Source organism: Eublepharis macularius, chromosome 4, assembly GCF_028583425.1.
Source record: "Eublepharis macularius isolate TG4126 chromosome 4, MPM_Emac_v1.0, whole genome shotgun sequence".
NCBI classification, from domain to species: Eukaryota; Metazoa; Chordata; class Lepidosauria; order Squamata; family Eublepharidae; genus Eublepharis; species Eublepharis macularius.
In genome coordinates, this window is record NC_072793.1 from 174,861,649 (window position 1) to 175,005,827 (window position 144,179).

General features: G+C 44.7%; 3 protein-coding genes and 1 pseudogene across 3 annotated transcripts; 2 read left to right on the top strand and 2 right to left on the bottom strand.

Annotated features, from left to right (window-relative positions):
* Positions 1 to 2,197: 2,197 nt before the first annotated feature.
* Positions 2,198 to 63,365, top strand: LOC129327196 (zinc finger protein 883-like). The gene is made up of 3 exons (XM_054975680.1): positions 2,198 to 2,280; positions 6,249 to 7,183; positions 62,418 to 63,365. Exons 2-3 carry the CDS (start codon positions 6,254 to 6,256, stop codon positions 63,363 to 63,365), a joined length of 1,878 nt encoding a protein of 625 aa, XP_054831655.1. The 5' UTR covers positions 2,198 to 2,280; positions 6,249 to 6,253.
* LOC129327202 (zinc finger protein 665-like) lies at positions 15,838 to 25,190 on the bottom strand. The gene is made up of 5 exons (XM_054975686.1): positions 25,064 to 25,190; positions 23,165 to 23,244; positions 22,839 to 22,965; positions 19,328 to 19,423; positions 15,838 to 18,596 (listed from the first exon to the last, which is right to left on the bottom strand). The coding sequence occupies exons 2-5, from the start codon at positions 23,225 to 23,227 to the stop codon at positions 17,164 to 17,166; spliced, it is 1,719 nt and encodes a 572-aa protein (XP_054831661.1). The 5' UTR covers positions 23,228 to 23,244; positions 25,064 to 25,190; the 3' UTR covers positions 15,838 to 17,163.
* Positions 63,366 to 72,135: 8,770 nt separating the features above from the next.
* LOC129327886 (gastrula zinc finger protein XlCGF8.2DB-like) lies at positions 72,136 to 77,044 on the top strand (annotated as a pseudogene).
* A 42,713-nt stretch (positions 77,045 to 119,757) lies between these two features.
* LOC129327887 (vomeronasal type-2 receptor 26-like) lies at positions 119,758 to 138,776 on the bottom strand. The gene is made up of 6 exons (XM_054976634.1): positions 138,562 to 138,776; positions 135,308 to 135,599; positions 134,174 to 134,413; positions 128,704 to 128,919; positions 122,654 to 122,780; positions 119,758 to 120,668 (listed from the first exon to the last, which is right to left on the bottom strand). Exons 1-6 carry the CDS (start codon positions 138,774 to 138,776, stop codon positions 119,758 to 119,760), a joined length of 2,001 nt encoding a protein of 666 aa, XP_054832609.1.
* Between the last annotated feature and the right edge of the window lie 5,403 nt (positions 138,777 to 144,179).

Here is a 144,179-nt window from a genome sequence, read left to right on the forward strand (position 1 = left end):
GGTGAGGGTTGGAGGAAACATGGCCAGAAGGGGAGGGGGATGGATTGACAACAAATATGGGACCTTCTCCCATAAAGAATGACTGGGGGGAGGAGAGAGATTGGGGCTTTAGGGGGACTCATTTGCAGATTTGTTGCTTTAAGGAGATGCTATAATGTACTCTGTTCCTTTAAGAAAGATCCTGTTGGGTAGTTCTAGGTTGTTAATATGTCAGTCTTAGATGTCTTATGCACTAATTTCGCATTTCTTCTACTCTCTTTTGGATTTTTGGTGATGTTATGTCTGCATATTCACATTTATATTCCCTCTTGTATTGTTTACTGAAATTATTATAATTTTTATATATTCAATGTTTAGTCCGCCCACCCCACGGAGCAGATTACAACAATATAACATTTAAAACGTGGTAGCATAACAGTAAAATCACAGTAGATATTATTCACACAGCAGTGCACAGATAACACAATAACCTTCCAACATTTGACAGGTGTCCTTGATATTGACTGTAGTAATCCCAGACGATTTAATCCACCATGCATCTCAGTGAGAAAAGCGGACTATAAATGACATAAATAAATAAAAACAAAAGACTCATCTTCTTTGATCAAACCCAGGACCTTGAATTGTGCCCTGAGGCCAATCCAGAGAGAGCTTCACTCTAAGGACTGGCATAGAAATTCGTGTGCAGAAAAAAGAGTTTCCCTCCATCTTTCTTTCTCTCCCTCCCAGGCGGCAGCGGAAAGGCACCCTGGATAGTTTCTCTGCAGTCTCCTTTGTGTGGTGAAGGGAAAGTCCAGCCATGCAGCCGGCTCCGGTAAGGGGGGGGTTCCCTGGGGAGACGCGTAGGGAAGGGAGGGGTGCTTCCTCCTCCCTTGCAAGGCTCATGCCGAGGCTGCCTGCTTGCAAGGTGGGAACGTGGTCACATCCTGTGTAGGTTTCCATGTTCAGACAAGAACACGAGACTGTGCCACAGATTTCCCATGGAAAGGGGTTTGCTCCTCTGCGTGGATATCTCTGGCATCTTCCCCACCAGGCTGATGGTTCCTGTGAATGAAGACAGCCCCACTGGGCCTAAGATTTCCCCAAGGAAGACTTGGAGTGGGGAGGCAAAGGTTCCCATGAGGCTCTTCTCCCCTCTTCTTTGTTGCTCTTGTTCCGCTTTGGTTTTACCGTCCCTGGTTTTCCTTATTATTTATTTATTCCTATTTTATAAATTACTTCCTGCTTTTTTCACTGATCAGGGACTCAAAGCAGCTTCTCACACCATTCTCCTCCACTTAACCCTCCCAACAACAGTCTAATGAGGTAGGTTAGAGTGGAAGAGTGTTACGGGCCCAACATCCCCAGGAAAGCTTCCATGACAGAGAGGGAATTTGAACTCAGATCCTAGTCCTTCACAGTAACCGCTATGCCACAACAAATTTTTGGATTTTCTTTCACGTGGACCACCTTTCCAGTGATATAAAGAAACTCTTTCTTCTCCTTCCAGGGTCCGGTGTCCTTTGAAGAGGTGGCAGTGTATTTCACTCAGGGGGAGTGGAGCCTGCTGAGCCCCGCCCAGAGAGCTCTGTACAAGGAAGTCATGCTGGAGAATTTTGGGCACGTGGCTGCTCTGGGTGAGGAATTCTCCTGGGCTGTCTCCTTCTGGCCACGAGGCTGTGAGGAGTGACTGTAAGGAACTCCTTCATAAGGGAGGACATGATCAGGCTGTGTGTCCTGGTCCCAGTGGCTGATCTCTGCCACTCTAGGATCCTTCCCCAGATGTGGGAGGGGTTGTGGGTCCTTCTTGTGGAGAAGGAGCCCTTCCGGCCTTGCTGTGCCTGGACCACAGGGGAGGGCATTGGATGAAATGCCATGAACCTCCATGAGTCTGGAGAAGGTGGGAGGACTAACCCGGGGGTGGGGGGTCCCTCCACTCTGTTCCTTCTCTTCTCTTGATACGTGGCAATGGATGGAACTCGACTGGCTTTAATTAGTTCTGATTTAGTTCTCAGGTGGCATTTCCATCTCAGCTTGGGAAGGAGGAGGCACAGACCTACCTGTGCCACATATGGCCCCATAACACCCCACCCCAATTACTTCTCTATTGTGTATTCTTGGCGGAGCTGTAATCTCGGCTTAGAATTGCTGCGTTTAAGTTCTCACAGAAGCATTATGCTTTCGTCGTTTTCTTTTTTTGATAAGAAGGACCTGAGAGTGCCAAACCAGATCTCATATCCAGGCTGGAAGAAGAGGAAGAACAGTTTCTCCGGATCTCTGATGAAGAGGAAGGATTGGCAGGTATCCACTTTAATCAGTTGTAGGGTGTGTGTGTTGCCTGTAATTCCTTCCAAGGGCTGATGGATTTTTGTGGCCTTGTTTCTCCTTGGAGTTTGAGCTTCTTCTTCAAAGAGCTTGGCTGGCTTGTGAATTCATATTGCGTTTTTATAGTCCGCCTTTCTCACCAGGATCCAAGGCAGATTACATACTGCAAGCGAACACAATGTAATAAGTAGCAAGGACATTCACAGAAAAAAATACAATCAGATCAACATGTAAGAAATTCAACAAAAAACAGCTAGAATAGGGTATGATAGCCACCCATTTGAAAACTAACATAAAGTCGAATGCATAGATGAAACCATTCTGAATTAAGGCATAATTAATTTACATGACATCTTTAGTAGCTTCGAACTACATCAGCAGAAAGAAGCCCGTAGCCTAGTCTACTGTCCCTGTCCCTTTCCAAGGTACCTCTTTGAGCCATTTCTTACGACACTGCCCTATAATCTGATTAGAAATCCCTCCTGAATCATTTGATCTTGCATGATTTGTGAAAGCCTAGAGATAGGGAGCTATCCTGATGTCCTCAGGCAGGCTGTTCCATAAGATGGAGGCTGCCATAGAGAAAGGACGAGTGTGGGCAGCTGTTGATTTTACCCAACTGCAGGGTGATATCTGCAGAAGGCCCTGTTCAGATGGGTGAAGCTGAAATACTGATTGCAGATCCTGGATATACGGAAACAGGCAACTTCCTCCTCCCAGGTCATATCACTTATGCCAAGTGCTGTCCACTCTGAGAGGCCATGGCTCTGTGGCCCTCCCTTTAACTGGAGGTAATAGGCCTTGATCCTGGAATGCTGGGCCTGCAAAGCAATGGGTGGGCTTTCCTCAGACATGACTGAAAGCAACTCCAGACAGATCTCACAGGAACGCATCCTACCTCCTCCCCGAGCACAGGGCTGTGTTGTAAGTGATTCTGAAGGGGTCTGGCTCCTAGAGATGAGCCAGCAGGATGTTATAGCCGTGCAACATTCAGCATCTTGTAGCAGAAAGCCTGGCTTTCTCAGCCTGTTGCAAACCCTAACCAGGATTAATCTTTTTCCGTTAATAGCTGAGGGGCTGTTGCCTGGAGCAGCCAGTCAGGAAACTGATAGAGTTCCTCAAGCAATGTGCTGAAATGGTTTTAATGGGGGAAGAGCTGCTCCACAGACACCCTGGCAGAGAGAAAGAGGGTGGGACAGAGCGGTGGCTGATTCCTTTGGAAGGGCAGCCAGGCTGGCCCAGAGCTTACTCAGGGGTAGCACAGGCTCTGGGTGAACAGAGGGCTGTTGCGGGAGGCAGGGTGCTTCTCCCTTCAGAGTTGATTGACAGCTGCCACTCTTGGTGCTGGTGGGGGACCGTCACTTCCAAGACTGCCTTCCTTTTTTCAATATAAACATGACCCTTACGGTGCCTCTAGGTGACACTTTTATGCTTTATCTCTGTCCTCATTTATGGTTGCTTCCGACTGCCTTCTCAAAGCAAGACTCCTCTAAAAACGCCTGCCCCTGTTTCTTAAAGCCAGTGGGTCTCGGTCCTGGAAATCTTCTTGTGAAAATAAGCCATGGCAGAAATGCCACTGATTTCTCCTTTGCTTATGTGACTAGGCCAGCATTTTCTCTCTCCTTTTGTCACTCTGCCCATAACTGTCTCAGTAAAATGCTGTTTGTCATTTAATTGCCACAAGCTACAGATCAGAGAGCTTTACAGATACCGGGGCCTACCAAAAAAGCAAACGAGTCCGTTCTAGATGAAATCAATCCTGAATTCTCTAGCGGCTCAAATGACAACTGAGGCCATCGTACTTTTTCATCACACCACAGGAGGACAAGACGGGCTGGAAAACACAATAATGCTAGGAAAAGTTGAAGGCAGTAGGAGAAGAGGAAGACCCAACACGAGATGGAGTGATACAGTAAGGGCACAATACATGCACAGAGATTGGCCAATACCATCCAGTCCTCCCAAACAAGATGTGTTTCTAGATACCAAAACATGGTATTCGTGGCGTCTGTATGGGGAGGGAATTTTGTGGTTTCCCTGGTGCTGATGCAGCTGAAGATAAAACGCGGTTGTCATGGGGCTTCCACCTGGCAATTTTCCCTTCCTCAGTTCTCCAGAAGCGGCTGTTTCGCTCTCCTAGGCCCCCAGGATTTTTGCAATTTTTTAAAAAATCAGCACAAAGTCCTCTTTATATTAATATATTGCCGTAGGTATATTAGTAGGTGTAGCAGTTTCTCTGAATTTCCAACCTTTAAAAAAAATAAAAGTCTCTTGTCACTTCCCTTGTGAAAATCTGCCTCTTCCTTATATCTCTGCAAGGGAAGGGGCTAGAGACTTACTTGAAAAGAGAAAGCTGGGAAGTCAGACCACCGGCTACAGCAGTTGCTAGAATGGTATATTGATATAACGGGAATCTAGTACCCTTTTTTTTAAAATAGACACCCCAGTGATAGGGTGAAGAAATGACTGCCACGGGGTCAGCGAAAATGGCTGCCTCGTGGGCCAGAAAGCCCAAATTGTCCCATCTACAATGCAGCCATCCAGATTTTACTGTCATTTTTCTAAAAGGCAGGTTTTAGAAAGATTGAAGAATAGCTGGGGAAACACTTGGGGGTACAGTTGTCAGCCTCCAGGTGGTGGCTGGAGATCTCCCAGAATTACAACTGATCTCCAGACAACAGAGATCAGTTGCCCAAATGGCTGCTTTGAAGGGTGAACTCTATGGCATTATAACCCCCTGAGGCCCTCCCCTCCCCTAGCCACGCTCTTTCTAGGCTTCACTCCCAAAATCTCCAGGAATTTCCCAACCTGGACCTGGCAACCCTAACTTGGGGGTGCATGAATGTAGCATGATGTTGTGGAGAAGCAAGGGGGGAAAAACCAGTTGCAAGAAGCACTGAAGTTGGGGCAGGGGACTGGTACAGAAATTCCCATTGTTGCCTTCTGAACAGCAGATCATTTGGTTCACCCCCCCCCCCCAGTTGCACACTCCATTTTTCCTGTGTGTTCATGCCAGGTATGGGAAAATGACCCCTCAGGCTCTGATATTTAATACAGGGCATGATTTACTCTTTGAGTCCTGGTCTTAAGCTACTAGCCACAACAAGGAGTTTTTTATTCTCTGGCCTTTTCCCTCCGCTTCCGTTTTACAACTAGGGTTTGCTCTCTGCTGCCACCTTCTTGCTAGAATTAGAATGGCAGGCTGAACTCTCCATGGAAGAATCAGCCAACACAGGGGCACACCTGGCTCTCAGCCACTAGGCAGCCCTTGGCAATTGGCTCAGGTGCCAGGGGAAGGGCACCAGTCAGCTCCATGCCCCCAGCCCCAGCTGCTCAACTACCACCAGCAGCCTACCTAGCTGCCCTTCCATGTCAGTAAGGACTGCCCCAGGCAGCTGGGGGGGGGGGGGAGCAGGCTCCCTGATTCACTCCCATTTTCAGGAGTGGGAAAGGGGGTAGGCCCTCTTTACCTCCTCTCGTTTCTTGCCTCCTCACAAACGAGCAGGGGGTTCAGAGGACAGGGGGACTAGGTTGCCACTCCTGCATAAGCCAGCCCTGAGCCAATGTAGAGACGTTTTCACTGAAACAGCTACTCTATTGTGAGGCTAAAGCAGGAGGCTTTGTGCGGTTGCATACCCTGAGGCAGGAAAAGGGAAACTTAAAATGCCTGGATCACTTGTGGGGGGGTGTCAATTATATATTCTATCTCTTTTGTTCTCTTGGGACTATATTCATTACAAATGTTTGCTCTGCCAGCTTTGACACCTTGGAATTTAGAAGGAATGGAGAAAGCGAGGGGGAGAAGTGGCTACAGATTGTGTGAGCTTAACCCCTGAGCATTCACAGAGGAGAAACATAACCATTGCAAAGCAAAGTAGAAAACTGTGACACAGAGAGGTTGTACATGTGACCTGTCATCACACCAGCTTTCTTTCTTTCTGCAGGAGGCATGGGGGAGTCAAATGGAAAATCTGATCATTTGGATTGTGGCGAAAGCTTTAGTATAAAAGGAAACCTTTTTCACCATGAAAGAATTCACATGGGGGAGAAACCATATGAATGCCTGGAGTGTGGAAGAGGTTTCAGCGACAACAGAAGCCTTACTCGCCATCGAAGAGTTCACACAGAGGATAAGCCACATAAATGCCAGGTGTGTCGGAAAAGATTCCGTAGGAGTGAACACCTTAATTCTCATCAAAGAATTCACACAGGGGAGAAGCCATATAAATGCCTGGTGTGTGGAAAAAGCTTCAGTCAGAGTGGAAACCTTAATTCCCATAGAAGAATTCACACAGGGGAGAAACCGTATACATGCCTAGAGTGTGGGAAAAGCTTCAGTGACAATGGAAGCTTTATTCGCCATCAAAGAAGTCACACAGGGGAGAAACCATATAAATGCTTAGAGTGTGGGAAAGGCTTCAGTGATAGTGGAAGTCTTACTTGCCATCAAAGAATTCACACAGGGGAGAAACCATATAAATGCCTGGAATGTGGAAAAAGTTTCAGTGAAAGTGGAAGCCTTACTTGCCATCAAAGAATTCACACAGGGGAGAAACCATATAAATGCCTGGAGTGTGGAAAAAGATTCAGTAAGAGTGGACACGTTATATCCCATCAACGAATTCACACTGGGGAGAAGCCATATAAATGCCTTGAGTGTGGGAAAAGCTTCAAGCACAGTGGGAACCTTAATTCCCATCAAAGAATTCACACAGGAGAGAAGCCATATAAATGCCTGGAGTGCGGAAAAAGCTTCAGTAGGAGTGGACACGTTACTTCCCATCAAAGAATTCACACAGGGGAGAAACCATATAAATGCCTGCAGTGTGGAAAAAGCTTCAGTCAGAGTTCAAACCTTACTTCCCATCAAAGAGTCCACATGGAAGAAGCCATAGAAATGCTTGCAGTATGGAAAGATGTTACATCAAATGAGCTGGCTTACAAAATAGGGAAGCAATGCAACCAAACAGTGTAATAATGTAAAGGTTTTAGAGATTAATAGCTAGGTCCTGAAAACCTGCTAGCCAGAGAGTAGCTACACTGGCATGCCTCTGCCATGGTGCCCCTCCTGATGGTTACTTCCCAGTGGGCATTCTGGAGGGGGAAGAACACACACTACTGTGCAAGGCCCAGATTGCATAATGAGCGCACAAGACTCCCTTGCAACACCCACCAACAAGCACTACCCAATGATGTTCCCCTGAGTGGCAAAAAGGGGCACAGCCAGCCCCCACCCACTGATGCAAAGCCCGTTGACACATGCTTCCATCCCAAAGGAGTGCCAGAAGAGAGAGAGCCCGCAGAAGAAGCCCATGGTTTTGAGCTTCAGAAACTAGTCTGCTCCAATGTGCCCACAGATTAGCTTTGTCAGGTTGCACTCGGGACTCGGAGTTCCCCCAGAGTTATGTCTGCTCTCCACGTAACAGAGGCTGGTTCCCCTGGAGCACATGGCAGCTTTCATACGCATCCATCATCCACCGGGGAAGGGCATCCATTATTTCTCTTAAAGAATTGACACACACAAAAAACATGCAGCCGAACACAAGGGGGCAGGGATAGCAGCCAAAATACAAAGCCCAGCTGTTGTCCTTGAAATGGTCTGACTGCAGCAAAATGGAAAGGTAGCCTGGGTTCAAACACAATGGAGCCCCTGCTACACAGCAAAGGGGCCGTACGCAGAATACCACTGGGTATTAGATAGTCTGCTACAGTCCAGACATAACCCCAGCAGTATGGGGCAGGCAGGGACCTTACAGAGACTGCCATGTCCATATGGAAAGGGTGGCTGGGACCCCTGGTTCAGCCCCCACATGCTAAGGGCAGAATCAGACCAGCCCTGGACAACTGAAGCTTCTCCCCTGGAAATCCCAGGCCACACTCAAAGGTCCTGTCACTTCCAGCAGCCCCTTCCACCCTAACCCCACCACCACCACCACACACACCTGCTCCATCAAGCTGCTTCATTCCTCAGATGCCGGCAGTTCTGTGGGGCAGTATTAGAGCCGGAGACCTGCCCCCCATGGCAGCTCCCACCCCATTCCCTGTGCAACATACACAGCAGCCAGCAGAGTGCGTGAGTGGGAGGGGTGGGGACTGCAGAGGGTGGCCGAATCAATGATTTAAGGAAAATCCAGCCAAAGTCCAGTGGCACCGTGAGGACCAATCACATGTATTCCAGCATGCACTTCTGGGAATTGGATCCCCCCCTCCAAACATGTAAAGAAGAAATCATTCTGGGAAACTCCGTGAGGAAATAACAGAAGGGGAGAGGATTTGGGTCAGAGAATGGTGTGGCATGAGAGGGACGGGGTGGGAAGCAAGCCTCATCCACTCCACACCAAACAGACAGGGACGCAACTGGATCGTTCCAGATTTTACTGAGCTGCAGGAAGGCAACACAGTCTGAGGGGTGGAGTTGCCAAATCCCTCTTACCAGCACAGCCCCTCTGCCATCCTGAGCTGCTCTGTGAAGCCTAGAGTGGTTGGGCGAGCTGTTCCTGTTGCAGCGTGTCAGTGAGTGGGGCGTTCATGCTGGAAGGAGCCAGGCAGGAGCTCTGGAGATGGGGGCCCCAGCACAGAGAGGCAGGATGCAGACTGGCCACAGCAGCCAGCCCGTACTGTGGCATGATTGTCGTCTTTGCTGAGTCACCACCTGCACGGAGGCCAAAGGCTTAGGGCCAAACTGCAAGTGACAACACAGGTTGGACAACAGCTTCCCTCAAGTTTTGATGGGAAATGTAGGCAGCTCGGCGGAATGTTGGACAAGCGACAGTTGAAAAGTCCATTGGACAGCAGTCAGAGAGCCAAGCTGCAAGACCAGGATGCCTACATTCCCATCAAACCTTGAGGGAAGCTGACAAGTGTCCAACCTGTGTCATTCGTCACTTGTGGCTTGGCCCTTAGGCAGTGATGGCAACCAGTGTGGTGACCATGACTGCTGCAGCCAGGGTAGTGGGTCTACCACAGTGTCTCTGGTTCCCCCTACCACCACTGAGGGGGACTCCATTTGCCAGGCTGCCCCTCTTGAAGTGCATGCCTTAGCGATCCAAATGACCCTTTCATGTCCCTTTGGTGGAGTTGCACTTTGACTGGGCCAGCTCCGTCTTCCAGTGCTGTTACATAGCGACCCACTTCCATAAGGCAACTGTTGTCATATTTGGCCAGCAGTTCTTCAGGGCACAATGGAGCAGCTGCCAGTCACCCCCTCTTGTGCCCCTCTCTCCCACCAGGAGGGAAGGAGGCCCCCTGGGAAGGGGCTGTTCTTACAGCCTTGTACAGTGGACCAGCCTTGGCTTGCCTACACACACAACACACACACCCCACTAGTCTCACATGAGGGACCCTACATGGGTAGGGTGCTGCCCAGTAGGGAGTGGTCTTAGGGGGCAGGGGGAGGTACGAGCAGACTCCTAGCCCAAGACTGCTGGATCCCTCCCCCTGCTTCCCTCTCAGGGGACACGTGACCTGCCCCTTTTGGAGAAGTGGTTCATCCCACAGGTGTCTTTCTCCAGAGATGAGGTCCCCGGAACAGAGACGTCATAGTTCTGCTCCATCAATGTTAGCTCTTCCCTTTGGCTGTAAGAGCTGAAGGCCCCTTCTGTGGCATTGCGTTTCCTCTCAGCTTTTCCTACTGCCAAGCTGATCCCCTGCATACACTAAGCATTGTCGTCACAGACCCGAGAGAGCACCATGCCACATGCGCTGATGTCTGAGCTATGTGCTTTTCAGCTGGGGCTCATGTCATGCTGAGGTGTGTGTGACTGAATACTCAGGTGCTGGTGAGGGGCATGATAAGCCACAACTGTGGTCAGCACCCTGAGCTTCGCCTGGGACATGTGGGTGAGGCCGCGGCAGTGGGGGGATGCTTGGACATCTATGGGCTATGCCATAGTTTTGGCCAGTGTAGTTTTCACCCACTGCAGGATGTGTTCCCAAGCTGGAGAAGCTTTAGCAGTTCTCTACTGCCATGCCACTGGACCTGCCCATTTCCAAGCTGGCATATGGGTCCCCTACCATATCCCTTGTAACCAGCCATTGTGGGCATCCACTGGCAGCCGACCGCTGCACAGCCACATCTCTGGGTTCCGCAGATAAAATCCCAGGACCCACCTGCATAGCTGTCAGGTATGCCAGCATGATGCTTCTCAGCCCCCCTTACCTCTTTTGCCCGGCCACCCACCCCTCAAGACTGTTGTTACGGATATAGCCACAAGGATAGGGGAACCGTTGCTGGATTTGATCTGGAAGATCATAGAAAATATGTCTGCATGGAGGAATAGAGTTCACTTGGTCTCCCAACTGGAAAGGGAGTTTAGTGGCCCCGAACAGAAGAACCTTGGAGAGGGGCGAGAAACGAAAATAGTAACACATTATTTCCAGCAAACCCATATCAATAGTTACTATGTGTTGAGGACCAGCGCAGAGATGTGTCTGAGAACGGCAAGAATGTCCAACTTCATAGAAATGTTGATTGAAGGATGGATGTACAGGTTGATTTATTTATTTCCATTATTTAGAGTCTGCCTTTCTAACTGAGACTCAAGGCTGATTACACAATATAGATTAGCACAGTGAACAAGGACATTTCAATAATAGGGTGGGGGGCCAAAAGGATATTTATATGTATGAGAAATTTGTAACCACTATTTACATAGACTTCATTAAGATACAAATGAGCAAAGAATGAACTAACAATTTTCATATCTTTTAAGATGACATTTTAAGTATAAATAACCTTGTATGGTGTTTGAAGTTACAAGATAGTTAGCCAAGGTTGTGTACAGTTATCAAGTGGGACACTTAGCAATGGTTAATAAAGGATTCTCAGACCTTATAAATATGGGGAATGGAGTTCATTAGGGGCTTCTTTTTAGAAGGGGCTCCTTGCTTGTGATCTGCTCAGCTTTTGGGGTAAGAATCTTATATATACTCATGTAATTGCTCTCCTTTAATGATCTGTGTAGCAATGATGGATGGTACAATTTTCTGCTGATTTACCTAATGTTGAGAATGTTAATTAATAAAGTTTTAATAAAATCTTTGAATGGGAGCAGAGATTATCTAATAGTATTTACTTGTGTACTATATCTGGTAACAAACCAGATATGTAACTGAGGTGTATGCTTGTCATACGTTGAATGATCTAATACAAGAAAGCTAACTAGTTGCTTAGTGTTTCTTAGGTGCCCATCTAGATCAGAATCAGGTCTGACTAGACTTTTCTGGAACACTGTACTGTAAAACTACGACCCTGTCCCCCTTGTTAAAATGCCACATGAAACTACTCCATTTTATATGTTCTGTGGCAAAGGTAGGATTCAAACTTGGGTCTCATAGATCCTAATCAGATCCTCTAACCACTAGACAATACTGGCTGTGGTAGCTCAGGCATGTGCTTAATCCCCTCTGCTTTGTCACAGAGGGGTATTTTCCTCCATCTGTGTCTGGGCTATATGTGCTTTTCTCATTTCTTGTGAGTAAACCTTTGCTTCCATTGCAAATATCGGAGGGATGCTTCAGACCTATTCCCTTTATTTTTGGCATTGCAAGTCCTACCATAATTTTGAAGCTGGGGGACAATTTTGAGACTCCTAGCTTGATTTTCTGATGAAGTATGCCTGCTGCAAATCAAGAACATTAGCTTCCATTGGTAATAGATGGGAGTGAGAATTGTGGAGAAAACTCATAAGTGACGTCTGTCTATTCTAGGAATTGTTGGAAAATCTATGGTTTCACCATAGAGATTCCAGTGATAGCTAGAAAAGTCTGATGTCACTTCTGGGTTTTCCCTGGATGTGACATCATGCCATCGCTGGCAGTGCCTTCATGCCGCCCCCAGACTTCCACCAGTTGACAGGTGTGGAAAAAAACAAGTTGTAACATCTTCTGTTGAAACTGCTGGTCTTGTGCCTTTATTAAAGCTCCTTCTTGCATTACCTTAAACTTTTACCTCAAAAAGGCCCTGGTCTGACCCACACTTCTTTTTCTTCCACACACAGAGAGCTTCAAAACGTCTCTACTTTAACCAGGCTTTTACCTCAAGAACAACAATAATAATATTTGATTTATATACCACCCTTCAGGACAACTTAATGCCCACTCAGAGCGATTTACAAAGTATGTTATGATTATCCCTACAGCAACAATCACCCTGTGAGGTGAGGGGCACTGAGAGAACTCTGAGAGAGCTGTGACTGACCCAAGGTCACCCAGCTGGCTTCAAGTGGAGGAGTGGAGAATCAAACCTGGTTCTCCAGATTAGAGTCCCATTGCTCTTAACCACGACAACAAACTTTTGGCCCCTGATTAGCAAAAAAAGCATTATGCTTAACCAAAAGTAGAATGTATCCGTTAAGTACAGAAACCTGATGTTTGCAGAGTATTGATAAGGGCATTGGTTTCAGAATGAATTCATAAGTTTGGTGGTTTCAAAATAGTTAAAAAATCTTAACTCTATATTCACAGACCCCGTCACAAGGACTAATTTTCCACACGGATCTTCACTGACAATAAACACTCCTCTCATGCAAACAGACGTAGCACTCAGGCCTTTCAACAGTTCACCTGATTTAGCCACAATAAGACTGTCCCTGAGATACACACAGACTGACTTAGGCTCCCATCTGTTTGATTTAGCCAGAACAAACACTTTCCCTCAGCGCTCAAACTAAAAAAACTGCCCCCAGGATATGGCTACCAACCAATCAAGCACACTTCCCTCACCCATCCAGCTGGAGGTTGGCAACCCTACTTTGTCTCCCTCTTAATGGTGTTTCTGGGCTGTTTGGGGACTGCATTTGTATGGGAAGGTTTTACATGGACTCATTCTGCAGCAGAGGAAGTCGGGGGGGGGGGTGGTTGGCTGGGTGGGGAGGGGTCTGGGTGTTCTGCTTTTCCTGGCTCTTCCCTGAGTCCTACATTCCCTCCCCTTCTTTTCTGCCTGAAAAATAGCTCCTGTTACCTTTTTGAGAGGGAGATGCAAAGGCCCTACAGCTTGGAAAACCAGAAGACGTGGTAACTTGAGAAAGAGGCAGAATAGCTCCTGGGGGGAAGCAATGTTGGGTAGTGTTTAGAGGTTAGACTACTGCTTGGCGGAAGGCTTGGGTTCAAACATTGGTTCCCATTTGGCCAAGCGTTCTCTCAGCCGTATCTACTTTGCAGGAAGGTTGTTTGGCGAAAATGCGGGGACCTGAGTGCCATACTGAGCTCTTGGGAGATGGGTGGGGTAAAAATGCCATAGAGATCCCTCTTGGGGAAGACCCACTGTTCATCCAATCTGGGAACCATAGTCAGTAGCAATCCAGGGTTGTGGTTCTTACCCGTGGATCGTGGTAGCAAAAGAACGTTTTAAAGAAATCTGCACAGCCAATCAGATTTCAAATGGCCAGTTAGAAGCCCTGCTGGTCAAAAGCCCCGTCTTGTCCCACTCACTTTCTAAACAACACCTGGCGGGTGCCGGGAAAGCTGTTGGCAGGAGCCACGGAGCCCATGGCCACCACGTTGGGGACCCCTGGTTTAAAAGGTCAGGTTTAATTGCTTATGCTCTGTTTCAGCATTGTTGTGGCTCTTCATTGGATTTCTGCTCATTTTCAAATCTCTACAAATGTGCATTTACATACCCTGATGTATTGTTTATTGGAAGTCTCATCAGCTTACGCTGGAATCCACCTTTTCAGTGAGAAAGGCAGAATATAAATGACGTAATCAAAGTGGCAATGGTAGGAATTGAACCCAGGACCACCTACATGCCATGCTAGTGCTCTGCCACTGAGCCACGGCTCTGCCCCAGATAATATACATGGATCAAGCTGCTTAATACTGACTCAGAATATTGGCCTGTCATATTGGACAGTTGTTAAACGTAACAGAAATAGTTACATGAATCGAAAAGAGCAAGTGGGGAAACCACAAGAACTTTGGAGAGTACTTCATGTCTCCTTCTCCACACTCTTCCCTCTTCCCCGTCTACTGGTAATTCCCAACCTCTCCGTGGCCGCTGCGGAACCTTGGGAGGGGTGCACCGGTGCGCCCCGTCCTCTCCTAAGCAAGCTGTTATTGGGGAAGAGCTGTGCAGGTGGGGTGGGCCTTCCTGCCGCTGTGCCCCAATTGGGGCTGGGGAGGGCTGCACAGGCAGACCCTTCCTTCCCGCCACCGGCCCATCCTGATCAGGTCTGGGGAGGGCAAAGCCAACCTGCTGCAGAGACTTGGGAGGACTGTGCTTGCTCCAGGATAAAAGGTCAGTCGTTGCCAATACGGCTCACCTTTTATAGAGTAGTAGATGTAAACATCTACGAAATTGTCCCAGAGTCTCTGTAATTGTCTTGTGCTTAGAATATATATTTTTGTATTAATTTTTTCCACCCAACTTAAGGTGTCTGAGGCTCTCTTCAAAAGTGCCAAAATCTACACAATACCATAGATTAGGACTGTGGCAGGCTATCTAGTAGTGACCCGCCAGGCAGAGCAAGACACACCCTTGGGCCCAGCAGCAAGGCTCACCTGGGTGGAGCAGGGTGGGACCAAGGACAGAAGGGGGCGGCCAGGGTAGACTCAACAACAGGTCAGCTTTAGCAGCCTGCCACAGAGAGGCTCAGGAGGCAGTGAGCAAGCCAGGTGCAGACTCTCTGGGCCCAACCAGTTTAAGGCAGGGCGTGTCTGAGGAAAACAGGGCATGGCCTAAGGAGCAGGGAAGAGAGGAGGGTGGTGCATAGCTCAAGGACCAGATGCGAAGCTGGGGCCAGATCGGTGTAGTGGTTAAGAGTGGCAAGACTCTAATCTGGAAACCGGGTTTGATTCCCCACTCCTCCACTTGAAGCCAGCTGGGTGACCTTGGATCAGGCACAGCTTCTAGCTCTCTCAGCCCCACCCACCTCACCGGGTGATTGTTGTTGTGGGGATAATAATGACATACTTTGTAAACTGCTCTGAATGGGTGTTAAATTGTCTCCTGACGGATGGTATATAAATTGAATGTTGTTGTTGTTGTTATTGTGAAAAGGAAAGAAGGGGAAAAGGGAGGAGGTTGGCCAGAGGGGAGAGCACAGGAGCAGAAGTGACAAACAGAGCCAGCCAGAGTGTGGATTGATCAATAAAACAAACTGTGCAAGAAAAGAGTGACTGGGTTGGCGCACTCAAGAAGACTTCATGGGCCCCAGATATAATGTTCCCCTGTCCTGAGGGCACTGCAAGGACCAACCAAACAGCACATAACAGCATCCAAAACATCTACTCTCTGGCCCAGTATTCACTTACGGATTCTGTGAGACTTTGCAGGTAGTGTAATGCATTTATTTAGAGCCTTTTACAGCTACTGGACTCACATAATGTGCTACTGGTGTGACCTCTAAAGAACCCATTTTCCTTGAGTCACAGTGAGAAAGGCGGATTATCAATAATGAAAATAAATAAGACCGGAGTCCCATTTTGGGCAAATGTTGTTGTTAGAAAGGAAGAAGAGAAACAAAGTAAGACAAGGAAAGAAAACATGATGGTATGTATTTAACAACTTTAATAGTTGTATTTCCCACTTTCCCCTTTGTGAACAACTATCTGGAATGACTAATCCGCCTGGATCCGCTGTCTGTCCCTTCCTTTAACTTGGTCTTGAAAAACAATAAATATGGAGGAGTCTAGAAAACATTGTTAGCTATGCATTTTAGAACACACATACACCTAGTTAGTATGCTCGTTTGAAACTAATGAATTATGAAATGAGTAACTTTTAAAGTTAGGGAAGTGAGTCATCATCTCACGTGCCAGTTAGTGCAGCATCAAGGTGGAAAGTAACTTTCTTTTCGGGTCAAGGGACTTTTGCTGTTGCCACTTTCTTCTAGGCAGAATGTCAGTACTGTCACTGAGTGTGTCATGGAGGCGTCAATCTCTGGCCTGTGTTATTGTCATCATAGAAACATGAGATGGCAAGTTACGAAAAAACAACCTGGTTTGTAGAGTTTTCCTTTACTGGCTGGCTGGAAACGCTTAACATTTAGTAATAGTCTATCACAAAAATTTACGAGAGTCACTGAACAAGATCCCATTCTGCCCTGCCGTGAGTTCTGCTAGGTCCACTAGTAATGCTACCGCATCAGCTTTTATCCTCTGAGCTGGCGTAATTCACTTTCCAATTTTCCAATCTCCAAAGAAAAATGTCTGCTTTACAACTGTGGTCTTCAAAGGATGATATAGGGAACCTCAGCCTTGCCTAGCCTTTTCTTAAAACACTCTGTGGATTCTTAAAGCTGCACCAGGCCCAAGTATTGGAGGGTTTAGAGCCCTCCCTCAGTGTTTGTATGTACTTGGCGTATGTACTTGGCATCCCTCAGCAACATCATTCCAACTGCCTTAGTGGCTGGTGGGGGTGTGCAAGTGTCTAGTCCTATGCTGGTAGCAATTAAAAGATTTAATATTAACTGCCCACTGGCAGATATTTGAGACTAACAGAAGTGGTTTGACATAGGCCTGTCTCTGCATAGAAACCATATCCTTCATTGGAGGTCTCCCATCCAATTACTAACCAAGGCCAAACCTGCTTAGCTTGCAATATCCAATGACATCAGGCTTGCTTGGGCCATCCAAGTTAGGGCACTTTGCACTGACATGGAAGTATGAGAGTAACACGAGAATATTCATTAGGATAATCATCAGCCCTGTCCGTCTTTACAATCAGGTAAGCAAACAACACACAGACCGCGGGGGAAGTCTTATTAAAAAGATATACATCACCCTCAAAATCAGGTTTTAGTCCACATATTCTTCAAAGTACTTGCAATATTTAAATCTACTGTATGGAATACAGCTAATATTAGGAACCGAGATAAGAATCTATGTGGCCACAGATCTTTCCAAATGCTAAAATGGCTTCTAACCAGTGTGGATTCTTTGATGTCTAGTAAGGTTTGTGCTCTGAGTGAAACTCTTTCCACACACCAAACATTTATATGGTTTCTCCCCAGTGTGGATTCTTTGATGAGAAGTAAGGTGTGAGCTCACACTGAAGTTCCTTCCACATTCCAAGCATTTATATGGTTTCTCTCCAGTGTGAATTCTTTGATGGAGAGCAAGGCGTGAGTGGTCAGGGAAATACTTTCCACACTCTGAGCATTTATATGGTTTCTCACCTGTATGAATTCTTTGATGGGAAGTAAGGTTTGCACTTACGCTGAAGCTCCTTCCACACTCCAAGCATTTATATGGTTTTTCGCCTGTGTGGATTCTCTGATGTCTAATAGAGACTGTCCTACTGCTAAAACTTTTTCCACACTCTGAGCATTCATAGGGTTTCTCCCCTGTATGAATTCTTTGGTGGGCAGTAAGGCTTGAGCTCACACTGAAGCTTTTTCCACACTCCAAGCATTTATATGGTCTCTCCCCACTGTGGATACGTTGATGATAAGCAAAGCCTGAGCTATGACTGAAGCTCTTCCCACACTCTGAACATTTATACGGTTTTGCCCCTGTATGGATTCTTTGATGGTAAGCAAGGCTTGAGCTGTGACTGAAACTCTGTCCACACTCCAGACATTTATAAGGTTTCTCTCCCGTATGGATCCTTCGATGAGAAATTAGGCTTGAGCTCACACTAAAGCTCTGTCCACACTCCACACATTTATATGGTTTCTCCCCTGTATGGATCCTTTGATGGTACGCAAGGCCTGAGGTATGACTGAAACTTTTCCCACACTGTATGCATTTATATGGCTTCTCCCCTGTGTGGATTCTTTGATGGTAAGCAAGGCTTGAGCTGTGACTGAAACTCTGTCCACAGTCTGAACATTTATAAGGTTTCTCCCCTGTGTGGACTCTTTGATGGGAAGTAAGGCTGGAGCTCACACTGAAAGCTTGTCCACACTCCAAGCATTTGTATGGTTTCTCCCCTGTGTGAATTCTTTGATGATAAGCAAGGCCTGTGCTGTGATTGAAGCTCTTCCCACATTCTGTACATTTGTATGGTTTCTCCCCTGTGTGGATCCTTTGATGGGAAATTAGATTTGAAATCACACTGAAGCTCCTTCCACACTCTGAACAATTATATGGTTTCTCCTCCATGTGTAGTCTTTGATGGGAAATAAACCTTGGGGTCTGACCATGGTCAGAGCATTTCTCCCCTTTGTGTAGTCCTTCTTGGGAGCTAAAAGTTGATACAAAGACCTTGTTCCCATGATGGCCTTCCTCTTGTACTGGGACTTCATGGAAGTTAGCACTGTAAGAAGAAATGAATGTCTTTCTCCACTTCTGCTTTGTTTCAGTTTTCTTTTTCTGCTGTTCACCCTTTTCCTCCCATTCCATCACTTCACCTAGAGAAATAAAAAAGAGAAACCTGATGAGCGAGAAATGGATCCTCAGATCAGAGAACAAACCCAGATAATTGTTTTGGTGAATTATATAACAAAAAATTTTACGGAGAGGGCTCTACTCCTTAACAAATAGCCTCTGTTGATTGATATTAACTGGTACCAATTGTTGTTAGCATATTGTTTTTTGGGGTACTCTCCATGCACAAAGTCTTGGGTTCAGTTCTTGGCATCTCCTTATTAAAGGATCTCAAAAAATAGTTTTTGTAAGACTCCAACCAATACCTTCAAGAACCACTTCTCGTCTGAGAAGACAATATTAACCAAAATGGGATGCTGTAGTTATTTTTATGTTTAAATAAGTCCAGCAGTGCACAGACAATTCCTGCACAATTAAGATCCATTCTAGTATTATGCCCTCCATTTCCTAAAAAAGGAATCCCTCCACAAAGCATTCTGATAATCTTTTGAGCATCAAGTTTGTAATGTTTAGACAATTTAATTTCTGCCAGGAGAGCCAGAGCTTGTTGTACAAGACCTGATTCCCAGCATACAACTGAACAGCTACACACCAATCTCTGTTCTTCCTCAGAATTCAGCACAATGAAAGTTCTGCCCCCCATCCAGCTACTCCAAGAAATGTTTCAAACATCGAGAGAGTGACATTTCCATAGAATTGACATCTACCCTGAAGCCTCATAGCTTGGGATACGAGAATGTAATAGAGCAGCTACCTGGCTGTCTCTCTCCTTCCTCGGGGCCCAGGGCAAATTGATCGCTTCCTTCTTCCAACCAGTAGGTGAGACCAGCTTTGGGAAATATAAGTCCTGCTGCAGAAGGAGAAAAAAGCACCTCGTTCATCAGCCAAAATGGAGTTTACAACCAAGAAATCACAAAGAGATTGAGACTTGGGAGGGCACCTGTGAAAGAACTAGAAAAGATTTTTAAGCATAAGGAAGCACTGCTGAGGACCAAGATCAACGTAATTCATACTATAGTATTCCCCATTCCTATGTATGGATGTGACGGTCGGACAATGAAGAAAGCTGACAGGAAGAAAATGGATTCATTTGAAATGTGGTGTTGGAGGAGAGTTTTATGGAGGGCCAAAAAGACAAATAAGTGGGTTCTAGATCAAATCGAGCCTGAATTCTCCCTAGAAGCTAAAATGACAAAACTAAGGCTATCGTGCTTTGGTCACATCATGAGAAGACAAGACTCTCTGGAAAAGATAATAATGCTAGGAAAAGTGGAAGGCAGCAGGAAAAGAGGAGGGCCCAAAATGAGATGGCTTGACTCAATGACGAGAGCCACAGCCTTCAGTTTCCAAGACCCAAGTAACGCTGTCAACAATAGAACATTTTGGAAGTTGTTAATTCATGCTGGTTGTGGCGGAAAGTGTCATCAAGACATAGTCAGCTTATGGTGACTCCTGGTGGGGTTTTCAAGGCAAGAGACTAACAGAGGTGGTTTGCCATTGTTTGCCTCTGCATGGCCACCCTGGTTCTTTTTGGTCTCCCATCCAATAACTAATTAAGGCTGACCCACTTAGCTTCCGAGATCTGAAGAGATCGGGCTTGCCTAATTTATAGGGTTACCATAAGCGCAAAGTGACTCGACAGCACGTAACGCCCACAAAACATTTTATACTTTATACCAAATTAATGTATACTAAATTAATTTTGTATGAAGTATAAAATGTTTACTTAATTTATACTATATTTCCGAGAGACATTTTCAAAGATACAACATTTTAACAAGACAGTCAAAAGCCTTCTGGGAACGCCTCCCACCACCACCACCGCCGCCCCCCCCCCCCGGGTAAAAAACTGCTCTCCCTCTTCTCTATATTCATAGGTTATATTTAGCTGAGTTTGGGTTATTTTAAATAAATGTCATTCATTTGTAAAAAAGAAAAAAACGTTATTTGTCTCAGTCAGTGTACCTTTTTCATTCAGATATTGGCTATCAGAAACTCAGTTCCGATAATTAAATCCTGGCAGATAGGCAAATGGTCAGGGCTAAGCGAGGTTATGCTTTGATGGTAGATAACACGTGCCCAGTTTTCTGAGTAATTGGGAACTTTTTTTACATTTGGGGATTTAGTTGAAGTGCAGATGTACAAAAGGGAGGGGGGACCTGAAAGACTTGCTGGGGGTGGGGGAATCCTATCCTTTCATTTATTTATTTAAACATGTATATGCTGCCTTTCCTCCTAAATACAGCCTCCACGCCAGTGAACAACAGACTTTATAACATTTAAAACAGTATTTAAAACGTATATATAAATATTTAACAATGAAATAAAACATACAGACACAACCGGGGGGAGGGCCACTAACAGTTTACCAAAGGTATGCCAAACAAAACAAATAAGGTCTTTACCTGCTGGTGGAAGACAACGACAGAGGGAGACAGAGAGCTCTCCCTGGCAAGGGAGTTCCAAAGTTCTGGTGCCAAAACTGAAAAGGCCCTTCCTTGGGCTGCTACCTGTCTAGACACAGATCGCGGGGACTTCCGATGATGATGGCAGTGGACTGGCAGGTTCATTTAGGAGAAGGCAATATTTAAGGCATGCTGGTGCCAAGCCAAGAAGGGCTTTAGAGCACCCTGAATTCAGCCCTGATGCAAATGTGGAACCAATGGAGATGGAATAAGATTGGAGCGATATAGTCCCCATGATCTACTTCCGTTTACATTTGGGTCGAAGTGTTCCGTAACAACTTTCCCTCAGTAAACCAAGGCTCATTCTGGATCCCATGGAATGAGAGAGGCACCTGGGGCAATCGGGTCCACAGCCTGAGTCTTCTTCATATTCCATAGATCAACTAGGGCTGTAACGGGAATGCCAACCTTGCTGACCAGAACCTGCCCAAGATCAGAAAGGAACTCAGGACATACCATTGGAAGTGACAAATCAGAGGATTGTGGTATGATCATCAGGGTTTCATGTAACTGAGCTTATATTAGACAGCCACACCAAAAGATCCCCGAATTTCTTAATCATGTGAGACTATCTAATCTTTCTGAAAACAATTTGGTGAGATCCTTCACATTTTATTTTATCCTTTAGATCTAAAATAAGATAAGGAATGATATGTATGAATACCTGTTTCTGATATGTTTGTCATATGGAGCTGTTTTTTGTATCTTTGTGAGCCTTGTATTTTTGACTATTTCAAGACTGATTAGATTGCTTTTAAATAAAAGTCTTAAAAGACAAAAAAAAAAAAAGAACCTGCCCAAGAGACATCAGGAGCTCCTCTGGATCCATCAATCCCCTGCGACCGGCCATCTTAATTGTCATCTCACCCTTGTGGAAGTTCTGAGTATCTGTGAATGTAAATCTCCCTGGATAATGGTCTGTCCATGATATGGTCAGGGTGGAAAATCCCCCCCCCACTACCAAACCATCCCCTGAGAAAACCAAATCAAGTGTATGATCTGCTGTCTGCCTAAAACATTCTGGGATAGCCCCAAGGTTGTCACGGCAACCATGAAACCCTGAGCAACTCCGGTCAGGGCAGCCGCCACATGAAAATTGAAGTCCCCAAGGACAACAGACCTCGAGGTCCTCAACGCCAATTCCGAGATTGCCTCTGTCAGCTCAGGCAGGGAGACTGTTGGGTAGTAAACTGGAGGGTGGTATACCAACAAAATCCGAATTCTGTCCATACACTTAAAATTGAGTGTATGGATAACAAAGCACGTGATGAGTGCCACAGAGGCCATATAGGCCACAGCCACACACCGTCCCCACCCTCTGAGCCTAGGCTGAGGCTGTACAAAGAAGCCTTGGGGACAAAGCTGAGAAAGAGCCGGCCCCCATCACCAACCCAGGTCTCGGTGATACATACCGGGTCAGCCTGTGAACCGGAGAAACCAAAAGATTGGAACTTTTTTTTTAAAAAGACACACCCTGGAAATTTTGTTGGCCATTAAGGGGCTAGAGGACTCAAATGTTGCTCAAAAAAGAGAGAGTGAGCTAAATTGTTTCATTTCCAAGCAGATTCGATGAGTTCTTTAATGTTGTCTTCAGGGTTAGCTGAGCAAAATCCTTTGGCCCCTGGGGGAATATCGACTAATCCTTTTTACAAAAGGAAAAATAAATGAAGTGGTAAGGGAACAGAGTTTCGCTGCTGCCATTTTCAGCGAAGCCCTTGCAATGCCTTGCATCGATACAGACCAATGCCAAAAGCGATTCCTACTTTCCAAATTTATCAGTCGGTACAAAGGGAGGCATACCCAAAGAGGCCAGATTTCTGCTGTTCTCCTCCATGACTTCCCGGTGCAGGGCCCTTTGGCCCGGATCCAGCAGAGCCCATTCCTCCTCTGAGAAGAACACCGCCACATCCTCGAAGGTCACCAGACCCTGAAAGAAAAAGGGAACATTTTCTCCTTGCAAATCATCCAAAAAGAGTGTGCAGGCAAGGTGGCCGAGAGTTCTTCAGCAGACGCATTGAAACCATCCCTAGTGCATCTTTTTGGGTCCACAGAGCGGTGCTGGGGAAAGAGGCTCTTGGAGGAGTCCCCAGCCCTTCTCTGAAAGCATCGCCCCCCCACCCCCTTACCTGATTTGGTTGCACAGAGGTGGTTTCCATTCCACCACAATGGAAAGATTTAGAATGAAACATCAACGTCCTTCCACTACCTGCGAAGAAGACCAAACAGGTATTGTCTCATGCTTGCTGCCCATCCAAATTCAAGGCAGGGGTTATTACTTTTATGAGCTGCCTTCCTCATTCCCCCTGCCCCCCTCCACCAATGCAGCCCCCTCCCAAGGTCATCTAAAGAGGCCTTGCTTAGTATCTCTCTGATGATTGAGGTTAGATCTGAGAAGGTACAGAGGCACACCCTTGTTCTCTTGTGGGGATTCTCTAGAATACCAATTCTCTGCAGATTGTAGTGTCCTCGTAGCGGCCCTATGGGCCAGGCTGGTCTCTGATGAAGCCGCAAAATTCTGTTCTGACCCAATTTTAGTCTAGCTCTTTCATGCTCCTCTTTAGCTTTCTACATGTCGGTTTGCTTCAAAACCAAGCAGTGTAATAAATAAGAAGAATAAATTATTCTCAAAACAAATAGATTTCAATTGCGTCTGTGAAAACAGTCTCTTCTGGCACTGTCTGTTTGGCCCAATTCAGCGTGCCGGTTTGGACCCAGAAAGCCTTAACAGCGCTGAAATCACCAACAGCAGAGGTCGGGTGTCTGCAGTCTCCAAGGCTCAAAGAAGGAGCCATAGAAAGGCAACCCATGAATTTCCGGGGAGCAAGTAGGGTGCATAGGTTAGAATGTTGGACCCTTGACCCAAACTCCAAGCCAGCAAAGCAGAAGAATCTCTTTGCTCTGCTGCAAATTATTTTTTTAAGGACTGCCCAAATTGGTACGCGTTGGGGGTGTTGAACACGTGTCACTGTATTCTACTTGGTCGATTAAGGCCAGTCTGATCTACTCTCACTGGTAAGGTTTCTCCAGGGTCTCAGGCAGAGGTCTGTCATATCCCCTGCTTCCTGATCCTTTTTAGATGGCGATGCTGAGGACTGAACCCAGGATTTTCTGTAAGCCAAACAGAAGCTCCACCCCTGACTCTCCACCCCACCTTCTATGAACTGTGCAATCCTATGCAGAGCGACTCTTGTCTAAGCCCACTGAAATTAACTAGCTTAGAGAGCAGTAACTTTGTAAGACTTTAAATCTTACAAAGCCTGCAGAGGGTTCCTTACTTTGCAAAACAGACAGTGCAATCCTAAGAAGAGCCATGCCAGTCTATGCTCATTGAAGTCAATGGGCTTAGACTGGCGTAACTCTGTTTAGGATTGCACTGAGAGTGAACTTCTCACGCATGTGAAGCCACAGGAAAAGCAGGCGAAGGCCCAAGACCTGAGAAGAAGCTTGGGGGCGCCAGAAGGTCTTTCAGCTTGGGAGTTCCCACTTGGAAGTCTTCACCTGTTTTTATTTATTTTGCAGCATGCATTCCATCTCCGTCCCAGCAGGAGCGCTACTTTTGCCAATGTTAAAAATACTCCAGCGGCCTTAAAAAGGCAAGCAAATGTTCTTCACAAGGAAATGTCTTAATTTTTACAAGGCTTGGGTTTTTTTTGATGTTTTGGCTTTTTCACATTTCCATGGGTATGTACCTCTGAGATTCTTGGGGCCTTTGAAATTTTATTGTCAAATATTACTGTTCCAATGGTTAAGATTTTTGTTTTGTCTCAAAGCCACTGTGCCATACAGACGTCTCCAATACAGTGCGAAAATTAGAATGTCCTGCAATTATTGCCTGCCTATTTTCACTGAGACGCAAGGCAAATTACAGCACCTTTTTGCATTGCTTGTTAGCTGTCTCATTCTATTATCTTGCCTTGGCTCACATTCTGTTATCCCCCTTCAATCCCAGCTGGAAAGGCGGAGTTATAAACAAAGGAAACAAACAAATAAAATAATATTTGCTGAAAGCATTCCCCTACACTCACCGTAGTGTTTTCTACATGTGCAATACCATTTTCCTCATTGTTTAATAGATGTCTGATACCATTTCTGCAATTCTTCTCTGATAACATCACTTATTAAATTTCCCATCGTATGGATTGCATCGACCTACGCTCTGTAATCTGCCTTGAGTCCCTGCCAGAAAGGCATGGAATAAGGAATGTAAAATAAAAATAAATATATACATTAGCGCAAGACAGCAGCCCCCCCCCCTCTAAACAGAATAATCAATGCAATAAACCACTGCAGTCAAGATGGGTCACACAATGAAAGAACAATGGAATTTAAACAGCAAGGGCATTTAAACAGCAAGATTTCACAATTACAAAATAATGAGATAAAAACAGTATGACGCATTCAACAAACGATACCATCTGAAGGCGGAGGGAGGAAAACACCTGCCTCAAAACTTCGTGCAACGATCTGGCCCCTGGACTCCCCTCCCTTAGGATTCAGCTGCAGGCACCTCCAGGCTTTGCAGAAAGAAAGAAATTCCAGGGGGTGGGGACGGGGGAATCCCAAATACTGCCACTGTACGCCTTTTTTCCCCCGCCTCATCCCCTCCGGATCAGCGTCTGCTTTTTCTCGCCCCCCAACGCGATTTTAACTCGCCAAATGCATCTGGGATGGAGCGGGCGCTACCGTGGGAAAGACAAAAGCCATGTTCCCACAAGGGGGGGGGGGGGAGCGGCAGGAAGTGACCTCACAAAACACCGCCTCCCCTCACTGCACTTCTAGGAGCTGGGACTCTCTCACTTTAACCCGAAGGTTGACTCCCCTAACCACCGAAAACATTGCCCGACTTTGCACTCCTTGGAGGGGGGGCAGGGTTTCCAAAGAGGCAGCCGCGCTGGTGCACTTGTTGCATAATTTTATCCATCTGCCAGTCTTTTCATCCCCCCCTCCCAAACAAAATCAGGACTTTCACCCTCCTCTCTGCAAAGCCAGTGGGGACAGCATTTTTCTCCAAATAATAAACCGGTGCAGACAATGGGCAGGAGCAGGGCTTCAAGGGTGGTGGCCCCAGAGTCCAGCTTCAGAACGTGCTCTCCCCCTCCCCTTCCCCCCACACAAGGCATCACATATCTTGGCAAACCAATGAGCGTCTGATTTTCTATTAGCAAAGTTTGGGTCTGGACTTTGTTTTTCTTGCCTATGCGCTTGAGCACACATGAACATAGCTGCTGATAGCGAATCAGACTCTTGGTCCTCTAGTAGTGAAACAGTATTTGGTGAAACAGCAGGAGCAGGATATTTGGGTCTTTCTCCTCATTATGCTGGAGTGGAAAAAGCCTCTTTGCACCTGACGAAGAGAACAGTGGTTCTCGAAAGCTTGTGCTACAGTAAAGTTGGTTAGTCTTAAAGATGCTACTGGACTCTTTACTGTTTTGGTCCACTAGTGAAACAGCACCTGGTCCACTAAGGCCTGTATTGTCTGCTCAGCCTGGCAGAAGCTCTCTCAGGTCCCATCACCTGGTCCTCTTAACTGGGGATGCTGGAGAATTGAACCCGGGACTTTTGAGCTCTGGGCAGATGTTCTACCACTGCTTAATAATAGTTGCTAGAAAGGAATAAATTGTGTATATGTATATCTGTGTGGAGACACACACACTTAATACACATTCATGTTCCAGCTTCTTATATTAAAATATTGGATACCTCTTTTTTAATTATTGTGGCTCACAATTTTGGAAGAATGGACGATGCATGAGGGGTGCCACATAACCTTCCAGTAAGAGGATCCTAAATGGGAGAGAGCCACAGCGGATATCTTTCTATGCTCCCTCCAAATTATAAACACGTAAGTGGAGGGAAGAGAGGCTTCTCTGGACACCTTAAATGAAGGAGATAGGCAAGGAAGGAAGTGAACGCTGTGAGGCTCAGGACACTGAGGGCTTTAAAAGAGGGAATCAACCCCTGGAATAGAGCCAACAAGTTAAAAAGAATAAAACACTTGTTTCCTTTTGTGTCTCTCACAGGCAGTGGAAGGGCAGCAGAAGCAGGATGTATTGTCGAAGGCTTTCATGGCCGGAGAACGAGGGTTGTTGTGGGTTTTCCGGGCTGTATTGCCGTGGTCTTGGCATTGTAGTTCCTGACGTTTCGCCAGCAGCTGTGGCTGGCATCTTCAGAGGTGTAGCACCAAAAGACAGAGATCTCTCAGTGTCACAGTGTGGAAAAGATGTTGGCAGGTCATTTATATCTACTCAGGAGGGGTGGGGTTGAGCTGAGTCATCCTGTAAGAGTTTCCCAGGCTGGAGGCGGGGCGGGGGGCCTCGGGGGGAGCGGCGCAGCCGCGACCCCCGGGGGCCCGGCTGTCTTTGTCCTTTGTCCTTTGTCCTTTGTCCTCGTCCTCGTCCTCGTCCTCGTCCTCGTCCTCGTCCTCGTCCTCGTCCTCGTCCTCGTCCTCGTCCTCGTCCTCGTCCTCGTCTTCGTCTTCGTGGCGGGGGAGGGGGAGGGGGAGGGGAGGGGGAGGGGGAGGGGGAGTTTTATTTTTGGCAACCTCTTCTACATGCAAAACTTTTTTGGTGCAAAGTTGTAATGTTATAAAATGGTAAAAATTTCATAAAATTGTAAATTTACTAACTATCCATCTCAAATAAGTATATAGATAATTCAAACAGTATTGCTTCTATAATCATATTAGGCATAAATATTAAACATAACTTTTAAACATTAAGTAAAAAGTATTAAATACTCGGTAGAGATGGGTTGAAGGTTTTATCTTAAATCCTTAGCAGCTTGAAACCTTCAAGTGAGAACTGAAAACATGTTTCTCTGTTTCAGAGAAACTGTTGTTCAGTACAAAATAAATGGGATGTATATTTTTGTTGCACTCTCCCAACCAGGAGACAGACTCCTCCTAAGAGTTTAATGGCTTCTTTCATTAACAAACGCTAGTTGTTTTCATTAAGTGAGGTATCAAAATATAAATGTTCATTTAAATGAAACATAGAAAAATAGAACAGAAGAACACAACAAGAATTAAGTTTCCTAACATTTCTTAATGAAATCTAACTCCGTCAGATTAACGATGAAATGCATTCAAGTTACCATAGCACATATTACAAGGGTAAGTTTCCTGCCTAGATCTTCATGAGATTTCTCTTGGCCAAAACCCTGATCTGCTATTTGGATTACCATTTTTATATATTATCTTATGCAGAAATCTAACATCTTTTCATATGATAACATAGATAAATATCAAACCACTATTTACTATTTCCAATCATGTGACATTCTACCTAGCCAAAAGTACCACTCTGCCCAGCTTCAAGATAAGAGATATGGATAGTAAAAATGACAAGAAAAGTTACATGACCAGATCATCCTTGGTCTCTGCTAACAATTAAAGAACATGTATTTGATACTGTTCACTATTTTTAATTGGCTGTCAAAGATAAAGAAGCACCAGTTATACACCATACTAGAAAAAGAACTATAGTGAAGTTCATACAGCGTTATTTAGACTGCATCTGTTTCACTAAGTATGTGTTCTAAACCATAATCAACAGTCTACTGGTTTGAATCCCACTACTGACATGAGCTCAGTAGGTGGCCTTGGGTCAGCCACTCCTCTCAGCCCCAGCTCCATTGTGGGGATAAGAATAACACTAACTTGTTCACTGCGCTGGGTGAGGCGCTAATATGTGTAAAAGAGCGGTATATAAGCACAGTTATTATTATTATTTATATTTCCATGACACCATCCCTTGACCTGTGAAATTAAGTATTTTGATAAATATGAAAGTGATACAAAATATAAATGCATTGCATAATGTGTGAGTGTACATATACAAACTTTAAAAATTGTATTGGATAATACCACAAAGCATGATTACTGAGAAAGCTGCTTTCACTGCTTTCAGTGTGGAGAGCTGCTTGTAGATCAAAACAACCTGGCGAGCTGTCTTCATGTAGAGTGCACTTGATTCTCTTGGCTTTCAATTCTGCTTTCGTTCAGCATGGGTAAATCAATGTGTCAGCAGTAAACATTTGTATCACTCCTCTCTGAATGAACTTTTAAATTTTACTGCCTATCGTGTCAAAAGCAATTAAAATTAACAATACAGTTACTAAGCTGCTAAGATCAATTAATGGCTCTTAGGCTTTATCTATTGATCTAGTGACATCTTCAAAACCCACTGGTAACAGACTATACATACTTCTCTTCTATCCACAATATATACACAAGGATTGATTACATATTCTTATCTTCTAAATTACATATTTAAATGACATATTCTTATCTCCTAAATTAATTAGTCAAACTCTTACATCAAGGATTGGTGACAAGTTGTGGACAGACTATGCTTGGACAGAATGTACACTGAGAATAAATGACATCAAACAAATTGGAAACTAAATAAATCACTTTTATTTAACAAATAAATTTCTTCTGAAGTCTCTTTAGAAATTAAACAATAGAAACAAACTATGTGGCATTCCTCAAATCCATGTGTAGGATGCTATGGAAGTGGTACTTAGAGGGAAATTAATCTCCGTTGTCTCCTGTCATGAAGAGCAAAAAGAAAACATTAGAAATGAAATGATATCTAGAATAAGAAAACTAGAATATGAACACAAAAAAGACCACCCAATCTATAAACTTGCTTGCATGAAAATTAGAGGGAAAAACCTCCTCACATTCTATACAAGCTATTAAAGGCACCCAGGAAAAACTCAAACGAATTCTGTAAAATTAGCCGATGTATTTGCTGAGTACCATTTGTACATCAGACAATTGTGACACTAATCATATTTTAAATTTTTTATCATCACAGGAAATTTGGAAAAAAACAAGAACATAAACAATATCTGGACCAGGAAGTCACAACAGAAGATGTTACAGTCACTATCAAATCCTTGAAAAAAATAACAAAGCTTCAGACAGGGATGGATTCCCTGCCAAATTTTTACAAAAAAATACATTCACCTACTTTCAACTCCACTAACTGCCACATGCAGCTCTGTTATGATAGGAGGTAGCATCCCTCTATCTCGGTCAGAGGCTGAAATAGTAGTTACTCCAAAAAAGGACAACCATATTACAAATACTAAATCTTCTCAACCAATACCCTTACTGAATCAAGACCAAAAGATCTTTACAAGCATATTTGCCAAAACATTGTCTAAATTTAAATAACCAACTACATTCACCTTGACCAGACTGGCTTTATGCCAATAAGGAATCTTTTTGACAATACACGTAACACTTTAACTATAATTAATTTCTGTGTAGCATACAAAACCCCTGCATTACTTCTGACCTTTGATATAGAGAAGGCATTTGATTAAGTGGAAATACCATATCTAAAACTTTTACTTCAAAAAATGGGTTTTGGCGACCAATTCTAAAATGCCATTAATGCTCTTTATCTTTCTCCAAAAGCTACAGTTAGGACTAACAATGTACATTCAATAGATATCCATATAGCAAGGGGAACAAGACAAGGCTGTCCCCTTTCCCCATTTCTGTTTGCCATAACTATAGACAGGGCCAGTGCTACCATTAGACCAACTAGGCAGCCGCCTTGGGCACAGACCTCAAGAGGGGCATAGTTTTATTCAGATTACTTTCTTGAAAAAAATGCAACTGAGAAAACCTATTGAGCACCCCCTAAATGGTCCTCTCCACAGACATCAAGCAGCTCAAAAGCTCACCGTAACTTTTTTATTTATTTATTTATTTATTTATTTGATGTATACCCTGCCCTCCCCACAGATGGGCTAAGGGTGGCTAACAACATTAAAAAATACATTAAAATCACAGAAACATAAAATCAATAATATTTTTTAAAAAATGATTAAAATAGTCCAGGAGCAGGGTATTTAAATAAATATTGGGAGTCCGTATACAGGCATGGCAGATGGCTGAGGGCAGCTCCGGAAGAAATGGTGGTCTTAGATGGAAGAAGAAGGACACTCGCTGGCACTCAGCCAAAGGCCCAGCAGAACATCTCCGTTTTACAAGCCCTGCAAAACTGTAACAGGTCCCACAGGGCCCAGATCTCCAGCGGGAGAGCGTTCCACCAGGCCAGGGCAGAAAAAGCACTCGCCCTGGTTGAGGCCAGATGGATGTCCTTTGGGCCAGGGACCACCAGGAGTTGCTTGTCTGCAGAGCACAACACCCTGCAGGGGACGTAATGGAGGAGGCGGTCCCGCAGGTATGGAGGTCCCAGTCCATGAAGGGCTTTAAATACCAAGGTTAACACCTTGAACCAGATCTGGAACTCCACTGGAAGCCAGTGCAGCTGGCACAGCACATGATGAATGTGCGCTTGGATGGGCGTTCTGGTAAGGATGTGTGCCGCTGCATTCTGGATCAGCTGTAACTTCCGGGTCAGACCCAAGGGCAGTCCAGGATAGAGTGAGTTGCAGTAGTCTAGCCTGGAGGTGACCGTTGCATGGATTACTGTGGCCAGGTCCTGTGGTGAAAGATAGGGCGCCAGACCTGGCAACAGTCATGACCTGGGCCTTCATTGAAAGTGTAGCATCCAAGGTCACACCCAGACTCCTCACCATCAGGGAAGGTTTCAATTGTACCCCATCAACGGCTGGGAGCCGGTTCCCAGCTCGATTGCCCCATGATCCAGACACAAAACCTCTGTCTTCAGGGGATTCAATTTTAGGCGACTCTGATGTAACCATACCGTCACAGCCTCAAGACCCTTGACCAAGGAATCCAAAGCAAGATCGGACTGGCCATCTGTAATGATTCCAAGTAAATGTGTGCATGTATCTTTAAATGCTTGATGAGATAGGTGAAGAGTCGGGGGGTGAAGGAGATGGATGAGTGAGTGATATGTGTCAGGCTATGGCATTCCAGACTTGATAGTCTGTTTCACTCCCTTCTGCAAGAAGACGAGGTCTTTTGATTTCGAAAGGTTTATTGTGAAAGACAGCATTCAAGCCCAGATGTGCATATTCCAGGATTAGAGATCCTGGCCGAGCAAAGCGTTGCTAGGAATGAATCATAGAGTAAAGGTTGTTACATTTCACACTCCCGGAGCCCAGCCTCCCCCAAGTTCATACAGCAAAACTTCTCAGAGGTGCGCTGAGCTGGCCAAGGTCGAAACAGCAGATAAGACAGGATCCTTTCCCATGGAATTGGCTCCTTGCAGGTGTTGCCTGGAACAGCAGATAAGACAGGATCCTTTCCCATGGAATCGGCTCCTTGCAGGTGTTGCCTGGAGGGAAAGAAGTCTAAACACTACACGATTAAATATGGCGTTACTTAGGTTAAAACAGTTTCTGACAATATGATTGGTTGAGGACTGAGAGGGTGGGTGGAGTGAATGCAGTTTGAGACTGAGAGTAGAGAGAAAATTTTTAGTCAGAAGAAAGCAGGCTAGCTGTGTGCTGCCTGAATATGTTGAAGTGTTTATGAGAGAAATATAACCTGTGTGGAACCTGAGCTGAGCATGTTTGTGAAAGGACACTCAGTCAGGGAAAGAGAGGCCAGCTGTGTGAATGAGAGTAAATGAAGTAACTTTAAGAACCGAGAACTACGTTTATGAAACCGATACGCTTCTTGACTAAATAAAAGTTTATTTTTGTTTTGCCATATCCCAGTGTAGCTGTTATTGCTATATCCCATTCCTATCTTCAGGGCCACATAGAACGACGAAGGAGCCTGACGCTTAGGAATGTTACCAAAGGGAAAATTTAAATAAAATATCTTGGAATAAAATATTCCTGGTGGCAGCAGACTACCCAGAGAGTTAAGGGATAGATTAAAAGAAAAATCTACCCTAAAGAAAGTAAAGGTCATAACACCATCCATCAGCAGATAGAGCTGAGTGTCATCCGCATACTGGTGACAACCTAGCCCAAAGCTGCGGGCTAACCGGGCAAGGGGGCACATATAGATGTTAAATAGCATCTGGGAAAGAATCGCCCCCTGAGGGATGCCACATACCAAAGAATGGTAAGCAGACATCTGTTTCCCGAGTGCCACCCTCTGTCCTAGATTGTGAAGGAAGGAGTTCAGCCATTGCAGGGCTGTTCCACGAATCCCCACATCGGCAAGGCAGTGGGTCAAAAGAGTATGACTGACCATGTCAAATGCTGCTGTAAGATCTAAAAGTATCAGCAGTGCCGAACCACTCCAGTCCAGGTGTCGCCGTAGATCATCTGTGAGGGCAACCAGAACCGTCTCTGTACCATGGCCAGGCCTGAAGCTGGACTGGAATGGATCCAGGATAGAGGCATCACCCAGGTATACCTGCAGCTGTTCCGCTACTGCCCTCTCAATTACCTTACCCAGGAATGGAATATTCGAAACTGGGTGATAATTGCCTGGATCAGCAGGATCCAGTGATGGTTTCTTTAATAAGGACTGCACCACTGCCTCTTTCAGTGAGTCTGGAAAAAACCCAGAACTCAGAGAAAGATTACTGATATCAGCTAATGGTGCCCAAATCCCATCACCACCACTTTTCACCAGCCATGATGGGCACAGGTCCAGTGGGCACGTGGTAGGTTTCACAGCATGCAGGACCCTGCCCACCTCCTTCTGGGAGAGTGGCCTGAATTGATCTAATGTCAACCCTGAGGACGACCAAGGGGCCTCCAGTACACATACTGCATCAACTGTGGTGGACAGATCCTGGCGGAGTGACAAGATATTATCTGCAAAATAGTCTCCAAAAGCCTCACAGCTTATTACCGAATTTACATTTTTATTTGTCCCATGTGTGAGGGACGTTAAAGACCAAATCACTCTGGAAAGTTGTGCTGGGCGAGAACTAGTGGACGCAGTGGAAGCGGCATAGTAGTCTCTCTTTGCAGCTTTCAGTGCCATCTCATAGGCCTTCATAAACGTCCTATAAGATGTTCTTGTCACTTCATCATGGAGTCACCGCCACACTCGCTCTAGCCGTCTCAGCTCCCATTTGATTTGTTGTAGCTCATCAGTATACCAAGGAGCTACTCTAGTTCGGGGGCGGAGAGAGCAATCTCATCAATAGCTTCAGAGAAACGGGCATTCCAGTCCTCTATCAGCTCATCCAATGAGCCACCAGGGGGCATCGGATCCTGCAGAGCGTTCTGCAATTCAATTGGATCCATTTGACTCCATGGGCGAGCATAAATCAGCTCATCGCCCAAGCAGGAGGGGGTCATGGTGCCCAGACAAGCCCTCAGGATGAGGTGGTCTGACCATGGCACTGCTATAGCTTCATCCAGATCCACCTGTATCCCGAACCCAAAGATCAAATCCTGTGTGTGTCCTGCTCGATGTGTGGGCATTGATACAAACTGGGAGAGTCCTAATGCTGCCATGGAGGCTATCATGTCCATGGCCTGTGAGGAGGTAGCATCATCAGCATGGACATTGATGTCCCCTAAGACCAGAAGCCTGGGGTACTCCAAGGCCCAGCCAGCCACCGCCTCTAACAGGCCTGGCACAGCATCTGCTGGTGTGCTGGGCGATCGGTACACCAGACAGATGGCTATACTCTCCTCGGCATCCCACACCAGGCCCACACAATCAATGCCAGCAATCTTTGGCAAGGGGAGCAGCCTGATTTTAAAAAAGAAATATAAATCACTGGTTGCCCGCTGTAAGAAAGAACATACCAGAAAACTGTGGGCCAATATAATTGAAGCAGCTACGAGCAAAAACTCAGTGGTGTTCTGGAAACTAGTGTCAAACCGCGCCTCCACAGCCGCCTCCCCCTTGGCTTCCTCTATCCCCCCAGATAAATGGACTTCTTTTTTCCAAAAAATGTATGATGATCCTATTCAACCCCCTCCTGCCCCAACAATAGAAAATCTGGCCAAATGCCCCCCAGTTCATGCCGAAGAGGTAAAAGCTTATATTAGCCAGTTAAAGAATGCAAAAGCCCCTGGGCTTGATGGAATATCTCCAGAATTACTAAAAACAAATAAGGACTGGTGGGCAACTTTCCTAGCCTCCCTATTTACTCATATTGATGAAACCGGCTACATCCCCAATGATTGGGGAATGGCTATAGTAGTCCCCTTCCATAAGAAGGGAAAGAAGGAGGATCCATCCAATTATAGACCAATCAGCTTACTAAGCATTGTAAGCAAATTGTCTACAAAACATCTGCTGGAGAAATTTTCAGACTGGCTAGAACAGGAGGATATAATTGCTGATGAGCAAGCTGGGTTTAGAGCTGGCACGTCAACAATAGATCACTGCCTAGTAATGCAACACCTTGTAGAGAAATATGCTACAGGAGACCAAGCATCACTTTACCGGGCATTTGTTGATTTAAAAGCAGCTTTTGACACAGTCTCTAGAAATAGACTTTGGAGGAAACTGCAGGCCTCTGTGACTTCGCGTTTACAGTTCCAGTCTGGACCCAAGAAGAGATCCTGGCAGCGCCCTCTATCTATCAGCACGTGAAGCCCATCTCCCTCAGCATTGGTTTGGAGGTGATCCACGAGCTCCTGACCCACCCCCAGTTGCATCGCACTCTCCAGAGCATCCAGAGAGATGGAGATACCGCTGCAGTGGTGGTATCCCACAATGGCAAGGAAATTCTGGACCTAGTCAAAGAGATCAAGGTCACCGGAGAGCATTCGTGGTGGGAGTCTCTCCTTGGCTGGAGTCCCACAGCCACTGGGTTATTCAATCTGGCCATGCACCCAATTGTTATTATTTTAACTTTTCAAGTTTTGTTGTGTGCTGCCCTGCTTTACTTAGGCTGTTGGAGCCGCAGACAGCTCCAACAGATTCAGGTAGCTCACCGCCTGGACCGTTACAACCCGGAGCTCCTCCTGCCGTAGGGGAGAGGTCTGTGCGTTCTCTCTCCCTCCCTTGCTTTTTCTATTACCTTTGTAGTTATGAACCATGGTAATTGTGGGTACATCTATGTATACGGACTGAACCAGCCCCATGGACGCTTTGCTTGCTGGACACCGCACTGAGGCCCTCTTGTGGACTAGGGGGGGAGCATGTTTCACTACCCCCCCCGACCCACGCTATGCCTCCAGGCGGCCACCCCTGGCTCTACCTCCATGAGGACTAGAAACTGTGTGCCTGATGCCTGGTCGATCAGCCCACGCCCAGCGCTGCTGTTCTATGCAGACGTCTAGGGGAGTGCAGGGACACATGGACTAAGTTTGCTTGTCTCTTGTATATATGCAACCCAGTCTCATAGCTGTACTGTGGACTGCGCCATCTGTGATCTTTTTCTCTTCTTGCTCCTATGGACTTAATATAGCCAAGTGCCTTCTAGGAATTGTATCCCTATGAATTTGGTCCCCCAAGTTTTATGCCTTATTAACTGTTCCCTCAATTCTGTTTTCCTCAACTATAGTGCTTTTAAGGTATTATTGTCATTATCCTTGTGTTTGTTTATACTGTGAACCACATTATGTTTTGAGTCTATGCATATTTTATCTCGGTATAAAATGTCCTCAGCTCAGCCTATGGCCATACCACCAGTACCCATGTCTATGCTTTGCCTTTGATTTTGGCCATATATGAAATAACCATGGTTCTTATGTATGCATCTGTACCACTGTAAGCCACCTCTGAGTCTAGCAACATGGGAATGATGTTTATTCATGAATTGTGATGCGACGTCTAGTCTTGTATGATTACTTCCACCCTCTATGAGTGGATAGGTCTATGAATGAATTGTTTTGTGTTTACGAATTGCTCTTTTATGAATTGCTCTGTACCCATGAATTACTATGCATTCATGAATTGCTTTACACCTGTGTCTGGGCTTATGAGTTGCTATGTACCCCTCACCCAGAAATGAGATATGAATTGTTTCAAACCATGTATGATCTGCTTCCCGCTTTTACCTGAATGAATTGCCTTGTGTTTTTATAACCACTGATCATTCTGTGAAATGTCTCTGCCCTTAAGTATGTGCATATGAGTTATCTTGCATATTATGAAACTGTGTATTCATGCTTGTGCTAACGGGTGCATCTTGGAAATATGTGTGTATGTGTTTATGTACATGTGTTTATACATACCTATATGGGTAGTTTTCCTGAGGTGGACACAGAGATGTGCAGCCCATTGGCTGATCTAAATTTTGTAATCTGGCTGTGTGGTTCTCCATACCAAATTTGCGAATGACACCTCCCCTTCCTCCCCCCTTCCCTCCCCCACCCCCTGGATGCTCAACCACCAGAGGTGCCACTCTTGCCCAACAGTGAAGACATGTTCGGGGACCGACCCTCCTGAGTCGGGTAGTCCCCGAGGGGGGGAAATTGTTACCGAGCAGCCCCCCCTCCCTCCAGAGGCCAGCCACGAACTGGGTCTGAGTTCTACACTAAAAGACTGCCGTGCCTGTGTTCCTCTAATACACGTGTCAGTTTCATATCTGATGCTGCAACAGACTGACAGTTCCTGGACAATTGCTCTCAAAACTCTTACGTGGCACTGCCCTGCTCAAGCTTATATCTGGACTCTCCTGTGTGATGCTGCCCTGTTGCCAACCATGGACTGTGTCTTAAACGCTGCTCCCTTGCCTGCCATGAGAGCTTGCCTCACTCTGGGCTCTAGCTACGCTGCCAGCAGCCAGACGCCAGCCAGGGGAAACCTTCCGCGAGGGTGGCCAGGCGCTCCCTGGCCAGCTCCTGCCGGGAGCCTCCCGTGGGCTGGTTGCCCTCACTACCAGACAATCTGCGGGTAAGCCCTAGCCAACAGCCAAGAAGCAGAGGGGAACAGCCTGCTTTGGGAAGCCATTGCGAAGGAACGAGCAGATCATACGCTGCAAGAGAATCCCACTCTCCTCCGCATTTCTTAACACCTAGCCAGAATGGAGATTGATCATCAGTCAGCCAGGGCAATCAACATGCGCACATCAAAGCAACCTTTGAACTCCGGGCTTGAAGGCACCAGGATGTGCGCTGGGAACGAGCAAACGGCCCGGATCCCCTTCTTCCTTTCCAGCCCCTCTCCCCAAAGGTGTCATTTATAAATTAATCAGACTTCAAACATGGTCCAATCAAGGCAGTCCCGATGGGCTCAATTTCTTTGATTTAAGTCGTGAGAACCACAGAATAAGGCGCCAGCCCCTGGGTGCTCTGAGGGTATATAAGCTAGCCTCTCGAATCCGAGGGCGCGCGCGTCATTCCTGTCCTAATTTCAGTGTTACCCATCTACCTGGGGTCTTGGTGCAGGCACTGGACCCCCCCCCCTTCGCTGCTGAGATCTCTACTCCACTTCAGGAAGGTGAGCTTGTCCCAATTCATCGTGATACCTGGCTTGTGTATTAGTCTCTAATTTTCCTACTCTGTATTCCTTAGCTCTTGTATGCAATCTTGTATGTGTGTGTGGAAGATTAGGCATACGCTACACTATTAGAAAATACACGTTATTGATTGAATACTTGTAGTTTGCCTCTTTGTCACAGAGATTTCCGTTTGGCAAGACCTTGGTATACATTGGCTAGATCCGCGCTGTTCTAGTTCTGGACTGCTAAGCTAACTCCCCGTCCTATTAACAGAGCAGTTCCAGTAACAGCCTCCTCTACTGATAGGCGACTGCTGTCCATTTTGGGGGCTATGCACAAGCAAACTGCCCTGAGTAAGGTGCAGCCGAATTGGGCATTTGACTGACCCCATTCAAACTTACAGGCAGGTGTGCCTTCTAGCCCCCTTTCTGTTTATCTTCTACATCAACAATTTGGTAAACTTTTTGAATGACCCTGGATTGCACCCTCCCAAATTAGCAAATAGGCACATTCACGTACTGCTCTATGCAGATGATGCTGTATTACTTTCTAGGACCCCCATAGGGCTGAAACAAGCCCTAAAAAAATTCTCCCAATTCTCTGATACTGAACACCTTCTAACTAATTACCAAAAAACTAAGATCCTGGCTTTCGATAAAAATCCAAAGATCAGACGATGGGGGCTTCAGAGGCATCAGTTAGAACAAGTTACCAGCTTCAAATATTTGGGTGTAGTTTTGCAAGCCTCAGGTACCAAAACAACACATAGCAGCTTCATTGCTGATGTGGGAGAAAAAACAGCACACAGTATACTGAAATTCTATCGATCACAAGGGGGGCAGTATGTACCGGCTGCACTCAGATTGTTTAAAGCCAAACCATTGGCCCAATTAGTATACGGATCATTCTTGGGGCTGCCACCCTCCTCTTTCTCTCAACTTGAGAGAGTGCAGTCCAAATTCCTTAGAGCCCTATTACAAGTGCCCAAATGCATGCCTAACTCATGGGTTAGACTGGAAACAGGAATGTTAAGGGTAGAGGCCAGAATCACCATCCTTTCAATTTTCAAATGGCTGTCAGGATGTCTAAACCCGCAAGGTCTGCTCCCTCTGTTATTCCAAGACAAATTTCAATCTAATTGGCAAAAGGCGACTCTGAAATCCCTGGGAAAATTGGGTCTTTCCCCTCAAAGTTTGCGAGTCATGGGGTTAGACCGAGCAAAATCACTCATTAAGCAGAGAGCGACAGACATTGAAAGACAAACATTTTCTTAGAGCACCAGGTTTTATTTCTTCAGATACTACTAAATATATTGCCGCTCCTGCAGCCTGTTTTTACTTTCTTGAATCCAGTAACTCCAGAAGGGCATTTGCTTTAGCTAGAAGTTCAACTCTACCCTCTGCCATCCTGGAAGGAAAGTTTAAAGCTGTCCATTACTCTCTTAGGCTTTGCTCCTATCCCCTAAGAGAAATTGACTCAATGGAGCACATCTTCTTCAACTGCCCAAGTCATAGTAAAATTAGAGCAGAAACCATCAGTCCATTAGTAGAAAGATTTCTTGGAAGTTCAAATAAAATCAAACTTGATTATCTTTTGTCTGATCGGAATCGCCAGACACCACATCAAGTAGCAAGATTCTGTGCCCAGGTCTACAAGCAACGTAAATCGCATAAGGCAGCTTAAACTACTAATTTATGATGATCTTATTTTTTTACTCTTATATTTATTCATCGTTCTTCCCCAGTATCCAGTCTCGACTGTTTTTAAACTGATTTGCAAATGGTTTTATATGTACTGGTCACGGACTGTAATAATAAACTTGACTTGACTACCTCTGCACTAAGAACAGCAGAAATACCTGAACCTACTTCATGGGGTGAAATATCCTAGCTACCACCAGAAGAAGCTGAGAAATGGAGAAAAGCGGAGGGTGTGGTGTCGGTGTTGAAGAGAATGATAGCACATTGAAAGAGCTCCGTCTCTCCTGTAGGCTGGAGTAGGCATGCCACACAGCCTCCATTAATTGCTCTTTACATTTTTACATTCCTGATCTCCTGGTCAGTTGGCATGCCACACGGGAAGACTCAGGGAGTAGTTTAAATGTGTAACAATAAGTCTCTCACCATTCACAGAGCACAACATTCCCATACACTCTAAGTAACATTCTCCTATGCTCAGAGGCTCACGATGTACCTTTCTTTCCGTTATACTTCCTAGATAAGACAAAAGTCTGATCACAGCATATTCTGCTTAGTTGGCTGAGAATGGAATGTGTAACTTGTAACTGTTGCTATAACCATATTTGGGCATCCGGGACTTCCTGAATACAAGTTAATAAAACTCTCGCCTCCATCTTTGGAGGGACAGACTTTGCATCCAGATCCTGTCTCATGTCGTTACTACATCTGGCGCCCGAACAGCCAGGGACCCTCCCCCATCTACCAGCGCCTGGAATAGGCCCCTTATCGAGTGCACTCCATCACTTCCGTGGCCCCTTATCAACTGGTAAGCAATGGGAAGTTATTTAACGCTGCCTCAGCAAAGGCATGTGAAAGAATTGTGTTTTTTAGTCAAAAAGTCTAGAGGATCTAGCACATTTACAGAGATTGCATGTCTCTTGCGCCACCTAGCTATTCATTGTCCGGCTTATCCGGAGGCTGGATCTTTGAAGCTCAAAACTTGGAAAAAGGTGGGCAAATTTTTATATTCAGAACCTAGGGCACCTGTTCAATTGCTGCACACTTGGCACCAATGTCACCATGCAGTGGAGCGCTTTGGTCTGCTTTTATCTAAGCCTCCAAGATCTCTTCTTACTTTTCCTCCTCAATATCCTCCTTGCCATATCCTGCCTCCTTCGGCATCTGCTGCCGAGGTTCCTAAACCTGAAACGCCAATCAGGGAATCCCCGGAAAAACCACCTCAGATTCAGCCAACAAACACCCTGTTAAATTCCTCTTCTCCAAAGGCTTCGGAATGTAAGCTAGTTGCTCCTTCAACTCAATTATCTAAGGAATGTTCACCAGAGTATGCTGAGGTGCAGTCGCTTCCTCCAGCACCGCTCAGCTTTCCCTCTTCTCCACAACCTTCTGCACCCCCCAGTCAAGATTTCAATCCTCCACCTTCCACTGGAGGAGTCTCAGCAGGTCTTGTGAGGGCGGTACTGGAACAAGATCGCCTCCAGGCTGCTCTAGCCAAGGCTCCCACTGAAAGCATTCCAGAATCGACGGAAATGCTGTCAGTGAGCTCAGTGCATTTCACTGGGAATGTGGATGCTGCAGAATTAACTGAACTGACTAAATCTGAGGATGTGGCAGAATTAACTGAGATGCTTGCTATCTGCCCAGTTCCTTTAACAAATCAGGTTAATGATCAAAGCCATCAGACTGTGGAATACAAGCCTCTCTCTTATACTGTTCTTGCTGAGTTGAGAAAAACCACAGAGCCCTATCCAGATTTTATCAAGCTTCAAGTTAATAACACTGGTTGTCAAGAAAAGTTGCTCCTTAACTTGGCTAAAGAGAATGCTACTTCTGAGTATCGAAGGGTTATTGCAGGTCTGGGAAAAACCCCAGAGTTGGCAGACATGGTTAGAGCTTGCCAAGAGATAGAAAATCCCTTTCATCAAGACTTTTTGCTTGCTGCCGCTCTCTCTCAGGGAGAATGTCAAGATCCTGGGGGAGGAGGTGTAAAATAAAAACCTACCAGCCTGATTGGAAATGGAACCCCCCCACACTTGTAGTTCTACAGCAGCTTCTGGGTATTATAAGTAAAGTCAATCCCTCTTTTGCTCTTCTTACAAGTCTCCTAAGCCTTCTGTTCTCTTCACTGACCACTGCAAGAAACATCCAAGTGATGTTATTCAAGTCTTACAATCAGTTAATGGCATTCTGGCTCAGCAGTGTGTCAATCAGATTCCTTCCATGAATTCAGGATTTTCCTTGTGCATTTTTCCTACCACTCAGACTCCTACAGGAGTTTTAGCAATTTCTCAACAGTCTCTCCAACCTTATGGCCTCATTGTAGCTCCTGAAAAGGTGCAAATTGTGAAGCCTATCACTCCTTTGCTGCTCTGATAATTCCTTGTTCAAAGTTCCTATCTCCGCTCACCCTCGTTGCTTTGCAGCAACTCCTAGGCAACCCTCAATTGGGTACAATCTTATATTTCTTTACCTACCAGTCTGTTGAGTCCAGTGTTTTCCTTGCTTATTACCACTTAACATCCCAGCAATCTTATCACTGCTCCCCTGCCAACCCAGGCAGCTTATACAAGTAAACAAGATTTTAGCTCAGCAGTGTGCTAACAGAATCCCTGTGGGGCTTGATGGCCTTCATCTTCTGGGAATACCAAGGGGATGTCTTTCTTGTAAAATGATTGTATATCTCTCTCATGGCTCACAAAAATGTTCATGCCACGGCTGATCTCTGTGCTATGGCACAAGAGTGTGCTATTAAGCACTCTAGTTATGTTTTGCTATTCATAGCTCTGCCTTTTCCTAAAAAAAAAAATTTATTTCAATCACCTCCTGTGTAATACTCTGCAAGTTTCAGACTGTTCTTGCAAACTTTGTGGGAGATGTCCTTTTTCAGTTACCTAAAGATAGCTTCTCTCTTTTACAATCAGTGCCTGTTTCCTTTAATCGCTGCACGAAGCAGCCACAGTTTTTTTTCTAACAGTAGCCGCTCCAGAGAAGTTATGTTTTTCAGAGCGAAGGTCACTGAATTACTAAATATTCTCTTCAAGCTCATCTCTAACTCACATTATGTTTATAAACTAATCAGCTGTCTTCCTGGTGCTTATTTAGCACCCCCTATCAATTCTAAATCTTATAGCTCTGTTTCTACACTCCTTCTTTCACTGTTATAAATGACATTCTATCTTAAAAATCTTCTGCCTTGTAGGATCAACAGAGATCCTGGTATCAAAGTACACAAAGCCTAATTTTTTTTCTGAAAGCTCTAAGTCATCTGCCTCAAAAAACTTCTTTGGTTTGATTGGTTGTCGGTTTCTTAATTATTCACATTATTTCTAGTCTGTCTTTCTCACTGAAACTCCAAGTGAATTACAGCATGGGTCTGTAAGTTCTTCTTAAAATCTTAAATATCTAAAGCAGTTCCACTGCCCTTCTTCCTTCTCTTTTAAAGTCTCAAAAGGTTACTGCTTTGAAGCATAAGGGTTATGCATGCATTCTTCTAACCAAATACTAACTAGAGCTAACCCTACCTAGTTTTAAGAATTAGCAAGTGTTTACTTTCAGTCAAAAGAATTAAAAGTTCAACTGTTTGTGTTACTTATTTGCATGTAACCACTTAAGTTTTCTAGTAAAGATTCCCACCATGGAAACGGGAGTCTCTATTCTTCATGAAATAGACTTAGAATTCTCTATTAGACCATTCCTCAGAGGGGAAAAACTGCATTTCATGTTCTTTCCCATCTCCTAGGATATAACACTGACAGTTACTCTGGGATGTCACAAAATTGGATGATTATTTTTCAAAAAGCATATTGGTTTCATAAAAGTAGTTCTTAGTTCTTAAAGTTACTTCATCCAAACTCATTCACACAGATCTCTTGTAAGGCTTTACACACAGCTATCCTCTCTGACTCTTATTCACAGATAATATTTCTCTCATCACCACTTTAGCATATTTAGGCAGAGCACAGCTAGCCTGCTTTCTTCTCCCCCCCCCTCTCCCCCTCACTTCCACAAACAAAGCTAAGTTAGTGAACATTCCTGAGGTGGGAGATGCTTGACTCTCAGCTTGCCAGCCACTCTTTCCAAGCAGCTCAGACATTGTTCTTACTCAAAAAATCCCTTACAATTCTACAGGTCAGGCGATTGTAAAACATGCCAATCGCTCTATTAAAACCCTCCTCTCTAAACAAATAAAACAAGGGGGGGAGGAGGGTCCCAACTTCCAACGCTGGGAATGATTTTGCAGCAAATTCATAAATGTTTGTTCATGTACAATCAGCTTAATTTTTCGCAGCCACAAGCTGCTGCCTCCTCAAATACCTCTGCCTCTGATAGACATTTCTGGCAGAAACCACAGTTAGCTAATTCGCAGGTGTACTATCGGAGCCTGCCAGATAAGACCTGGCAGGGGCCGGTCCCTCTGTTAACGTGGGGAAAAGGGTGTGTTTCTGTTTTATCCACAGGTCCTTTGTGGGTCCCTACCAGGCGTATCAACCCCAGATGGAAAAAGCTTCAAACTGCAAATTCACTTCTCATTCCTTGTGTGCCATGCTGTTTTCTTCCTCACAACTTACTGTATCACCTTTTGCCTTGAGAAGTCTACTGATTAATTGCTCCTCTGTTGAAAAGTGCTATGCTAGATTCCAGCTGTGACTCTACAGTGAATCTCCTAAGTGATGAGAGGCCTTGTTCCTTGCAGCCTCTCTATGTTGGTCTTCCAGTGCTCACCATTGTGAACCATCAAACTCTTAGCAAAATAGCTTGCAGCCTGACTAAGACAATGAATGCAACTTCTATTGTAATTGCTGCCCTGAATGCTGAACTCATAGAACTCAGACGTGCTGCTTTGGACAATCGTGCTGCCATCTTTGTGGACATTACTGCAAATTCTACACTCATTCTGTGTGTGCTTCTCTGTTCTCTGCCAATGACTGTATACACTGACACCCAGCCTCTGCAGGACTGTCTTCAATACAATTTGTGGAAACGGCTTGCTGCACAAGTGAATAGTTCCAACTTTTGCCTGCAGCAAAAAAATGACATGAACTTATTGCCTTGCTTTTGAATGATACATCTCTAAACATGTTCTTGAAACGTAGTAACATGAAATATACTCAAATGTATGCTTGGGGTCCAACTGTGCCCCAACTTCCATTGTTTGCAATGTCTCTTTACACTCCTTATGTAGCTTCCAATTCATCACAAAATCAAACTGTCTGCTCTCAAATAGTGAACTGCACCAAGCACAAATCCAAACATCACTGTCTTTCTGTAGGACCAAATGTTATTAATTGTTCAAAAAACAGAAAATGTTTCTTTTGCCTTTGCATATACTTAATTACCCCAAGGTTGGTTCTTTACCTGTGGTTCAAGAACACTTAATTACATACCTGGTCATTTTTCTGATTCTCTTTGCTGTTTAAGTCGTTTAGCTATTGCTTTACCTTCCAAAGCCATGCTTACTGCTTCTTGTGAATATCACTAAGTTACCCTTGATGCTACATGCTCTGAAGAAAACTTTCTCATTAACAAAGCTGAAGCTGTTGCTTTAGGGGTTTCTCTTATAGAGGTTCCAGCTCTTACTATACTTAATGCTAACAATTTAAGACACTTGGCTTGCAACTTAGCTAAAACTATTAATGCCACTTCTGTAGCTTTAGCGGCACTAAATTCTGAGCAACAAGAACTTTGCAATGCTGTTTTAGACAACAGAGCTGCTATTAACTGTGAATCTGTAAAGAATATGTGTTGTTTTAATTTGTCTGATAATTCTAAAACTGTAAGCAAGCAACTGCAACAACTATCTCACTTACAAACTTCCCTAAAAGAAGATGTTTTACCCTCCTGGTGGAAAGCTCTTAGGTATCATTGTACAATATGGTGCATATGCTCTAATAGCACTTATTGTAAGCTGTTGTTATATTCAATGTATTCAATGTACTTATTGCTTTAGTACTTCCAAAACCACATCCTACTGCATATTCAGCTACCATTTCAATATCTAGTTACCCAGCCTCTTGGCTTACATCCTCTGATGAGGATGAGGATGAAAATGACTGCTCTTGGAATGATGCAGAGAACAGCCCTTTGTTGCCACTTTAATTAAATAAATAATAAAGAGTGAAGTGTAGGCTGGAGTAGGCATGCCACACAGCCTCCATTAATTGCTCTTTACATTTCTACATTCCTGATCTCCTGGTCAGTTGGCATGCCACACGGGAAGACTCAGGGAGTAGTTTAAATGTGTAACAATAAGTCTCTCACCATTCACAGAGCACAACATTTCCATACACTCTAAGTAACATTCTCCTATGCTCAGAAGCTCATGATGTACCTTTCTTTCCGTTATACTTCCTAGATAAGACAAAAGTCTGATCACAGCATATTCTGCTTAGTTGGCTGAGAATGGAATGTGTAACTTGTAACTGTTGCTATAACCATATTTGGGCATCCGGGACTTCCTGAATACGAGCTAATAAAACTCTCGCCTCCATCTTTGGAGGGACAGACTTTGCATCCAGACCCTGTCTCGTGTCGTTACTACATCTCCCATGCCTGAAATTTAAAATTTATGTTGAAAAGGTAAAGTAAAAATATTTACCCTTCCAACGTAAAGATACACTAAGAGATCCGAAAGGCAGATTCATATTTATTAAAGGCACTATAGAAAACCAAACTTACACATTTGGCTCAATTTATGCCCCAAACCAAGACAGCCTAATGAAATTCTAAAACAAAGTTCATTAGAATACACATGTATCACTTAGTATAATTTGCTCTAAACCATATTTTCATGACAAACCCACAGAAACAGCAGCAACACAATCTAAGAGTATAATGGAGAGCAACAAGTAGAAAATGAAGGATTAAAAGGATCCTGCTCACCAGGTTGGAGGCAAGTTCTGACGACAACAGGGCCAACAACAAAGATTCTCAGGTCAAACTCCATGGTCAAGTAACAGATTCCCAAATCAAAGACTGTGACCCACTAAGGCTCAGGCAGCCAGAACCAAAGAGCTCACCAACAGCTAAGTCCAGAATACCACAATTGTGACTAACTAATCCCATGCTAGCTACGGCCTTATAAAGGGAGTTTCTCCTACAGGTGAGGCTGGGTTCATTAAGCTTCTTTCTCCAAGCTGGCTCATCTCTGCTACTCAGGAGGAGTAGATCAGATCCTGTACTGGCTCTCCTGACATTTCCTCAGCAGGGGGAAGGCCGTGGGCTGCCAGGCATGTGCTCCTGTGCTTGGTCCATGCCTCTGCCCTTACCCTCAGCCTTCGCTGCTCCTGGGGTTCTTTGGGAGGCAGTGGCAGTTCTGGCAGCAGGCAGGTCCATGCTAAGGCCGCCTGGCTTGATGACACTGTGGTTGCCAACCCTCCTGGAGATCCCCACAAATTACAACTGATCTCCAAATGACAGGTTTTAACATTCTCCGAGACATGGAGGCTTCTTAGGCTGGCCTATGTGGAATTATACCCCACATAGGTACTACCTGACAATTGATGCCAACCCACCTAGAGAACTCGGAGAGTTACAAATTATACCCCACTGAGGACCCTCCATATTATGATTACCGTACCTGGAGATCTCCCTCCATTTCAGCTGAACTCCATATGTCCTATTTTACCTAAATTGGAGACAATGGTGGTATTGGCACCAGCACATGTGCTTGGTGTCAGGCCACAATCTTTGGCTGCGAATGTGGCCTGTCTCCAAGCACCCAGTATTAGACATGGCTTTGAATAAGGAAGTGGTGAAAATATAAGCCCCCTGAAACCCCAAGTTGGCAACTACTGTAAGGAGGTGCTTCAGACACCCCAGTTGCCAATACCCAATACCACCATTGTCTCCAATGTGCTGGTGCTGGTGCTGATCCAGTCTCTGGTTCTGGACCTAAGGCCTCGAATGTGGCCTCCCTCCAAGCACCCTATATTAGACTTGGCTTTGAATAAGGAAGTGGTGAAAATATAAGCCCCCTGAAACCCCAAGTTGGCAACTACTGTAAGGAGGTGCTTCAGACACCCAGTTGCCAATACCCAATACCACCATTATCCCTTAACCCTCTGGGTAGTCTGCTGCCACCCGGAATATTTTATTCCAAGATATTTTATTTAAATTTTCCCTTTGGTAATGTTCCTAAGCATCAGGCTCCTTCGTCGTTCTATGTGGCCCTGAAGATAGGAATGGGATATAGCAATGACAGCTACAATGTTTTGCTATAGCAAAACAAAAATAAGCTTTTATTTATTCAAGAAGTGTATCGGTTTCATAAACGTAGTTCTCGGTTCTTAAAGTTACTTCATTTACTCTCATTTACACAGTTGGCCTCTCTTTCCCTGACTGAGTGTCCTTTCACAAACATGCTCAGCTCAGGTTCCACACAGGTTATATTTCTCTCATAAACACTTCAACATATTCAGGCAGCACACAGCTAGCCTGCTTTCTTCTGACTAAAAATGTTCTCTCTACTCTCAGTCTCAAACTGAATTCACTCCACCCACCCTCTCAGTCCTCAACCAATCATATTGTCAGAAACTGTTTTAACCTAAGTAACACCATATTTAATCGTGTAGTGTTTAGACTTCTTTCCCTCCAGGCAACACCTGCAAGGAGCCGATTCCATGGGAAAGGATCCTGTCTTATCTGCTGTTCCAGGCAACACCTGCAAGGAGCCGATTCCATGGGAAAGGATCCTGTCTTATCTGCTGTTTCGACCTTGGCCAGCTCAGCGCACCTCTGAGACGTTTTGCTGTATGAACTTGGGGGAGGCTGGGCTCCGGGAGTGTGAAATGTAACAACCTTTGCTCTATGATTCATTCCTAGCAACGCTTTGCTCGGCCAGGATCTCTAATCCTGGAATATGCACATCTGGGCTTGAATGCTGTCTTTCACAATAAACCTTTTGAAATCAAAAGACCTCGTCTTCTTGCAGAAGGGAGTGAAACAGACTATCAAGTCTGGAATGCCATAGCCTGACACATATCACTCACTCATCCATCTCCTTCACCCCCCCACTCTTCACCTATCTCATCAAGCATTTAAAGATACATGCACACATTTACTTGGAATCATTACAGATGGCCAGTCCGATCTTGCTTTGGATTCCTTGGTCAATGGTCTTGAGGCTGTGACAGTATGGTTACATCAGAGTCGCCTGAAATTGAATCCCCTGAAGACAGAGGTTCTGTGTCTGGATCATGGGGCAATCGAGCTGGGAACCAGCTCCCAGCTGTTGATGGGGTACAATTGAAACCTTCCCTGATGGTGAGGAGTCTGGGTGTGACCTTGGATGCTACACTTTCAATGAAGGCCCAGGTCATGACTGTTGCCAGGTCTGGCGCCCTATCTTTCACCACAGGACCTGGCCACAGTAATCCATGCAACGGTCACCTCCAGGCTAGACTACTGCAACTCACTCTATCCTGGACTGCCCTTGGGTCTGACCCGGAAGTTACAGCTGATCCAGAATGCAGCGGCACACATCCTTACCAGAACGCCCATCCAAGCGCACATTCATCATGTGCTGTGCCAGCTGCACTGGCTTCCAGTGGAGTTCCAGATCTGGTTCAAGGTGTTAACCTTGGTATTTAAAGCCCTTCATGGACTGGGACCTCCATACCTGCGGGACCGCCTCCTCCATTACGTCCCCTGCAGGGTGTTGTGCTCTGCAGACAAGCAACTCCTGGTGGTCCCTGGCCCAAAGGACATCCATCTGGCCTCAACCAGGGCGAGGGCTTTTTCTGCCCTGGCCCTGGCCTGGTGGAATGCTCTCCCGCTGGAGATCTGGGCCCTGTGGGACCTGTTACAGTTTTGCAGGGCTTGTAAAACGGAGATGTTCTGCTGGGCCTTTGGCTGAGTGCCAGCGAGTATCCTTCTTCTTCCATCTAAGACCACCATTTCTTCCGGAGCTGCCCTCAGCCATCTGCCATGCCTGTATATGGACTCCCAATATTTGTTTAAATAGCCTGCTCCTGGACTATTTTAATCATTTTTTAAAAAATATTATTGATTTTATGTTTCTGTGATTTTAATGTATTTTTAAAATGTTGTTAGCCACCCTTAGCCCATCTGTGAGGAGGGCAGGGTATACATCAAATAAATAAATAAATAAATAAATAAATAAATAAATAAATAAATAAAAAAGTTACGGTGAGCTTTTGAGCTGCTTGATGTCTGTGGACAGGACCATTTAGGGGGTGCTCAATAAGTTTTCTCAGTTGCATTTTTTTCAATAAAGTAATCTGTATAAAACTATGCCCCTCTTGAGGTCTGTGCCCAAGGCGGCGGCCTAGTTGGTCTAATGGCAGCATTGGCCCTGTCTATAGTTATGGCAAACAGAAATGGGGAAAGGGGACAGCCTTGTCTAGTTCCCCTTGCTATATGGATATCTATTGAATGTACATTGTTAGTCCTAACTGTAGCTTTTGGAGAAAGATAAAGAGCATTAATGGCATTTTAGAATTGGTCGCCAAAACCCATTTTTTGAAGTAAAAGTTTTAGATATGGTATTTCCACTTAATCAAATGCCTTCTCTATATCAAAGGCCAGAAGTAATGCAGGGGTTTTGTATGCTTCACAGAAATTAATTATAGTTAAAGTGTTACGTGTATTGTCTGGTCAAGGTGAATGTAGTTGGTTATTTAAATTTAGACAATGTTTTGGCAAATATGCTTGTAAAGATCTTTTGGTCTTGATTCAGTAAGGGTATTGGTTGAGAAGATTTAGTATTTGTAATATGGTTGTCCTTTTTTGGAGTAACTACTATTTCAGCCTCTGACCAAGATAGAGGGATGCTACCTCCTATCATAACAGAGCTGCATGTGGCAGTTAGTGGAGTTGAAAGTAGGTGAATGTATTTTTTTGTAAAAATTTGGCAGGGAATCCATCCCTGTCTGAAGCTTTGTTATTTTTTTCAAGGATTTGATACTGACTGTAACATCTTCTGTTGTGACTGGTTAGTCCAGATATTGTTTATGTTCTTGTGAGTTTTTTTCCAAATTTCCTGTGATGATAAATAATTTAAAATATGATTAGTGTCAGGATTGTCTGATGTACAAATGGTTTGGTAGTATTCAGCAAATACATCAGCTAATTTTACAGAACTAGTTTGAGTTTTTCCTGGGTGCCTTTAATAGCTTGTATAGAATGTGAGGAGGTTTTTCCTCTAATTTTCATGCAAGCAAGTTTATAGATTGGGTGGTCTTTTTTGTGTTCATCTTCTAGTTTTCTTATTCTAGATATCATTTCATTTCTAATGTTTTCTTTTTGCTCTTCATGACAGGAGGCAACGGAGATTAATTTCCCTCTAAGTACCACTTCCATAGCATCCTACACGTGGATTTGAGGAATGCCACATAGTTTGTTTCTATTGTTTAATTTCTAAAGAGACTTCAGAAGAAATTTATTTGTTAAATAAAAGTGATTTATTTAGTTTTCAATTTGTTTGATGTCATTTATTCTCAGTGTACATTCTGTCCAAGCATAGTCTGTCCACAACTTGTCACCAATCCTTGATGTAAGAGTTTGACTAATTAATTTAGGAGATAAGAATATGTCATTTAAATATGTAATTTAGAAGATAAGAATATGTAATCAATCCTTGTGTATATATTGTGGATAGAAGAGAAGTATGTATAGTCTGTTACCAGTGGGTTTTGAAGATGACACTAGATCAATAGATAAAGCCTAAGAGCCATTAATTGATCTTAGCAGCTTAGTAACTGTATTGTTAATTTTAATTGCTTTGACACGATAGGCAGTAAAATTTAAAAGTTCATTCAGAGAGGAGTGATACAAATGTTTACTGCTGACACATTGATTTACCCATGCTGAACGAAAGCAGAATTGAAAGCCAAGAGAATCGTGCACTCTGCATGAAGACAGCTCGCCAGGTTGTTTTGATCTACAAGCAGCTCTCCACACTGAAAGCAGTGAAAGCAGCTTTCTCAGTAAACATGCCTTGCGGTATTATCCAATACAATTTTTAAAGTTTGTATATGTACACTCACACATTATGCAATGCATTTATATTTTGTATCACTTTCATATTTATCAAAATACTTAATTTCACAGGTCAAGGGATGGTGTCATGGAAATATAAATAATAATAATAACTGTGCTTATATACCGCTCTTCTAAACATATTAGTGCCTCACCCAGAGCAGTGAACAAGTTAGTGTCATTCTTGTCTCCACAATGGAGCTGGGGCTGAGAGGAGTGGCTGACCCAAGGCCACCTACTGAGCTCATGTCAGTAGTGGGATTCAAACCAGTAGACTGCTGATTATGGTTTAGAACACATACTTAGTGAAACATATGCATTCTAAATAACGCTGTATGAACTTCACTGTAGTTCTTTTTCTAGTATGGTGTATAACTGGTGCTTCTTTATCTTTGACAGCCAATTAAAAATAGTGAACAGTATCAAATACATGTTCTTTAATTGTTAGCAGAGACCAAGGATGATCTGGTCATGTAACCATATTGACTTCATTTTCCGGATGTTTTCACAAATATTTTTTTCTGTGAAACCTTCAATTTTTTTAATGCTTACTTTTCAGTTTGTTTCCAAAGCAAGACTGTGTTGATACATGGTATTATTTGAAAATAACCCATCATGTCTTTAAATTGCACTGGGGGGTTCTGGTTGCACTTTAGCATGTTTGTTGATTGGATCTACCAACAGATTGGAGCCAATAGATATAGAGTTGGGAACTTTTGAAGATGGCTGACGTTAAGAATGCTCGCTGCTCATCTAATCTCTGTAGCATCTGAAGAGATGCTGAGGCATGGGCCCCTATTTCCTCTTACTTCCTCTTTAATGTTCTGCAGTACCAGATCAGTGAAGGACAAAACCTGTCTAGATTGTTGGAGGAAGAGGAAATAGATCTGGCTTGTGTAATCAAGACTTGGCCGTGGTGTATCTGTCCCAATTAACTCCATGCAACTCTGCCTTCAAGGGCGGTGGAGGAGGTATGGCTAGTATGGCCAGTGGGTGGTTCTCATGGCCCAGCTGGAAATAAATGTGGATGCTACCACTGGGGTGGGGGAGGGGCAGGGCCTTCAAAGGCTGGTGACAGGCCAACAGAGAAGGGACTGACATAGCCAGAGGAGGCCCAGGGCTGCATGGAGCAAGGAGGAATGGGTTTGGACTTTCAGAAGACTAGCAAGGTTCCTGGAAAACTTTGGAGGGAGGCTGGGGAGGAGGGTCCCTTGGAGGAATGGGCCAAGGAAGACCCCACTTGCAGTGGCAGCATGGGGAACCATGCACAGGCCACGGAAGGGCAAGTACATGGTGGAAAGCTCCTCAGCAGGCCCAGGATTGGCTGGAGAAACCCAGGGGTCACCAGTCTGGAGAGAGGATGGGAGCCTTAGTCCCAGGGGACAACTCCTGCCTGGACTGTGAACTCATTTGGGTGTGTGTGGTGGGGTAACAGGAAGGTGGAAGGCATGGGGGTGCGAGGAATCTACAGGCTGAGACCTTATGAGAGGAGAAGCTAGGAGCAAGGGGGCTGCTTCACAGACCAAAGAGGAACTGGTGGTAATCCACAGCCAGCAAAGGGGCTAGGAACCCGATCTGAGGCCAATCAGAAGTGTGAGAGCTATTGTTGTCCAAAAATCTTTCCCCTTTTGCTGACTCCTGGTGCAGACTATCGGAGGCTCATCACACTGCGCTCTATGGATAGATTAGGCATTCTGCTTGTAGACTGACCTCCTAGTTCTCGTTTGGGCACCCTGCCAGAATTGGCAGAGTTGCTCATGGGCAAGGTGCTGGAGACCCCTAGACTGATTCTTCTTCAGGAGTTCCAGCATCCATGCTGAGGGTTCCTTACCAGAACCAGTCTCTTTGGCTGCCAGTTGTGATGGACCCATTTGGAGTAATTCTTTTTGCACTGAGCCTCTGAGGGAAGATCTGGCTTCGAGGTTGGACATTCGACCCGTAGCATGATCTGACCTCCATCTACTCCAGCCAAGGGGGAGATGGAGCTCCAGCAGTCCACAGTGTAGGGGGGCTGGGGAAGTGGTCCACCCATGGGGACTCATGGCTCTGACTGGATTACAGAACGCTCTGGGTGATTTTAGGGTTCCAAATGAAGGCTCAGTCGAGGCTGTGATGGAAGCTTGGGATGCGAAGCTCCTAGAAGCTGTCTACAAGGCTGCCCCTCACTGGCCTCTCCCAACCTTGGGGTGGAACCCGGCTTCCTAATTTACCACTGTAAAAAGCTGTTGTGGAATAGGCCCCCACCAGGAAAACACAATGAAGGTTTCCTGGGTCCTTTGCTTTTTCTACTAGAGAAACGGCATGGGCGGAAGGGTAGAGTGCCATTTCTCCTCTTCAAATCTAGACCGGCAACCAAGGAAGGCCATGCGCAGCCAGCAAACGGGTCAAACAGGGACTCCCCCTACCATTTTCACCTATAAAGACAGTGGGGGAGGGAAGCTGTGGGCAGTTTCCATCACCAAACCCATTTTATACTAGCTGTTATATGTGATAGTGCCTCAGTTCATAGATCCAGAGGAGCTAGCCGTGTTAGTCTGTAGTAACAAAATAGTAAAGAGTCCCGTAGCACCTTTAAGACTAACCAACTTTATTGTAGCATAAGCTTTTGAGAGCCACAGCTCTCTTCGTCAGATGCATGAGGTCCGGCATCCTTGTCCTGGCTTGTGTAACTTGTGACATCGTGTTTAGACCTGTGATGTGTGAGGTGGGTGGGTGTCAGTTTTTTGGGGCAGGGTGGGCGGGGTTGAGCAACGGATGCACTCATGAGAATAGTACATGATTGTTAAAGTTTGCACATGCCAACTTAGGTTGGGGAAAAGATATCGGCAAGGGATGATTCCATTGAAAGACACCACCAGTGGATTATTACTAGCACCGCCGTGCGGCCTTTTATTTTGATGCAGAAAAAGAGCACCGTGGCATTGTGGCATGGCACAGCATGGCACGCCAGTGGTGAAAGCCCCTGCAAGCACCCCGACAGAAATGTGAGTCCGGGCAGCAGCAGCAGATGTGAGGATCGTTGTGAGCAGCCCTTCTCTTACAGGGATTAAAGAAACGTTTCTCATGAGGAGGGTCCGTGGCTCAGCAGCAGAGCTTTTGCTTGGCAGGCTAAAGGTGCCCAGTTCAATCCCTGGCAGCATCTCCAGCCGAAAGGAACCTCTGCCGGCAACCCTGAAGACGAGGCTGACCTGGATAGGCTAGTAGTAGAATGCAACTTCACGGGCCTGTGACTTCTCATTGAGTGATGCAGCCTGAGTCTCAGAGAGAAATGTGGATGACAAATAGGGTGGTCAGCACCAGGCTGGGGAATTCCTGGAGATTTGTGGGATGGAACCTGAAGAAGATAGGGTTTGGGGAGGGAAGGGACCTCAGCAGGGCATAATGTCACAGAGTCCACCCTCCAAAGCATCCACTTTCTCCAGGGGAAGTGATTTCTATGGCCTTGAGATCAGTTGGAATACTGGGAGATCTCCAGCCACCACTTGGAAGTTGGCAATCTTAAGGTCCATAAATGATGAAATTAAGCCAAATAGATGTGCTCAGTCCCTCCACTCTCCAAGGTGTGTTGCTTGATCACATCACATCAACTCACCCAATGCCCCAGAACTCTAATCTAGAGATCAGGGGTGGTGATGTCCAGGCTCAACCTGGAGGGTGGCAACCCTAATCTGTCCGTCCTCCCTCGGTGCTCCTTTCTCTGGAAAAGGCTTGCGCTCTGCCTCGCTAAGAACAAAGTCACCTTGCAAGAGAAATCAAGCTGCGCATTTTCGCTTTGCATCCCAAGACAGAGCAGAGCTGGTCGCTTGTGGGGTGCCTGGTTGCTTCCGGAGTGGACGCTGGTCCCGGGAGAATGGGGGGGGGGGGCGGGGTGATCTGGGTGCAAAAACCTCCCCGATCGGCCAGAGCCAAACGTCCAGCGGAGGTATTGCGTTTCAGTCCTGCAATGGTTAAAATCAACAGCTCTCCCAATCCTAGAGAGGGAGGAATATGTTGGAGGGATGGGGCATCAATAGTGGCCGACTTCCCCCGCCCCCGCCCGCCCCCTCCAGGCTGCAGACACCGAGCTCTGGATGTCTTTGGGAGAAGCAGGGCTTTGATTTCTGCTGCACAAGGTGAGTAAAAGTGCTTGAAGGGGTGTGTGTGTCTCTCCCCTTTTCTTTTTGGAAGAGCTACAAGCTCAGCAAGAGGAGGGGCTGAGGACAGACGGTGCTAATTCTGGCAGGAGGGGGCTGCCCCTCTTCTCCCCCGCCCCCCCCCTGCAAACCTCTTTCTAGGTCTGTCTGTTGAAGAATCCAGCCTTCTGTTTGCCTTCTGCAGAATCGTGTGTGTGTGTGTGTAAGAGAGAGAGAGAGAGAGAGAGAGAGAGAGAGAGAGAATCAGGGAAGCCAAAGCTGCCCTTCTGGCTGGCAGCTGAGCCCTTTGAATGGCACCCAGTGCCAAGAGGGGCTCCAGGAAGAGATGGGGAGGCAGCGGAACTCCCACCCCCTACTCTGCTCCTGCTCTCCATGTGCCAGCAGTCCAATGAGAAGAGGGCATGGAGTTGGGGTGCCTTGTGGCCTCCTGCCCTTTGGTGCCTCAATGGGCCATTTGGGAAAGTGACAAACTGGAGAGTGGGTTTTATTTGGCAAGGAAGTGGAGGGAGCAAAGAGTTAAAAGACACAAGATGGGGTTGCCGGGGGGGGGGGGGAGTAGAAAAATACGCAAGCCCTTTCCTGCAGCTGAATGACAGGGAAGGGTGTTGCTTCTGTGGCCTTGATCTTCGGCTGAGGGTGGCTGAACGAGAGAAGCAGAGGTTATGGGCAGATGTGCAGTAGAAGGGAGAGAGTCCTGGAGGAGCCAGAAGGTAAAGAGGATCTAGAAAAGGACTGCAAGCCAGAGAAGGGCCATGAAGAGAGGTGATGTGTGATGAGAGGAAGGGGAGAGATTTTGGGGAGACGAGGAGCAGCAACCGATAGGCGGGAGTCTGGTAGCACCTGAGACCAACAGCATTTCCCAAGGCATAAAAGAGCCAGTGGGGCAAAGTGGATAGTGGATCTGGGAGCAACTATGCCATGGTAGCTTGTTGTGTGTCCTGGGGCCGGCCACATCCTCAGCATAACCTACCTCACAGGGTTGTTGTGAGGATAAACTTGAGAAGAGAATGATGTAATCTAGTTTGGGTGAAAGGGGAGAAAGGCAAGGTATGACGGTTGTTTTGTTACACATCTTCCATGCCAACAAGCTTGCTCAGTTAGAACAAAAAGCTTGTATGCTGGAAAGCAAAGAGGTTGTGGTAGTTGAGGCAAGGAAAGAGAGTTTTTGCCAATGCAAGGGCTGTGCTTTCAGCATGTTGCAGTGATCTGCTGGAGGTTGTTGGAAATGTATAAGAAGAAAAGTGCTTAGAAGGAAGAGAAGTTAAGGAAGGATTGGGAGGGAGGCCAGACACCCAAGAGAAATCCTAAATCGGTTCTTGTCACCCTTGCAGGCAGCGGACGAGCATTGCGGATCAAGCCCTCCCTGGGTGGAAAGAGCCACTATGCACCCTGCTCAGGTGAGGGAAGGCTCAGATGAGGGACAGACTGAGTCTCTCTACAAGAGACATCTGACACTTGAAGAACACATGTCGGGAGGTGCAATGTTAGCCGGGAAGGATAGTTTAAAAAGACAGAGCCGGCGGCAGGGCAAAAGCTGGGAAATGCCAGAAGGGAAACTTCAGCCCATTATAACCTCTGCAGGTCCAAGCCCGGCTCTGGAAGGCAGCTCCAGCCCATTTCCATTCCTCGCTGCCCTCTGGTTGTGATCCCACACAGTTTTAGACTGAAGAAGTGAAATTGACAGAGCCTTTGGGGAGGCGAAGATGAAATTAACAAACCCTCTGAGGAGCGATCTCCCTGGGCTCTGTCTTTTAAAACTACGCTTCCTGGCTAAGATTGCGTCTCCCAACACTTGACAAACATGTGCAGAGGCGTCTCATGTACAGATACTCTCAAGGGGCTGGCTATGGTCAACAGATATAAAATAATCATTCAAGCCTTCTTTCTATGTTTCTTAGCCCTTTTGAGGAGGGGGCAGGGCTCAGCTAAGATCCCACCTCCAGTGGCTTCCCACCAAAACTCTCTTGCATTTCATCCCTCCAATTCAAGAGGAAGGGAGAGAAGGAAGAGGCCGTTCTGAGCAGACCTGGGGTAGGCATTGAGGACCATCTTTGTCCCCCTGCCACCTTCTGGCTCCTGTTTAGATACTGGGTTTTTATTCAACTGGACAAATGGAGGATGGTATTTTAAGCCCCTTTGTTCTCCTATTGGGGAGGGTATAAATACGTAAATAATAAATGCCAGCCCTGCTTGAAGCTTTGAGTCCTGCAGAAAAAAAAATAGGACTTGTACCTTTAACTGTTTGGAGGGTGAGCAAGTGTACATGCGTGTTTGGGGGATTATTTATATTTTTTTCCTTCTCTTTTCTAGGGGCTGGTGACCTTTGAGGAAGTGGCTGTGTACTTCACAGCGGACGAATGGGCTCTGCTGTATCCAGGCCAGAAAGCTCTGTACAAGGAAGTCATGCTGGAGAATTATGGGATGGTGGCCTCTCTGGGTTCCTCCTTATCCGTGGAGACAGAAGGTAGAAATACACGTGCCTGTAAGGTCTTCTTGCATTGTAAGGGTGCTATCTGGGAAGTGTGGATAAGCCTGCCTTGCCGGGTGAGCGTGAGTTTTTGCAAAGTGCAAATCCCATTTCAGCAGTTTAGAAGTGTGGAAAAGGTGTGGAACATCTGACATGAATGCAGTTGTCTCATTGTCTGCCCGTCCTCTGTCTTACTCCATTTCTCAGCCTATTCATCAGTAAGTAGGCAACAGCCAGACCTTCCAAGGGAGGGTTGTTGTGAGTTCCACCGGTCCTTCCTTTCACCTGGAAACAGTGTGGCTGACCACCTCCTGTACCCGGTATGATCAGTGACACTCTGTGCTCTGAATGCCTTCTCTTACTGGGATGTGTGGACATCAGAGCAGGATTAGGGAGAATCTTCTGCTCTAGGGGGATTGCCCAGCTCCTATCATGATAGGAACTGTGACACTCTGGATTCTTGCATCGTGGTGTAGATATCTCACGGAGTTTAGGGAGAATCTTTGGGCCTCCTAGGAATCACGTGGGCAGCTGCTCCATGGAGGGTTTTCTCTGTCTCGGTTTCCAAACCTTTTTTGGCACAGAGGAGCCTCCACACTACTTTGTGCCCTAGTCATCCGGTTTTCCAGGTCCCCCCCCCCCATCCTTGTTACTTTTTCCCCATCTTCTGGTGCATTTTGAAAGAACACAGTCCAAGCATGTCGCTGTGCTTTCTGGGAAGAATGAAGCACATATCTTTGCCTTGCCAAGCCTCTTGCCCACAATGGCACCTTTTGCCGTCATCAGCCCTTACAGCTGACATTTCCCCTACATTTTTTCCTCTGCCCTGTTCCAGAGGCCTTTAAAAAAATGGTAGTTGTGCTATCATTCTTAACATTATAGCAATTATCAGTTTTTTTAAAAAAAGCTATCTCATGGCATAGGAGGGGAAATGATGGCTAAAGGAGGGGAGTGCACAGAAAACACACGTGGAAGCACCACGGCAGATGCCTTTGATTCCACAGCACTGGTGAAAGCAGAGTGGAATATTCTTACCCCATGGAAGCAACCTCTTCGCTGCCCTTTGAGATGTTGTTGGGCGTTTGGGCAGCTGCAGGCAGACATAATATTGGCAATAGATGCGGATCTTGCTTCATCTGTTGGTGTGAGCCGAGTTTGTGATTTATGCAGAGTAAACATCTGTTGGTTCAACCCAAGAGACTCGTTGATATTCTAGCAGCAACTCCGATTCCCAGTTGAACAACGTCCAGCTCTTTTTATCAAATACCTTATTCTGTGAATGGCCACATGCATTTGGGGCCCAGAAAGATTGTGAAGACTTCATTGACTCTTTGCATAAAACTCCTTGAGGGAGGGAGGAAGGGAGGGAGGAGGGCTCTTGAATGGCAGCAGCCAATCAGCACTCTACAGCCACTTCTGCTGCCGCTTCCAAGATTGCCAATGGAGAGGGAGCAAAGTATGTGAATGTGGGGAGACGTAGGGCAAGTCTGCCTCTGGGCTTATCTTTGGAGGAGGAGAACTGGTCTGCTAAAAGTTGAGATGTGTCTGAAATCAAAATGGCTGTCTTCAGGTCTGGTGCTTGTGTGAATACACTCTCAATGCGCCTGAAGCTCACTCACCTGTGGTGAAAGTCATTGTGGAAACTGGTGGCGTTGAGTTCACACAGTCCTATCCAACTTGTGTGTAGGAATTTAAAAAGTTTGCCTTTTCTTCTTTGTGGGATAGGGTCAGCCTTGGTGTAGTGGTTAAGAATGGCAGTACTCTAATCTGGAGAGCCGGGTTTGATTCCCCACTCCTCCACTTGAAACCAGCTGGGTGACCTTGGGTCAGTCACAGCTCTCTCAGAGTTCTCTCAGTGCCACCCACCTCACAGGGTGTTTGTTGTGGGGATAATAATAACTTACTTTGTAAACCGCTCTGAGTAGGTGTTAAGTTGCCCTGAAGGGCGTATATAAATTAAATATTATTATTGTTGTTGTTGTTGTTATTGAATGGCTGAACACTTTGTACTCAGGAGTAAACTGGTGTGTCTGTTTTTTTGAAAGACATTCCCAAACATGACCTGATTTCCTGGCTGAATGAAGAGGGAAACCCATTTGTCCAGGATCGCGAAGAAGGCAAGAGATCTGCAGGTACCTGGACATGGAGAATTGTGGGGGTTGCTGAGATGATGGAGGAACTGGGATTCAGCCTCCTATGGATGGAATTGTTCTCCTCCTTAAGGAGTATATTTGCAGCCTGGGAGTGCCTTGGTCATCTCCAGGTTGGATTCACGTGAATACATTGCAACTGCCTTATACTGTATCAGTCCCTCGGCCCACTGGTCTGCTCAGACTGGCAGCTCCTCTCCAGGTTTCAGTAGAGGTCTTTCACATTACCGGCTGTCTTATCCTTTTAACTGAAGATGGAGCTGGGGATTGAACCTGTGGCCTTCAGCATGCCCAGCAGATTCTCAGCCACTAAGCCACAGCTCCTCCCAGTTCTGAAATTTGTTAATCCAAGCTCTGGCAGGGAGGCTGCTATTGGGTATCAACTAAAGGCCGTACACCTCTGTTTCACTATCTATTTGTTTCTGAACCCAGGTCAGAGAGCTGGTTTTGACCTTTTTGTACCCTAAATGATCAGGGACCAGGACACTTAAAAAAAAAATCTGCCCAGGTTTTTTAAACTGTTTTCTCAGGTCCTGTTTCATTTTCTCCTTCACTGGAGGTGAGGTGCAGGGGCAAAAGGGATAGGGACTCTTCAGTGGTGGCGCCTCAGCTATGGAATGCTGACTGTTCACCTGATGCCCCAAGCCAGGTTCAACTATGTTAGTTTCCTGTGTGTTTTATGAGTTTTTTTAAAACACAGCTTTGATGAGAGGTTTCTCTGTGCTTGCTGGGATCTTTTTATACATGCTGATAATACATCTTTTGCATATTCATTGGTAGAGATAGTCTAAAAATATTTTAAATAACAGCTAAAAAATGAACCTAGAAGAAAAAGTTTAAAGATCTTACCTTTATACTGGGCTAGACAGACTGGCTGGTTTGGAATCGGATTAGTTATCATAGCTGCAAGTAGCAGAAATAATTGGGGAGTGTTTTTTTCTCCTGTAGCAGAACCTCTGTCTCTGAAACTGGATTTTGCCTCCTCCTGGCTAGAAGTAGGAGAATATCCCTTTGTGCATAATTCCGAGGAAGGAGAAAGAGTGACTGATAATTGCTCAGTTATATGGCAGGAAACTTATTCTCCTCTACCGGGCTATAAGTTCTCCTAGGAAAAATTAATTCTAGTAAAATTTTAATGATGAGACTAATTCTAAGAATGGCTGATGGGATTCTTTTATCTAGAAAAGGGGAGCAGAATAATGGAACGGCTCATGTGTGTCTTAAGTGCACAGGAATTCTTTCTGCAATACTGCCCCTTCTTGAACCTACAAATATTAGAATTTATTCCTTGGGTTTGAACTGTGATTTCAGTCTCCATTTCTCTCTCATCACATTTATTTATTTAATTCTGCAGCTGATGAGATGGAGGGCAAGGGAGGAAAAGACCACCAGAGAATAAAAACAGAAGCCAGCAAGTCTCTTGTTTCTTATGATGGTGCAAAATTCCATGGAATTCCAATTCAAGAAAAAAGTCATGAAAGAAGTAAAAGCAATGATTTTTTGCTGTTTACAAAAATTGTAACTAGCGATACAAGCCTTAGACAATATGTGGACATAGCCAATGAGAAGAAATGTCTTGAGTGTGGAAAAACTTTCAGTCATGTCAAAAACCTTATGTCCCACAAAAGAATTCACATGGAGGAGAAACCATATCAGTGTTCAGAATGCGGAAAGAACTTCAGGCAGAATGTTCATTTGGTTCAACATCAGAGAATCCACACAGGAGAGAAACCATATCAGTGCTTAGAGTGTGGGAAGAGGTTCAGTCACAGCTCAGGCCTTGCTTACCATCAAAGAATCCACACAGGGGAGAAACCCTATAAATGTTCCGAGTGTGGAAAGAGCTACAGCGACAGCTCGAGCCTTACATCTCATCAAAGAATGCACACAGGGGAGAAACCATTTAAATGCCTGGAGTGTGGACAAAGTTTCAGTGTGAGGTCAAGCCTTACTACCCATCAAAGAATACACACAGGTGAGAAACCATATCAGTGTTTGGAGTGTGGAAAGTGCTTCAGTCAGAACTCAAACCTTACTTCTCATCAAAAAATTCACACAAGAGAGAAATCATATAAATGCTTGGAGTGTGGAAAGAGCTTCAGTCAGAGTTCCGGCCTTACTTCTCATCAAAGGATCCACACAGGGGAGAAACCATATCAGTGTTCTGAGTGTGGGAAGTGCTTCAATATCAGCTCAAGCCTTACTTGCCATCAAAGAATACACACAGGGGAGAAACCATATCAGTGCTCACAATGTGGGAAGAGCTTTAGGAGGAATCTCCACCTTGTTCAACATCAGAGAATTCACACAGGAGAGAAACCGTATCTGTGTTATGAATGTGGGAAGAGCTTCAGTATCAGCTCAAACCTTACATCCCATCAAAGAATCCACACAGGGGAGAAGCCATATATGTGCTCTGAATGTGGGAAGAGCTTCTGTTCCAGGTCAATTCTTACTTCCCATCAAAGAATACACACAGGAGAGAAGCCATATCTGTGTTCTGAATGTGGGAAGGGCTTCATCCAGAGCTCAAGCCTTCTTTCCCATCAAAGAATCCACACTGGAGAGAAACCATATGCATGCTTAGCATGTGGAAAAAGCTTTAGTCACAGCTCAAGCCTTATTTCTCATCAAAGAAATCACACAGGGGAGAAATCGGACCAATGACCAGTGTGTGGTTAAAATCTTGTGATAAATCACAACTGAATTATGAAACTGGGAGATGTTCTGTTCATTAAGGAATATTTTGTGTCAATATCACTGAAAATTGATTTCTTCTACAAGATGGAAGAACTGTAGAGTTAGCATATGATTTTGAGGAGTCCCTGTGTTCTGATGAATTAAAGTCAGAATGCTAGGATGGAATTATGGAATGTGTCTGACTAAATGGCTTCTCCCAGCATAACATCTTGAAACATAAGAACATAAGAAAAGCCCTGCTGTATCAGTCCAATGGTCTGTCTAGTCTTACATCTTGTCTCACACACTGGCCAACCAGTTACTATGGAGGGCTGACAACAGGGCACAGATGCCCAGGCCCCTGATGTTGCCTCCTGGTGTTGGTATTCAGGGGGTCACTGGCTCAGAATATGGAGGTTCCATTAGTCACCATGGGTATTAGCTCCTGATAGTCCTATCCTCCATGAATCTGCCTAATTCCCTTTTAACTACTCAACAAAGAGAGAGTCAGGGAAAAGCGAAACCCAACAGAAAAGACATTACCGTGATCTACTTACTAATGCGATTTAAAGATACAATGTAACAAAGTAAGCAAAAGTTTTCTTTATATCACTAACAAGGATCAATTTAAAGAAGGTATAAGGTCTAAAGCAGTTATATCACCAACAAGAATCAATTTATAGAAGGTATAAGGAGATCCAGTTTGGTGTAGTGGTTAAGAGCGTGGGACTCTAATCTGGAGAGCTGGGTTTGATTCCCCACTCCTCCACTTGAAGCCAGCTGGGTGACCTTGGGCGAGTCACAGTTCTCTGGAACTCTCTCAGCCCCACCCACCTCACAGGGTGTTTTGTTGTGGGGTAATAATAACACTTTGTAAACCGCTCTGAGTAGGCATTAAGTTGTCCTGAAGGGCAGTATATGAATCGAATGTTATTTTTATTATTAAAAATGTGCTTATTTTGTTACATTGTATCTTTAAATCTCATTAGTAAGTAGGTCATGGTAATTTCTGTTGGATAATCCCCCTTTAAAGCTGCCTGTGCTTGTGGTACATTGTCTGGTAGTAAATTCCACACAGCCTTTTGGGGGGGGGGGGCTCTAGCTTTTTATTATTGTGATGGGTGGATAGCTTCCAATCATATCTAACTCATTCTTCTGCTGATTTCAGGAATGTTTTATCACTTGAAACCTTGAGTTTTTAAAAATTAATTTTGTGCTTAGTTCAGAGAATGCTTTTCGATTTGTTTCCAAGGCCACTACTGTAGTTTTGAGGAAGGGGATATTCTGTGAGATCTAGAAATATTGTATGATCTACCTGTCTTTAAAGCATAATTAGCAAATCATATTTTAATAATGTATTTTTGAACCATCTCTTCCTGGTGCATTTCAGTTAAGAGGACTTCTCCCCCCTCCCTTTGAGCCAATTTGAAAGAACTTTAATCTGCCTCTGTGTCAATCATCCCTAAAGTCCCACCTATCCTCCAGGGCTCTGAACCAATCCTGATTCAGGCCTTGTACAAATCCCAGGGATTGCCAGCCAATCAGAGACCCTGGAACTCCACTGGTTGGAAGGGGTTGAGCCAGTTTTTAAGAATGGAAGGGAGAGATATTTTCCTCAGACAGGGAATTGCAGCTCTGAATGAGAGCATCACTTTGGACAACTTTTTTTTTTTGCTTTTAGTTAGTATTTGGAGACTCGTTAGGAAAGAAAACTTATTTTAGTGAGACCAACAAGCTTCCTTTTCAGGGCCCATCAAATCTAACTTAAGTGTACACCTCCTGTGAACACGGGCTCTGTGAGTTAAAAGAGTGCCCTGGAACCGGAGTCATCCTGTCAGCTGTGGAAACAGATTCAAGTTGAACCTTGAATTCTGAGGACTCTGTCGGGAGAAAAAAGGATCAGATCTTCCCTCAGTGTTTCTGTATATTAACTAATGCTCACTTTCATTGGGAAAAACAAAATCTCTGGAGTTGAGAGCGAGTATATACAAAACCTTTACTTTGTTACACCCTTTATCCTTTGTAAATAAATTCTTTTTGTTCACTTTCATTGGTGTCTTCTGTCCAGTCAAAACAGCTGTGAAAAGGGGTTTATACTTACCTCATAGTTAAGTACAGTATTCTGGTGGGGTCCCAAATGAGAGCCCTTTAGGGAGAACAAAGCTTACACTCTACCACCTTGTCAAATAAAAGCTTGCCCCCCCATTTTTATTAATTTTATTAATTATGGGCAGCGGGGGTTTCAACAGCTGGGATTTGGGCAGCCGTAAGTCCAGGAGGATCGCTCCTCTCTCCTCCTCCTCCCACCATCTTTGCTGTGCCACAATAAATGCGGTGACAATGTAGCTGCCACATCCCCCTTCTCCCAAGATATTGTTCTCTATGGCTTCTAGAAGGAAGCCACTCGTCCACCTTTTCTTTCCGTGGCTGCAGATTTCCTGGGTTCTGTTATCCATTCTCTGATTTCTCCAGTCACGGGAGTGGTCTCCCAGCAAGTGTCTGCTACCAATTCTGCCATCTCCCTTTTAGAAACACAAGCAAGTCCCCAGGTTTTCTATGCTGAACCTTGGAAATGGTGGTGATGGAGAGAGCCCTCAAGTCATAGCTGACTTATGGTGACCCCCCCACCCCGTGGAGTTTTCATGGCAAGAGACGAGCAGAGGTGGTTTGCCATCGCCTACCTCTGCAATCCATATTTTTTAGATGTGGGGAAATGGCCACTCACACCAGCCAGTAAAGCTCCAAACACCCATCATGTTCTGTCTGCAATTGATGCTTCTCTGCAACCCTCCTACTAGTTAGGTCCCTCTGACCACTGCCAGCACAATCAGCTCCTTTTCTCCGCCACCTGTACACTCAGCTTTCTCTGTCTGTGAAGTGCTTTTAGGGGAGCAAGGGGCGCTGGCAGTGGCAAGAGGGAGCCGAGCGGACTAGAGAAAGAACCGCTGCCAGGGAGAAGAGGGATTCTCTCCGTCTTCTTTTTGGCAGGGGTTCTTTCTCACTACACTTCCCATGGAACCTTGCAGAAAACTGACCAGTGTCCTCCACGCATCAGGCATCTCTTCTGTTTTGGCTCGTCAGGACACCCGTTGATTAAGGAGGCAGGCAGTCACAGAGAAGGGCGGAGAGTTGGGAAGTATTGCTCAGAGAAGTTATAGATCCAGAGGAGTTAGCCGTGTTAGTCTGTAGTAGCAAAATAGAAAAGAGTCCAGTAGCACCTTTAAGACTCACCAACTTTACTGTAGCATAAGCTTTCGAGAATCACAGTTCTCTTCTTCAGATGCATGGAGGGCAAGAAGAAACTGGTCAGATAAATAGGTGGAGAGGGGAGGGGGGAGTAGATGCAATCAGTAGCTTCTGATAATAGGATCAGTTTGCTTCTGATAATGAAATCAGTTACTTCTGATAATGAGATAACCGTTCATAGTCTCTATTCAATCCAAGCCTGACTGAGTCAAATTTACACATGAATTCCAATTCAGCAGTTTCCCATTGGATTCTGTTTTTGAAAGGTTTCTGTTGAACTACAGTGACCTTTAAGTCCTTGATGGAATGTCCTGGTAGATTGAAGTGTTCTCCCACTGGTTTCTGGATGTTGCCATTTTTAATGTCAGATTTGTGTCCATTTATTCTTTTGTGCAGAGGTTGGCTGGTTTGTCCAATGTACAGAGCAGAGACTATGAATGGTTATCTCATTATCAGAAGTAACTGATCCCATTATCAGAACCTACTGGTTGCATCTACTCCCCCCTCACCACCTATATATGTGACCATTTTCTTCTTACCCTCCATGCATCTGAAGAAGAGAACCGTGATTCTTGAAAGCTTATGCTACAGTAAAGTTGTTCAGAGAAGTTATTAAGCAACCCACCTTGTTTTGTGACGGAGGGGGTGTTCTCCATCCCTCCCCATTTTGTGGGGGTTTATTGAGAGTTTCACCACTAAGAGTGATCTAAGAAGAACCATGCCAGAGACTGCAGGAGGTAACATGGTAGAGAAGCTGCGGGCACCAGCCTTATCACTCTTTTGGGGAGTCAGATAAGGAGTGTGTGTGTGTGTTTGTGTGTGTGGGGGGGTTAATTCATCCTCTTCCCCAATGAGGCACTCCTGGTCCTTTTTTGCCTCTCTGGAGCCAGCTGCCTAAGACAGGAGCAGTCCCAACCCGATCCTCCTTGGCCAGTGTTGCCCAGGCTGACCCCGATCCCAGGAGGCTCTGCCTCTTGCCAAATTCCTTTCTGGCCTTGTGAGCCTCCCCTCTCCCTGGTAGCCCTGAAAACACCAGCAAAGCATAGCAGTGAGCATGCCATCCAGTTGAGGCATTTGGAGGCAGAAGTAGGTGTCAGGGGAAGAGCCTTGGGCTGGTTTAAATCGTTCCTCATATAATGGACTCAAAAGGTTGTTGTAGGTAACCAACTTTCTTCAGGGTGGGAATACCCTTGCAGTGGGAAAGGTACAATTAAGTGGGAAAAGGTACAATTAAAATTTTGGCGAAATAATTTGTTAGTAATTACAGTGTACATATATTGTACATATTACTGGCAGTATACAATAGATACTAAATGTAAATACAGAGTGTCATAACTGAATTTTTTTTTAAAAAAATGAATGGTGGATATTTTTAAGTAGTTTGCTTGCACTGAACATTTTACACATTAACAGGTAGTTCAAAAGTATATTTCATGCAGTCATCTATATTAAGAGCAATCCTTTGAATTCACTAGACGATTGTGCGAATCTGTCAATCATTGCTTCTGCATCCGATTCATCTAACTAATGGAGAGCAACATGTACGATTCCAAGTTCTCCTCGGACCGTGAATTTCTTAGCCTTGTCTTTATGATCTTTAGCTTGAAAATGTCCTCTCACGTTGGACTTGAGTAACTGATATTGTTCAGATGACTTTATAAAGTTCATAAAGGTTATCACATGCCTTGTCATGAAGTCTGTTGGATGTCAGAATTTTTAGTATATGCGATGGGCAAGTGCTGCAAGTTTCACGCTTGTTGCAACTGGAATCCATTTCTCAACATCATTAAGCAATAGCTTTAATACATCAAAGTTCGAAGCAAAAGAAAACAATTCCAATGTTACTTGATCTTTGCTGATTTGTGCACACAGCTTAATAATACCTTCCAGTGCTTCATCTTCAAGGCCCTTCTCTGCAATATTGGGTCCAAGCAGGATACATCTTTATACAACTTTTTGTGTTGTACAAAGTGTGAATCTAGTGACTGGACAATGCTGTCCATTAAACACATTCACTCAAAAATCAGCTAGAGAATCTGAGGAATTTCCTTCGTCATCTATAAGCTCATCTGTCATTCTTTCTTCTTCCTCTTCCTCTTAATTGGCAATGCTGTTTCCAAAGAGTCAATTGTTAATGTTTGATTTCCATCCATATTCAGCTGTGAAATCTTGTCATTACATTTATTTACAAATTACATTTATTTACAAATTTATTTACAAATTGTCTGTTCCTTCAGCTTTGTTGTAGCTGAATCTACTAAACTCCCTGCAGTAAACATATCTAAACCACTTGTCTGTAAATAAATTGATAACGGGGCTGTAGTTTCAAAGATATACAAGTAAGTAAATGCTGTCAAATATTGTTTCAAACTTTAGAAGACTTTGAAGTAAAGCATCAGATTCTTGTTTTGGTTTTGCATCAGACTTGTCTGAATCTTGTATCATTGATAAGCATGTCAAGAGATTTACAAAAGTACTAGCAGCGGCATCAAAGCGGCCAAATATAGTTGTTGCTGCATTGGATTTTCTTGTCTCACCAATTAGCTTTAATCCTTTCATTTTTTCTTGTCCTAGATACACACACACACACACATTCTTTTGCTTGCATTCTTGACTCACCAGCTGGCTTTGCAGCCCATCCCTACCCCCGGCTTCTCTTACACACACACGCACGGGTAACCTGTTTTGTTCAAGGGCAATATCAAATAAATAGATTTACCTAATTTAAGAACTGGGAGAGTTCCTGTCTATGACAGTGTGATCCCACCTTGTGACACTTGCATTTATAAAAGATTACAATGAACAAACTTGGAAAAAAAAACATTTTATTTGGAACAATACAATAATAAAGCATATATAACAACAATCATGTAACAATACAGGCCTGTTTTACTCAAGCAGACCCCGGTCTCCGTCTTTCTGACTTCTGTATGGTGATCAGTCCCTTGAATAGCAGCAACTTGTAGCTGTGCTCTACCTTGAGATGCCTTCTGTTCTTCACAGGAGTCCCATAATATTAATACAGAGTTCATACAAAAGAGCGTTTCTGAGGACAGAGGGCTTCTCCCTGCAGCTTCAGGCCCTCTAGTCTCTCAGGGAAAATTATACATGTAACATTCATTTCAAATAGTCCCAACAATAATCAAAATACAACTAACAGCCAATTAATATAAACACAATCTTCCCTTCCAATAATAAGTATAAGAAATTCTCATACCTAAAACATGAATAGAGAGTTCATACAAAGGAGTGTTTCTGAGGAGAGAGCGCTTCTCCCAGCAGCTTCAGGCCCTCTAGTCTCTCGGGGAAAATTGCGCCTTTTTGTCTTTATAAGGAATACCCCCACACTTTATCTCCCTCTAGTGGACAAGGGTCACACACACACACTTTTGTTTACTTACTCCACTCACCTGTCGGGCCTCAGGGGGAGAAAGTGGAGAGGGCGACTCACCTCTGTTCTCCTGTGGTGGGGCAGAGCACCAGGAGGACAGCCTGGCAGGAGGCAGCCACAGCTCCTGGGAGGCAAACCTCTTGCTCGGTGGGGTGAGGACTGCCTACTCCAGCACCCCTGTACAGGGCCCACAACCCCAGGCTGAAGGGGTGGTGGTGGAGCCAACCCACAAGGATCCCTGCACTGAGCTAATGAGCTCTGAACTGGGAGAGGGGGGAAACAGTAGGCAGCCCCCAGCCCTCTAGCAGCCAGGGCACTAGCCTTCCACTCTATGTTACCATAGAGATTAGGAGGAAGGAAATTCTAGAGCATTCTCTAGCAGCCGCCATTTTTCTCCCATTTTTCTGTTTAAGGGGCCCCACTTGCCATCGGGCAAGCTGACACCCTGGCCAGTCTGCCACTGGGGGGGGGGGGATTCTTAGGGCTAGGCAAATTGATGGGGGGGGGATATGGGAGCCAGGAGGCCACAGCCAGAAAAGCTCGGGTTTTTCTTTCAGAATACGGACCTGTCTGGGCAAGGCCTCTGAGGAAGGGCTCATCTCATGAGGGAAGAGATGGTCCTTAAACAAGCTACACAGTAAAGACTTGTAAAGGTAAAAGTTGAGCCTGAAAGCAGAGCTTTTTCTCTCCCTCTCCTTTTCTCTCCTTCTTCCTCATTTCAGAAATAGCACCTAGTACCTTGGCCTCTGTTCCTTCCCTTGACCTTCAGCATCTGGGGCTTTTCCCCTGTTCACATTACTCTCCGGCTCCTTATGGCAGGTGATGCCAGGGTTTTCTCCACCTCCACTAGGGAAGATGTTCGGTGCAGGAGTCCCAGTTTCCCACACCCCCAGCTCAACTGGGAAATTAAAATGTCCCGCATAAGCCGTGTCAAAATTATGAACTTTTGCCTTGCACAGTTATTAAGAATTAAATGCCAGTACTTTTGCTGTCTTTACTCAACAAACTTCTTGTAGGATCCAGTGGAGTGGATTCTATGTCTATACGACCACTCCACTGAGGAAAGTATGTTTGTTCTTTATTTGTTTATTGATATCGGTTTATCCCCCACCATTTCCTTGGGCCCAAATGTGAAGCCTTCTGCCAGTCTCAGGAGCTTTCCTTCACCTTAAGTGGCTCTTGTGTTGGAGGAAATCTCCTCAGGCCGGACTAAGGCTAGTGGGAAGATGGTTGGAGCCACCCCAGGGTCTCAAGACGTGTTATGGCCGTTACTTCAGATGTCTTGAAAAGGAGGCTAGACAAAGTCACAGTGGAGAGAGTGTGATACTTCGTTGTTCTTTTGCCTTTGCTAAAAAGTATTTTCTTGCCTTTGTAGGACTTAGGAGCCCTCAGAAAGGACTTGGCAGCTGAGCAAGAAGCTCTGGGGTCAAGATGGGAAATCAAAGCTTGCCTGGGCCAGAAGCAGAAAATGGCCCTGAGGCCATCCCAGCTGGGAGCAGAGGGGAATTCTGGGAAAGACCTGTGGGAAAGATCCTGGCTGATGACAGCACCAGCTCAGATGTCCGTTGCCTGCACTTCAGGCAGTTCTGCTACCAGGAGGCTGAGGGGCCCCGAGAGACATGCAGCCGACTCCACCATCTTTGCCAGCTGTGGCTGAAACCTGAAAGGCACAGCAAGAAGGAGATGCTGGACCTGGTGCTCCTGGAGCAGTTCCTGGCAATCCTGCCCCCAGAGATGGAGAGTTGGGTCAGGGAATGTGGTCCAGAGACCAGTTCCCAGGCGGTGGCCCTAGCAGAAGGCTTCCTCCTGAGCCAGGCAGAAGATGAGAAGCAAGGAAGACAGGTGAGGGTCGTTGATCCTGAGAACTCCAACGAACAGAATATTGAAAAGACAATCCCGAAACTCCTCCCCATCTAAGTGCACAACCTTTTCAAGGAATCAGCCTAGAGATATTCTCTTCCCAGGTGTTTCTCTGCCCTCCTCCTGTTCTAATCCCTCTCCTCTTTCTTTGTCTGGAGGGCCAGGACCCATCTAGAGGGGCTGATGCTTTTCCTGGAGCAGAGAAGGCACCATCCGATCCAAGGCACAGGCCGTTTTCCTGGGGAACCAAGTGGGACAACGATGGAAGTGCCAACTTGCTGGGTAAGGATTCTTCTTGTACCTTTATGCTGGACCTCCTTAGTTAGGGTAAAGGTACCATTTCTGGGCTGATTTTGCATGGGAATTCTGCATGGAAGACATGTTGTGTCCCAGTTTCAGTTGTATCTTCAGAATACATTCAATTTCAAATGTATCAGACTTTGTCCATCCATTGCAGTCGAGGTGGAATGTCAAAAGAGCTGGGCTAACAAAAGACGGGAGAACATACTCTCATTGATTTAAAATATTTGTACACCCACCTGTGACAGGCAGAGAATGGAAATGTACCCCTGAAAAAGGAGCCAATGAGATCAGTGCTGTGAATCAGCCAATAGGGGCCAGATTTTTGAATAGAGTTTATATCTGACATGGAGAAGTTGTTTGTCTGAAGCAGCTGGGTTTGGAAGAATGAGACTTGGGAATTAAGTTAGAGGAGCGTGAATTTAAAATCTGAGGGGGGGGGGTGTCAGTGCTTTGCCTAGCTTCCTTAAATGTTTTAAATTTATCTGTTTTGCTGTTTACATTATTTATGCTTTTCTCACTGAGACTCAAGACGGATTACATCGTGTAAGTCAAATATAATCAGCAGGATGGGACATCCAATAAACAGTGCAATAGGGGTTGGATTGTAGAAAACAGGAAAAGAGCTGAAAGAAACCATGAGCATTTAAATGTGACATGGTAAATGATGCAGAAAATACATAGGAGCATACTTACACCAGCAGACAGCACACAGCAGTACACAGTAGTATAGCCCTCAGTTCCTATTCCTTTACCAAAGCGTCTTTCTGAACCATTTCATTTCACTATGGCCCTATTACCTGTATAGCAGGTAATTTTCAAATAGCTTATTTATAGCCTGATTTTTTCTCTGAGATTGAAGGTGGATCACAGAGTATAGGGGAAAAAAGTGTGAACTGGACAGAATCTTTCAGAACGAGACAGACTCTCTCAGGCTCCCACACAGTTTGGCCGAACTAGAGAAAATGGATACTTTCCCTCAGCACTGAGACCAATAACTGCAGTTCCTTGGGCTCCCTCAGATCCAGCCACCATACAGTTGCAGCACGTTTCACTCACCCATCCAGCCTCCCCCTTCTTACTTCAGAGGCCTACCTTTTAAACTGCAGTAAACATACTTTCAAAACTGCACATTAACCAGCTAAAATAAAATACACAAACTATTTACATGGCCAATCATTGCAACCTAGTCCGGCGTGAATATGTACCTTAGTTGTGTGTTCTTCCTGAAATAAAGGTTTTCTTCATTTTAAAAAGGAAGCCATCTTGGGCCTGTTAGTTTTACCTCTGTTATTAATCCAGGCTTGGGTGGGTTAAAAACCAGCCCCAAATCCAGTCCCCTTCAAACCTGTACAGTAGGGGTGGGACGGGATGGGAGGATTGAAATCATATTGTGATGGAGATGAAAAGCTGTGTGTATCTGTCCCCCAGGAAATCCATCACACCCCGTTTTATCCCAGTCTTTTCTGTACCCATTATGGGCCTTACTTCTCCTTTAGTAACGCTTGGTGCAGTACAACCCCGAGACTCTTCACTGAGTCAGTGAAGATCAGCTGAACCCCACCAAATTTGGGGAGTGACATCCTCCAGGGCTTCACCTCCAGCTTGCCCAGATTCAGTGAGGACTTCTTTTCCCTCAGCCACTTAACTGCCATGCCCAGACAGCAGCTCGGAGCTGCTAGACCAACCCCAGACATACTGAGGGTTGCAATCGCAGCAAAGAGAAAACTGAGCCCCAGGGGACAAGTCCTGCTCTGAGGAGAATTGGTCTGCGACAGGAACCCTCTGAGTCTGAGGCGTAAGGAATGATCTAAAACATTCCAGAGCACATCCTTCAAAACCTGCTTGTGACTCTGGGTGTCTCAACAAAACATACCCCTTGCGGGGGTTGGCTGTGTGAGGAAGTTGTCAACCTAATCTTAAGGCAGGAGGAAGGTAGGTGTTTTTGTGAGAGAAAATGTGTGTGATGTAACATAAGGACTTAATCAGGAGCCTCTGAGATGTCAATATATCCAATTGCTGAATGTGCAGTAAGGTCTTCTAGTTTCAAGAGGGTGGCCATGTTGGTCTGAAGTAGAACAACAAGATCTGAGCCCAGTAGTACCTTAAAGGCCAACAAGATTTCCAGAGTATGAGCTTTGGAGAGCCAGAGCTCCCTTTGTCAGATACCTGTGCCTTAAGTAGCAAAGTAGCAAAGAGGAGCTTACGCTAGGATGGGCTCTCTGAAGTATGCTGGTCTCTGACTTTTGAAATGCAATCCTTTACTTTTCTCACAGGCAGTGGAAGGACATTGGCAGGCGATTCTGGACCTTTGAGGCTTTGTGGGGGACTGGAAGCATCTTCTGAGCCACCAGGTCAGGTAGGGAGGGAATCCTTGGGGGCATCTCAGGGGCCTGTATCTTCTGCCAATCCCCTGGGTCCAGGAGGACCCAGCCTTTTCCCTTTCTGTCGAAATAGGTCTCTAGGAATTGCATGGCTGAAGCACTGGATCCTCCCCTTGACCCACTGGAGAGCCACTGCCAGTCTGAGTGGACAGTATTGACGTGACGGACCTGAGTCAGCATAAGGCAGCTTCTTCACTTGTTCATGAAAACTCCCTTGCCCCTCTGTTTCACTCCCTTTTTGGACTGTGACTTGATCTGTGAGGAGAAAACATTTCTCTCTTTCAGGGTCAGGTGACTCTAGAGGAGGTGTCCGTCTCTTTCACCCCGGAGGAGTGGGCTCTGCTGGATCCGGGCCAAAGGGCTCTGCACCGGGTGGTCATGGTGGAGAATTGCAGGAATCTGGCCCATCTCGGTATGGCTCCCTCTTTGCCTTTTGCTGACTGAGAGGGAAAGGAGGAATTGATGCTCTTGTTGGTCTCTCTCAGTGCACCACAGGGAGATCACGAGTAGCAGATCTGCCTCCTTTGCTCTTTCCTCTTAATTGAACTGAGTTGCTGATATTCCAAGTGGAGCTGATAGGGCAATGCATTTAAAACTCTTAACGAGAACAATTAATCACTTAGAAGACAAGCTTTCAGCTGTTACACACTCTTGCTGTGTTCAAACCCTTCCCACCCCTTACTGAGTCCCCTCTAGTACCCCTTGACTGCATCTACATGGGGGCAGTTCAGATTTGTTTCTTGCAGGCTGCCTCCTGGCTTACCTTTGGTGGAATTGGGGAGGTCAATGAGGTGGTGCTGGACCAGGGGTGGAGCATCTGCTGGTTCAATCTCTGGCATATCCAGGTAATAGGATTCGGTAGGATCTGATGTGAAAGACCCCTCCTTGACATCTTGGAGAGACACAGCCAGTCAGAGGAGACAAGATTGACCTTGACAGACTGGTGCAGCTTCATGGGTGTGTTCCTTTCTCTGTTCTGTGTCCAAAAGCCACCTGCTTTTGTTCTGCTACTGAATTTACTTGGTTATTTGGACAGATGCCGCCTAGGAAGAGGCTGCATTCTGGCATAAGACTGCTGTTGTCCTTTTCCAAGCGTCTCTGTCTCCCTCACCTGGGTTCTTTCTTTGTTCTTACAGGGCAGGAATTCCAAGGAAGGGGAGAAGAGCAGAAAAGAGGAATGGAAGGAAAATCAAAGTGTAGCAAGAAATCCATTGCACCTGGAGATGCCAGTTTCCATGAAATTCAAGACCCAGAACAAATTAATAAAGGGAAAAGGAGTAGCTTCACTCAGTTTACAAAACTTTTAGCTGGGAAATCAAGCCTTGCCTCACATCAGGGAATGCAAAGTCAGGAAAAACAGTTGGAAAAATCAGACAGTACGATGAACTCCAAGGGAAGAAAAAACCTTATTTTACAGGAAGCTCTGGATGCAGAAGAGGAACCACATTTACATTCACAGTGTGAAAAGAGCTTCAAGCAAAGTGTAGATCTTACTTCCCATCAAATGAGCCACACAGAGGAGAAACCATATACATGTTCAGAGTGTGGAAAGAACTTCACAAAGAAGAACAACCTGATACAACATCAAACAATGCACACTGGGGAGAAACCATATGAATGCTCAGAGTGTGGAAAGAGCTTCAGAAGGAAGGGCGATCTTATACAACATCACAGAATCCACACTGAGGAGAAACCATATACCTGTTCAGAGTGTGGAAAGAACTTCAAAAGGAAGAACAACCTGATACAACATCAAACAGTGCACACTGGGGAGAAACCATATGAATGCTCAGAGTGTGGAAAGAGCTTCAGAAGGAAGGGCGATCTTAAACAACATCACAGAATCCACACTGGGGAGAAACCATATACCTGTTCAGAGTGTGGAAAGAGCTTCAGTCAAAGTTCATACCTTACTTTTCATCACAGAATCCACACAGGGGAGAAACCATATACCTGTTCAGAGTGTGGAAAGAGCTTCAGTCACAGTTCATACCTTTCTTCTCATCACATAATCCACATAGGGGAGAAACCATATAAATGCTCAGAGTGTGGAAATAGTTTTGGAAGGAAGGACAATCTTAAACAACATCAGAGGATCCACAGAAGGAAGAAGCCATACACATGCTCAGAGTCTGGAAGGAGCTTCAGGGTCAACTGTCACTTTACTTCCCATCAGATAATCCACACAGAAGAGAAACCATATCAATGCTCAGAGTGTGGAAAGAACTTCACAAGGAAGTGCAGCCTTATACAACATCAAAGAATCCACCAGGGAAAAACCATATAAATGCCTGGAGTGTGGAAAAAGCTTCAGGGAAAGTAGAACACTTAGAACCCATCAAAAAATCCACACAGGGGGAAAACCACATGAATGCTCAGAGTGTGGAAAGCGCTTCAGAAGGAAGGGCAACCTCATACAACTTCAAAGAATGCACACCGGGGAGAAACCATATAAATATTCAGTGTATGGAAAAATCTTCAAGTAGAGTTTAGAACTTACTTCCCATCAAATGAGCCACAGGGAATAAACCATATAAATGTGCAGAGCTTAGAAAGACTTTTAGAAGGAAGAACAGCCTTATATAACATTGAAGAATGCACACTGGAGAGAAACCATATTAGTGCTCAGAGTGTGGAAAGAGCTTCAGAGATAGTGGAACGCATCAAAGAATCCACATATGGGGAAAACCCCCATATGATTTCCATTAAAGAATCCACAAAAGGGAGAAACTATATTCCATTGTGTGTGTAAACTATTTCTCATCAGAGAACTCATAAGGAATGCTCTTGAGTCAGTACACAGTTTTTATAACCATTAAAATTCCTGTTGGTGACAAATCATGGAAATCAAGCTACAGATAGTTCTGACTAGTCACATAAGTGTACCCAAAAAACCTACTTTAAGAGGATGGAAAGATTTTCAATAAGATGTTCTGGATGAGACTGCGCAGGCCTCACTCAGATGTATACGTAAGAAGCCCCCGGCATCTAGTTAGGTTGCCTATGCCAGAATATTTAATTCCTGGCTAGTAGTGTGTGTGTGTTGCCCCCAAGTCATAACTGACTTATGGTGACCCCTGGTGGGGTTTTCATGGCAGGAGACTAACAGAGACAGTTTGCCATTGCCTGCCTCTGCAATCCTGGTCTTTGTTGGACGTCTCCCATCCAATTATTAACCAAGGGCAACCCTGCTTAGCTTCTGAGATCTGATGAGATCAGGTCCACCTGGGCCATCCAGGTCAGGGCCCTGGCTAGTGGTACATCTCAGCAACGGTTTAGGTTCATTGACAGTCTACTAAACAAGTAATATTATTAGAAAATCTCATCATCTATTTTAATCTTGTATTAAAGCATACCTATTTCCCCTGGCCATGGGGGCATCAGAGCCTCTCAGTGGCTTTTGATACCCTCAGCTATGGTATTCTTCTGGAGAGAGTGGCTGGGCTGGGATTAGCAGCCAATAAACTGATGCTTTGTCCAGACTGAAGTGCTGTTGGTCGATGGAGAAGCTGTTCTGGGACTGTGGAGCCACCCTGTCCTGGAGGGGGTTGCAGTCTTCCTGCAAGAACAGGGTCATATAGCTACTGGACCCTGGCCCACGGCCGGAGGCTCAGGTCTCTTCTGTGGCAGGTAGCACCTTTTATCAGCTCTGGCTGGTTCACCAGTTACAGCCGTTCCTCGAAAAGTAGAATCTGGCCACAATGCTCCGTGCTGTGATCACATCCAAGTTAGATAACTGTAACACATAGTATCTTGGGGCTGCTTTTGAAAACAGTTGGGAAACTTTAATTGATCCAAAAGGCAATGGCCAGGCTACTTTCAGGTGTAAGCAACAGGGATTGCGCTGAAAGATCTGGATTGGTTCCCCCTGTTTCCAGGCACAATTCAAAGGGCTGGTTCTTACCTTTAAGGCCCTAAATGGCTTGGAGCCAGGGTGCCTGAAGGACCATCTCCTCCCATACTATCCAGCCCATCAGTAAGATCTTGCTCTCAAATCCTTGTCTCTGTGTCCCTGTCCTCTGAAAAGGGCAGGCAAGAGACAGAGCATTTTCTGTGGTAGCACCTTGCCATTGGAATGCCCTTCCCCTTGAGGCTCACCTGGCATCTATTTTCTTTTAGGTGCCAGGCTAAAACACATCTTTTTAATTATGGGTTTTTATCTTACCAGCTTTTTAACAGTCTGCCTCTTTATTATGGATAGTTTTTATGCTGTTTCTGTTTTAATATAATGATTTTTAATTTTAAGCCGCTTTGAACAGGACTGATGAGGCGACATAGAAATATTCCAAAATAACAAATAAATTGCCATTCAGAGGCTCCACCTAGTGTTCATGTCTCCTGTTACTCAACAACTGGTAACTGCAAAGACAGCCTACCACAGTTGTGCACTCCTGGGGAAATAGTAATCTAGCAACCAACAACCACTTCCCTTCTCCTGGTGCCCAGTTTAGGTAGTGTGATCGAACAGTCTATGTGGTAGGAAAGGATTTACTGAAAATGAAAAGTGCACAACTTACTCTGCACAGCAATGGGCCAAGCAAGGAATGCAAAGAAAAGGTGCATACTTGCAACCCTCTATCGCTCAGTCCTACATGTGTCCTAGTGGATCTTTAAACTTAAAGGTTAAAGTGTTCTGAAAGCTTCCTGTTACCTTTGAGTCTTTGTCTAGGCTGCCTGATTTTTGTCTCCTTCATGTGGCAATTGCTGCCATCCAAGACGGAACCCAATAGGAGCACTCCTTCCTGCAGCTAGAATCAGCCAAAATGGCCCCCATTCCCTCCATGCAGGGACTTTATCTCCTCTTTCTGCCTCCCTCCCCGTGGGTCATATCTTCCTTTCTATCTAGCCTCCTGCATCCCAAGTCTCTGTCATCTTTTGAGCATCAGATTCCAGCTTAAGGTGTGAGCTGGCCACTTTATTACCTTTTGCCGTCAGAGCTATTTGCATTTACAAAGTTTGATGGCTGAGTAGTTGTCAGAGCACCAGTCAGCCTCCTTAAAGAGCAAATTATTTTGATATGGAAAAAAACCCCACTCCAAAGCCCTGGTTTATCGAACACCGGAAGTATAATTTAGAGGGCCGGGGAAGGGAGCAGGGCTGGAAAACACCTGTCGTGCGCTGGTGAGGTAGCATGGTCCAAGTCCATTCTAAGGTCGAGGTATTGAGTGGAGAGTCATCCGAGGTCAGATCTGAGGGTAGTCCAAATACCAAAGTAAAGAAGGTCCAAGATCAGTTACTGGTGACAGGCAAGGCAGGTGTTGGTCAGCAGAACAGCAGGATATGAGTCCAGTGGCATCTCAGAGACCAACAAGATTTTCAGAGTGTGAGCTTTCAAGAGTCAGAGCTCATATCTGAAGAAGGGTCTCCATCTGGGAGAACGGTGGGGTATGTCTATTGTTATAAATGTGATTTTTATGAAAAAAAGATGGTCACTCTTCCTGTTGCTTCATCTGGTATTACTGCCCCTTTTCAGCAGGGGGCAGAACAACTCATTCAGTATTTTCATTATTGGTAAATATTGCAAACACTGCAAGCTACTGGCTTACAGAAAGCAGCGAGGGCTGCCAGGCCCTAGATATTAACTCAGCAGTGGTGGTGGATATCTGGGAGGATCTAGCTGCCATCACCTGACACACACGATTCCCCCCCCCCGAGTGCTGCTACGGTTTACATTTTCCACCGACCCCACTGCACCCTGTGGAAAATCAAAAAGAAGAATCTAAAGTGGGTTTGAAAGGATAGGATCTGGCCCGGAATATAAAATCACCCAAACAATCACTAGGATAAAACTGACAGAACCCAGTGGATTAATTTTTAAAGTGAACAAGAATAAGTTTATTTAGAAATCCCACCCAACTTGAGATAAACATTAATACTTCTGTTAAGAGCCTGTGAGGTGTAGTGGTTAGAGTGTCAGACTAGACCCTGGGAAATCGCATCCCCACTCTGCCACGGAAGCCTGGAGGGCGATATATGGCCAGAAACACCTCAGCCTAACCTACCTCACAAGGTTGTTGTGAGGATAAATGGAGGACAGAATTCTGCCACAATAACCATGTGGCTAGACTACTTTAACACACTCCACATGGGGCTGCCATTGAAGTCAGAAAATGCAGCTGGTAGACTAGAGAATGCCAAAAGTCAATTACTATTAGGCTTGAGGTACAGAATGCATATTAAACACACCCTGCAATTCCTCTGTAGTCTGTTGATTTGGTATCAGGCTCAGCTTCAGGTGTTGTAATTTCAAGCAAACAACTGGGTGGGAAAACCACAAAAGGAGGAAATACAAGAATATAAAGTGTATTAAGTGCAAAGTGCCCCATGCTTAAGAATAAATATATTATAAATAAATATTGCTGATACGTATACAATAAATCTATCCAAGAGGTAAAGCCATATAAACTTCAAAAGTCTCTGTAATAAATACTACTCTGCTGAAGACAAAAAGAGTCCTTCAAATCAATTGGGAATCCTCAGATGAATCCTTCAATATGTGTATTCTCAAGATGCTCTCATTCATCCATAGATGAACACGGCAAGGTAGAAGCAAGGTAGAAGTTCCACAGGTAAGTTCACCGCAGTTAAATTTTTTCTGTTATCTTTGCAGGTGGAATTAAGGAGATATGAAGCGGTACCAAAGGACCCTACAGTCCACGTGAAGCAAGGTAGGAATTCCACAGGTAAATTCACAGCAAATAAACTTTATAGCTGAATTTCTTCTGATATCTTTGCAGGTGGAGTTAAGATGATATGAAGAGGGACCAAAGGACCCTACAGCCCAACAAGTGGCCGGCTAGATATTCTAACTTGTTTCATACAAGATACATCATTGGGCTGATAATGCCATGGTGTTTGGAAATGCTGAGAGAAAATGCTCTGAGATATCATTATAAGAATATAAATGCTTTTTGGGGGACTTCTGTTATCAGGCCCTGAAGATGTTCCTTGTATGACAAGGTACTTGATCCATCTTGTCTTGGGACCACCTTTCTCCCTATATTCCACCATGGCAGCTTTGCTGATCTGGACAGGGCCTTCTGCAGGTGCCGTCTTGCCCATGGGCAAATTCAACAGCTTCTCATATATGGGCATTCTCTGTGATGATCCCACCATATGGAACGGCCTGCCTGAGATCAAGTCAGCGCCCACTCGCCTGGTTTTCCTCAAATGATACAAAACTGAATTCAAGAGGACTTTTAACTCGTAGAATCATGGAGTTGGAAGGGGCCCTGCAGACCACCTAAGCCAACCCACTGCCCCATGTAGGAACAGCCAGAAGCATCCACAACAAGGTATTATCCAGCCACTCCTTCAAGACTGCCAATGAGGGGGAACCCACCACATCCCTAGGCAGCGGATTCTGCTGCCAGATTACTCTGTTAACGTGAAGAAGTTCTTCATAGTGTTCAGCCAGTACCTTCCCTCCTGTAGTTTAAACACATTGCTTTGAGTCCTATCTTCTGTGGCCAACAGGAACAGCTCTCTTGCCTGCTCTAAGGGGCAATCATGTCTCCGGCCAACTTCCTCTTCTCCAAATTGAACATCCTCAGGTCCCACAGTATTTCTTCATAGGGCTTGGTCTCCAGGCCCCTGATCATCCTGGCTCCTCTCCTCTCCTCTGCATCCGTTCCCATTTGTCCACATCCTTTTTGAAGTGAGGCCTCCAAAACTGCACACAGTACTCCAGGTGGGGGCGGCCTGACCAATGCAGTATATAGTGGAACAATGACATCTGGTTAGACCTCATCTGGAGTATTGTGTTCAGTTTTGGGCACCACACTTTAAGAAGGATATAGACAAGCTGGAGTGAGTCCAGAGGAGGGCAACGAAGATGGTGAGAGGTCGGGAGACCAAGTCCTATGAGGAAATGTTGAAGGAGCTTGGTATGTTTAGCCTGGAGAGGAGGCAACTGAGAGGTGATATGATAACCATCTTCAAGTACTTGAACGGCTGTCATATAGAGGATGGTGTGGAGTTGTTTTCTGTTGCCCCAGAAGAACGGACCAGAACAAATGAGTTGAAATTAAATCAAAAGAGTTTTCGGCTAAACATTTGGAAGAATTTCCCGACAGGTAGAGGGATCCCTCAGTGGAATAGGCTTCCTCGGGAGGTGGTGGGTTCTCCTTCTTTGGAGGTTTTTAGAGGCTAGATGGCCCTCTGATAGCAATACTGATTCTGTGAGCCTAGGCAGATCGTGAGAGGGAGGGCAGAAAGGATTACATCAGTGCTTAGTTCTTGTGCCCCCTTCTTACATGCTCAGGGTAATGCCAATTACCACCTTGGAGCCAGGAAGCAATTTTCTCCAGGCCAGTTCAGATAGGGATCCTGACAGTGTTTTCCCATCTTTGGGCATGGAGCAAGAGTCCCTGGGTGTGTGTGTGGGGAAGGGGAGCTAGTTGTGAATTTCCTGCTTTGTGCAGAGGGTTGGACTAGATGACTCTGGAGGTCCCTTCCAACCCTATGCTTTTATGATTCTACGAGTTAAGCTACAAGAGATGAATTCGTCTCTTGTAGTTTAGCTGTATGATTCTATTCCAGATTTGGATGTTGTGCCTTTGTTGATACAGCCAAGATTGCATTTACCCTTTTTGTTGCGGCATCACACTGACTGCCCATATTTAGCTTCCTGTCCACCCATATCCCAAAATCTTGTTCACACACATTGCTACCCAGAAGTGCATCCCTCATCCAGTTTGCGTGCTTTGCATTTTTGTTACCTGGGTAGAGGACCTGGCACTTAACCACGTTAAATCACATCTTGGCCGTTTTCAGACGGCCCCCCACCTCGCGAAACGTCGCGCGTCGTCGCGCGTCGTTGCGCAGAAAACGCGAAATATCGCGTTTTCTCGCGCGAGTTTTGCGCGACGTCGCGCAAAACTCGCGCGAGAAAACGCAATATTTCGCGTTTTCTGCGCAACGACGCGCAACGATGCGCGACGTTTCGCGAGGCGGGGGGCTGTCTAAAAACGGCCCTTGTTCAAATCTGCCCACATTTCCCATGTGTTCAGATCTCGTTGAATTCTATCCCTGTCTTCAAGGGTTTTTTCTACTCCTCCCAATTTTGGTGTCATTTGCAAATGTAATGAGTAATCCTTTCACACCCTCATCCAGATCATTTATAAAAATATTCAAAAGCTCTTGGCCCAAAACTGAGCCCTGTGGCACTCCACTGGACACTTCCCTCCAACCATACGTTTGACAGCTACTCTTTGGGTACAGTTATCCAGCCAGTTCCCTATCCATCTAACCATCCTAGAGTCCAGTTCACAGTCCACCGTTTTACCCACCAAAACATCATAATAGGAGGGCTGTACTGTACTGTACTGTATTGTATGCAGATAGGAGGGCTGTACTGTGAAGAAGTGGTCTCAAGAGAGCTATCAGTAAAAGGATAAGGAGGGACCACAGACTCTGTTCTATCAAGCTAAGCACAACATGTATTATAGCTAGCTTCCTGACACTTGAATTTACAATACTCCTCCCACCTGCCTGAATTATAAAGACTCCTTCCTTTTCCCACTCCTGGCATTTGATGAAGGGAGCTTGGACTCTCGAAAGCTCATACCCTGGAACTACAGTTGGTCTCTCGGGGGCAACCGGGCCCAAATCTTGCTCTTCTACTGCAGACCAACACAGGTACCCACCTGAAATGATCTAACTTTCCCTTCTTCATTTTCAGGATAATTCTCAGGAAGTTGAACAGTTTGTTGTAATAGGAATAGGAACATTTTCTGGTCCTCTGGCTGATTAGAAAGATTAAGATTTTCTTGACAGGCCTGCTCTAATCCCCAGATAGGACACTCTTGGCCTGTATTGGGCCCTTGAGCTATTGTGGCTTTACAGACAAACAAACAATCAGATAGACAGATTTTAAATTTTTTTATAGATTTTTACAGATATTTATGCCCCCTTTTAAAGAGATGCCCGTGACCATTGCAATGTTCACTGGCAGTGAAGTCTGCTATTTCATGTCTCATTGGCCAACAGTCAGCTGCCATTTCTACACAGAGCTGAAGATGGTTTCTCAGCTGTGCCTTAGAAAAGATGGTGCTCAGGTGAGAGATCCCACCTGTTTGGGGTGAGGGCAAAAAAGCGTTTGGGGAGTCCACAACTAGGTCTGATTTCTGCCATTGGCTGGAGGAAAGAGTCTGCCTGGGTCTCTACCTGGGCACCAGTTTCTGTATTGCTTTATTGGTTCATTTTTATGCTGCCTTCCCACTCAATTTAAGTTCCTCAAGGTGGCAAAAAACCCAAACCTTAAAAACTGCTACTTTATATACCAGCCTTATACGTACATACACAAAACATAAACAGGACAGTGGGATAATGAGGGAATGCCAAACGAAACAGAAGAATTGTCACCCACTGGCTGAAAGCAAAGATAGAGGTGGATAGATGGATCTACCTGAAGGAGGGGCTTCATCAGTTTGGTGCCACTACCAAGAAGGCCCTTTCTTTGGTTGCCACCTATCTAGTTTCAGATGGTGGGGACACACAAAGAAGAGCCCCTGAAGATGATCACAGAAGTTGGGTAGGTCCATATGGGAGTAGGCGGTCCTTATGGTATGCAGGGCCCATAGGTTACCAATCTCCAGATGGGGTCTGGATTTTTCTTGGGTTTGCATCTGATGTCCAGATGACAGAGATCAGTTTCCCTTGCAAACAATATTGGAGTTATCTGTTCCATATAACAACTAGTGTATGGGAACTACTGCTGACAGACAGCAAATTAATTGGGAGTTAGATAGCAGGATTCTTTTTGTCTTATGAATAGATTGCGTAATTAAGATTTCAGCCTAGGCATTAACTTTCCACCTGAGGTATTGTTGCATGTAAATCAGAAGGTAGCAAGGAGACCCACTACTTTACATTCAATTGAATCAGTTCACTTTTGTCATTAGATACTCTTTGGTATTCAGATCGGGCCTCATTATGATAATGTAGCATTTGGGAATAAAGATGCAGCCCAGCAGGCCAGCGCTAGAGGCCAAGATAGAGAAGATCTGCACAGCTACCATGTATTTCCCCTTCGTGCTCTGGTAGGTAGGCACAAAGGACACCCAGACACTGCAAAACACCAGCATGCTGAAGGTGATCAACTTGGCTTCGTTGAAGGCCCCAGGCAGCTTCCTGGCCAGGAAAGCCACCGTGAAAGAGATGGCAGCCAGGAAGCCCATGTAGCCCAGGGCACCGTAAAACATGGCAACAGACCCTTCGTTGCACTGTAAGACAATATGTGCAGTCTGGGAGTGCATGTCAGACTCTGGGAATGGAGGAGAGAATCCTAGCCAGAGGGCACTGAGGACAACTTGGAAAGCAGAACAAGAAGTGACAATGGAGTTTGCCAGACTCTTCCCCAACCACCTCCTCATCTTGTTGCCTGGCTTGGTGGCCATGAAGGCCACCACCACAGTGACTGTTTTGGCCAACACAGAAGAGACGGCAACCGAGAAGATGATACTGAAGGCAGTTTGTCGGAGAAGGCAGGTCACTTTCCTTGGCTGGCCGATGAATAAAAAGCAGGATAGAAACGAAAGAAGTAGGGAGACCAGGAGAATGTAGGTGAGGTCTCGGTTGTTGGCTTTGACTACAGGAGTGTCCAGGAATTTAATGAAGAGTCCTAAAACCAAACCAGTGATTATGGACAAGAACAAAGAAAAGAAAGCTAGGCTGATTCCCAAAGGTTCTTCATAAGAAAGGAAGGTTGTAGCCTTCAGGACACATTGAATTCGGTTCTGGTTTGGGTGCTGGTCTTCTGGGCATTTGTCACAACGTTCTGCATCTGGAAAGAACAAGAGGAATGTTGATATTAGGAACATCTGCCTTATGTCTACAACAATCTGTGCTGTAAAATATTCAATAAAGACTTTTTTTGAGGATGATACCATACACCTAACAAATACTGAACATCTACATGTCATTTGCTTTGGGGTCTTTGGCCAGCTCTTGTCAGAAAATGAGGAACTATATTGACCTTCAGTCTGATTCAGAAAGGCTCTTCTTATGTTCTTAGCGATGAGGTCAGGACCCAAGAATATGCAGATGGAATGGGAGGCGGGGCTCCTTCTCTAGGAGCAACAACCAACATTTATGAGAGTGAAACTTGAACGGAAGTTTATGAATGTTGGAATCCATGTCGGTGGCATAACCATCTTTGATAAAGACTCGGAAACGGGACTCTTCCAAACGAACTGGTCAGCCTGTTAGATGGTCTACTCTGCTTGCACTACTTGGACCTGTACTCAACTTTAAACCCTGTGGACTTTTTGAACCTTGTGTAATAAGTTTGTAACTGTATTGCAGGAATATTAATTGTTCACGGGTTATACCATCATGATGACTATTAAGCACTAGCACTTTATGCACGGGTCTACATGAAGACTGTGTGTACTGGGAAATATTGAATGGCAATTTGATTCTTGTAATAATAATATAACAATAATATAAGACAGTTTGGAAGTGATATATAAGTCTTTATTTTGTTAGAACGTCACGTTTTTGTTGTTTTTGCTACTAGTCTTCATGACTCTCTATACTTGCTAGGTGCATTTTTTTGGCGTGTGCCAGCATAAAGAGAGGAGTGGAGCATTTGGAGGACTACAACAGTTTTAATTAAAAATGGGGGGTGATTGTGTTGCTAGAATTTAAGAAATACATCATGAAGGATTAATAGTGTTAGCAAAAACAGAAGAAATTACAAACAGTAAAACTGCAATAACTAATGAACAATCAACATTACAAATGATATACACAGGAAAAATCATTTGGAAAGTTTGGAAGAATCAACCTGTCTTGACCTGGCATATAAATTTTGTCTGAGTGGTCACCCGCTGAGAGTCCACAACAGTGATAGAAAAACTGAAAAGGCCTTTGTTAAGGGAGTTTACTTAATCACTAACAACAAAGCCCATTGTGAGAAAAAATACAATGGGCTCTAGAAAGGGGAGGGCGGGCAGGCGGGAATTCCCTCCTCCTCCGTCACTGATCCCAGCCGGATGAAGGCGCGGGGTGGCGGGGCGGTCATGGCCACCTCCTCTGTGCCTGGTCCCAGCCAAATGAAGGGGGCAGGTATTGCCACCTGCTCCGAACCTGATCCCAGCTGGATAAAGGGGGGGCATTGCCATTTGCTCTGCTCCTGATCCTGGCTGGGTGAAGAAGGGATGGGCATTGCCTCCTGCTCCACGCCTGATTCCGGCTGAGTGAAGTGGGGGGGGGGGATTGCTGCCTGCTCTGCACCTGATTCCGGCAGGTTGAATGGGGGGGGGCAGCCATTGTCTCCTTCTCTGTGCCTGATCCCAGCTGGGTGAAGGCAGTGAGTGGGAATTACCACATGCTCTGATCCTGATCCCTGCCAGGTGAAGTTTGGGGGGGCGGGCACTACCACCTACTCCGTGCCTGATCCAGGTTGGGTGAAGGGGGGTGGGCATTGCCAACTGCTCCGTGCCTGATCCAGGTTGGGTGAAGGGGGGTGGGCATTGCCAACTGCTCCGCTTCTGATCCTGGTTGGGTGAAGGGGGCAGTCATTTCCTCCTGCTCCACGGATGATCCTGGCCTGGTGAAGGTGGGGTGGGCACTGCCGCCTGCTCCATGGCTGATCACAGCTGTGTGAAGGAGGGCAGGAATTGCTGCCTGCTCTGCACCTGTTCCCAGCTGGGTGAAGGGTGAGTGGGTATTGGTTCCTGCTCTGCTCCTGATCTTGGCTGGCAGAAGGGGGAGTGGGCGTTGCCACCTGCCTTGCTCTTGATCCCAGCTGGGTGAAGAGGGGATGGGCACTGCCATCTCCTCAGCTCCTGATCCCAGGTAGGTGATGGCAGGGGGCACACATTGCCACCTACTCCACTCCTGATCCCAGCTGTGTGAAGGTGGAGGGCAGGTATTGCCTTGTACTCAGTGCATGATCTCTGCTGGGTAAAGAGTGTATGGGCATTGCCCCTGCTTTGCTCCTCATCCCAGCTGGGTGAAGGCGGAGGGCAGGCATTGCCACCTGCTCCACTCCTGATCCAAGCTGGGTGAAGTCAGGGGACTGGCATTATCCCCTCTCTGCTCCTGATGCCAGCTGGGTGAAGGCAGGGGGGGCAGGCATTGACCCCTGCTCTGCACCTGATCCCAGCCTGGTGAAGATGGGGTGGGCATTGCCACTTGCTTCGTGCCTGAAACCAGCTGGGTAAATGTGGGGGCAGGCATTGCCACCTGCTCTGTGTCTGATCCCATCTGCGTGAAGGCAGAGGTCGGGCACTGCCACCTGCTCCACTCCTGATCCTAAGTTCTTCAGGAGAGCATTATAGGAATGAGTCTTGGGCCGATTCCAGATGGCCCTCCCCATCCCAAAATGTCGCGCGATATTTCACGTTTGACGTGCGACGTTTCGGGATGGGGAGGGCCGTCTGAAATCGGCCCTGGTTACCTTTATCCAATTTGCCCTTTTACAGTTTGGTGTAGTGGTTATGAGCATGGGACTCTAATCTGGAGAGCCAGGTTTGGTTCCCCACTCCTCCACTTGAAGCCAGCTGGGTGACCTTGGGCCAGTCAGTTTTCTGGAGCTCTCTCAGCCCCACCCACCTCACAGGGTGTTTTGTTGTGGGGATAACGATAACATACTTTGTAAACCACTCTGAGTGGGCATTAAGTTGTCCTGAAGGGCGGTATATAAATAGAACGTTGTTGTTGTTATTATTATTATTATTTTCATTTCACTTTCCCTCTTTAGAAATTGCAACCCTAAGTAAAGATAGTGAGACAAAGGACTTGGAATGTCTTGAATTTACAATAGGACATTGCTTTGAAAGCAATTGGTTGTTACGACTTTGTTTCGCTAGCACTTCTTTTATCATCTCACGAATGTACCCCTCCAAGAGATAATAAGAGGAGCCAAAGAAGTGTTAAATGTCATCCCTTATAGCTTATATGACCTGCCAGTATTTAAGAAATTACTGACTTAAGCTTCTTTGTCTTTTGTAAACTGTCTTGCTATTGTAAACAATTATTCTAACACGTTTGTTTGTAAGAGGGTATAAAAAGTGCCTGCTCTGCGAGGTATGCATTCTGCCAAAATTGCTTGAGTTTTTCTCCAATAAACTTTTCTCTTTTTTTGCCAATATTTCTGCCTTGGTTTGATTGAGGTCCAGAGTCCAGATTGGGGTCTCCCTCCATTGGGACATGGCTTTTTCCCCTTTTGAGAGGATCTTCAAGGATAGCCCCAAGAAGATGATACTGCAATCATCAAGCTGGGATGTTACCAGGTGAACCAGAACTCTCACAAGTCTCCCCCTGGAGTAACAGGGCATGCCCACCTATGCTGGAGGAAGATGCCACTGCGGGGGTCTCCAAAACAAAGGCCAGATTTAACAATATACGGAAGCTGCACACTTGACTCTTGAGTTGAGATGTGCTGAGCTGAGGACTTCAGGAAAGAGTCAATTAGCAAAGTCAGTTACCAAATACACGGATAAGATAGGAAGTTGCTGGACGGACTCATATCATTGGTCTATTTCTCTTAATGCTGTCTCCTCTAACAGGCAGAAGTTCTCATAGACATCCTGTAGATACTTCTGGCACTGATAGCAGAGCCAGTAAGAACAAGTGTCATTGTAGAGACAGACCAAAGAGTGAAGGGTGAAAAAGACTAGTCACATCTTGCCTCTTGTCTTTTTTAGGTCATTTCTTCAGCGTCACCCACCTTCCTGTGCGGAGAGTGTCCCTTCTGGGCAGGGATCACAGTCATAGCAGCAAAATGGCCTTCCTTCCTTTGTCTTCTTGGCGTAGCCAGGCTGGCAGCTCTCGGAACACCTGGAACGGGGCACCGGCTAGTTGAAAAGGCAAGCAGAAGCAACGAAGAAAAAAACAACAAATCAGTACTTTTGTTGATGAAAAGGTGCTATATTCAGAAAAGGCACAACGAGACTTCCAGTCTAGGGCCAGCTTTGAGCACTGCTGACTTCAGGCCTTTTTTTTTGCCATCTGTGCTTTTGACGCAGAACTGCATGAATGGGAGATGATTCCCACCACTTCCCAATGACAGGGAAGTCAGCAATGGAAGGCTCAGAGACCAGAAGTCACAATGGGGCAAAATGGGTAGTTAAGGATATGGGTAGTTGTGAAAGAAGAATGGAAGGAAGGAGGGAGGGAGGGAGGAAGAGGTAGCCTGTCTAACAAATTGCTTTCCTTGCCTTGCACAGGGCTTGGGTGGGCCTGGCATGGCTTCCTATGTGGGGCCAGGTGGGCTGGGAGCCGCCTCCCTCATCTTGCACGGGGCTTGGATAGGTGAAATCGGGAGCTGCCTGCCTTGCTTTGGGTGCTGCCTCCTCCCTCGCATTGCACTGGCCAAGCCAGGCTCCACCTCTTAGCTTTCCTCACGCAGGCTGAGCTGGCCCACTGGGATGTGTCCTAGTGCTCGTAATGACCAATTCTCCCCTGCCTGTGTCTTAAGTTAGGCTGAGAACTGGTACAAGGTCACCCAGTGAGTTTCCACAGCAGAATGGGATTTGAAATTCCACTCTGAAGTGCTAACAACTACACCGCACTGCCTTTCATAGAGCACCTGCTTTTGAACTGTAGCAAGAAGCCAAATGAAATGAATGAATGAATGAATGAATGAATGAATGAATGCCTAGGTTATTCATGCAAGTTGGGTGCCAGCATCTCTCCCAGTGGTTGCTGCCATGCCTGGTCACAGGAGTCCTTCCTCAAAGGCCAAAACAGCCCCGGAATGTGCCCTGCCCCCTCTGCGGTCCTTTTGCTGACAGAAGCCAAGTCTGGCAAAACTGTTGTGGTTGCCTAGCAAGAATCAGGGAAGGCATCCATTTCTTAAAGCTGCAGGCACAACTTTTTAAAATGTTATTTATAGTCAACCTTTCCTACTGTATTTGAAAACAAGTAGAAAGCTGATAAAGATCTGAAAAATGCTGAAACAAAACACAAGGGCTTTAACATGATGTATTAGACGACGCAGTAGGAGCACTCTTACAGCAACAGACAGTAAGTCGTATAGTTTACAATCCTTATACCTTCATCAAAGTGTCTTTCTGAACCATTTCCTTCCAGTACAGCACTATTAGCGGTGTAAAAAAGCCCTCCTGAATAATTCCGTTTTGCTTTGTTTGCAGAATGGCTGGAGAGGGGGAGCTTTCCTAACATCTTCAGGCAGGCCATATCATAAGGTGGGGGCCACCACCGAGAATGTACAGCTGTTGGTTTTGTTATTATTATTTTACTTTTCTCTGTACGTTTGTCTCATTGTTGCAAGAGATTTGGGATTTTTAGAGTGTGGCTATCTTAAACACACTTATGTGAGCCTCACACGACTTCATTAAACCATCAGATCTGTTTTTTCTAAATGCATAATGTTGGACATGCCTGAACATCCCAGTGAATGTTTGTTGCAAACTCTGTTCCATTCGTTCTTGGAATTATTCTGGGCATAAGGCCACTGATTCATGTTATTCTTGACGCTGAAAACAAAGTTAGCAAGAACAGTGGAAAAAAAATTATGCTTGCAAATTTACACAAAAACTTAACCAAACTCTCAGTCCTATTGTGTCCTAAACAATGGCTTAAAATCCAGAACACTGTTATCTCTTGTAATTATTCTGTGCATATTCCATGTTCTATGAGCTTACAGATGAGTAAGAGCCCTGATCTAGATAACCCAGGCAAGCCCAATCTCGTCGGGTCTTGTAAGTTAAGCAAGGTCAGCCTTGGTTAGTAGTTGGATGGGAGAGCTCCAATGAAGACCAGGGTTGCAGAGGCAGCCAATGGCAAACCATCTCTGTTAGTCTCTTGCCATGAAAACCCCACCAGGGGTAGCCATAAGTCAGCTATGACTTGAGGGCACTTTCCACCAGATGTGTAAGAAACGGGTGTTGACTTGAGTGATGTTTATGAAAAAAGATGGTGTATAAAATTCATTCATTCATTCATTCATTCATTCATTCATTCATTCATTCATTCATTCATTCATTCATTCATTCATTCATTTTGTTTTCACATATAGAATCCAACAAATTATTAGATCTTAACAAATGATAGATGGAATAAAATAATATGAATAGATTTCCCCACCTGGTTTACTATCCTGGGGAACACAAAGGCATCCTTTTTGATGGTGAACTTGAGGTCTGGGGATGCCCGTCTCTCTACACTCCCCACTTTCATTCCAACAATAGACCTATTGGGGAATCCCATCCATGTCACAATATCAAAATCCACTGCAACATCCCCGTACTCATCCCAGTACATTTCACCTGCAGAAGTGTTGTAAAGAGGGACCTTCCTTAGGAAACTGTGAAGCTGGGATGGAAGAGAAACCAGAAGCCAAGGGTAAACGGCCCAACCCAGTTAATTTGGAGCTTTGATTTTGTATGGTTCATGAATGACCTGTGCCACAACTTCTAGATTTAAAGTAGTTCTGAATGTTTCACCCTTTTAGAGTAATAATAACAATTGCACTTATATCCTGCTCATCTAGACAGATTAGGGACCCACTCAGAGCAGTGAACAAGTCAGTGTTATTATCACCCCCACAATACAGCTGGGGAGCTGGGGCTGAGAAGAGCGGCTTACCCAAGGCCACCTGCTGAGCTCATGGCAGTAGCGGAATTTGAACCAGCAGAGGGCTGATTTGCAGCTGAACTACTTAACCACTGTGCTATAGAAGAGTAACATAAATCCACCTGTAAGTTTCTCTCTGTTACAGTCCTTTCTTTATTCTCTGCTCTTATGACCACAGTCTTTAACATCAACAATACAGAAGATCAGAAAGCAATTATAATGATAACAGCAGGAAATGATAATAATGATGGCCACAACCAGCACCACCCAGCTGGAAGACCGAGTTGTCCAGATCTGGCTATCTATTGGATTTAACCACATAGGAAAAGAATTTGGATACTGCCAGAGTTGTGACCACTTCCAACCAAAAGGATCTGCAGCTTACAGTGTTTTAGACAGGGAGTGAAAATACACTTCCAAACTACACAAGGTCACTATGGGGACCTGAGGCATACTGTAGCTGCTAGTTCCTTGTGGCAACTCATGAGCAAATGTGCAGCAAAAGGGGCAGATTTGGATTGGGACAGCTTTGCAGGAGAAGGGGGAACTCCTGCCTCCTTCCCTTTGCTGTCTATGGTGACTGAAATAGACCACAGGGCTGCCAAGAGAGGGAGACTGAGAGCCAAGCTACAAGTGACGCCTGACACAGGTTGGACACTTGTCAGCTTCCTTCAAGTTTTGATGGGAAATGTAGGCGTCCTGGTCTTGCAGCTTGGCTCTCCATTACAGCTGCAAGACCAGGATGCCTACATTTCCCATCAAAACTGGAGGGAAGCTGACAAGTGTCCAACCTGTGTCAGGCGTCACTTGTAGCTTGGCTCTGAGGGGATAAAATTCCCAGAGCCCAAACTGAGCTTGAGGGCACATGGAAGCTGGAATTGTGCTACATTCATCAGCAAACAACATCGATGCTCCAGCCCATGAGGAGCATTTTAAAGTGGAGAAAACTATGCTGCTCTCAGTGCTCTTTCACCCTCCACTTTCCCCTCCTTTTGGCTCCTGATTCCAGAGCTTGAAAGAGGACAGAGGGAGGGGATGCTGGCCCAGACTGTCTGGCCAGAGTACTGAGCTCTTCAGGGCTTGCACCTTCGTGGCAGAGGGGCTGCTGAGTGAGTGGAGCACCCAACGTTTGGAATTTCAGGAATCCAGTGTTTGCTGGCTATGTTGCAGCAGGACAAGTTGGGAACGGAGAAGTTCAGAGGTGAGAAAGAAAGCCTGGAGCTGAATGGGAAGGTAGCTCTGGTCAGGAGAAGTGGACGGCAGGATTTAGAGGGCTTCCTCACAGGTATATATAGTGGGCTCTCTGGCTTTTGACTAGGCTGCTGGCACACACGTTCCCTCGATGGCTTCAAAGAAGCCACCTATGCATGCTGAACTGAGTGCCAGCAGCTCAGCAATAAACTTGCTTCTGCATACTTTACTTTGCACAGGTACACAATGTTGCAGTTTAGCAGGAGTGACTAAACACGTCTGTGTAACAAACAGGAGCAGCAGCAGCAATCACCACTCTTCTCTGTGCTCCTGCAAAACGTGCTGCCAGTTTTCACCTTGCCTGCTGAGCCTCACAAGGTAGCTGCCCTTGCTGAGCCGCAAAAACAAGGGTATTTCTAATCACTTACTTCTGTGTGTGTGTGGGGGGGGGGGGAGTCTCTCCCCCTCCCCTTTTTTCTTTCTTGGCTGAGCTGAGCACAAGGGCAATTCCTGCAGCAAGATTTTATCCTCATTTCTCTCTCTGCCTCAATTTCCAACAGAGTCAGGAGAGGGATAGAGTGAATGAGAGCCAAGCTACAAGTGATGTTTTTCACGTGGAGAACACTTGATCATTTTTGCAAGTTTTCCTGGGAACTGAAGTCCAAGTGGCCTTCCTCTCTCTGTTAGAATCGCTGCCTGAAGAGCCAGAGAAAGCCGGCAGGCAGCAGCAGCTTTTGCAAATCGTTCTGCCAGTCACAATCCTGCTAGACAGGAGGGCTCTCAACGATTGTTTGGGGGCAGGCAGCTGCTACTTTCTCCCTAGGCATCCTGCTCCCGGGGAGCTGTGCTGGAGAAAGCCACCATGTCGGTGAAGCTCCAGCTGCAGCGACAGCGGAAGAATCTGCTGCCCTTCTAACATGCCCTTCTCTTGCTCCTGAGCTCCTGGAAAAAAACTGGGATGAGGGCATGTTAGAGCAGTATGTTGAGAGCCCTCTTGTCCAGCACGATTGTGACTGGCGGAACGATTTGCAAAAGCAGCTGCTGCAGCCAGCTTTCTCTGGCTCTTCAGGCAGCGATTCTAACAGAGAGGGGAAGGACTTTCGGACTTCAGTTCCCAGGAAAACTTGTGAAAATGATCAAGTGTTCTCCATGTGAAAAAAAGTCACTTGTAGCTTGGCTCTGAGCAGCAGCTCCATCTCTTTAGCTCTGTGAAAAGGGTTTGGTTCCTTAAATTAACCCAGAACTGACCGTAAGCCAGGGTTAGATAAATCAGGGATCCATCACTGCTGTTTCTTTCTACCTGGGGGAGCTACAATAGAGCTTGGGAACATCTTTGAAAGTTCCTCCCTAGGGACGCTCAAGTGAACCTCATTTCCCGTGTTCCCCCCTCTAACTTTCCATGCTCTCGCCCGCACAGTCACACTTCTATTTGCTCCCCGTGAGTACATTCATGCGATTCATACCAGCTCCTCCTCATCTGCTAAAAGTACCCCAGTTTCCCCTACATCCATTCATTGAAATCCGAACACTTTCTCACATGGCAGTACTTGTTCTTGCAGCAAAAACAGAGCTAAATTGGTCCCTTTGGAATCACTTGCAGGTGCAGTCACACAAAGAGAGCTCCTGTGAAAGCAGCATCCATGTGCTATTGAAGAAGTGAAAGGAATACCTCCCATGGCTGTACTCGCTGGAATTCCAACCTATCCCTGGCTAATATCGGCTTGGATCCTGATGAGTACGCCACATGTAAGGCCCGTGCCACCGTTAGGATCGCGTTGGAAGTGCTGTAGCTGTCTAGAGACTGGATACTTTCCGTCGTATCCTGGGAAAGGGTCTCTCGATCTTCTCTCTCTCTGCATCTTACTTGGCTTTTCACAGACAACAACAGCTCAGAAAAGAAACAATCAAATGCTTTCCTTCCCAAATACCAAATATTCAATGTTTTGTAATGGTCATATTTTATCCTTTTGTTTGTCCGGATGGAGAAAGAAAAAAACCCGTGCATGTGTTCAGAACTAAAAAGCTCTTGGGTCAAGTGGAAGGTGAGGTCCCACAAAGCTGTTGTGATCCAGATTTTCCCCACAGGGGGCCTTATCTGCTGTTCAGCTACATTCTGTATACGCTCAGGAACTATCAAAAGAGTCAGTGGCTCCCCAAAATAAACTAATACATGGACTTCTCTCCACAAGTGAAATGCAGCCGAGGACATGAAACTATTGGCTATGTCTCCTATGAAGGGTGTTATATGGATACTCAGTGAAAAGGCAACACAAACTCCACTCTTGCTGGCCAGAGGGGGGAAGATCTTCATGAATTGCTCTCCATTATCAGAATCTGGTGCAATGAGACCGATCCATGTCCACTGGAAGTGCAGGAGCAGTTTGACAATCCCCAGGTATTGTTTTCCCTCTTTTGGAACCATCAGGTGTAGAAAAGGGAACTGAGCTGGATCATGAAGAACGTGAGAAAAAAGCCCAAAATTGACCTAGGAAAGAAAGGAAGAGACTGGAGCAAAATCTCAGGCTTCGTAATAGAAGGAAGCCCATGTAGCGCGAGGATGAATTGGGGTGTTGCCGGGAAGGGGAAGGAATGCTTCTGTGCTTGGCTTACATTTTGCACATCCTGCGGGGTCCATGTGAATCTGGACAAGGTTGCCAAGTATCAGGAAAAAAGCCTTCACAAAAACAGCATTCCAACACTTTTTGTTTATTTGTCTAATGTTTTGGGGTGGTCTTTCTGTTCACAAGTACACCCAAGGCTGTTTACAAAACACGAGATCCCACCTGCAAAATCACCAGGCTAACAAATGCGCTGATCAAGAATTCCTCACTACATCCCGACACGCACAGAAAACTATGCAAGACAGAAGCACAGTCACCTAGACTATATGGACTCCCTAAAATACATAAGGATTCAGTCCCACTCCGACCCATTGTGAGTGCCATTGGTTCACCGACATATGAATTAGCTAGACATCTGGCCGATCTCCTGCAGGACCACATCGGGAAAACCTCGTCTTACATCAAAGATTCAGCAGATTTCATCAACAAAATCAGTTCTCTGAAACTCAATCCACAAGACATACTTGTCAGTTTTGATGTTGTATCCCTGTTCACCAAGGTTCCAGTAAAAGACACTATTGCACTTATTAATCAGATTTTCCCAGAGGATGTAACAGCCTTATTCCATCATTGTCTGACAACCAGTTACTTCCAATGGGATAACGAATTCTATGAACAGATGGATGGGGTGGCCATGGGGAGCCCTCTCAGCCCAGTTATAGCAAACTTCTACATGGAACATTTTGAAAAAACAGCTCTAGAATCAGCACCCCACAAACCTAGTGTATGGTTCCGGTTTGTGGATGATAAATTTATCATTTGGAGCCATGGGGAGGAAGAATTGATGGGGTTTTTGAATCATCTCAACAACATCCACCTGAACATACAATTCACAATGGAGAAAGAAATAGAGGGAAAACTCCCATTTCTGAATACTTTGGTCATCCGCAAAGCAAACTTTCAGTTAGGTCACAAGGTCTACAGGAAACCAACTCACACTGATCAGTACTTACACAAAAACTCCAATCACCACCCCCGACAGAAAAGAGGCATAATGAAAACATTAGTGGATCGTGCAAGACGGATATGTGAGCCGCACTTTCTCAATGAGGAAATTAATCATCTAAACCACGCACTTCAGGCAAATGGCTACTCCAGAAATGAAATCAATCAAACCCAGGATGAATCAAACAACCAAGGAAAAACAGTCTCCTACAGGAAAAGTGTTTTTGCCATATATCAAAGGAATTACTGATCAGATGGGAAAGCTTATGAAAAAGCATAACCTTCAAGCAGTATTCAGACCCACCCGAAAAATACAACAGATGCTACGATCAGCAAAAGACAGTAGAGACCCCCTCACCTCTGCAGGAGCATACCGTATACCCTGCAGCTGTGGACAAGTTTACATCGGGACCACAAAGCGTAGCATCCAGACAAGAATAAAAGAACATGAAAGACACTGCAGACTTGGACAACCTGAAAAATCAGCAGTGGCTGAACATAGCCTAACTCAAACAGGGCACAGTATCTTATTCCAGGACACCAAAATACTGGACAACACTTTCAACTACTTTGTCAGACTGCACAGGGAAGCCATTGAAATTCACAAGCATAAGCAAAACTTCAACAGGAAAGAAGAAACCTTAAGAATGAACAGAGCATGGTTTCCAGTTCTGAAAAACACCAGGCTAACAAAACACTCTATACTCGACAATAGCCCTGCAGAGAAGATTAGCACATCAAGCACGAATCCATATGCAAAAGAACCTCTTCAGGATACAGTGAAGCCTCCCGCCATTAGCATTCCACACCCTGGGAAACTCTTACAGGATGACTCAGCTCAACCCCACTCCTCCTGAGTAGATACAAATGACCTGCCAACATCTTTTCCACACTGTGACACTGAGAGATCTCTGTCTTTTGGTGCTACACCTCTGAAGATGCCAGCCACAGCTGCTGGCGAAACGTCAGGAACTACAATGCCAAGACCACGGCAATACAGCCCAGAAAACCCACAACAACCATCATTCTCCGGCCGTGAAAGCCTTCGACAATACACTTTTGGAAATGTTCGCTAACATCTCACAAGCATTGACCATTCTTAGGTGGCCAGAATCTCTAATGACCCCATTAAGCTAGGAGATGAGCCTAGGGATCCCATTTCCCTGGTGGGGGTGTGGGATCCTCCGCTCCCACCTTTTGCCCCTCCCCCACCACTTACCTGGCCAGTGAAGTGGGGGAGGGGTGGAGACCAGGCCTCCCGCATGTGCTCCTGGGGCTGGCATGACAAGGTCACTGATGTCATTACGTCATTCCGAGAGCACTCTCATGCTTTGCAGTGGGTCATTGGGGTCCAAACTGGCCCGCTGCGAAGTGTATGTGTGCTCCCCAGCCTTGTGCAATTACATCACTTCCTGGAAATGATGTCATCGTGCTGATGCGGGGCCACACACATGCAAGGACAGTCCCCAGTGCCAGGAAGGTAAGCTCTGGGTCCCCCGTCTCCCGGTGGGAGGGTAAGGGGACCTGGCAACCCTAGACAAGCCCCAGACTATGCTCCATGTTTTCTCATAGGACATTTTCCTCCCTTACCTTGAAACAGCATTTTCTTTGAGTTAATTTTCTTGTAGTATGCTGCCAGACGTTGGTCCTGATTTAAGCTGGCCTCTTTCTTCTTCTGGTCCTGGCATCTTAAGCTTGCAATAATATTATGGCCAGAATCACTATAATCATCTAGTGCCTATTGATACCCGAGAACATAGAAAGAGAGCCATGCGCAGGATCTCCCCCCTCCGCCAGTCCTCACTCACCCCCCTACCCTGAGTGCAGGTGCGAAAAGGTCAGAGGGAGACACAGATTGATCAGACTCAGAGGAAAGAAAACAGTAACTTAAATTCATTAAAATGCAAAATTAGGTACCATTTTTAAGAAAGTTCATCCTAAAAGCAACATCTCAATTATCTGTGATTATTTCCAGTTCCAACCAGAGCAAAATGGTCAGTGTTTGTAACAGAAAAGGACAAATATCACTGCAGACTGAAAGGGATTTTCAAGTCTAAACACACCAAAGAGAGCCATCTAGTCTCATTCTTGAATTACTCATCGGGGCAAAACCATTGTCCTATACCTGAGCCCCAAGACATCTGTAAGTAAAGAGCCAGTTTGGTGTAATAAAGAGCCAGTAAGAGCCAGTTTGGTGTAGTGGTTAAGAGTGCTGGGACTCTAATCTGGAGAGCCGGGTTTGATTCCCCACTCCTCCGCTCGAAGCCAGCTGGGTGACCTCTCTCGAGCTCTCTCAGCCTCACCCACCTCACAGGGTGTTTGTTGTGGGGATAATAATGGCATACTTTGTAAACTGCTCTGAGTGGACATTAAGTTGTCCTGAAAGGCAGTATATAAATCAAATGTTGTTGTTATTATTATTATTTCTTGTTGCTGCATAATCACAACATCAATACCATCTCCTGTCATAGTTAGGTTTTGCCCCGAACAAATATTAGCAAAAGAAATAAGTTTCTTGAAGCCTAAAACTAGCAGATAATTAGTTTGATTGAAAGAACTATCACAGGACAGCCTAGGAGGGGTAGGGAATTAGCTATATACATTCTGGGACTCTAGCATACATTTCAAGTTAGGTTTTTCCATCTAAACCTACCTGCACCACTAAGGAGATAGCAAGCACTCTTTGAGACTCAGTGCTATGATCAAACTTCTCCATTTTTCTTAATTACCCCTCTTTCTCTTGCTATGACCACAGTCCCCACACTCTTTCTCCTCATTGCTCTGTCCTGTCATGGAGCCCCTCTTCATATCCTCCAAGGAATGTCTCTAGATCCCCAGTTTTCTGGCTCCAGTTGCCCCCATTTAAATCCCCTCTCAAATCCCTAAACCTCCTACTTCAGTTATTGTTCATTCTCCTCCCCTCTCTTATTTAGCTTTTATTATCTCATGTTCTTCAGAGAAATGCGCTTATCCACTCAGCTGTTGCACAGATTAGAAATGAGTGAGACTTAATTTGGCATATTAATTATTAATGATTTCAATACGACTTGCTGAAGTCCTATTAATGATTTTAATTTCGACTTGCCAAGGGAGATGTTTCGAGTATTTTGTTTTGACTTGCCAATTCTCAACTGACTTGTAAAATTTCTTTCTGTCTTGCTATTAATCTATATATTTGCACCTAATAAAATGAACCTTTTAAAAACAATGGTCTCATTATTTTCTGGGAAAATACTACATTAATCTGCAATCTATGTTTAGAAAGGTGCATAAAATCTAAGAAGGGGGAGGGGCTTGTGTGAATAGCAGACACATCTCACTGATCTCTGCATAACAATAGGGTTGTCTGCTCAGTGCTGGCGTGGGGGGGGGGTGGAGAGCTTGCAGAGGGAACTACCATATCAATGTTGTGCTAACACATGGGCATCACTTCTAGCATGAGCCAGAGGCAGTATAATCATGTTGGAAGATGCTCTAGGATTGATCGAAAAGTCTATGATTTAACCATAGAGTTTGGTTGAATCCCAGAGTGTCTTGTTGTGATGATGTCTCTTCATGGCTTATGCCAGAAGTGATTTTTGTGAGCAAATGTGATTTGATCACCCCCACCCCCATGCCCCCCCAACACCCAATTGGGCAGCAACAGAGGACCAGGACTACTGGTTATGGGACTGCCCACTAGAGAGGGAGACCCGGCAACCCTAGCTTGCAAGAAGGCAAAATAGCTCCACTTATGCCCTATGGTATCATATGGACCTCAAGCACTTGGGGAATAGTGGATAACACTCTCATAAGCAATCAAGAATATTAGCTTCTCTGAGTTGGTTTCCCCCTTCTGTAAACTTGCATATATCTGATTGCTCTGTCCTCTAGGCACGGGTGAATGTGGCACTGACATGTGGCCATGTATTGATCCTCTTAGATTCTAGGATGCTCTCGGGATTTTAGGCTCCCCAGCTCTGTTGCAGCCAAGATGGTAGCTTGGAATGAAGCGCTATTGACATGGCTGCACCCTATCAAAATCTCCTACTCCTGAGAAAGAATCTAGCACCCTGGTTTACTGTGGATTTGGGTGACCTGAAAAGGGCTGAGAGATGTCTGAGATGGTAGTGGTGGAAAACTCAATCTGAATTGTATCTGAAGAAGGGAACTTTGACTTATACACTGAAAATCTTGATGGTCTTTAAAGAATTGCTGGACTTGAATCTTATTTTTCTACTGCAGACCAATATGGATACCCAGTTGAATCTCACAGAGCATGCTATAGCACTGGAAGTCGTATGAGATATGTCTCTCCCATTTCTCTGCCACCATAACATCAGCTGGATTGCTCCCAGCTCAGTTGTTTAAGGCATTTTGTCACTTTTTGACTCCGAAGTCTGAACCTTTATATTCCTAGGAAATGATGATTAGTTGTGACACTTCTGCAATTATTTTTAGAAACTCTCTCAAATAGCATCCGTTTTTAATGCTGGTTTTAGTATGTCCAGTCTACCATCTGGTCCATTTATGGTTCGTTTTTATCCAGTTGCCATAATGGATGTTGGTATGATCTTGAGAACTGTGTAGGCTACCACTTGACTCAGGGCTCCTTTCCTTGGTCACTAAAAGAAGCAGTCCCCCTATCATTACTTTAAAAAGCATTGCTAGAGAAGAATGAAGTGGCCAATTATCACCCAGTCTCTAATTTGCAAGTTCTGGGCAAGGTGATGGAGAGAGAGGGGAATAAAGGCTCAGAGAGTTGTCCCATATAAAACTAGGATAATCTCTCCCCCACTCCCGGTTTCATACCAGTGGGATTTTGTAGATGCCCAGCAGATTGGCAATCTGGATGGGGATCTGCGACTCAGACCCTACAAGAACAGCCAACGGGGTCTTCTGACTTCCACACTGGTAGTTTGGAACATTCTGTTGTCCTGTGGAGAGCAGGTCTACCACGCCATCGTAAGTCAGCCTTGCATTGAAATAGTTGTCATACATGTCGTAGCCCAGGGAGATGTTGGGCAAGATCTTGGGATTCTGGTTGATCTCCTGAATGGCGAGCAGGAAGGACAAGATGACGCCATATTTTGTGCGTGTAGATCTGCCCCAAAAAAGAAAAAAAGAACACACGTTCATCATGTATTCATTGAAAGAATCAGGTCAAACTCCTGCTTCTTTCCCAGGAAATAAAAATATCTGTATTTCATTCTTAGGACTACTTTCATTTTATCTCATTGTCTGTACTGAGGGAGAAAACTTTGTACCAAGCAAATAGCCACCCGCTATGTAGAAACCATTCCTGGGGAGATGTACCCTCCACGGCTCATAGGGGAACCAAGAAACTTCAAAGACCTAAATCTAATCCAATTCAATCAATGTTTTAGAGGACCATGAAAAACACAACATTTGTCAAATGGGAGAGAGTCTGGATGCTCTTGAACTACCCTCTTCTTACTTGCATTCGAAACACATGTGCCGACTTAGGGCCAAGCTACACATGACGAATGACACTTGAACGGCAAGTGTATTTCTCCCTGTTCACTTGCCCTCCACTCAATCCACTTGCCGTTCAAGTGTCATTCGTCATGTGTAGCTTGGCCCTTAGGGAATCAATTCACAGTCTTTTGAGTCTGGGATGTGGCTTTTTAGCAGACTCCCTCTTGAAAGAAGCTTGAGAACGTGCTGTCTATGGCCTGTCCTTAGGCTTCTTGTCCTTAGGGTGGAAGACAGCCCCATGGGTCATCGTGGAGCTGGATGACCTAAAGAGGGCTGGAAATGTCTAGATAGATACTGACAGAAAACTCACACTGAATCAGTTAGAATATGCTATCGAGCCCTTTGGTGGTGAGGAGGTTTGAATGTATCCACGAAACTGAGAGCAATGCTACCAAGAGTTTAGACTCTGTCAAGACAGAGTCTAAGCTCCTCGCACAGTCACTCACAAATCAATGCTGAGACATCAGACTGAAGATACATCGATGGTCACATCAGCAGAAGAGAACTGACAGTTCCAATGGTGAATGGGGCAGAGAAATCCTTGAAGGTTAGGAGCAGCAATAGTGAAGGGTGACGCTGACAGAGGATATTTCATAGACAATGGCAGTGACACTGCAACTAACCCTGGTTACTACTGTGCAGAAGAAGGCAATGGTGAACCACGTCTGATAATCTCACACCTCAAAAATCCTACGATGAAACAAAGCAAAATGAATGCTGATAAGATGCCGGAAGACAGATCAGAAGGCACTAATTTAGCTTCCGGGGAAGAGCAAAGTATGAATAGTGCTGTTTTTAATGGCGCAACTGGGTTAAAGCCAAAAGGACATTTGGATGCTGATGTGAATAGATGCAAAAGGAAAGTCCAAAGCTGTGTCACACATATAAGCAGAACATAGAATATGAGAAGTATGAACCAAGATAAGCTTGCAATTGTAAAGTGAGAAATGGAATGTTTAAACAGTCCGAAAATTATAAAGTGTTTTATTCTGGAAACAACAAACTCAGAAAAAATAGTGTTGCTCTTATATTGAGGCAAGATGTAGCGCAATCGATCAGGAGCTATAATGCAAAGACTGACTAAATAGTATCAAACAGACTTCATGGAAGGCTTATCAACATAACCTTCATTCACGTTTATGCCTCAACTACAGATGCTAAGGAGGAAGAAATGGAAAGCTTTTGTGTGTCCAAGAAGTAACTGATCATACACCTAAATAAGATAGACTGATAACCATAGGTAACAGAAACTGGAGAGCCCTGACAGGGTAAGCTAACAGAAGAATTCAGGACCACCTAATGACACCCACTTCAAAACTGAACACTCTTATATTCAATACAATTACAGTTTGCCAGATTACATGCAATTCATACAATATTCAAAATCCATTCACAATGCACAGTTATATCAATACATACAGTCTTTGTGACAAGACCCAAAAGTGCTCAGTGCTGGTATAACAAATAGTCCATAACCACAGCTATATAGCTATATACATGAATCCATAAACAGAGTAACTCAGTCCAATGCAATTCAATGCAACAATATAGATGGCCAGGAAAGCACTATAGGTCATGCAGCCTTTACTCAACTCAGCACTGGACATTATGTTACTGAGGGTTTGAGTGCAAATCAAAAGTGGATGAAGGATACGTTGGAGTGCACATATACCATCTTTGAGAAAGGGATTCCAGAAACGGGACTCTGCACCGGTTTCCCGTCAGATAGATAATTCTACATGATTTATGACCTATAATGCCTTCCTGGCCAGCTCTATTCTTTCTTCTAAAAGGAGCTGATTGTGGAACAGATCAAAAATTGTAAATATCAACACACTAGAATAAAGAAGTAAAACACTAAAACAATCATAACACAAAAATATAATCTAAACAGTATTCTTGCAGATTTTAAAGAACATGACGTGGCTTGAAACCAAAGATATTATCAAGGGAAAGTGTGTAAGGACTATTTCAGTAGCTGAAAGGAAGGGAAAGCATCAATGGATGACTAATACAATTCTTTGATTTGCTATAGCAAGATGAACAGCAAAAGATCTTAGCCAAAAGAAAAAGGAGACAAATAGAATCAGAATTCTAAATGCAGATTTTCAGCAACTTCCACACAGAGAGACAAAGGGAACTGTTACAATAACCAGTACAAAGAAATAGAAGAAACCAGCAAAAAAGGAAGACCGAGAGTTCTGTTCCGCAAGATCCAAGAAATCAAAGGGAATTCAAACCATGGCTAGTGATGCTGAAAGATCAAAACAGAAATACATTATCTGATCATGGCAAAGATGGAAACAATACATTGAAGAACTATAAAGAAGAGATGAAAGGATGACAAATTCCTTCAAAGAAGAATTTTTTTCATGAAGTTTTAGAAAGTGAAGTGAAAGCTGTACTCAAACCGATTGGGAGAAACAGATCACCAGGAGCACTTGGTATTTGAAGCTACAGAAACTGAGTCCTCTAAGAACACGTCAACCAATATGGAAAACAAAACAGTGGCCCAGGGGGCTGGAAATGTTCAATCCACGTTCTGTTTTTTGAAAAAAAAGAGACGTCAAAGATTGCAGCAACTATTGCTTTAATTTCCCACACAAGTAAATGGAGGCTCAAAATTTTACAACAAACACTTTTATCATATATGGAATGAGAAATGCCAGATGTTTACACTGGGTTCAGAAAAGGAAGAGGCACTAGAGATCACATTGCAAATTTACTTTGGTTACTGGTGCATACCAGGGAATTTCAGAAGAAAATCAGTTTGAATCTTAGATTACAGCAAAGCTTTCAACTGTGGGGATCATGAAAGGTATGGAGGGTGTTAAAAGAAATGGGGATGCCACAACATCTGAGTATTTTAATGCTCAACCTGTACTCTGGGAAAACAGCATTGTTTCTAGTTAGGAAAGGAGTCAGACAAGGATACACAGAAGAATAAGAAAAGATCCTTGAGTACAAGGAAGTGTCACTGGAGACCGAGAAAAAAAGATAATTCATAGTATGTATGGATATGAAGACTAGACAGTGAAGAAAGCTGTCAGAAAGAACAGTTGAAATGTGGTGTTGGAGGAGAGTTGTATTGATTTCATGCATCACCAAAAAAGACAAATGTGGGTTCTAAATCAAATCTAGCCTGAAGCTAAATTAACTAAACCGAGGCTGTCATATTTATTGGAAAAAACAATAACACTAGGAAAACTTGAAGGCAGTAGGAAAAGAAGAAGACCAGCATGAGACGCATCGACTCAATAAAGGAAGCCACAGTGTATAGTTTGTAAGACCTAAGCAAGTCTGTCAATGGTAAGATGTTTTGGAGGTGATTAATTCACAGTGTTACTATAAGTCGGAAGCGAATTGATGGCACATAACTCACACAGCATAATAGACATATTAGGTAAGGCATTACTGATCCATGGGGGGATGTTGCATCACGACGTTTTCTTGGCAGACTTTTTATGGGGTGGTTTGCCATTGCCTTCCCCAGTCATCTACACTTTACCACCAGGAAACTGGGTACTCATTTTACCAACCTCGGAAGGATTGAAGGCTGAGCCAACCTTGAGCCGGGTACCTGAAACTGGCTTCCACCAGGATTGAACTCAGGTCGCGACTCATGAGCAGAGCTTGGGCTGCAGTACTGCCACTTACCTCTTTGCACCACGGGGCTCTTAATAGACATATTATCTATGTCTATATTAATTAATTTTCTCCATAAATGATATTTTGAGATGGAATCAAATGTGGCTTTGAGATGAATAAATACCACATATAATTGCCAAGATAATCAGTTTGAATATTTATGCATAAGATGTTGTAATAGAAAACAATGGTCCAATCAATATATCTAATTCTCAATAGGGACAGATCTGTGGATATATGGCTGCAAATACTGGACCCATGAACAAACAAGATAGGACTTCCTACAAACCTGAGAAAAGCCCTAGGATTGCATAAAAATTGAAATCTAAAAAAAAGAGGGTGTTAAAACCCCACAAAATAACAGAAAGTGCCTATAGTTTTAAAAACAAACCTCTCAGTAGCAGTTGCTAGGCAACCACAACAGTATTGCCAGCCTTGGTTTCTGTCAATAAAGAGCAGAGGGAGGGGCCAGAAAAGGTTCAAATCCCCCATTCTGTCACTGAACCTTAGAGGGTGGCTTTGGCACTTAATGTACAGGGTTGTTATTGTGAAAATAAAACGGAGGAGGGGAGAATGCTGCAAAGAGCTTTTGGGACCCATTGTGGAGAAATGTGCAGTATAAATGAAATAAATAAATAATAAATATAGCTGAAGATGGGGGAGATCAAACGTTGGTGGATGGATGAGTGGGAGGGTAAAAAGAAGCAGGGAAAGCTTGAGGATACGTGGGTCACAAGGAGGAGAGAAAGAGGAAATAGTGTGGGAAGGGACTACAGGGTCCCCCCCCATGTCCTTGCAGATCTCCCCCTTCAATGTTACACCATCAAATCTACTTTCCCTAAGAAACAATCTGAGGAACAAAGGTTTTTCCTATCTAGGGTGGGGGAAAGAGAGATACATAAACAATCTCTTTGAGATACGAAGTTCTGAAATTCTCATCCTGGCTGTACCGAGGAGCCGAGTTTCCCTGAAAGCATGGGATTTCAAGTAATACCATCTTCATGAAGAAAAGGGTGCATTTATGAACCCTGTTTATTCACCTATCTTGCTCTGATATCTCTTTGGCTTGCACTATTTATGTTTTTGTTATTAAAAACTATAAATCAGAAGTTACCCACTGTACAACCTTTGGACATGCATACCGAAAGGGTGAAATAATGAACCCCTCGGCCCTAAAGAGCAAGTCTCCAGAACCACTAAACTGAAACCCAGAAATGGGGGAATGTGATATGAGCCTTTCGAATGGTACAGGTGAGAAGAGCACCTGGGCTAAGTTTGCCAAAGTCTAGTTGTCCCTGGAGATCTTCTGGAATTGAGTTGATCAAATAGATCAGTTCCCCAGGAGAAAATAGCTACTGTGGAGGAGGGACTCTAGCATTATACCCTGTAGAGATCCTTTCCCTCCCCACACTTTGCCCTCTCTAGGGTCTACCCGTAAATCTCCAAAAACTAGGCTGTATGCGACAGGCAGTTTCGTGGAGATCTAAAGAGAATGATCTACCAAGGAAAGGAGCAATGAAAGACTGAAACCCAAATGAAGCTAAGATGCATTCATTCCAACATTAGAGGTTACTTACAAAAAAAATCTGGAACAGGGAGGCTCATTGAAGTCGAGTGGTTGCAGATGAGTAATCCTCAGCGATACGATCCCGCCAATGAGGTGGTCTCCTGGCTTGTAATAATTCCATGGGTCATATATATCCCTGATCAAGTTCAGTGGGCATTTACCTTCCATCACCCCACAGGCGACGTTTTGGGGCAGGAGCAGCAGCAGCAGCAGAACCACTACCAGCACCAGCACCAGCATCCTGAACGTGCCCCCTACAGACTCCTCCCTTGCGCTTGACCCTCCACTACAGCCTGACTAGTTAGGAGAAGCCGAGCTCCGCTTTCAAAATCAAGCAGCAGAGACTCCAGCTTGAGAGCTTCAGCTCCTAAAGGGATGATATTCAAGCACACATCGGCACGGTTCGCTCCTGCCTGAAATCCCTGCCCCGATTCTTGGCATCACGGGAGGCCTTTATGCACCAGAAGAAGCGACGGTGTTCTGTTTGACTCTGATGACTGTGTCATTGTTATTGAAGGTTCTCTCTGTAGAAATCCCTTGATGTGAAGAATGAGAAATCACCATGATTTTCATAATTATAAACGGAAGGATTGCTTACGCCACCTCCTCCAACTTTTGGTCATTGTGGGCACAGCAGGAGAAAAACATGTTTGTGAGAACCCAAGAATTCAATCCCATGTTCGCTTTGTGTGGTCTCTCCACCTTATGGAATGGCCTGTGTGATGAATTAGGAAGGCTCCCGCGCTGCTGGATTCCTGCAAACTGTGTCAAACTGAATTGTTCAGTAGGGCTATAGGGCTGGACGTGAACAAAATGGTTCAAAAAGATGCTTTTAAAAGAAACAGGGAACGTGGACTATATATGTAGAGCATGTACTGTTTGTTGCTGTATGATCCGGCAATGTAATTTCTGCATCCCTTAAAGAGTTGTGTCACTGTGGATAGCAGGCCTCCTGCTGTAGTGAGAGGCCTCCCGGCATCCCACCTGGTACTTCAGGTGTCAGTAGGAAGAAACGGAGCGGGGGATTGATCTCATGCCAGCATTGCAGCAGTGTGTTGGTACCCCTTTGCTATGCTAGCAGCCTTAAAGCTGTCTAGGGCTTCAGACCACACAAGAAAATAGAAAAAGGGGCAGCTAAAATCCCCCCCCCCACACTTTCATATCCAGATAGGAACTATCAAGGGTCAAGGGAAAGAAGCAGGTCTATTTAATTCAGAAGAAATAATTGCCAAAATTCAATAAAATGCAAAACAAGGTTTTCAGGTATCCTTTGCAAGAAAGCTCATCTTAAATCAATCCTGATTTGCTAAAATAATTTCACATATCAACCAGAAGAAATGGTCAGTGTTGTGACAACAAAGGACAAATATGACATTGACTAGAAACAAAGCCCATTGCAGGGAAAAACTATAACGGACTCTAGAAAGGGGAGGGTGGACAGGCAGGCATTCCCTCCTCCTTTGTCACTGATCCTGGCTGGTGAAGGAGGGGTGGGTGGGCATTGCCACCTCCTCCACACCTGATCTTGGCCACTTGAAGGAGTGGTGGGCTTTGCTACCTGCTCCACATTTGATACATTTGATAAAGGGGGGCAGGCATTGCCACCTGCTCTGCTCCTGCTCCTAGCTGGGTGAAGGGGGGTGGGCATTGCCACCCAATCCCTCTTGGGTGAAGGGAGGAGTGGGCATTGCCTCCTGCTCTGTGCCTGATCCTGACAGGCGAAGGTGGGTGGCAGGCTTTGATATCTGCTCCACTCCTTATTCCAGTAGATTGAAGGGGATGGGCATTGCCACCTGCTCTGCTCCTTGTCCTGGCTGAGTGAAGGGAAGAAGGGCATTGAAGCAACCAGCAAAGGGCATTGCCACCCACTCCCTCTTGGGTGAAGGGAGGAATGGGCATTACCTCCTGCTCTGTGCCTGATCCTGACAGGTGAAAGTGGGTGGCAGGCTTTGATACCTGCTCCACTCCTTATTCCAGTAGATTGAAGGGGGTGGGCATTGCCACCTGCTCTGCTCCTTGTCCCAGTAGTGACAAAGGAGGAATTATCCACAGAAACGTTGGCACTCTATGCGCACGCCGCAGTAATAATAAATGATTATACAATTTTCCAAAGTGCGAGTGCCTCTTATTTCTTAACCCAATATTGTAATTCATACAAATACTGTGCTCATTATGCAGTTCATACATGTGCAAAATCATACATGTGCAAGTTCATTTTCGGCGCAGTACAACTCTACGATACCAGGTATACAGATAATGCAATTAAATTCTATACAAGTTCATTCCTTCCTCTCGTTCTACTAGTTTTCTTCCTAGTTCTTCCCAAAGGTGGTATGAAACCCAAATTGAATTCCAAAGGAGGGAGTGGAAAACGCCACGCTCAATCTGGGGCCGGCTACGAACGCAGATTTCGTGCCACCTTCTTCAGGAGCGTGCCATCTATGATAGAAACACTCAGTAAATATGCTACCTATTTAAAACCCTTTCTCCAGTATACTCCTTCCCTGTAGCTCATAATCGTTCATACTCACGGACACTTGTCCCGGCTGGGTGAAGGGAAGAAGGACATTGAAGCAACCAGCAAAGGGCTGATACGGGTATGACAAGAAAAAACAGACCAACGTCCCCGTATATTGAACCAATAGTGAAAGCTCACAACTTATACACCATTTATCTGCCTAAGAAATTAGGCGTCAATAATGATATAACAAAAAATATTTCCAAAAAGGAAGTTGGTCTGTTTTTCCTTGTTGCTTTGTCTTGTGGGCTATGAGTAATTTGGAGGAAGTTTTTGCGTTTTCAGATGCTGAACGCCATAGAATTTTGAGGAATTATTCTCCTTTTGTCCCAGAACATGCCACAAACAGGCAAGACAGTTGGAGTACTTTGGAATCCCTTAGAGTAAAGCAAACTAAAATGAAATTACGTGTTTCTTCGTTAAGCCATTACCACGTCACTAAAAAGATTCCCCGGAACTTTTGTCAAGCTGTAAAGGAGTGAGTATCTTTGGGGCAAGAATGCAACAGTTCATGAGAATATAGAGATTGCCATATCATGTATGTGATTTTTTGCAGTTAATTCCCGTGATCAAGAAACTTATGAAACAGGAGGATACCCGGAATCCTGTTGGGAAAATTACTGGCTGTTCACGTCTTTGGGAACATATCACCATCATCATATGGACTCTTTTCATATTCATGACCAGGAGTCACAGTGTATTTTAAGCTCTGGTCTGGACTTTTTAGCAATTACAATAGGAATCATTGTGTAGGCTCTAGTGTATTGTGAGAAGCCAATTATTTTGTCCAGCTCCTTTGTTCCTTTTTGGAAATATTTTTTGTTATATAATTATTGACACCTAATTTCTTAGGCAGATAAATGGTGTGTAAGTTGTGAACTTTCATTATTGGTTCAATATACGGGGACGTTGGTCTGTTTTTTTCTTTTCCACTCCTGATCCCAGCTGGGTGAGGGGGGGTGGGTGGGCATTGCCACCTTCTAATACCAAAAAAGCAACAGGAGCAACCCTCAAGGGAGTACCAAAACAAACAATATATATGAGGGCTACACAGGGAAAAAATAGTATAAAGTGTTATTGGAAAAGTAACAACAAACGTATAGTCAATTAAAGTGCAACATGCTACAGTACCATAATAATACAATCAGAACAGGCAGCGGCGACCAATACAACCAACCGAGGTAATGGAGTACAAGGTGAGGAAGCCCCACCTTCCTTTGCCAGCTTTGGAGGTGCTTGCTTTTCCACCAAAGAGCTTCATGGTGGTGATTTATTATTTTCAGGTGTTATCTGTGTTGCGACTCTTGAGGAAGACGTTTTGAAACAAGTTCTTTGCCTGGCTCCTTGTAGGGTCACTGGGGTCTTGTACCCCCAGGCTTTCTTCCTGACACCTGTAAAAAAGAATGTAAGTACCTTTAATAAGAAAACAATTCTATGACTTTATATGTAGCATTCACCTTGTACTCCATTACCTTGGTTGGTTGTATTGGTCGCCGCTGCCTGTTCGGGTATTACTGTGGTACTGTACCATGTTGCACTTTAATTGACTATACATTTGTTGTTACTTTTTCTTTTCTTTCTTTTTTTTAAATAAACGTTTATTGAGTAAATCACAAGAATACAAGGAGAGTAGAATAATAACGATTATGTCAAAAACATTGATTCATAATACAAATAGGGTACAATAATAATAAGAAAAAAGAATACACACACACACATTTATATATGTATATATATAGAAACGTATATATTGTTAGCACTTTCAATTTAAGCTTCCTATTATCAGTAAAATATGAATCAGTAAAACCAAATTTGGTAGTATCGGTGAAATTTTGGCAATGTGATTTCTCCCTTGTTTTAGAGGGAGTCTGATTAAGTATTGAACATAGATTGATACAATTGGTTTGGAGCCTGTAATTTTTTCCCAGTGATGAATTCATAGAAGGGTAGCCATTTTTCATAAAATTGTGAGCTTTTGGAAGATGTGTTCAAATTGTGTAATTTGTTTGTTATTTTTTCAATAATAATATAATCCCAAATTTTTAGATACCATTGATTAATCGATGGTTGTATCGGTTTGTTCCAGTTTAGAGCTATTAAATTCTTTGCTGTGGTTAGAAGTGTCGAAATTAAATCTCGCTTAAATATAGGAATTTCAGTGTTTTGCCATAAATCTAACAAGATTAGCTGTGGGGTGAAAGGAATCTTAAAGTTGGTTATTAAAAATATTTGTTGCAAAATATTTTCCCAAAATTTGCTAATGATAGAGCACTGTCACCTACAGTGGGCGTAAGTGCCAATTTGACCACAGTTCCTCCAGCAAAGTGGTGAGTAGGTTGGTATTATTGCGGAGAGTTGCTTTGGAGTGTAATACCATCTTGTGACGATTTTGTATGTTTGAAGTTTCTTATTGATATCTGGTGTGTTAATTAGTTTGGAAGACCAGATTTGATTCCATTGTTCTGTTGTGAGTTGTCCATTGCAGTCTTGTTGCCATTTTGTGTTGTTACTTTTTCAATAACACTTTATACTATTTTTTCACTGTGTTTCCCACATATATATTGCTTGTTTTGCCATTCCTAATACCACGTGTGTTAAGGCGGGGGTGGGCATTGCCACCTGCTCCATTCCTAATACCAGTTGGATTTAGGCAGGGGGTGGGCATTGCCACCTGCTCTGCTTCTAATACCAGCTGGGTTAAGGTGAGGGGTGGGCATTGCCACCTGCTCCGCTCCTAATGCCAGCTGGGTGAAGGCGTGGAGTGGGCATTGCCACCTACTCCCATCCTGCTCCCAGCCTTGGCTTCCTGCCACGGAACTTTTTCTGGAGGTATATGGTGCTGTGCCTGGGCTTCCCTCTGCAGCAGTGCCCTCTCGTGGTGCACCAGAGTAGGAAGTGAGCAGTGTTGATGCTTACTTAATTATATAGTATGATGGGATTCTTAAGTTAGTGTCTAACTGCTCAAACAGAGCAAACAGGTCTCCTTCCTGAGTTAGTTATAAGGGCAGAACTTCATTGTAACAGGGAGAAACTGGAGGTATTTAGCCACAACCTACAAAGAATATTTTATGTGGCACAGCAATCTTCAGTCACATCATGGCTTCCAAGCAAAAATAGGTTTCTTCTTCTTCTTCCTCTTCCTCCTCTTCTTCTTCGATCAGCAGAGAAACAGCTGGCCCTCAGGAGGTTTATCTTGCCTCAACTAGGGCCAGGGTTTTTTTAGTCCTGGAAGCTACCTGATGGAACTCTCTGTGGAAGCCCGGTCTCAGCAAGATCTGTTACCATTTTGCTGCGCCTGTAAAATGGAGATATTCCACCTGGATTATATTGGTTGAGGCAGACAAATTGCCCAAATGGCCCCTCAGTGGGGGGAGATATGCCCCCAACCTTATATTTATTAAATCTTAGCCACCCTGCTCAATGGACTTTGAGGATGTTTTGAGATGTGGGGCACAATGTGGATGTTTTTAGTGCAGTATTTATATGATTGCTATCAATGTTTTATTGTATGTTTTTATTATATGTATTTATATATTGTTGATATATTGTTGAGCCTGGTTATGGGGTGAATGGACTATTAAATAAATAAATAGATAAATAAATAAATTCTTCTCCTTCTTCTACGTGTTCTTCTACTTCTATTTGCTGTTCTTCTAATTCTACTTGTTCTTTTTCTTGTGCTTCTTATTACTCTTCTTGTTGTTGTTCTTCTTATTCTTGTTATACTTCTTGCTCTTCATGTTCTTCTTCTTGCTCTTCATGTTATTGTTATTGTTGTTGTTTTTTTCTGCATTTTCTTCTTCTACTTGTTCTTTTTCAACCTACTTCTTCTGCTACTTCTTCTACTTCTATTTGTTCTTTTTCAACTTCTACTTGTTCTTCTTTTTCAACTTCTATTGGTTTTTCTTCTTCTACTAGTTCTTCTACTACTACTTCTACTTATATTCTTGTTCTTCTATTTCTACTTGTTCTTCTACTACTTGTTCTACTTATTCTCATTCTTCTTCTACTTTTTGTTCTTCATCTTGTTGTTGTTCTTTTTTTTTAACAGTACTGCTAGGAAGACCTTTATATGTTACATTTAACAGACAAAAGATCTATCAACAGGCTGGACCTTGTGAAATGGCAGTCTGCTCATACAATCTTTGATGACATGGTTGGTATTTCTGCACCAGAAGAAGTGATCATGTGTTCCACTTAATTAGAAGATTAAATTGTTTTTCAAGGGTCTCTTCAAAGAAATCCATTGCACAATAAAGGAAAGGGGAAGATCAGGGGTAGGGGCCACATCAGCTGCAAATGGAGTGAGAATGGGCAACTAAGGTTTCCTTTCTACCTGTTTCTGTTACTTGCTGATGCTCATCATGTTTTATGGTCATTCATAAACATTCAAAGAGAATATCTTAATTTTTGCTTTTATGAAATTCTTCCTTCATCAAAGTTCAGGACCAGTTCACTGCCATCTTGGTGACCCATGTTGGAGTGTGGAGTCACTTTAGGGAGTTCTGGAAAACATGGTTTCTCTAGCCATGCAACTGTGCATGAAGTCTTACCTTGGAGTGCCTAGGTGATGTAGAGGCTATTTTTTCCTTATAATTATCAGTCAAAGTGATTTCCTCCACTTCTATTCAAAGCTCAAGGGGTTCTGCCTATAATCAGTATAAAATTAATAACATAAACACCACAATTATTAGCCACATGATGCAATTTATTCTATAGAGTTGGAAAAGTCAATGCAGTACTTTGTTGAGTTTATTTGGCAGGGAGAACTATGAGGTCTGAGGTTTAGTATCATCCCCATCAACTCTCTGCAATGGTAAAATCACTACTGAGCTGATATCACAAGAGAGTTCTGCACCAACAATGGTTGGATTCCCCACCTGTAGTTGAGTTCCATTTTGGCAGGTGGATGCAATGGGGGGAACACACAGCCACTTCAGCCACAGCTCCCATACAGCAATCAACACAGGCAACCATCACAGACAGCCCCAGACCTCTCCCATCAGGAGCTGGGATCCTGGCCAGTGTTGAACTTCCCACCCATGGCAATCCTGTCCTTCCCCTCCCCTAGCTACTAGGGGGAGGGGAAGTCAGTTTGTCCATTTCTGCACTCTCCATTATCTTTACTACTAGTTCTTCTTGTGTAGGTATTATTTGACGTTTCCAATAGTATGCCGCAGTTACTGCATATATTATAAAGTATTTCTGATCTTTGCTGAGTTCATCTGGAATGTAGTTCAAGAAAAACAACTCTGGTTTAAAGGGTATTGACACCTGTAGAATTGCTTGAATAATATATGTACCATTACCCCAAATTTTTGTATATCTTTATAAATCCAGCACATATGATAGAATGTCAGATAGAACAGTTTTTATTTTTTCTCTACACCCATTCAAAATCATAAGCACACTGTGAAACATAGGTTTCCCCATTCAAAAAGCACACGGCCCCTCAACACATTGCCTTCTGCACCAACCACTGGGGGTGGGGGGTGGTCATGGTGCATGAACAGAGGCTGCATACAGTGCCCCTTAGGACCTATAGGGAGCTTGGGTGCTAGATCTGGTCCTCAGCTTTCTACCCTAGCACCCACAAACTAAAAACCCATTTCTATGGGTCTGGGGGAGCAAAATGAGGGGTCACATGAACCAGCCTGGCTCTTCTAGGGAGCAGGGGGGCTGGTCTGCCCCCCAATTTTCTACCCTAGCACCCCATAAACTCAAAACTCTTTCCTCTTGGTCCACAGGGGCAGGCGGGGCTCGTAGAGGGGTCACAGGGAGCTGCTAGGCCCTCCCTGTCACGTGGGGTACTGCTTCCGGGGTCTAGAGGTGGGACTTCCCCCAGAAAGGCACAGGGCACCTGTCACTTTTTGTGATGACATGAGGTACCCCCCTTATTCTTCTTATACTTCGTCCACCTCCCTGGTAGAATTGCGCACGGGGCGGGTTTAGATCTGACGTTGCTGATGACATCGCGTTCCTCCCCCCCCCATTTTTTCATCAGACTTCCGCGATAGCATTTTTTTGCTAAATTGCTATGGCAAGGCCACACCCCTAAGATGTCTGTGATTGGTTTGTTATTCTATGCCTTCTTTTCTGAAATCCATTGGACCATTATTCTGGCAGGCTAATTTGAAGTGATATTGGGGGTGTGGGGGTGATCCAAACTCTCCAAATGGGCAGACTAATTATTTGACACTTGAATGTAATGTTAGAATGATGTATTTCCACTATAACGGTAATTTCAACAATTAAAAAAAATTAATTTTAACAGCCACTGATATTTCTGACTGTTAGGCATCCTAAAAATGCCACAGAAATGGAAATGATGCCACCTCTTGATGTCTCCATGGGGATTTTGGAGCACCCCGATTAAGATTTATGGCTGGGATTGTGCAACAGTGCTGGGAAAGTCCCCTTTAAAAAAAAAAGGGAAAGGGCGGGCAGGCAGGCATGCTGCAAAGAGAGTGGAAAAACTTGATAATTGCACAGCAAAGAGGGATGGTGTTCCAGAAAGGCTGCAAACACGGAAGTGGGGTGGTTTGAAGCGGGCAGACTCCTTTTGAAACACTTCTATTTGTCCACATCCACGGTGAGAACCATGCAAGAGAAGTGTTTGAACTCATGACAAATTCATCTGAGGCGCAATGCGAAAGACGCGAGAGAATGGCGGGATTCAGGTAAGAGTATGCGAACAGCCCTCTGAGAAGCAAATAATGGGTAGGAAAAAAGCGGAAAACTTGAGACGTGTGGATTCAGCCAATGTATTTTTTCCTTCTGTATTCAAACCCAGGATATTTGAGTGCACATCTCTAATTCAGATTCTCTGGAGTTCTCCAGGAACTGCAACTGCTTTCCAAACTATAGACTACCCCGTGCAAACCAGAGTGGAGTGATCCATTCCCTACAGCAATTGAGGATTGCAACTATTGCTATCACTGGGGCTCTTGTGTGATCCACCCAACCCTTCTTTATGGAATCTGCAAATAAGGAGTGAAAATAAAATTGATGAAAGCTACAAACTTGTTACAAAGACCCCTTTCACATTCACTTTTAAAATCGATGGATTTGAGCTTTCGCCCCTATTGGCCCGGCAGCGGCTTTGCACTGCCCCTTTTTACACTCTCCACTCCCAATTTGGTCTCACATTCTTTGCTGCATTTTATACTCCAGATCAGGCATTTGTTCTGCTGCGAGGTTTGTGGGTTACTGAATACACGTCACTTTTTGAGCATGCGTGGTAACAACAAGAAACCCCGCCCCCTCTCTGTGCTGCCATTTCGAACCCAAACTGTTGAAAGTAGCGCAAAGTTTTGTTGTGAAATGGTTAAGGCTTGAGCCTTGTTACTTGCAAGGAAGATAGCAGCCCCACTGCCAACTCGATTCACAGAATGATCTCCAAATGATCTCCAATTTATTGGAGGAGCAATAAAAGAATGCTAGTTCCACCCAGGGAAGGCTACAGGATGGAAACGGGTGTGTGTGTGTGTGGGAAGGGGAACCATGCCATTAAGCCAGGTCCGAACTGCATGCTTGCAAGAAAATAATCTTGTTTTGTGGTGAGGAAAGCTCCTTTCTCCACAAAGCCGCTGTTCTGCTTGCTTTGTGAACTCACTCAACCACTCATCACAAGGGACTGTTAATTACCCACAATTCTGAAGGGCAGCAACCAGCTCTGGTCCAGCTCTCCTCGCCTGGTAAGGAAGCAGACGAAGAGAGCAACAGGCATGGCTGAGCTGCCACTCGCAGCAACATTATTGCCCTTCAGAAACAGTAAAAAAAAAAGAAAAGAAATTCAGGCAGGAAGTTGAGAGGGGCAGGAGGAAGAGCCTGCCCCAGCTCTGCTTGACCGGTAAGGAAGCGGATGAAGCGAGCAATGGGTACAGCTGTACTGCTGCTTGCTGCTGCCCACCCCGGCTCTGCTCGTTGGGCACCATGTGCAGTGCATAGCCAGAGCTCACCCACCCCCTTCCGGGGCTGCTTGCTTATCCAAGCCCCAGTTCCTCTGGAATGCAGGATGGGCAACCCGAGACCCATGGAATTTCCTGCCTCACTTGCGCTCTGCACCTATCTTTCCCCCCTTGGGCCAGGGCGGGCCAGATGGAGGATGCTGCACCGCACTGCCACTGAATGTCCTTTAGGAAAAAAATGGTGAAATAAGCGATAGGGGAGCTGCTGAGAGCGGGTGTGGTTAAATCTGCTTTTGCCAACCAATTTACAATAGGAAAGGAAAGGGGGGGTTGAGAGAGGTGAGCTATTCACGCACGCATACATTGAGCTACGCACGAGTCAGCAGCTAAGGCAAAAAAATTCACCATGTGTCCCCAGCCAAATACCCAGGGAAAACCTAACATAGCCCGGAGCTGTGTCACATGACTAGCTCAGAAGTGTAAAAGGCAGACAAACATGAGATGTGAAACAGATATGAATGTGATGTAAAGACAGAGTGTGAAAAGGGGCCAAAGTGAGGCATACAGCTTCCCTAAAAGAGACAGCAAACCAACTGGGAGATAACAGGATTCTTTTTATTGTCCTTGTAAGGGACTGAGATAATTATAATTTCATGACAGACAGATATAATAGATTGGGTAATTATTGCTTCACCTCAAGAGTTAGTCTTTCTTCCTGAGTTATAGTTGCATGTGCATCAGGATATACCAAGGAACCCCCTCCACTTTACATTCAATGTAATTGATTCATTTTTTTCATTAGATGCTCCTTTGTGTTAAGATTAGGCTGAATTATAATAATGTAGCACTTGGGAATGAAGATGCAGCCCAGTAACCCAGCACTGGAGGCCAAGATGGAGAAAACTTGCACCGCCACCATGTATTTCCCCTTCGTGCTCAGGTAGGTGGGCACAAAGGACACCCAAACACTGCAAAACACCAGCATGCTGAAGGTGATCAGCTTGGCTTCATTGAAAGCCCCAGGCAGCTTCCTGGCCAGGAAAGCCACCGTGAAGGAGATGGCAGCCAGGAAGCCCATGTAGCCCAGGGCACCATAAAACATGGCAACGGAGCCTTCGTTGCACTGCAGTGTGATCTGTGCAGGCTGGGAGTGCATGTCAGACTCTGGGAAGGGGGGAGAGATTCCCAGCCAGAGGGCACAGAGGACAACTTGGACAGCGGAACAAGACATGACAATGGAGTTGGCCAAGCTCTTCCCTAGCCATTTCCTCATCCTGTTCCCTGGCTTGGTGGCCATGAAGGCCACCACCACAGTGATTGTTTTGGCCAGCACAGAAGAGACGGCAACCGAGAAGATGATGCTGAAGGTGGTTTGTCGGAGAAGGCAGGTCACCTTCCTTGGCTGGCCAATGAATAGTAAGCTGGACAGAAAGGAAAGCATGAGGGAGATGAGGAGAATGTAGGTGAGGTCCCGGTTGTTGGCTTTGACTACAGGAGTGTCCAGGAATTTAATGAAGAGTCCTAAAACCAAACCAGTGATTAGGGACAAGAAGAGAGGAAAAACAACTAGGCTGATCCCCAAAGGTTCTTCATAGGAGAGGAAGGTTATGGCCTTTGGGACACATCGAGTTTGGTCCTTGTTTGGATGCTTATCTTCTGGGCATTTGTCACAATGCTCTGCATCTGGAAAGATAGTAGGAATACCTGATTTATATCTACAATAACTGGTGTTCTAATATTCAGTAAATATGTATTTTTGCCTATCATGCTATACATCTAAGAAACATTGTATTTCTGAAGACCATTTGCTCTGAGCTCTCTGGCTAGCCACTGTGTGATAGTGAAGAATTCTATTGACCTTTCAATTCAGAACGGCTCTTTTTATGTTCTGATGGAAGAGGTCAGGATCCAAGAACATGCTGAGGGAATTGGGGGCTGGGAACCAAGTTCCTTCTTGTCAAGAAACATGACAACAGAACCTCCTCTACTGTCTAAGAATTGGGGCAGAGGCTTTCCTCCTTACTGAAAATCCTTCCTGAAGGCCTAAAATAGTTTTAATTCTACATGGGGGTGATCGAGTTCCTAAAATTTAAGAAATATGTCCTGGAGGATGAATTGTGTTAGCAATGATAGAACACATTACAAACAATAAAAGTCCCATAACAAAAATACAACCAGCACTACTACTGATAAACGTAGGAAAAGTCATCTGGAAAGTAGTCCATACAGTAAAGGTTTGGGAGAATAAAAGTTTCTTGATATGGTACCTAGATTTTGTCTAAGTGGTTCCCTGCTCAGAGTCCACAACAGGGCACCAAAACTGAAATAACTTTTTCCCAGTTGCCTCTTAGGGAACCTTCAAGGATGGCCCCAAGAACACAACACTGCAGTAATCATGTTGAGTTGTTATTAGGGGAAATAGAAGTCTCGCAAGGTTTTCTCTGGAGGAACAGAGCACATTCAGCTAGACTCGAAGAAGATCCCCTTAGGTTCTCCAAAGCAAAGGCCAGATCTAACAATAAACTCGTTGCACACTATTTCTTTGCGGTCGAGTGCTGAATTTTTGGCCCTGAGAAAGTCAATTACAAAAGTTCTTACCAAATATAGGAATAAGATAGGAAGCTGCTGGACTGATCTATATCAATGGTCTATTTCTTACAGTGCTGTTGATTCTAACAGGCAGAAGCTCTTAAATAGTTCAGAAAGGAGAGTCAGAGCAGCTGGTTGGCTAAACACCCCCCTCCTTGCCCTCAAGAGATGCGTGATGTTGGCCAATGAGGCTCCCAGGAAGCTGCTGAGTAATCCAGCCTTATTAAGCACCACCTATTCAGCAAACCTGGTAGCTTTTCCCATCTGGTACTCAAAGGGTCATCAAGCAACTTGCACACCTATAGTTCACCTCCGGAAGTCTGTCCCAACTTATTGTTCCACCTCTGGAAAACCCATCAAGTGATTGTTTTGAGGGCAAAAGACATCAGTTTGCCCCAGGGAGCATTTTGCCCTATATCTGGACTCACTAGCCACCAGTGTGTGTGTGTGTGTGTGTGTGTGTGTGTGTGTGTGTGTGTCTTTGAATCCAAATATGTCCATTTGGACTTCTCCTTCTTCTCTGTGAAACTCTGGTTGTTTTGACATTCCCTCCATTGATCTCTATCTTTGAGACTGGTAACTAGTGCCCTCCTTGAAACTGCTTTCTCACTCATTCCTCCCTAACTTTCTTAGTTAGCCTTGTATGTGTGTTGTGTGTGGTTTTCTGTAGATTTGCCTTTTTATTTATCTTTTAATAAAAAACCCTTTCTGGTTGAATATCTGCCTGAGTTATTTTAGAGAGTTCTCTAAGGGAATAATTCCCATAAACATAGCTGGAGAATCCCAGTTACCCCCTCACATTTGTATCCTTTAAGGTAATTCCACCAACTAATTAGGAGACTGCCTATTTACACCCATGTTTGTTTCCCGCCAGTAAGAGGATGCTGTTAATTGTTATGGAGCCTCCACGTCTATGGCCTATTTGGGTAACACCACCTTGGGCCTAACTGAAGTTCATATTTTACTAAAACACAAGCTGTACTGACAGACGGAAGAGCAAAGGGTAGAAAAGACGGGTCACATCTTGCCTTTTGGCTCTCCCCCACCCCCTGCAATGAAATTTATTTGGTGTCACCCACCTTCCTGTGCGGAGATTGTCCCTTCTGGGCATGGATCACAGTCATAGCAGCAAACTGGCTTCCCTTCCTGAGCCTTCTTGGCAAATCCTGGCTGGCAGCTCTCAGTACATCTGGAACGGGGCAGGGACTAAACAGAAAGGCAAACAACAGTAGCTGAGAAACAACAGATTCGAATTTTTGTTGTTCTAAATGTGTCATATTCAGAAAAGGCTCAACAGGACTTCCAGTCCTGCTTTGGCACTGCTGACTTCAGGCCGTGATTTGAGGGCCAGGCTTTGAATGCAGAACTGCAAGAGTGGGAGACTTATGTCCATCACTTCCCAAACACAGGGAAATCAGTAATGTAAGGATTCGAAAGTGGGTAGTTCAAGAGGGGATGAGGAGGCTAATGAAGGATATATTGACTTAGGGCATGAATCTCTGATTGACAGACATCTTTGACATCCCAGGTGCCTCAGATCAGTGTGAAGACATAAAGTCTGTGGGCTTCGAAGGGTCTAGCTCTTCCAAGGATTGCACTGTAAATGCCTGTCTGTTGTTTCCCCATCAATAATTATTACAAGAGTCTAGGGGAAGGGAAAAGCTGCACATACTTTAGGAAAGCAGTTTTAACAAACTGAAAGTTTTGCTGGGAAGAATCCATGGTCAGAAATACGGAAGGAGAAGGGAGTTCAAGAGGGGTGAGGGTTTCTTGAAGGCGAAATATTGAAAGCACAATCTTAAATAATTCCTATAAAAACAAAAAACAGGAGGAGCCTAAAGAAGCCAAGGTGGCTCCGTAAACAGCTTTCTAATGAACTGAGAAATAAAAAAGACTCATTTAGGAAATGAAAGGATAACCAAGGATGAATATAAACAAATAACTAGTGCTTGTAGGGAGAATGTTAGAAAAGCTAAAGCTCAGTATGAACTTAGGCTAGCAAGAGATGCTGAACAAAAAAGGGTTCTTTATGTTCAAAATAAAAAGAGCCGGGACATGGTAGGCCCATTGCTGGGACAGGAAAGTGAAAATGTAACTGGTGATGAAGAGAGGCAGAACTGCTCAATCCCTACTTTTCCTCAGTCTTCTTCTGGGAGGGAAATGGTGCTCAACATGGCAATAACAGAACACATGATGAGGGAAAAGAGTTACACAGCCTAGGATTGGCATGGCGTAGTACATAAACACCTAGTTGCTTTAAATGAAACTAAGTCCTCAAGGCCAGATGAATAGCAGGCTACTAAAAGAACTCACAGATGTATTTTTGAGAATTCTTGGAGAACAGGCAAGGTGCCTGAAGACGAGGTGAGCAAATGTTGTCCCCATCTTCAAGAAGGGGAAAAAGGAGGATCTAGTTAACTAAGAAACCTCTCAACTTGATGTCTATACCTGGAAATTTTTTAGAACAAATAATCGAACAGCCAATCCTTGAGCATTTAGAAAGGATGGCTGTGATTACTAAGAGTCAGCATGGGTTTCTCAAAAACAAGTCAGGTCAGACTAACCTTATCTCTTTTTTTGAGAAAGCTGCTACCCTTGCTGGATCAGGGGAATGCTGTAGACAGCATTTTAAAAAATATTTTATTAATTTTTCAAACCCAACAACAACAACAAAACCCCACCATCTAAACCACATATATAACATGTAATCTATATATATAAAGACAAGTGTCCTGACTCCTGACTGACTCATCAATGCCCAACCCAAACCCCTGGACCTAGAAGTGTGAAATTTGGGCAGGACATGCCTTTTGTGATGTAGGGGCTCATTAAGAAGGGATTTTAGGAAATTCACCCCCTAAGGGAGTAAAAAGGGGGTAAAATGTGTTTTCTCATAGGGATACAGCTTCCCTGTGTGGCTGGCAGGGTCCCCCCCCCTGCCAACTGCCACTCTTCCCTGTGGTCATTTGCATATGCGGTCTTGACTGGTCATCTCTCCAACATTCTAAAGAGTATATACTTGCTATTGGGAGTCACTGAATGTGTCCTGAGGTAAAAATACACCTCCCATTCTAGGGTTGCCAATCTCCCTGTGGGGCCTGGCTTTCCTGTGTGGCTGGGAGGCTGATGGGTCAGCTGTGGAACTCCGTGTTCTGAGGAAAAAATTAGGAAAGGAAATTGCAGACGGTTGAAGAAAGACAGTACAAGACTCCTGAAAAGGGATTTTATATAAAAGTCAATATGGCAACTGAGTTTTTAAATGTTCATGGGGAGATGGTGCACAACCCTTCTAGGGACCATTTCAATGCGAACCTCTCACATGAACCTGCCAAAGTGCCCACCACACCACCCCTCCCTGAGTCCAACTCCACCTCCCACCTCTTGCAGCCATCATCTCTTACTGCCCCCAAGAAGCCTCCTGGCAGATGTTGTGCAAGATATACCAATGCTAAAAGGAGGAAGCAACTTAGAGATGCGGCAAAGAAATATTCACATCGTACTCCTGTAGTGCACTGAGCAGCAGTGGTCAAGTACCAGCAAGTCCCGAGTCCAAGGGAAAGGTGACCATCCCTGCAGGCCTGGGCACAGCAGTGACCTTAGCAGTGACCTAACAGCCACAATATACCCTGATATCAGGGAGTAGTCCATGGACGGGCTGTGCAAGCGTGTCATTCTGACCCCCAAGAACGACAAGGCTGCCATCTTTAATGAAACACAACTTAACTCCCTCGGAGGGGCAGAAATGGAGTATAGAGCTGTGGACTCAGTGGTGCAAATGGATGATGCTGTCCACTACCCTGTGGAGTTCCTTAACATGCTCAACCCTTCTGGCTCCCCAGCCCACAAACTTCTCCTCAAAGTGGGCACTCCAGTGATGTTGGTCCAGAACCGCAGCTCACCCAAACTCTGCAATAGCACCAGACTACGAGTGAAAGCCCTCCACAGGAACATCATTGAGGCCACACTGTTCGTCAGCAGTGCTCAGGGGCGGGGGAGTCGGTGTTCATACCACACATACCAATCATACCATTAGATAACCTCTTCAAGTTCAGGAGACTGCAGTTCCCCCTCTGGATACCTTGGTCATCCGCAAAGCAAACTTTCAGTTAGGTCACAAGGTCTACAGGAAACCAACTCACACTGATTGGTACTTACACAAAAACTCCAATCACCATCCCTGACAGAAAAGAGGCATAATGAAAACATTAGTGGATCGTGCAAGACGGATATGTGAGCCGCACTTTCTCAATGAGGAAATTAATCATCTAAACCATGCACTTCAGGCAAATGGCTACTCCAGAAATGAAATCCAAAGAGCAATCAAACCCAGGATGAATCAAACAACCAAGGAAAAACAGTCTCCTACAGGAAAAGTGTTTTTGCCATATATCAAAGGAATTACTGATCAGATGGGAAAGCTTATGAAAAAGCATAACCTTCAAGCAGTATTCAGACCCACCCGAAAAATACAACAGATGCTACGATCAGCAAAAGACAGTAGAGACCCCCTCACCTCTGCAGGAGTATACCGTATACCCTGCAGCTGTGGACAAGTTTACATCGGGACCACAAAGCGTAGCATCCGGACAAGAATAAAAGAACATGAAAGACACTGCAGACTTGGACAACCTGAAAAATCAGCAGCGGCTGAACATAGCCTAACGCAAACAGGGCACAGTATCTTATTCCAGGACACCAAAATACTGGACAACACTTCCAAGTACTTTGTCAGACTGCACAGGGAAGCCATCGAAATTCACAAGCATAAGCAAAACTTCAACAGGAAAGAAGAAACCTTAAGAATGAACAGAGCATGGGCTCCAGTTCTGAAAAACACCAGGCTAACAAAACACTCTATACCCAACAATAGCCCTGCAGAGAAGATTAGCACATCAAGCACCAATCTATATGCAAAAGAACCTCCTCAGGATACAGTGAAGCCTCCCGCCATTAGCATTCCACACCCTGGGAAACTCTTACAGGATGACTCAGCTCAACCCCACCCCTCCTGAGTAGATACAAATGACCTACATCTTTTCCACACTGTGACACTGAGAGATCTCTGTCTTTTGGTGCTACACCTCTGAAGATGCCAGCCACAGCTGCTGGCGAAACGTCAGGAACTACAATCCCAAGACCACGGCAATACAGCCCGGAAAACCCACAACAACCATCTATTCATCTGGTTTATTTCCCATATTTTGATCCACAGTCCCAAGAGCATTTCCGTAGAACTGAGTCCCATATTGAACAAGAGAATAAACCTGAATAGGTTTGCTCTGCCAGATATGGTTGCAATTCCACGGACAGCCCTATGAAAATACAGTTCAAGTATTTAATTAAACAAACTTGGAGTGATAATTTCCCAACCACAACTTGCTAACATCCCTGACTGTCCCTGCTGTTGTTTCCAGATGAAATGGCCCAGACTGGAAAGGCTTCAGCCCTTCTCAGAACATCTTGGGCTAACCTTGCCTACAGACAGCCCCCCAACCTTAAACGACTTCTCACTTACAATCATGAATCGGCTAGCAGAGTCACCAGCACAGGTACCAGGCCCTGCAACAGACCCAGATTCCAGCTCTGCCCTTATATCTACCCAGGAAATACAATTACAGGACCCAATGGCATCAACTACACTGTCTCTGGCTCTTACTGCTGCTCATCCTCCAATCTGATATATGCCCTCATGTGCCAACAATGTCCTTCTGCTCTGTACATTGGACAAACCAGCCAACCTCTATGCAAAAGAACAAATGGACACAAATCTGACATTAAAAATGGCAACATCCAGAAACCAATGGGAGAACACTTCAATCTACCAGGACATTCCATCAAAGACTTAAAGGTCACTGTAGTTCAACAGAAACCTTTCAAAAACAAAGTCCAACGGGAAGCTGCTGAATTGGAATTCATATGTAAATTTGACTCAGTCAGGCTGGGATTGAATAGAGACTATGAATGGTTATCTCATTATCAGAAATAACTGACTTCCTTAACAGAAGCAAACTGATCTCCATATCAGAAGCTACTGTTTGCATCTACTCCTTCCTCCCTTCTCCACCTATATATATGACCAGTTTCTTCTTGCCCTCCATGCATCTGACAAAGAGAACTGTGATTCTCGAAAGCTTATGCTACAATAAAGTTGGTTAGTCTTAAAGGTGCTACTGGACTCTTTTTGATTTTGCTACTAGAGACTAACACGGCTAACTCCTCTGGATCTTGGGCTAACCGTAAGCTATTGTTGGGAGCTACCATGCTGTAATATCTGCATTGGCCACACAATGATCTTCAGGTGTGATACATGTAAGTCTGTGTGCTGTGGGCAACATTGGCCCTTGTGATTCGAATGCCACATGAAGCTTTTGAATTCAATTGCCCATGGCTACTATGAAGACTAGAAGCTTGACTTCTGCCTCTGCCTAGTCAAGAGTGCAGGGCCCTGAACAGAAAGTACAACTTTCAAGCCAATGGCTTGATCCTGGCCTGAAAACACTATTTTCCTTGGGCTCATCTCTGTACCTTTGACCCATTGTTACAAGAGATTTGGGGGGTTTCAGGTGTGGCAACCTTACACAGACACACTTAAGTGAGCCTCACGTGAATTTATTAAGCCATCTTTGTTTTCTCTGAAAGCATGATATTAACACCTCTGAGCATTCTCAACAGTAATTATTCCACTCTCTTCCTCTTGTTCTAGGATTTATTCTGGGCATAACGACATTAATTCCTAAGTTATTCTTTTCAAGGCTGAAAACTGTAGGTTAGCCAAAACAGTGACAAAAAAATTATGTTTGAAGAGTTACCCAAACACCTAAAACCAGGCTTCCAGTCCTACTGTGTCCAACTCCTAAACAATGGTTTAAAGTTAAAATCTGCAACTCTGCTACCTGTTGTTGTTATACCTTTCATTATTGTATTATTAACTAATACAATTAGTTAATAATGTATTAGTTTGTAAATTAAATGAGTAAGATTCAGGATTTGCTTTGTATCCTATTTATTGAGAGACGGTGTATAGAATAAATCTATTCATTAATTTTAGTTTTCTCATATAGTATCCAGCAGATTATTAAATGTGAACAAATGATAAACGGAATAAAAAGAAACCAGTTGATTTCCTTACTTGGTTTAACAGAAAGGCATCCTGGTCAATGGTGAACTTGAGGTCTGGGGATGCCTGTCTCTCAACACTCCCCACTTTCACTCCAACAGTAGTCCCATTGGAGAATCTAGTCCATTTCAAGAGCTCAGAATTCACGGCAGCATCCCCATTCTCATCCCAAGATGCATCACCCATGGAAGTGTTGTAAAGACGGCTGTTCTTTAGGAAAGTGTGGAGCTGGAATCAAAGCGAAGAGTCAGGAAATTAGAAACCAGGAGCCGAGGGCACATCTCAACCCAAATGGGTAAGCTCTGTAATCTTTTTATTGTTTATTTATTTTAAACATTTATATGCTACATTTCCACCCAACTAGGGTCTCCAAGGTGGTGAAACATGATCAGAGTGCATGGGTAGGTTCATGTATGGCTTGTAACTTGTGCCACATCTTCTGGATTCAGACTAGTACTGAATGTTTTGCCTGCCCGTCCGCCCGCCCGCCCGCCCGCCCGCCCGCCCGTCCATCCGTCCGTCCGTCCGTCTGTCCGTCCGTCCGTCCGTCCGTCCGTCCGTCCGTCTGTCTGTCTGTCTGTCTGTCTATCACAGAGTATGGAAATGCAAAATTTGCAGAAATTTGAAAAGAGATATCAGATGTAGACCTAAAACAAAACTGAAAGAAAGCAAAGCAAATAAATGGGACATGCTAAACAACACAGAAACTATCCAGTAGGGCCGTATTTACAGCAACAGACAGTTCTCAGTAATATAGTTTACAGTCCCTGACTCTTTACCAAAGCATCACTCTCAGCCTTTTCCTACAGCACAGCACAACCTGAGTAAAAAAGTCCTCCTAAATAATTCAGATACAACAAGAGGAAAAGAAGTGAAAAAAGCACAATCGTAATAGTACTCGCAATTTACATGTATATTTCACAATATTACAATTACAAACTTCACAATCGTTACACCATAAGCGTCCAGAATCCCAGTCAAATAAGTAATGTAATAGACTCTAGACAGGGAAGGCAACAAAAGGGAGCCAGCGTCTATAGGGAGGGAGAAACAGGAGAAGGGGGGGGAAAGGGGGGGAAGGGGGGAGGAGGAGAAGGAATTTATGCGAAGAGATCTTAAAGGAGTCTATTACATTTTAAAAGCCCCAATTTTACAATACCTTTATAAAAATATTTATTAAAAAATACATGTATTATTTGTAATTGGAAAATGGGGATAAGTGCAATGGGACCTTTATTAATTTGGGCGTGTTTCAATTAACTACTTAAGAAGCATATTTAAACAGGAAGGGAGAGGTTGAGTTTACACTGGATAATTTATGGAGCTATGGATGCGGTATTCTGGTGGAATTGAATTGATTGAATTTGTTTTCCTTGATGTAAGTAAATGAATGGCGTGTAACTCTGTAACATTTTGTGCTATTGGCGCGATAATTGTAGCATTACTGTGTATTGTTAATTTCAGATATGGTGGCCTGAAGAAAGACATTTTAGTCTGAAACGAGCGAAGAAAAACTGCCGGCTCATACTCGTTGCCATCTACCTACCTCACCACTTATCTGCTTTAAGCACTGTCTTTTTGTAAACGCATTTACACCATTACTTATTGTGACCAAGACTGGTTTTCAATTGGATTCTTGGCTGGTGCCTCCACACAGCCAATTGCTTTGAGTGCTTAATATGTACTATACCACGGCTTGAATCTCCTTGAATTATATTCACCTATTGTAGTGAAAGATTGACTTTGACTGGGATTCTGGACGCTTATGGTGTGACGATTGTGGAGTTTGTAATTGTAATATTGTGAAATATACATGTAAATTGCGAGTACTATTACGATTGTGCTTTTTTTACTTCTTTTCCTCTTGTTGTATCTGTGATTTGGAAGTGAAAATTCCCCCTTCTTTTTGTTTTTAGCTCCTAAATAATTCAGCATTGCGTGGTTTGTGGAAAGCAAAGAAAGTGGGAACTTTCCCGATCTCTTCAGGAAGGTCATTCTATAGAGTGGGGCCACCACAGAGAGGCCTTGTTCAGATAAACGGCACAGCATAGGAAGAGAGGTTGTCCTGCAGATACAAGGGGCCAGGATCATGAAGGGCTTTGTAACTTTGTACTTTGTAGCTAAAACTTTGAATTGAACCTGGTAACAGATGGGTAGTCATTCGAGTGACTGCAGAATGAGAGTAATAGGCATACTCTGCCTAGCTCCCAATAATAATCGAGCTGCAGCCTTCCGCACCTGCTGGAATCTCCAAGCTGACTTTGAGGGAAGACCTCTGCAGAGTGCATTACAGTTACTATGTACAGTTACAGTTACAGTTACTACAGTTACTATGGCATGACTCCAGATCACCAGATCAGTGATGCCAAGGTAAGGGGGCATCTTCTAGACTACTCTGAATTGGGAGAAAGCCTTTTCCGCAACTGCGTTTATTTGCGTCTCTGGTAGCAGTGCTGGATCCAGTATAACCGGATTTTAACCGACTCTGCAAGAGCCAACTGAACTCCATCAAAAGTCAACATCAAAATGTCCTTCAAGATTTCCACTGGATCACAGATTTACTCTTCTGCATCTCCTCAGTGCTGGAAAGGCTATGGGGAGATTGGAACATTCTCTCACTGTTGGTGGGAATGCCAATATGTCGTTAATTTTTGGAAGAAAGTTCTTAATAAGATGAAAGAGATCACTAACTATACAATCTCACTAAAGCCTGAATTAATCTTCTTGGATCAATGGGATGACCTACTCATTCCTAATATAAGAAAGGATCTTATATCAAGTCTGCTAACCACTGCAAAGAGTGTTATTGCAACTTTTTGGAAAAGTAAGTATGTTCCAACATTACTGGATCGGCATAATATGATTTGGGATCATTTTGTTTCGGAAAAATTAAGTGATAAAATATACCAAGCTGAGCACTTCCCTAAAAGCACTAATTTTCAAGAAAAGTGGTTTCCATTCTTTGAATATCTGGAAAACAATAATATCTGTGCTATGTTGAAATATCATAAATCTATTCTTGACTGGTTATAACACATTTTTTAGAAGTTTAATTCTCACCTCTGTTACCTTACATTTGTATATAGTACTGTTAATTGGTTCTTGATTGTGTATTAACTGTTTGTTATTTGTTAAGCTAAGCTATCGTGTAATTTGTAAATTGTTATCTGTTTTTTATTAATAAAAAATTATTATTAAAAAAAAAAGATCTCCCCTCGCCAACTAGCATCACTTCTGTCTAGTTTGGTTCAGTTTCATTTTGTTTGTTTTCAGTCATTTTAACACAACTGTCAGGCAGTGCCTCAGGACCTTTACTACATATTCAGGGGATTTAGATAGCAAGCTATGGAGATGGGTCTTATCTGCATATTGATGACATTCAGTTCCATAGCTACAACTGATTTCTCCTAATGGTTTTACCTCAAGGTTGAATAAGATGGAGGATAAGATTGCGCCTTGTGGAACCCTGCAAGATAGTTCTCACAGAGCGGAACTACAAGTGACAAAAGGCACAGGTTGGACACTTGTCAGCTTCCCTCAAGTTTTGATGGGAGATGTAGGCATCTTGGTCTTGCAGCTTGGCTCTCTGACTGCTGTCCAATGGACTTTTCAACTGTCACTTGTCCAACATTCCACCAAGCTGCCTACATTTCCCATCAAAACTTGAGGGAAGCTGACAAGTGACCAACCTGTGCCTTTTGCCACTTGTAGTTCCGCTCACAGTGAAGTTCGCTAGTCCCCAACAACACTTTGGGGCTGTTCCATGAGGAATTATTTAAACCTGTCCAAGGCACATCCCTACTTCTCTCTTCAAATGCCTCATCAGAATGGCAAGATCTACTGTATCAAGATCTACACGTTTAGAGTGACATTACTCCTCATATAAGTTTCTATAACAGTGTCCTGGATTGAGATTGAAAATAAAGCTCCCATTGAGGCCGCCTAGCTTGAGCCCTCAACAACCAGGATCGGCATAGAGTGGGTCACGTCTGACACAGAAGTGACATCACTTCTGGGATGTGCTTTAGGAATCTACCCAAAACAGATAATGAAGACTGGGGGATTGTTAGGGTGTAATCCGAAACCTCCAGGTCAGACTCCACCCCCCTTTTTCTCCTGCTATGAACATCATATGAAATGTGAGTGTGGGGGTGAGGGAATCTCCTGAACATGGGCACTGAGTAATCCCAGCTCTCAGATACCTGCTAGTATTTCCATGTAGTAGCACGTAAGTAAGTGCACAGGAGGACCGGATTTGGATCAGAGCTGCAGCACAAGAGAAGAAGGAATTCCTGCCTTCTCTTCTGTGCTATTTTTGTGGCTGAAGCAGTTTGGGCTAAGGTGGGCAACACGATCCTTTGGGTGCCAATTCATGCACTGATTGCTTGTGTGTCCTGGCTCCACTCAGAGAAAATAATGCTCCCATCTGAGGCCCCCAGGCTGTCTCAGCCACCGAAAACTGCACAGGGGGAAAAGGACAGATTTCCATCTTCTCCCGTGCTGCAGTCTTGACCCGAAATGGGCCCTGCTTTGAATTTACTGCCAAATTGCCACCAGGAACTAGCAGCTATAGTACAGCTGCAATCCCCCATGGCAAATTCATGCAGCTTGTAACATCGAGTTAGGCTATAAAACATTCAAACCACCTGATGAATATTGAAAATTGTTAAAATGGCATGGTATAGCCCAATGTTATCCTATCTTGGAAGCTAAGCAGGCTTGGTACTTCAAAGGGAGGCTACTGAGGAAGCCCAGGGTTTCTATGCAAGGAAAGCTAAAGGCAAACCACCTCTGATCGTCTCATGTCTTGCTCACCCCATGGATGGGGTCATCAAGAGTCAGTAGTGACTTGATGCTGCATTATTCATTATTACTCATTAAGCTATTTCAGAAAGGAAAGGAATACCTGCCACGGACGTATCCTCTGGAGGTCCATCTTGCCCCTGGATAATGTGTGCTTGGATCCTGATGAGTACGCGGCATGTAAGGCCCGAACCACAGACAGGACAGCATTGAAAGTGCTGTAGCTGTCTAGAGACAGGATAGTTTCCACCAAATCCTGGGAAAGGGTCTCCAGATTTTCTCTCTCTCTGCATCTTAGTTGGCCTTTCACCGACAATAAAGGTTTTGAATAGCGACAATAAACTGCTTTCAGCCAAAAGTAAAGACTATCCGTTATCAGCTTGCTGTCTAAAATTATCCTTTTGTTTCTCTGCATGGAGAAAGAAAAAAATCTATGCATGGGATGATTATGCGAAAGTGTAAAACTCATGTGGACGGTGAGGTCCCACAAAGCTGTTAAGATCCAGACTTTCCTCATACGGGGCTTGATGAGCTCTTCAGCTGCTATGTGTATACTGGATGGTACAATCCCTAAAAACTGTGGCTCCCCAAAGTAAACAAATACATGGACTTTTCTCCACAAGCGGAATGCTGCAGACGACAGGAATGTATTTGCTATATCTGCTTGATTGTCGATTACTTGGATGCTCAATGAGAAGGCAACACAAACGCCACCCTTGCTGGCCAGAGCAGGGAAGATTTTCATGAATTGTTCTCCATTGTCAGAATCTGGTGCAATGAGACCGATCCACGTCCACTGGAAATACTGCAGCAGTTTGACAATCCCCAGGTATTGTTGTTCCTGTTTTGGAAACTTCCGGTAGAGAAAAGGAAACTGAGCTGGATCATGTGGAACGTGGGAAACGAGCCCATAACTGACCTTGGAAGGAAAGGAAGAGATTGGAGCAAAATCCCAGTACTTGTGATGGAAAGAAGTCCATGCAATGTGAGCATGATTTGTTGTGCTACTGGGGGAGAGGAAGGAATGTAGAGAAAAGGAAACTGAGCTGGATCATGAGGAATATGGGAAATGAGCCCATAACTGACCTTGGAAGGAAAGGAAGAGATTGGAGCAAAATCCCAGTACTTGTGATGGAAGGAAGTCCATGCAATGTGAGCATGATTTGTTGTGCTACTGGGGGAGAGGAAGGAATGTAGAGAAAAGGAAACTGAGCTGGATCATGAGGAATATGGGAAATGAGCCCATAACTGACCTTGGAAGGAAAGGAAGAGATTGGAGCAAAATCCCAGTACTTGTGATGGAAGGAAGTCCATGCAATGTGAGCATGATTTGTTGTGTTACTGGGGGAGAGGAAGGAATGTTTTTGTGCTTGGCTTACATTTTGTGTACCCTGTAGTACACATTTTGTGTACCCTGTAGTATCCATGTGAATCTTGACAATAGTGCTCTGTATCAGGAACAAAGCCATCACCAAAATACATTTGGTGTATTTTGAAGAACTGGCACAGCCGCCATGTATTTTGAAGAAAAATAGCTTGAGCTTGCAGGGTGGGCAGACTTGCAGTGCCAGGTAGACTGCAACTACTGCTAGTGGTCACCTTTTCCCCTCCCTCTTTCAGAACTGTCCCTGCCGTGCTGCATTCTTCCCACCAGAGCCAGATGATCCCCTGCTAGTCATGATATGCTGTCATTGTGCACAGATGTCACACAAGTGACTGTAATGGATACCAAGAACTTGTCTGTGGGATGAAAGGCTCATAGGTTTGTCCCAAATAAAACTAGGATAACTCCCCCCTCACCCCTGCTTCATACCAGTGGGATTTTGTAGATGCCCATCAGACTGGAGATCTGGATGGGGATTCGAGACTCAGACCCTTCAAGGACTGCCAGCAGGTTCTTCGGACCTCCACAGTGGTAGTTTGGAAAATTCTCCTTCCCCAGGAAGAGCAGGTCCAACATGCCATCATAAGTCAGCCTTGCATTGAAATAGTTGTCGTAGACGTCGTAGCCCAGAGAGATGTTGGGCAAGATCCTGGGATTCCGATTGATCTCCTGAATGGCAAGCAGGAAGGACAAGACAATTGTGTATTTCGTCTGTGCAGATCTACCAGAAGGAAGAACACATTTTCATCTTCTACTCAGTGTAAGCATTACATCAAAAACCTGCTTCTTTTCCAGGAAATAAAAATGTCTGGTTTTATTCTTAGAATTGTACTAATTTTATCTCCTTGTTAGTGCGGAGGGGAAGAGCTTAATACAAAACCATTCCTGGGGAGATGTACCCTTCAGTGTTGGAAAAGGGAACTCACAACTTCCAAAAACCCAACTCAAATCCAATCAATGTTCCAAAGGATCATGAAAAACAAGCTACATTCATGAAAGAGGAGAGAACGCTTTGATGTTCTTAAATTGATTAATTAATTAAATAAATTTATTAAATATCTAACCCACCCTCCCCATGAACGGGCTCAGGGCCTGTGTTAAACTACAACAACAATAAATCCAGTATAAATACAAAGTTTAAAACCGTAAAAACATATCCAACAGCGGCAAAGATGTTAAGACTATACATCTCTTCAGCAATCTGCGGGGGTAGGGCAGGGAGGTCATAGATGTTTCAAATAACAATGGGCTAGAGTTGCCAGCTCCAAGTTGGGAAATTCTTAGAGATCTGGAGGGTGAAACCTGGAGAAAGTGGGGTTTGGGGAGGGAAAAGACCTTGGCATGGCATAATTCCATACAGTCCACCCCTCAAAGTAGCCATTTTCTCCAGGTGAACTGATCCCTGTGGCCTGGAGACCAGTTGTAATTATGGGAGATCTCCAGCTACTACCTGGAGGCTGGTAACCCTACAATGGGCCAAGGCCACAGCAGAGAGGTAGCCCAGTCAGACCTCAACCACTGTCATAGGCCAGGCTGAACATCTCCATCTTTCAGGCCTGTAGTAAGTCTCACAGGGCCCTGGTCTCGATGGACAGAGAGTTCCACCAGGCCTGTGCCAGGGCCAAAAAGACCAGGGTAGGTGAATGTCCTTGAACTATCTTCTCCCAAATCACATTGAAAATACAGTGCTGAATTCCACATAGGAATGGGATTTTGTGGTTTCTCCATTGCTGGTATGACTGCAGATAAAGAATAGCAGCAATGAGACTTCCCCATGGCGTGTTTCGCTGCGGTTTGCCTGCTACAGTCCCCAAGAAGCAGCATTTCCCCCCTGCCCCAGTCCAACATGGCTGTTGTGATAAAAAAAAAAAAACTCAGCTGTAAAATATTATCAAACTATATATTTAAAAGCTAAGGTATTACCATCATCTTAAGGTATTATTATCATCGTAAATAGTTCAAAGGAACCTCAGAAGACTGAAGAAAATGAAACTACTGTTCACATACAAGGTGGTGTCTTGCTACTCACACAGCCACAGAATATTCTCTAAAATCCAAAATGAGGACATCAAAGAGTCAATGATTTCTGGCAAAAGGGAGGGGAGCAGTGAGAATCAATGAAACTCAGGGACCCCACTCTTACCTAGGGATGTTCAAGTGAACCTCATTTAACGTCTCCCCCCTCCAACTTTCCATGCACGCTTGTCCAGTCAGACTTCAATTTGCTCATCATGATTATTCACAAGTTCCATATCAGCTCCTCAACTGCTAAAAGAATCCCAGTTCCCCCCTCATCCATTCATTGAAATGCAGATATTGACACACCTTAAAGAAATGTGAATTGGCAAGTCAAAATAGCCTACAGTACTTGTTCTTGCAGCAAAAACAGAGCTGAATTGGCGCGTTGCCCTCCAGAATCAGTTGCAGATGCAATCACACAAAGGGAGATCCAGGGAATCAGCATTCACGTGCACCGAGCAAGAACAGTCTGCAAGTGAACTGAGGACTTCATCTACAATCCTGTACTTGAGCATCCCTAGGTTCTTAGTAACATGTATTTCCACCCAGTAGACCATCCCCAGAAATTACTTACTCTGCCACCCTTAGGTCCTAGTAGAGTCAAATGTCCTCCCACTGTCTTTTGAGTGTTGTGATTTTAAAAGACAGACTTATGTCAATTTATTCTTTTTAGTTTAGAGTCTGATGGGTTTGTCCGATATAGACAATGGAAGGGCATTGCTGGTCATTGACGGCATGTAGAACGTTGGAAGGTGAACAAATCAATGAACCTAAAATGGCATGGTTAACTTCATTAGGTTCAGTGATTGTGTTGTTAAAATGAATATGTGGACAGAGCGGTCATTTTGGTTTATTTCAGGCTCTGGTCCCAGAGTCCATGTCCGTGTTAGGAAGTGCATTACCGTGCATGAGAAGTTTTTTTAAGGCTGGAGACTGTCTGTAGACAAAAAATGGCTTGCCTCTCAATAGAAGGAAAATAGGTCCATCCCTTCATTGGACAAACAGGTCAGTCCTTCTGCAAAAAGAACACATGGACAATCTCACATTGTAATCTCCCATTGAAGTTTCTCTGTTTAAGGACACCCACTTTTATGACAGCAACGGAATGACCCGGGAGATTAAAATGTTCTCCCACTGGTTGTTGAACATCATGATTGTTAATGTCAGATTTATGTCCAGCAGGATTTGAGTCCAGTGGCACCTTAGAGACTAACTCTATTTTCAGGGAGACTCAGAGCTCCCTTCTTCAGACATGAGATTTATGTCCATTTATTATCTTATTCAAGTGTCAGTTCATCATTGGAAACATAACAATGTCGGACTCAACAATGCCCTTCCACTCTCTATATCAGACTATCATGTCAGTTCCTTCCTTCCTTCCTTCCTTCCTTCCTTCCTTCCTTCCTTCCTTCCTTCCTTCCTTCCTTCCTTCCTTCCTTCCTTCCTTATGTTTAAGAAGTCAACCGAATCCCAGCAAGTTACATCCTGTTATTTGGCCTTCTGCATGCAAGGTGGTATCTTCCTGCTTATACAGCCTGAGCATATTCTTCAATAAAATAAATAGGAACATGAAGAGACTGATCTACCAAGAAAAGGAGCAACGAGACATACTGAAAAGAGAATCAAGTAAAGTTGCATACAATCCAACATCACTAAGTGCTTACTGGTTAATTCTGATCATCGGAGGCTCCTCAAAGGTGAATGGATGCAAGTAAGGTATCTTCAGAGTTTGGATTCCGCCAATGAGAAGGTCTCCTGGCCTGTAATAATTTCTTGGTTCATTTAGATCCTCAATCAAGTTCAATGGGCATTTTGCTTTCAGCATCCCACAGACAACACTGTGAGGCAGCAGCAGCAGCACCAGAACCAGCGCCAGCATTCTGCTTCTGATCCATACAGAACTCGCCCTTCTGTCTGACCCTCAACTCCACTCTCAGCTAGTTAGGAGAAGCCAAACCCCACTTCTGAAATCAAAACAACGGAGGCTCCAGCATTAGAGCCAAGGCTTCGGATCCAAAAAGGGGGATATTCAGGCAACACTGGCACAGCTCGCTCCTGCCTGAAATCCCTCCCCCCTAGATTGTTGTTGTCACAAGAGGCATTTATGCACTGGAGGAGGTGACTTTGTTTTTCTCTTGATTCTGATAATGATGTCATTGTTTTTCAAGGTTCTCTCTGAAGAAACTCCTTGATGAGAACAAGAAACCACCACGATAAATCACCATAATAATAAGGGGTAGAATTGCTTATGCAACCTCCTCCAACTTACTGCCATTCTGTGCACAGCAGGAGAAAAACATGTTTGTGAGAACCCACCAGTTCCCCTCCATATTGTCTATTGCAGCCTCTACCATATGGAATGGCCTCCCTGGTTAGGTCAGGAACAGTAAGTCGCCCACTCCCCTAGTTTTAGCCTATGCAAAACTGAATTATTTAACAAGACTATAAAGTTGTACTGTAACAAAATGGTTCTGAATGAGGCTTTTCAAAGGGACATGGGCCCTTTTCACACTGCTTACCTGCTCCTGGAACCTTGCGAAATGTTGCGCAAAATCCGCGGAAGATAGTGTCTTCTCGTGAGAGTTTTGCGGAATGTTGCGCAAAACTCTCGTGAGAAGAGGCTATCTTCTGGGGGTTTTGCGCAATATTTCGCAACGTTCCAGGAGCAGGTAAGCAGTGTGAAAAGGGCCCTGGGCTGTGGACTATAGTACTGTGTAGTACTATTTTGTGTAGAGTTTGTATTGTGTAGCATATGTATTATCTGCTGCTTTAAGTATGATACTATTATGTAATTTCTGCTTCATTTAATGGGTCATATTAATAGAGATGCCAGGCCTTCTCCTACAACTTATGCTTTATGAACCCCCTGCTGATGGTAGGGAATCACCCACCACCAGCAGGCACTTGCCACTGGTTCTCAAGTGGCCTTCAGGGCAGGGAATGGTGGGAAAAGGGGGAATGTCACCAGTGACCTGACACGCTGACATGACTTCTTGTGCACCCAGAAGTAACATCAAGACGTTGCAGGGAAACTCAGAGAACATTCTAGTATTGGAGAAAAATCTATGATTATATCATAAATTTTTGCCCAAGTAGCAGAGAGCCCCCAGCATCCCCTGATGTCACTTCCGGTCACACAAAAAGTTATGTTAGTGCATCGCCGGCTCCATAATGCTGTTGCTGGTGGTAAGTCTTCTCCAACTTGGTAATTCACCTCACCCCCCTCCAGTTGCCAGTAGGGATCAGGCAGCTCTAATGTAACGGGCGAACTCTCGTTACCCTGGGTCTTTACCCAGGAAATTGGCATGGGGAGGGGGCTGAATGAGTACTGCCGTCGTACTTGTTTGCTGTAACCACTCCGGTAAAAAAGAAAACTTGCACAGTGGACATTCTAGCTTTTACAAAAACTGGTAGTACATCTGAAGACCTTCCTATTTAGGAAGTGATACACTGGTGTGAGGCCGGTGCCCCAGGCCTCATCCCTCCAGTTTCTCCTAGGTGTTGCCAGATGTCGCGTTGCAAACCTACCTATTAATGCTTATGCATTGTTTCAGTTCTGTTTTCAGACTTCTGCTATCCAAATCCTATTGCACTGTTTGCTGGATGTCCCGTCCTCTTGATTGTATTAACTTACAAAGTGTAGTCCTTGAGACTGACTGATAAAGGCAGACAAAGCTCAGGAGATGTGATCGTGCTCCTCCACTCTCAGTTGTCCATATGAACCTACATTATATCGAGTCAGACTGCTGGTCCTCTCCACCCTGTCTATTTTAACCGGTACAAGAAAACAAGAGTCCACTGGCATCTCAGCAGCTAACAAAATGTATTTGACCAGGTTCCTATTCCTCATCACAGCTGTCTTCAAAGCTCAGGTCACGCCAGCAGGAGGATGAATGGGTGGCCATAGAGGGCACAGTTTGATTTTAGAAAGTGCCAGGGAAGGTGCTCCAGATTGCAAAGTCCCACACAGAAGAGCTGGCATAATATGGCCTGTGCAGTATGCATGAGGGATGAAGGAATGGATGGATGGTGGGCAAAGTTTTCCCCAGGGTGGATGGGAGCAGGCAGTGGGAATTAACTCACAGAGCGCAAGCAGGAGATGGTGTCTGCAGGCTCACTAGCCAAAACAACAGGCTCGTGCGGCCACCACTGAGCTCAATCATTCCTCCCTCCATGAGGATGTTTGGACAGAGCAAAACCTCAGCTGTACTCAGAGCCAAGGTACAAGTGACGCCTGACACAGGTTGGACACTTGTCAGCTTCCCTCAAGTTTTGATGGGAAATGTAGGCATCCTGGTCTTGCAGCTGTAACGGAAAGCCAAGCTGTAAAACCAGGATGCCTACATTTCCCATCAAAACTTGAGGGAAGCTGATAAGTGTCCAACCTGTGTCAGGCGTCACTTGTAGCTTGGCTCTCAGAGTCTAACTGGGTCTGGTCTGCCTTGGATATGCTGTCCCAGTTGTTGTTCACAGCACTGTATCTATCTCTGCTGTTTTCCTTGCCCTTCTCCATATGGGTGCTTCTTCCTAGTGAGCCAGGAGGGGAGAATAGGATAGCCTTAGCTGAGGAGTTCAACACTGGCCAGGATCAGAACCCCTGACTGGAGAGGCCCAGGACTGCCTATTATGGTGACCTGTGTTGATGGATCTACGGGAGTTGTGGCTGAAGGGCCATGTGTTCTCCCCATTGTGTCCACCTTCCAAAATGGAACTCAGCAACAGGCGGGGAATCCAATCAGTGTCAGCAGAGCTGCCTGGAGGATGCAAAATCCACCCACACATGCTACTAGCCTCCTTGGGAGTAAAAGGCCCAGCTGGCATTCATTCCCAGTCACTGCATGGGCAGTGTCTGCATGGCATTGGGGGGCTGTGGGAGTCCATCACCAGGGGGAGGGGGTTGGCTGAATTCATGTGTGCCAACCAAGGGAGCAGAATTGGCAGCCTGCCTGTCAATGGCTGGATGCTGGCAGTGTTACTACAGAGTCTGGTGCCATCACTTCATTTCTCATAGCTTACTGGGGATTTTCTCCATCCTCATGCCCTTTCAACAGAAAGGCCAAAAGATACCAACTACTACCACCATAGTCATCGGGGTCTTAGAGTCGGACAACATATCCCCTCCTCTCAACTTTGGACACATTTATTAAATGAAGCAGAACTATCTTGCAGGATCAGGGCAGCATTGATTTCACCATTGTACGGGTGGATCTATATTTAACCTCAAACCTCATAGTTCTCACCACTTTTTAAAAAAAATCTGTGAACTAAGTTCTGCGTTCCCTTCTTCAACTGTGTGGTTGTGATGTCTACATTGTTAGTTTTTCAAGTGATCTTTGACAGAATCCCTTGAGCTTTGAAGAGAAGCAGAAGAAATAACCGTAACTGGTAATTAGAAGGATAACAAAAAAAATCACTTCCACAACACTTTGGTGTTCCATGGTGTGGGTTTGTGAGCAGGTGCCAGGCTAGAGAAAATATGTTTTCTTTTTTTAGTGTATACTTTTTATTTTATTAATAAGATTAAAAGCCCAGTAAAAAGGACAGAGAAAAAAATAAAAAGTAAAGAAAAAAGAATTCAGAGAGAGAAAAAGAACAAAGATTGAAAATAACAAAGAAAAATAATACATTTCATTTTCCATTTTTCTCTACAACGCCTATCGCATTTTAACAAACATTATACCTTTAGTTTTAATATCTCCAAAATTTACCTTTTCAGTATTGCCTTCCTTCTATTTATTTTCCCCAAATTTATCTTCTTAGAAATCAAAACTACAAATCATCAGTTCATTTTCCCTCATCTCACACAGAAAGTCAATAAGGGGTTTCCATTTAACCATAAAAGTAGACAATGTTTTATCTCTGATCAGGGCTGTAAGTTTGGCCATCTCCACTAACACCATCATGTTCACAATCCAGTCCTCAATTGAAGGCAATACAGGATTTTTCCATTTTTGCGCATATAAAAGCCTAGCCGCCGTGGGTATATATAGAAATAAGATACCATGCTTATTTTCCAACGGTTTATCCATTAGTCCCAACAAAAAGACTTTTGGTTTACATTTTATATTGATCTTCAACATTTTTTGTGTTATCATATGAATTTGTGACCAATTTTTTTTTGCTTTAGGGCAAGTCACTAAAGATGATAAAATGTTCCCCCATGTTGCTCACATTTCCAACATTTGTTTGACATACCTTTACTCATTTTTGCTATTTTTTCAGGAGACATAGACCAGTGATACATCATTTTATAGAAATTTTCTTTAAGTGTGGAACTCAAAGTGAATTTGAGATCAGGGCAGCATTGATTTCACGATTGCATGGATGGATCTATATTTAACCTCAAACCACATAGTTCTCACCTCTTTAAAAAATCTGCCCAATTTGGCCCATTTGTTGCCCAAATCGGCCTGTGGCAAAGCACCGGAGCACACTTGGGGCAGGGTGCTGACATCAGTGACATTGCCAGACACGCAGCCCCAAGAGCATGTCTGGGAGGCCCAACAAAAGCCCCTCCCCCACCCCATTAGAAAATACCACCACCAGCCCCCAAAAACAAGAATAAAAGGGGGGGAGTGAAATAATAATTTAAAGAATATTTTAAAACAAAGTGCACACCACTCAGTGCTGTCATAAAACAAGAGTGTTTTCCTAGGCAGGCATCACAACTAATCCAAGACACAAAAAGACCAGAACAGCCAGAGATGTGTTGAGACATAAAAGCATAGAGAGGCAGCTAGCAGTGACTGATCAAAGTCATCAAGAGTTGTAGAAAGATGACAGTTAGCTATCACATGACTTTAGCCAGGTGATGAGGTTTTCTCTGTACGCCAAGGACTTTGGGGCTGGCACAGTGAGTCAGCACTATGGCTGTGATAGGCTTGATGAGAGTCATTCCGTGGGGGAGTGTGCTGGAAGGGAAAGGAGCGAGTGAAGGGTAGGCCCTTCTCAAACACGAGCTTTTGCAAGCTCAAGCCCTCACTATCCCAGCAAGATGGAAACATGGTAAGGGCTCCAAGAAACCGATGTGGATGCACGGAGAGCTCCAGAATAAGCTAAGGGAGAAAAAGGAAATGTTCAGGAAATGGAGAGGACAGACCTCTAAAGAGGAGTATATGAGGGATACTAGGTACTGCAGATCAGCCATCAGAGAGGCCAAAGCTCAGTACGAGCTGGGTTTGGCCAGGAGGGCTCGCTACAATAAGAAAAACTTCTACAGATATGTGAGACACAAGTGCAAGGTAAAAGAGGCAATTGGACCGCTGTTGGGAGTAGATGGAGA

Bases quoted from the DNA above. Each gene is read 5' to 3' on its own strand.
- LOC129327887 (XM_054976634.1), bottom strand. From the start codon at position 138,776: ATGCTGGCGCTGGTTCTGGTGCTGCTGCTGCTGCCTCACAGTGTTGTC. The intron at 128,920-134,173 runs GTAATCGACAAT...CTTTGATTCCAG, and splicing joins CCTTCTCATTGAGCATCCAA to CTCCACACTTTCCTAAAGAA. The intron at 122,781-128,703 runs GTAAGGAAATCA...CTTTCTGTTTAG, and splicing joins ATGCCTTTCTGTTAAACCAA to TCCCTGCCCCGTTCCAGATG.
- LOC129327196 (XM_054975680.1), top strand. From the start codon at position 6,254: ATGGGGGAGTCAAATGGAAAATCTGATCATTTGGATTGTGGCGAAAGC. The intron at 7,184-62,417 runs ATGGAAGAAGCC...CAGAGAATCCAC, and splicing joins CTTCCCATCAAAGAGTCCAC to ACAGGAGAGAAACCATATCA.
- LOC129327202 (XM_054975686.1), bottom strand. From the start codon at position 23,227: ATGTTTCATTCTAAATCTTTCCATTGTGGTGGAATGGAAACCACCTCT. The intron at 22,966-23,164 runs GTAAGGGGGTGG...TTTTTCTTTCAG, and splicing joins CCTCTGTGCAACCAAATCAG to GGTCTGGTGACCTTCGAGGA. The intron at 18,597-19,327 runs GTAGCTGCTCTA...TTATTTCTCTAG, and splicing joins GGAAGGAGAGAGACAGCCAG to GTGAAGTGATGGAATGGGAG.